Source organism: Echiichthys vipera (assembly GCF_963691815.1).
Source record: "Echiichthys vipera genome assembly, chromosome: 7".
In the NCBI taxonomy this organism is placed as follows: domain Eukaryota; kingdom Metazoa; phylum Chordata; class Actinopteri; order Perciformes; family Trachinidae; genus Echiichthys; species Echiichthys vipera.
This window is the reverse complement of record NC_139832.1, coordinates 21,995,033-22,115,901: the sequence shown is the minus strand read 5'-3', so window position 1 is coordinate 22,115,901 and position 120,869 is coordinate 21,995,033. Positions and strand designations below refer to the sequence as shown.

The 120,869-nt window shown below is 39.8% G+C and overlaps 3 protein-coding genes across 6 annotated transcripts; 1 reads left to right on the top strand and 2 right to left on the bottom strand.

Annotated features, from left to right (window-relative positions):
- The first annotated feature begins 3,603 nt into the window (after positions 1–3,603).
- Positions 3,604–4,602, top strand: phlda2 (pleckstrin homology-like domain, family A, member 2). The gene is made up of 2 exons (XM_083916996.1): positions 3,604–4,120; positions 4,242–4,602. The coding sequence occupies exon 1, from the start codon at positions 3,664–3,666 to the stop codon at positions 4,078–4,080; it is 417 nt and encodes a 138-aa protein (XP_083773122.1). The 5' UTR covers positions 3,604–3,663; the 3' UTR covers positions 4,081–4,120; positions 4,242–4,602.
- Positions 4,603–22,563: 17,961 nt separating this feature from the next.
- Positions 22,564–76,809, bottom strand: osbpl5 (oxysterol binding protein-like 5). Of its 4 annotated transcripts, none has more exons than XM_083917544.1 (22): positions 76,673–76,809; positions 63,633–63,694; positions 45,654–45,809; positions 45,331–45,404; positions 42,672–42,752; positions 41,686–41,787; positions 41,189–41,392; positions 40,482–40,566; positions 40,192–40,354; positions 30,201–30,414; positions 29,389–29,573; positions 29,145–29,226; positions 28,394–28,492; positions 28,175–28,271; positions 27,899–27,997; positions 26,706–26,803; positions 26,481–26,570; positions 26,073–26,209; positions 25,581–25,760; positions 25,266–25,395; positions 24,710–25,002; positions 22,564–24,324 (listed from the first exon to the last, which is right to left on the bottom strand). In XM_083917544.1, the coding sequence occupies exons 3-22, from the start codon at positions 45,787–45,789 to the stop codon at positions 24,189–24,191; spliced, it is 2,685 nt and encodes an 894-aa protein (XP_083773670.1). In that variant the 5' UTR covers positions 45,790–45,809; positions 63,633–63,694; positions 76,673–76,809; the 3' UTR covers positions 22,564–24,188. The 4 variants fall into 4 exon arrangements, with proteins under 4 accessions (XP_083773670.1, XP_083773673.1, XP_083773671.1 ...); XM_083917547.1 differs by lacking the exon at positions 45,331–45,404 and having other exon boundaries at positions 24,710–24,812; positions 24,888–25,002; XM_083917545.1 differs by lacking the exon at positions 76,673–76,809 and having other exon boundaries at positions 24,710–24,812; positions 24,888–25,002; positions 63,633–63,769.
- A 2,369-nt stretch (positions 76,810–79,178) lies between these two features.
- Positions 79,179–114,074, bottom strand: LOC310949455 (receptor-type tyrosine-protein phosphatase eta-like). The gene is made up of 35 exons (XM_083916929.1): positions 113,945–114,074; positions 99,629–99,650; positions 99,191–99,397; positions 98,700–98,960; positions 97,767–98,024; positions 97,336–97,599; positions 96,364–96,621; positions 95,834–96,106; positions 94,776–95,033; positions 93,364–93,636; positions 92,542–92,799; positions 92,094–92,366; positions 91,590–91,856; positions 91,171–91,434; positions 90,522–90,782; positions 89,989–90,243; positions 89,249–89,509; positions 88,790–89,050; positions 88,585–88,695; positions 87,676–87,813; positions 87,325–87,588; positions 86,703–86,966; positions 86,424–86,573; positions 86,018–86,216; positions 85,714–85,832; positions 85,530–85,617; positions 85,398–85,442; positions 85,076–85,163; positions 83,442–83,532; positions 83,163–83,239; positions 82,810–82,944; positions 82,046–82,162; positions 81,011–81,171; positions 80,749–80,884; positions 79,179–80,632 (listed from the first exon to the last, which is right to left on the bottom strand). The coding sequence occupies exons 1-35, from the start codon at positions 114,008–114,010 to the stop codon at positions 80,474–80,476; spliced, it is 6,582 nt and encodes a 2,193-aa protein (XP_083773055.1). The 5' UTR covers positions 114,011–114,074; the 3' UTR covers positions 79,179–80,473.
- Between the last annotated feature and the right edge of the window lie 6,795 nt (positions 114,075–120,869).

Sequence of the window (120,869 nt, the reverse complement as noted above, 5' to 3'; positions counted from 1 at the left end):
TGATACAGTCAATTACAGGGCGTTCTTAGCTAACTGCTGGTGTGCCAGGTAATAGTCCACACCTTTATTGACAGTTTATTGCTGCTGTCCTGGCCAGGCCGCTCTTTCATCAGATATTATAAATCGGCATTTTGCCAATTTAAAGTTGAAAGTGGCTGTAATCAATAGGTTTAGATTAACAATGGATCACATGATTACTTGGATGGATGTCGGATGAATCCACAGATAATTACCAACCCATCCTGCAGCTCCTCTGAGCTCTTTCTTTACATTCATTATTTTGGTTTTGGTGTTATTGCACATTTAAAATTACTATATATATATATATATATATATATATATATATATATATATATATATATATATATATATATATATATATATTTATAGTGAATTGTTGTCAATGGCTGTAACAGAGTAGTCTCTATTCTGCAGTCCTGTTGTGTGTATCCTGAATTAATAAAAATAGACCCATCTCTTACACATACTGACTTATTTTCAGCCTAAACAAGTTGACTCCAGCAGGGTTCAAGGAGTTGACTTCTTTTGTGTTTTAGGTGTCTTGTGTGCTGTGACTCACAGTAAACACTCAGCAGCTTCATGCCCCGACACGACTTCCAAATTCTGGGCCTTTCTGGTCCTTCCACCTGCTGTCTTGTCACACCCATGTACCCTGCAATGTACCCATCTCACTGAAGTAAACAAGATATAAAAAAAACAGACACGTAGCCGTTTATTTGGTTTTTCACCCTTCTGCTTAGTAACTTCCATTTTATCTGTCCATTTTCTAATCAGAACACACCTCGATTGTTACAAAAGACAGTATCTTACTTCCTCTTTCTCTGTCTGTGTTTCTGGGGGTTTTGTTTTGTCTGTGCGGAAACAGTGAGAACCAGAGGGTGCTGATATGAACCCGAGGTTGTTATAACACACGTCCTGAGAGCCATCGCACACTCTGACTCTCTCCAGAAAGAGTTGTACTTTCTCACAACCTGGAAAACAAGTAAGAACAGTGACACACTGGAGTTTTACTTCTGTTGGAGTTGTGTGAAGAACTTTTTAGAGGAATGTGATGTGGGCCAAAACCCTTTGTTTAAAGAACGACCCTAACTGACTGAATATGGATCGTATTTCTTTCAAATGTATAACTGGTAAGGACTTCATGTATGTTACAGCTTCTTCAGATTTAGTTTAGTTGTCCATTTTCCATATTTCTTTTTTTTTCTCTATCTTTTCAGAAACAGGCAACAAACATTAACACCGCTGCTGCATATCATTAATTATGCTCCAATCCTCTTCTCAGGGAAAATAAATTTGGATCTGATGATATAGACACAACATAGTCATCCACATGTGCACACACTCTGTCTCACACACACACCTGGCTCTCTCTTTGGCAAGCAATCTCCTCAAAAGTAAGGCGCCCCACCACACACTGAGTCAGCGCCTGTGTCTGTGAGTCTCCACCGCAAACAAAAACCTGTATTTGCACACATGTAGGCTACACGTCTCTCTCTCTCTCACACACACACACACCGCCAGGCAACAAAGAGAAAAGCCGCTAAAACAGAGGCGGCGGTGCACCTCTTCACTCAACAGAAGCCGGCATGCTGTTTGAGTCACTCCACACATATGGTTTCCTCCTTCTTTGATTTAAGTGGCTGCCACATCCTGCTCTAGTGTCAGCACTATTGCACAAGCTGTTTAACCATGCTAAGGGTCCGCCAGATATTTGCATAATTACTGGAGAATTATGGACAATTGGTGTATGTGTGTGTGTGTGTGTGTGTGTGTGTGTGTGTGTGTGTGTGTGTGTGTGTGTGTGTGTGTGTGTGTGTGTGTGTGTGTGTGTGTGTGTGTGTGTGTGTGTCCACAATGGCATTTAACTTCCGGAGGGAAACTGAAGGGGAGATGTTTCCAAAACGTCTGAGAGAGGAGAGTGATAGCAAGGCAGCAAGAGAGCCTGAAGTAGGTGCTTGATGCACGTTCACCCTCGGCACACACGAGCGATGCGCCCTGGCTAGTGTATCTAAACTGGACACTGGGGTCAGGGTTGTGTTTGTGTGAGTGACGATGAGTCGATGACATGTGCCTTCTTACCACCTCCTCCTGCTGATTCACACAGGGTAGGGGTGGGTAATACTACAAAAAGTGTTTATGTTGGTATCGATCCTATTGACAGTGGCATCAGTATTCTAAACAAAGCTCTGCGTCGGTAGTTTGATACTCTGCTGAGATCAATCCCTCCAACACAGATATACAAACCTGCTGTTGTCAGTCTGACATGAACACGAGCCAATCGGGTAAGGGCATATGACATCGCCTCAGGTTGCATCAAAATCACATTACTTTAAAATCAGGAAATGGTGACTCTTTTCTTTCCTTAGTTCGTTATTTAAACACTGTAAAACATACAGGAATTAGTGGGATCAACAATCAACAACCTACCCAGCTTTGAATCCAATTCAAGTCACTGTTACTTCCCCAGCATGCTGCAAATGGCTCGGGCCCTTCCTACATCTAGGACATGGTCATACCTCACACCCCAGCCCATCCACTACACTCTGTTACTGCTAACATCTTGTTACTCCAACACTATAAAGGAGGCCCAGCTACCACTGTTGGAAATGGAAAATGTCTCTATCTATTGTTTCTCAAATGAAGCACTTATAGCAGTTTTGTTTCACATGCTTTAATGTATTCACATGATTCTTGCAATTTTTTTGGGAGCTAGATTGTTTGAGAGTTCAAACTAGGAGCAGTCTATAGAATGTACTCTCATTACCAACTCTACACATTTAGTTCTAGAAAGAAAAGCCACAGTTTAAAGCTCTTTGTGTCTAAATAATACGTCTCACTTAACTAATTTAACTCACATTTTTGCAGCCCACTTTCTGCTTGCTTTCAGTTTTGCTCTCTGTAACTGCTGAGGAACTGCATACCTACCTGTAAACCTTGTTCTGCCTGATAAATCCACTTCTCACTGAATGGAAAACTGCGCTCGTGGGCTGTCTGGGTGTATTTCATCAGCTTGACATCCACAGCCAGGAATAGCTAGAGTTTATGTAAAATACCACTGAGGGGGAAACAAGTTGAGTCTGAAGTAAAGAACCACTAGAAAGCAGGGTGGCTCAGTACCTACTTGGCACAGCGAAGGCGTATAAGAGGAATGAATTACCACACTGTCATGGAAAAAGTCGGTAACATATTCTTTAAGAGGGAATTCAAAAATCCCTCAGAAATGAATGTTGTCTAAAGCTTTACTGGTTTTACGCAGCTAGGCTCAGTCAGTGGCCATGTGGTAATTGACTGTATTAGACTGAATCACTCACTGCAGAGTGAGCAAATATTTGAACTTAATTCCGCGATAGGATGTGGATTAGTAATTAACACGTTGGCGGTGTAATTAGGTCCACGTTAGGACTTCCTCCGCCCTTTCCCCCCCTCCTGCGCCACAGCTTCCGCCCACACACAGCCTTGAATTACTCTGGCAACTGTTGATGCATTCCCAAGTCATCTGACGTCAAGTGGGAAGGGCTCGGACCAGAGTACACTATAAAAGTCTGGGCTTCCACCTTGATCCATTCACAACGCCACTCTGGATTACAAAGCCTTTGAAGAGAAGCTCCTTCCTCGGGCTCCTCCTCGGACAACACACTAACAATGAAAATGTCAGCGGCGGAGATCAGCCAGATCCTCAAGGAGGGAGAGCTGGAGAAGAGGAGCGACAGCCTGCTCCAGTTCTGGAAGAGGAAGACGTGCGTTCTGACCACGGACAGCCTCAACATTTACGCCGACACGCAGAAGCGCTCCAAGGGCAAGGAGCTCAAGCTACAGTCCATCAAGAAGGTGGACTGCGTGGAGCGCACCGGCAAGTTCGTCTATTTCACCATCGTGACCACAGACAATAAGGAGATCGATTTCCGGTGTCCCGGGGAGGAGAACTGCTGGAACGCGGTGATCACTATGGCCCTGATCGATTACCAGAACAGAAAGGCCATCCAGGACTTTAAAACGCGGCAGGACAATGAGAGCGCGTCGCCCGGGCAGCAGGAGAGGCGCATGGCGAGGGCGCCCTGAGCCGCTGTAGGGACTCTGGCGGTTAACAACTCCTAATATGGTGAGGGACACACCGTGATATACAGCTGACATGATGAATGTATGAATAAGAATAAACATGTAGCTGAACGCAGAGGAAGGATTTTGAAACTAATGACACGTTTTTTTGAATCTCCTTCTAGTGTCAAAGTGGACCATACAGAAATAATACGCGGACCAAAAGAAAGACGAGGTCACCCGGTCCAGAGATGAAGGATTGTTCGGGGCTGAGCTCTCGGGAGAGAGGAGATCTTAAAAAAAACGGCTGACGGAGAGATTTTTGTTTTTTAAAAATGAGCTCCACACACAGGACTGATCCCTTGAATTGTCAAAATGATTTCAAGTTTGCTCTCCTGGGAGGAATGACTCCCAAAACCATGATGTTAATTTATTTTGTTTCCAGGATATGGTGTTACTGGAAAACAGCTTGTTTTGTTTAAATTATTTACTATTTCAATGTGTGTTGAGTGTGTATTTATTTGAATAAATATTCATGCATTTTTGACATAACTTTGCGCTCTTCTACTTCTTGTTTTTTATGTCTCAACTAGAAACATTTGTACTTCTCATCTCATTACAGCATTATAAAGACAGCAACAGCATATGTGATACTTTTCACCGGAAGTCTTCCTTAGCAGATGCCAGACATGCAACAGCCAAAGGAGGGGAGGGCAGGAAAGTCCCTTTCCTCTCTGCTGTCAGGTGGAATGTGATTCTTGATTGTCACTGGGAGGGTTTCAGGCTTGAGTCATAACTGATAAGCAGATTTAGTCAGCAGCACGGGACACTTAAACGCCTTTGAACACACCTTAACTGCTTCAGAGGTGTGGTGGGGTTATAGGTCCTCACTGTGGGGATGGAAATGCTTTAAAAGTGACAGTCATAAATTGATAATTTAATGCATTGTATCTGTGGTCTTTCGGACTATGAGCTTCACAGAAGCTGATATTAGTTTAAGTTGAGATTCAGATGAAACTCCTTTGTAAACTCCTTATAGGCACCTCTGTTCTTTACAAGGCTGAGAAAAAACACATTAAGTCCACTTCGCTGCCCTGTTATTATGACATAAAGGCTTTTTCAGTGGGTATAATGTGACACCAGGTACACACCTCTTTAATTACTGTTATAAACCCAGTGAGCACAGCTTTAGTCATATTGAGAAAACCTTGCTAGGCCAACAAAAGAGAAACACTAAAATGCAGGTTATAAAGTTGATGTGAATCAACTATAATACGTGAGCTGTAAAGCTATATTATTGGCCAGGTGTTTGTAAGGCACACTTAATTTAAAAGTTTAAAAGTATGTGTTGGAAATTCTGACTTACTTTATGTAGCTGTCATATAGTATTTGCAGCAATAAACTTCCAACCCTGGGGTTGGTTGTGTTTATTACTATGCAGGAAACCCATGAAGAAGACAGAACACTGAACATTTCATTCAGCCATGGTTGATACAAGCTCCCTGAAAAATACTCAGTTCAGGTAAGTAAGACAAATGAAATAAGAGTTTAATGGGAATGGGACTAAAATAGTCAGCTGATCTGATACAGAATGGAAGTTTAATCCACAGTGTTGGAGCTAAAGCTGTGGAAAATAAAGTAATGTGTTTCTTGAGCACTGTGTGGACATTAAAAAAAGACATGTCCTCTCTGCTCTGAGCCCTCCTGCAAATAAATACCTCCGCTCATGGATCTTGTGGAGTGGGAAGTGTGTTATGAGCACAAATACCCAAAGGTCAGAGGTGACAGAAAGCCGAATCTCTGGCCCGCAGTAATGAAGTGTGTAGTGGAGTCGCCCTCCTCCCCGTTCCGTCCCGTCCCCGTGAGCAGCTTTGAAGTAGGATCACACTACAATGAACGCATCAAAGGGTTTGGCTGATCTGAGGAGTATTACCGGAGCGGATGGGCCTCCTTTCTAAAAATACTGCTTCACAAATTGGCACCGCTTTAATCTCACACACAAATACACGGGAGGTGGGCTGGGGGGTGGGGGGTGAGGGGTGGGAATTCACCAGTTTTTTATTTCTCCAAATGATTTGATGCAGAAAAGTGCTTCTTGTTTTAAAATTACCATATTACGCTCATTTTCAGATGTTTTCTACTAGAACATGTTTACATGCTTTAATATAAAACACATTATTTTTCTCATACGGTCTTATGTAATGTCTTTATACTGTCTGCCTGAATATACCTGTATTCACTCTGTCTGAAAAGCTCTGTTTTAGCACTTGTCTCTTTAAGGCCACGTCCTGAAAAAGCAGAGTCTGCACTAAACGGGCAGGGCTTCTGGGTCTTCCACATCTGTGCTTTTGCCTTCTCTGCACCATTCATCATTGCTGCCGGAGAATGACTGTAACGGCACTGTAGCAGCACTTTCTACCTATATATAATATAGTTATGACATCCCAAAAAAAAAAGTCCTGACAACTTGTTAAATTGCCCAGTTTCTGAATTCCGCCTGTGTGCATTTCTCTTTGGATTGAGCATGTTGATACTTTCACACTATGTATATAGCACCTAGATCTGCTTGAAAATAAAAAAGACATAGAAATCTCACTTTTTATAATATGGGTCCTTTAAGTATTTGATGTGACTAACTAAGTTTTCAGAGCTTGATTAATGATGTCATAATCCACAGTAAATCTGGTTGGGTTCTTTTCTTCCTCATGCACACACACATCGCTAACCAGAAGGACTCACACGCTGTGTCTTCCTCTCTGATCTCAGACTGTATAAACATCCTCTGACGCAGCACTGGGACACACTCAATCCATACTTGGCGTCATCGCTCCATAGGCCGTTATTATGTGGACAGGGCATGGCTGTGCAACAGTCAATCCATTGTTACCTTCTTGAGTAAAAGTTATATGCAATACGTAGAGAGGATGTGATTCAAGTGTGTGCAGGGCCATGACATGTATACACATCTTCAATTAATTCTTGGGTTTTTAAACCGAGCAGGACAAAATGTCTGATTCAGAGGCGTTTGTTGTAAACACAAGATGTGGTGCTGACAAACTGAGGCGGTGCGTATGGAGTAACAGCTGAGCAGTGTGTTGTGAGGTGAAAGTCGGTGGCCAGAACAAACTTGTCTCACTCCCACACAAACAGCAATAACTCTACAGTATGTCAAGATCAATGCGTATGCAGATGTCTTTTATTTTGTCCTCTTCATGGAGTAGTTTTGCCTCAACATGAAAAAATGACTCAGTCCATCAGAGCACGTACAGGCACCCGGGCCAGTACGTGCTCTAATGTGAAAATTTAATTTTTCTTAAATTTAGGAAATTTAAGAAACTGTGTTGGAGATGTATGTTTGTAAATTTTACATTTTACAAAAAATTGGAAAGATTTGACAGGTTGATATATTTAGGACTAAATATCATTGAATTTGATTGTTTGACATAAAAATGTTAAATTAAAATGTAATACATGTAATTAAATGAAGGGATTTTGTATTTCCGCTGCCACGTTTATTCTCTGATAATGCAGAGGAGGCTTTAAAACAGCATTTACTTTAGGAACTATCTATATAACAAAAAATACTGTAAGCACAAAGCTCCACTTACTAGCTTTTGAGAGCTTTTGGTCACATCTCATAGGCTTACTTCACTCTTGTGTGACTAAAAGTTATACCCTCAGACTACATTATGACACCTGCCAACTCAACACTTGGAAAGGCTTAAAAGTGGACACTAAATTTTATTAAATGTGATCAATTCACTTTATAGCAAAAGGATGAAAGAGATCTTTCTCCGGAATGAAAAACGAAAGGGTTATAATTTGTAGCTGGGGGGTCATGACTCTAAATATAGAGTTGTGATTCAGACTGTATTCATGAGTCTACGTTCACACAAAATCTTGTCTGGTGTGGCCTTACAGCTCATACAGAGCATGTCTGGGCATTTCAAACAGCAATAGCACTTGAAGTTTGGTTGCACAGCTTATGACATGTTAGAACCACTTTACAGCGTAATTTACGGGTTCTCAGGTATGCGTCAGGGCTCAATACACCTCATCCCTCCACTTCCTGTAAAACTCTTTCAAGTAGGAACGTCTATCACTTTCATTTCATCCTGTTGTGTCATTTCCTCGCCCGCTCTTCCCGTCAGAGTCCAACCTGACGCCAGCAGGACACAACACTAGTGCTTCATGTAAATAAAAACCTCCTAAAACCCAAACAGCAGAGACTACCAGGATATTAGACAGGAACTTAACAGTTTGATTACTAACAACCTCCAGGATCTGTGTCATTCATGATCTATAAAGTGTGTAATTTACTGTTATTTTGCTCTGATGAGCTTGAAATATTGCAGCCATCTAAAAAAAAAAGCTGGCAGCGCTGTACCTGCTCTTTAGTTTTTTTTAAGCTATTGGTATGGGATTATCTCAGAGAGTAGTATTCACTGGCTCGTTTTATCGGAAACAACATCTCTAGGTATTTCACCTTGTGACGCATGGCTCAGGTGAGTGCATACCTGCGCACATACCTCAGCAAATATAGAAACAGACACACACCCGCAGGTAGTGGCTGACATTCAAAAGTCATCTGATTATTGGAAAATGAAAATGAACTTTTTGAGAGTCAAAATTGGGTCACAAAAAATGAATGCTTGACCAAAATCTAGCTCTCCATGGTTCTCTGCTGTTTCCCATTTATCATTCCAGCATCCAAATAAAGGTCATCTGATTCCCAGATCTGGTCTTGTGGATAAATTGGACAAGTTTCTCCCTCATCGTATCCACAAAGGCGTCATTCTCCTAATCGTCTGTAGCCACGACAACTGTGTTTGTTTTTAATGGGACATCCATTTCTGTGTGCTGACTCACAGGGAAAGAACTCCCCAGATCCACATCTTTAGCTCTAGTATCTGCCCACCCCTGCACAAACCTGGAACTCAAATAACCTCAGAAGCTCGGGGCACAACACTGAATGCAGATATAGTGTCAGATACACTGGGACTCTGTGTTCCACACCTAAACATCAGCAGTGACTCGCCATTTTCCCTTTGTGGGACATTTCTTTGATGCTTTCTACAGCCAGACCAGATCTGCTACTCCCTGAATATAGAAAAATCTACAACAACATGCAAATTCAACTATGTCAGAGTATGGGATTTTCCCAAACATCGATGAGTTTCTCTAACTCTCTTGGAGGGCTTGTTTTTCAATCAGAATCTTACAAATGTGGCACCTCTAATATCTAAGACATGCATGTTTATTGGATATGCACAACCACACACACACATGCTGTATATATACACACAAAGTGTTGGCAGGGGCTGCACCGCTGAGCAAGGATCATGTTGCTTAAGACCCAGCTGTCCGGAGAGAAGCCTCAGACAGAGAGAGGAGACGCTGTCAGGAATGTCTACAAGGCAGCATGGGGGCGGACGGCCGAGGACGAGAGAGCTCCACGTGCACTCTGTGGCCTGAGGAAGAGGGCAAAGATAAGCAGACAGAGTATAGTTCAAACTTTGGACTCTGACTGGGACTTAAGTAAGGAGAGGCCTGCAGCTTTGACTGGGACTTGAAAGTGAAAACATTCAAGTATTGACCTAAAAATTCTGAATTCACATGTAGAACTTGTAGGCAACAGGACAAGATTTGAGTAGTGGAAGAGGTCTAGTGTCCGTTTCCAGCAGGCTTTGGTTGCATGCAGGTTAACAGTTTGTGTGAAGAGCAATCACAGAACCTGTCAGCTATCATCTGACGAGGCTCTGGCTCTTCATTGGCTTTTTGTCATTATTTATCGGCTTTTCATATGACATCGGTTTATAGAGACGTGGTCGCTCAACTCAGAATCCATTCTCACATCTCTAGTTGTTAATCAAACTGTGAACAATGACCAGCACTTGGAAGAGGAAGTCTTGGCCCGGATATCTGCTGACTACACCGGAACGCCAGAAATATTAGCTGTTGCCCCCAGAGGCTAAATTGTCGTCAGACAGATATCTGATGGGTACCGAGGGTTCTCGTAAATTGATGAATTGAAAATGTTCCGATGCAGTGCAGCATTCAGAGACCTAAAAGACGTGTAGCTTAACTTGAAGTTTCCTACTCATGACTTGACTTGGACCTGCCCAAAAGACTGAGCTCTGAGTGATAAAGTAAGAAAAGTAGTTTTAATGTAAATATCATCATATCTCTCACCAACTGTATCCCCCTCTCGTCACAAAGATATAATCATTTGCGGTTTATTTACTCAAGTTTTGAGATAGCCATTAAAAAAGGATTGTGAGAGTTGCCAGCGCCAAATTTTATATTTTCCAAAGACTGTATTTACTAAAAGCTTCAAAACTTAAAATATGTCTGAAAATATACATCAACATGAATCCAACATTCTATTAGCAAAGATAAATCTTCCTGTGGAAAAAAAACATTTAATTTATTAACATTGATTAAAGGCTTACGGGCCCATAGGTAAGCTAACCACAGATGGACCACTATCCATCCACTAGCCATCCACAGATACGGTTAAGCTTAAGGATTCACTGTGGGTTCCATATGTTTGGCATTAAAACATGACATATAAATATCTCACCAATCCTTATTTTAATAGCTTCGTATTGTATGCAAGGTATGTGTATAAGCTTTAGGGCCTACACGATATTGTAGTCTCAGTTTAATATGCTAATCAATTTTATACAATATATGTAGTAGAGGGTTCCTGCTTCCCTTTTTAAGCCAAGGAAGGACCCCTTGGGCCCTGGTCTACAGCCATGCTAGCAGCTCTGTAAGGCTGTGTTACTTGAAATGTCCCTTCTGAAATTGAAATGTAAAATTTCAATGCTGTGGGTAAAACGTGAAATTCCATTCAATTCACATCCATTATGTTGGGATGGATGGACTACGGATGGAGGAAGACGGCTCGGAGACAATCTTTTCAAAACCTGTATGAATAAGACCTAAACTATCTGTGTGGCTCGAATCCACTGGACACAAACCCTTAAACCTGTCAGAGAGATGTGGATCGCATTGGAGTAGAGCAGCTAGAGTACATAAGTCTGATCCCAGTCTACTGTAACTGGGTCCCTGAGGGGTGGGGAGAGAGTTTCATAACCAGCACCTGCAAGAGTGGGTGTGTGAAGAGATGACCGAGAACAGAACCGATTACAAAAACATCACATTTCCCAGCCTGGAAGTGTAATAAAAGACAAAAAAAGACATTATTCAGAACTTGAATAATCCTCGTCATTTTTGGTCGTCTCTGCCGCCAGTGTGTGTGTGTGTGTGTGTGTGTGTGTGTGTGTGTGTGTGTGTGTGTGTGTGTGTGTGTGTGTGTGTGTGTGTGTGTGTGTGTGTGTGTGAAAAACTGAACTCATATCACTGGATGAGATTTGTGATTTATGACATTATTTCCAAATTTTCTTCCGATTGTATGTTTATCATATATACAGTAGCCAATAACTGTGATGTAATCAGTTGTAGCTACTATTTCCTGGGAGCAGAGGAAGTAGCAGCATTGTGTTGGGAATAAAGATACTGTGAAAAACAAATGCTGAAAAGAGAGAAAAGACAGTGAAATGGTAATGTTTCACTGTGTGACACATGATTTCCTCAAGGTGCCACTGAATAGCTCCAAAGTAGCTGATCGTCACTCACAATAAGTTATAATAATTTACATCAGATCGTTGGTGCAACAAAGGCAATAACACTATCAACTTCGCCTGACATGAAACCGAAGCTGGAATGAATGGCTGTAATAACCTGTAATGATGACCCCGGGTCCAGAGCCATTATCAGGGAGAGGAAATTAGTTCACTGTAGATATTACACAAGAGAACAGCGAGTCAACGAGAAAGAAAGATAAATTAGTGCATAAAGAGAAGGAGGGGAAAATTCCAGCACAGAGAATATTACAAATAACAGAAGAGAAGAGTTTGCTAAGAGGAAAAAAATGGATGCAGGAATTCCCCCGCGACACACCAAAGCCAACAGCATACAATATGATTGAATCAGATGCTACTGCACAATGGGATACTGCACCCTGCACAAACAGTCTAATGCTTTTCAATCCATCTTTTATTCTGTCTTTACTTTTAGGAAATACTTTACATTAGAAAACATATGAGACATCATGAAGAAAGATAAACGGCACTGACATCTTGTCTGTAATTTACCGAACACATATTTATAATTTGAGTCATACAGTTAAGTTAGAGTATATGTGGCATGGTGTGCCAGTTTGGACATTTTGTGAACAAACAACAAGAGTTAGAAGTGACCTTTGTTTTTAGTTTCTCTCTAGTTAGAATATATTGTCACAATTACATAAATTATTTTTTAGTTTTATATTTTGTGTGAAAAAAAGAGGGACAGAGAACTGACTATCGTGTGCCTTTGTTTAGAGAGTTTTCTGGGAAACATTTGGACTTGATATTAAATGTACAACAGGGACGTTAAGGCTGTCTGTCTGAGAATGTATTTTACAATGTGATAGTCTGACAAGGAGCAGGCTGAGGAAGCTGGAAAGTCCCTTTATTAGAGTACAGATTCTCAGACTATGAATTCCTGCAGATCCTGGGTATCGATGCGCCGCTTGGCTCTAGCTCCTTGATCACTTAAGCAGTGTGGGTATTGACCCCCGCAACAAATGTGTCCATCAATCATAGCAGGACACAAGAGAGTATTGTTCAAAGACCCGGAAAAGGGTGCTTAATCACCGCTGATCGGGGTGTGGGCTTGTGTTTCCGAGAGTGCATACCTTTCGCTGAGGTGATGTGAACTTGCTGCAGCCGCCCAGGAGCTGGACGCCTGTGTGGGTTAATCTATGAATGGACAGATGGAGGGATGGATGGATGGATGGATGGATGGATGAAGGGCAGGGAGCTTGAAACAAAGGAAACAGAGAAATAGGCCTACACAATGCATAATTGTGTTTCTCTCATTCACTTTCTTCTCATGAAAGGGAAACTTTAATTTATTATGACTCAGGTTTTATTTTCACAGCTCTGCCATAAGGTTCAACAGTTATGATGATATTTCATCTACCAAAGTAAATGCTTCGATCTCAAAATGCAGCAGAATGGTTAAAAATAAGTTGAACGGGGCAACAAATACAAATGGTCAAACAATTATGCAGGTAAGTACATTTTGAGTACAATGGTAAAACAATAGAACTGATGGACAGCATTAAATAAACCATAGTTTTATGTAATCTAAGTAAAAAATAGTATGTTGTATATAGTTGTAGTATGAAAACTACTACAGTAGCAGTGCCATCCTTAGCATCTGGTAAAAATAGTAGCAACAGCAACTGCAGCACAAAAAGCTAAATACGCAAAATAGCTTAACTAGTGGCAGACTGTTTAGTGCTGGGCAGGTAGCATACAGTAGATTTCTGAGTCAGATTTGCTGAAAACAGCTGCACTCGAAAAACGACACCGGTCCTATCCGTAAGTGAACCAGAACAAACAATGAGCTTAAAGAACGTAAAGCTGAGTCAGGTCATAATGCTCTCAATGTGATGAAAACACTTACTTCATTATTAACTTGTTCAGTGTTTGTAACATCAGTTCATTTCTGCATGTAGGCCTAATACAGCTCAGTAAATGTTGATTATCAGTTCATGTTGAAAATGAACATTAAGTAGGATTGCCTGTGAATGTTCTCATTCGTCCAGGTCATCGTTATCCTCAAAGCAATTTCAGTCAAAAACAACTGGACTGGTTGTTTGTCTAGGAAAGTAGGATTACACAATTATAAAGTTTAATGTTAACTAAATTATAAAATCCAGTTGGCAATCTGTACTAACTTTGCACTGTCCAAATAAGGAGACATTTTGAATTTGTTTAGTGGTTAAAACATTAAAAATGCCCAATGTTAACTGTTAAAATGTTTATTTCTAACGCATTTAACCCTTGTATGGTATTCAGGTCAAATTAACCCATTTCAAGTTTTTGAAAGAAGACAAATGGTACAAGTACATATTTACTTTCTACCTGAAACTCAATGGCCTTAGCTTATTTTATGTGATAAACATGTACAAACAAGAATTAATAATAGAGCACACATGCTACTATTCCCGACACAATTACATCCTTCATATGGTCTTTAGGCCAGTTTGACCTGCATACACAGAGACACACAGAAAAATGCCCACACACATATACAAACTCACACACACCCAAAGATAATGTTACATTATTATAATATAGGCACAGAGAGGCTCTCACTGTCCCTCATTCTTTGCCCTCTGACATGTGTCCACCTCCACCTCCACCACCACAAAATAAAGAATACCACTTCCATAGTGGTGTTCAAGTAGATACTGATTGCAATTATTAAACATATATGTAATCTCTATTATTAAGACAATATATGTTAATGTTTTAATTTCAGATCTCAAATACTGTATGTCCTGGGTCAATTTGACGCTAGGGACCATACAAAGGTTAAGATAATTTTTTTTACTTGTTCAGATGTCTGTTTTTAATGTGTTAAGGCCAAAGGCGGTATAAAATGTGGACATTTTCTCTGTTACAGTCTATGTAACAACACTCATAGGTTTCTGCTACAATGAAGCTCAAAGTGGCTGGCTCCGGCCGTCGCCATCTTGAATGCATTGCTTTTGGAGCCAGCCTCAAGTGGCCATTCAAGGAACTGCAGTTTTGGGCACTTCTGCACTGAGGTTACCACATGGGTTAAGGTGGCACTTTTTAGCATGTTAAGACCTCTGTTTTTTGTTGTGGTTTGCCATATCAGGAAAGGCACAGATTACCTTAATTATGGCATCCATCATGTTCAATACCAGGGCATTTTAACTGTAATTCGAAGCAGAGCCACTATTTATGACATTCATTACACAAGTCAAAATGAAAAAAGTCTGTTACATATTTTAAAAATATGACATATCGATGGAACGTTCAATAAAAACTCACAAGATGCAGCATTATTTATTTTACTAATTTCATGTGACACTACAGAGCTATGTAACCCCTCTATAAACCCCCTATGGAAGAAGGAAGTTGGAAGACTAAACTAAGAGGAAATCCTGTTTGTCATGGCTCAAGGGTCTTTCCCAAGGAGAAGGGGGACTCACAATGGTCCTCTCTGTCCACAAGCTGCCCCCTAGACTGAGCTAAGTGGCAACCTTTTGCCAAGTAGGCTACGGTTGTATTGGAGGTCAGCATTAATCAAATTAGACAGCACACTTAAAATGCAGCACAAGCACACTTGAGCAGTGTAAACAGGCATTTTATACAGACAATATCTGTGGTTATATCTATAGAAATCCAGGACCTCATCCAAAAAAAGGTTCCTTTACATTCTTGTCATACTTGCAGTTGGGTCATTTATATGCAAAAACAAACCAGATGTACATCTGGAGTAGTGATATTTATTGAAGCTTTTCATTTCTAAACTTTATGAAAACTCACAACATTAAAAGTGGTTTATGTTTTCACTCAGGAGCAAAAATGTGTACATGCAATACAGGTTTGACAGTGACTTCTTCTCTCTGTGTCCTCACTGACCCCTTTTGTTCTCCGCCCTGTTTCACTTTGAGTAAGACTGAAAACTGGGCACAGACTGGGAGCCAGGACTGTCACGTAACATTTCATACTCATTTCCAAATGTCATGCATTTAAGTTTATTGGAAACATTTTCCCATGAATGCAGAGGGAAATATTCTAATGTTTTGTGAATCAGTGTGTATTTGAAAATGTATTTCTGCTCTTTGTGCTCCAGACAGGAAGTCCAAATGATGTAATCTCCTTCGGATGTCATCTTTAATGAGTGCGCTGCACAAAGACACCCAGCAGTATGTTAAAAACATACACATCTCCTACACCAATTGCTAAAACATGGGCGCAGATGTTGGGTTTTGTCCCCACGAGGATACAGCAGATGTGTGTTCACACCACTTGAAGGTGGGGGTATGACCAGTGTGAGCTGTGGGAACAGGAGTTTGCGGTGTAGGTTTACACATCCCCCAAAGAAACATGGAGAAATGACTCCAGCAGGAGAGATGGAGGCAGAGATTAGGATGTCAGGTTGGGACGTTAAATATGAAAACTTGCTATGGGATCTTGTCTGATTAAACTTCTTCCACATACTGTTGTAACTGGGAAAATATTATATGAAGTGCCTCTGCATGTATGCATGTATACTGATAAAAGTACAACACACACACACACACACACACACACACACACAGAAACAAACACAGTAATCTTTTACGGCGGTTCGGTCCACACAATCCCTTTTCTTCAGTCAACGGTCCTCCAGTATGTGTGCACGGAGCTGTGTGTCGGCTATCTGAACCAGAGGACAAGGGGCATGGACTGAGGCGAGGATGGAGATGTTGGGGGGAAGACATGAAGGGTGGGTGGATTGTTGGGTAATGAGTCACTGGAGCCTCCTTCAAAGCCTGCTCTCCAACCCCAACGCCCCCTCCAGCACCCGAGCAGGGAGGTCCGCAGGAATCTGGGCCTATGGATGGAAGAGATGAGTGGGCCGGCCGCATTCAGTGTGCATACACATGGATGACAGTATATACACACACACACACACACACACACACACACACACACACACACACACACACACACACACACACACACACACACACACACACACACACACACACACACACACACACACACACACACACACACACACACACACACACACACTTCTTGTCTCTAACTAGGGTCAGGATCCCGCCGCAGAGGATGTGGCCCCTGCAACAAAGGCTTCTACGGTAGAAAATCTGAATGTACAGTGTGTGCTTGTGTCTGCAATTGATTATCTTTCCATAGTGAGACCGCTGCCTGTATGTCTGTGCGTGGGTAGCTGAACACAGATGAATTTTTTTGTAAACTGCTTAATAGAATCTGGTTTGTCAAGTAAGATATTTGTTTGTCTGTAACGTCTTTATTTCTAATATCACTTACTCTGGAAAATGTTTGTTTGAAAGCACAACAACCGACTGGCAACAAACTCCCTTGGGTCACATCTCTGTGTTAATGCCGACAATGATCCCGGTAGCAAGTACGACGTCTGTATAGGATTACTTACACACACACACACACACACACACACACACACACACACACACACACACACACACACACACACACACACACACACACACACACACACACACACACACACACACACACACACACACACACACACACACACACACACACACACACACACACACACACACACACACACACACACACACACACACACACACACACACACACACACACACACACACACACACACACACACACACACACACACACACACACACACACACACACACACACACACACACACACACACACACACACACACACACACACACACACACACACACACACACACACACACACACACACACACACACACACACACACACACACACACACACACACACACACACACACACACACACACACACACACACACACACACACCAGCTGTGACCTCTTGTCACAGCTCTCACTCTCCTGTTTATTAGATCATGAACAACTGTTTGACTGGCAGATGGAGAAGAGTAAAAAGAAAGAATAACTTGAGTTGCAAATCGCAGGGTTAAGGGTCAGCAGAACAATCCCACTCCTCCGGTCTAACTGATGCTGAAAGGACAGAACAATGAGAGACAGACAGGAAGCAGAGATCAGTCAACGGTAGATTTTAACGTATGTAAACAAAACATACAGAGGGGCAGGATCGAACGGCATACGCAACTATATTTAGAGACATACATCCTCATGCGGCTGCATAATTGCACGCATGCTGTTTCGTTTAAAGGTCACTCCTCCTGTGACACCGCGGTTCATAAATGTTTAAGGGATGCAATAAAAATGATTGATTCTGTTCCACTTTTTTGTGTTTGACCAGACAGGACATGAGAGCCTATTTTTTTCCAGACAGAATAGAAGTTATAGCAAGGTGGTGATGGGTAAATCCCCTCTGAGTGAGTGTGTGTTTGTCTCATTAAACCACAGGACGGGCAGACTGCTCCGGGACAAGACTAGACAAGAGTAGCAGCTCTACATGGAAACCCCACAGGCGGGGAGTGCCACCGCTATAGCAACATATCAAAGTGTGACACTGCTTAACCGGTAATCACAGTAGTTGAAGGTTATGTAATTACTGGTTGGTGGTGATTTTCTAACATTAGAACTTAGCAAGGGACTGTTTATTATCACACCTTGCTCCTTGAGAGTTTTCCCCTCAGCTGTGGATGTAAAATGTTGCATACTGGGAGGTAAAAGAAGAAGATCCTCTCCGAATCCTCCTCTGTCTATGTTTTAAAAGGTCATGTCTACCTGTCTGCACAAGAATACCACCCTGTATTTTTTCCCGTGCTTTTACATGGGCAGTCGGCAAGGCAACAGTCAGGGAGTTGCTGCAGCCTCCTTAACAAATCGGTACTCGCCTTTAAGAGTTTTCCTTTTACTGTGAAGCTTAAATGATTCAGCCGTTGAATCATCAAAGGTCAAGTTAAATGAGTCGGTTTAGATGGAACCAGAAAGGTTCAATTTGGTTTGTTTTCTCTTCAGCGAAACAGAGTTGGCTTAGAAAATACTCAAGAAATGTACAAAGTTAGACAGATTATCACAGACTCAAGGTTCACAGTATTCAGCATACTGGAGTCCCAAGGCCCAAATTCCTATATTATTGTAATTAATTACATAAAATTGAATAGAGTTATATCATAAACATAACGGTTTGTCCTGGTTCTCATGTGTTAACCCTAACAGTTTAGACAAGAGAAGATTAAAATCAAAAACAACTGTAAGGACTTTTAAAAAAAAAGTTTATCAGGTAACCTACTCAGGATCTTGGGTAAAAGTAGCAATAACACACTATAAAAATATAAATATAAATATAAAGTATAAAGTAGCATAAAAGAGGATGACTCAAGTAAAGCACAGGTAGCCTACTTTAAAACGCAAATGAAGTAGACCTACTAACTGCACGTTAGCCACTGAAGGCCTACACAGATGTCGAAGTCAGAGGAAAAGTTGCCCGGAGGGGAGGAAGTAGTTCACACAGGACTGTTAAAATCGAGATGTCAGCAGTGATTTAGTGGTTCATAAGTGGAGTTAACCTGACAACATCTGATCTTGTGCAGTACAGATAGAGAAATAAACACATGATACACATGCCTGAGGGTGCACCAGATTGCTAGACTCCCTCCCTGTTCTTCCTCCTCTAATCTTCTTTGTGAAAGGCAAGTCCAGACTAGTCCTCTGTCTCTCACTCTTGCTTATTCAGGACAGGCCTGAGCTGCAACAGAACAGCAACACACAGAGCAAACATCCGACCGGACTCCCGCTGCCCTTCAGCCAAAACAAGCAGGACACACCTCGATGCAGCTGGCCTCCCCCGCACTTACCTGGGGAGAAAAAACAGGGGAGGAGAGGGTGGGGAAGCCAGCGATCATAGAGGGAGAATAAAATGATTATTATTGTCAAAGGATGGCTCAGTGCTTAAGCTAAAAAAAAAAAAATGTCAGCTACTCTAATTGATTTCTGAAAAGAAAATTCCTACTGTAGAAAAAAACTACTACTAAAGTTATTATTAGACATCCTAATTACTTATATTACATTATATAAAATTTAAAATTTAAAGGAGTAGTTCAATATTTTGGGTATTGAATGCATTACCAACCTCGTAGAGAGAGAAAAATATTGATACTCATATCTGCACCCTAAATTTGAAGCCACATATGGTTAACTTAGCATAGTATAAAGAGAAGAGAGGGAATAGCTAACTTGGCTCTAAATGTAACCAAATCTATCTACCAGCACCTCCAAAGCTCACAAATGAACAAGGTAATTATGGTGTTTGTTCTTCTGGTCTAAAACTAGTGTGTACAAATTGTATTTGTGGTTTTATGAGGGGTGTGTGGTCTTAATGTCTAAACCTACACTACCAACAAACACAGTGAGTCCTAGTCAATTCAGAGAGATTTGAGTCATGCCTGAGTAGGATTTTGTAATTTAGCGGTGCAGACTATTTCTTGGCTAGCCAGAGTAACTTCCTGAAGTCTTCACTGGTCCCGGCCAAGAAATACTCAAAATGTGTCGGTTTTAAACTTTGGTTAAACAAAGAAGAAATATCATGTTAATTAATGAGCTTTAGAGGTGCTGGTAGGTTGATTTTGTTACAGAGCCACGCTAGCTGTTTCCCATCTTTGTGCTTAGCTAGGCTAACCGCGCGGAAAAGAAAACTAACAAACGTATTTCTCAAAGTGGTCAAACTGTTTTCACTTTCAAATTTTCGGCAGTGAGAAATGATTTTGCCCAGGGCACAGGAGAAACATTTTCACTGACATTACAGGAAAAAAAACGTTTGAAAAATGAATTTTGTCTGGCTGATGTCATATTCAGTGTAGTTTTCCCCTCAGTTCATTGAAGCTGGCAGTGTGTGGGATACGGTGTTTAAGCAGTTTACGCCCCTCAGTCGACCAGTGCCAGCCAGGAGAAGTAAACATACACTGACACACATGGAGACAGCCAGGCGACGAGGGATCCGGGCAGGGAAACTGTTCCAAACACACTGAAACAGACCTCCTTTGATAGAGTGTACTGCTTTTAAAATAAACACACACACTGGACACAAATTTCAACAATCACTCCTTCCGTCAGCCCCACACATACAGTCGGGCGACACAAAGGTCCAGTGTGCACCCACTCAAACATCAAGTTAACCCTGGGGTATTCTCCAGCAAACCATGGGGAGGAGATTAGCCCTTGACCTTTCCCTGCTACCAATCTGCCCACTATGTTGCTTCAAAAGAAAACAAAACATGTGACTATCTTGTTAAGATTTGGTTAAGAGATGGTAGAAATGAGGATTTTAGATCCAGAGTTAGATCTGAGAGCTGCTGTGGTTCAGTCAAAGCAGTATATCCAGCAGTGAAATATATTAAAGCCATTTATCACCTCATTCATTTGCTTTCATGGTGACTTTAAGACACTTTATAGTGCAATGTGGCATTACTATAAAGGTTGTATTAATATCTAGTCTAGAGGTCCATGAACAGGGTTGGCAGTTTCTAATAATTGAATGTTTCTAGTGATGCAAGAGTTCAGTTCATGTTGAATGACGGATAAAGGTTTCAGGTAGCTACAATGAGCACTAAACCACAAACATACCTACATGCGCAGACGATTCTCTGTTTGGACAGACTTGACACTTTGAGATGCGTGGTATTCATCTCATCGCACTTCAAAGGCTTTCTCTGTAAAGTGGATGGGAACGAGACTCCCACCTTCACTTCATCTCACATACAATAAAAAGGGAAGTGACAGGTTGTCGACTGTGACAGAAGACATTTTCTCACCGATTACAATAAATACACAATCAAACATTTACTCATCCCATGTGTCATTGCTTCTGTTTTTTTTTCTCCTAAAAATGAAAAATGTACGGTGAATAATTATCAAAGAAATAGCTAGCTCATCTTAGCATTTACTATTGCAGTACTTTTATTCTATTTAAAACACGAGTACCAGGACTTAGGTGTTGTATGGTGATAGTGCATCGGGCACTCTACAGGCCTCCTGCATTACAGGAAGGCCCCTAAACACAACCCTGTCACCATCACCGGGGCTTAAATCTGTGTGTGTGGCAGAGATGTTGATCCATGTGGCGTCTACCAAGAGATTTTCACCTGCTCAGGTTCAACCCACAGGGCTCTGTGAAAAATTTGCCCACCAACGTTCATCTGTACCCAGTGATGGAAGAAGTATTCAAATAGTTTACTTAACATTAGCAATACCATAGTATAAAAATATAACATTTCACTCAAGCAAATGCCAAGACGTATGCACAACAAAATCCAAGTAAAAGTACTCATAATGCAGAGTGACTACTGTAAGGGTTATATTATTATTATATTTCTGGATCATAATTGTTGATGTAATATGCAAGCAGTCAGTAAAGGTGGAGTTTATTTTAATCACTGGATGAATACTTCTGGTTTAATCTGCAACGATGGATTATATTTTATAAACTGATAGGTTTCATATGTAACTCCTAACTTGAAGGGTAACTATAGCTACTATAGAGTAGTGAAATGTATGAATTGCAGTGGATTAGAAGTATGAAGAAACATACAGTGGAAATAGTGTACTTGTGTACAGTATTTGAGTAAGTGTACTACCCCTGTTTGTACCCAAAGTCCGTAAGATGTTTCAGCTTGACTGCTGCATCCTAGTTTTGTAAAAGGTAAACCACTTCCCAAATGTGACCAATACTTTGGTTAACAGTCCCAGTTTAGAGAGCTCAGCTTACATACATTAACATCTCCCTCTAGTGGAGAATATTTGCCTAAAAGAAGTTAGTTCTAGTTTTAAGTGTATTAAGTATGAAGTATTTCTCATTACCTTGAACACCAGTGGATACATTATTTTTTATCTATAATATGAGATTAATAAGAACCAAGGGCAGTGACAGGATTAAAATGTTTTACTGTAGTGCTACAGTATGCAACAGGTATGGATGAAAAAATTGGGCAACATCGTGAACTGTGTAGTTTTGTTCCATATGACAAGAATATCTGGCATGTAGAATCCCCACAACATGGCAGTAGAGTAGAAAACAGGAAAAGAACGAAAAGAACAAACAAAAATTAAAAGGTGTAAATAAAAGCATTCAAAGAGTCGACTTTCTTCTTGTGCTCTCCGATTCCCTCCCATTGGGCAGATCAGTACTGGCCATGGAGACAGAAATTCAAGGGTTATAAACCAGTAAAAACCAAGATCACAGATCTGGCTTTGTATAGCACAACTGTAATGGCTTACTCGCACACATGTGCTCCCACACACACACACACACACACACACACGCACACGCACGTATATGAAGAACCCACACAACCCTGGGAGAGCGATTGTCGCCCTTGGTCTCCGTCCTCCAAGCTGAATTAGATTAGGAAAATCAAGGTTAATCACCCAATAAATACATTCTGAAATCTCTTTTTGAAACATAGACCTTCAGACAAATACACACAAAGTGATTAAAAGCATTAAAAACAAACAACTCATTTGCTAAGTGTTTAAATCTTAAAACAGTCACTGAAATGTGGTGTGAACCAAGATGCACACACAAACTGCGTCTATTAGGCCAATTTCTCTTCTTGCATTTTCACTCGTTCCCTCTATCCCTTCCTCCACACGCTGCTGCTCCTTTTATGTACAGTAACTGGTGGTACACACTAGTGTCGTGGTCTAGACCATAAGCAGTGCTATGCTATTATCCCTTCTGTTACAGCACTACAGGCACACAAATACAAAGACACTGTTTGGCTCTCTGCCCTGCCTCATTCCCATTATCCACCCTATGTGTCACTACAAACACACACAGTGCTCCCTGTAAACAAGTACTCTTTGTCCTTTCGGATTATAAATACTGTTTTGGTAAAATCATCCTCATTAAAAGGCGAGACGGAGAGTATTTGAGTGCACATCGATACAAAACACAGAGAATTGCACTGTTGGAAGATATTCCTTCTTCGTTTGTCGTGTTTTTTTTTCTTCTTCTTCTTCTTTTTGGCTTCAGCGTTAAGGCCCAAATCTGGAGTGGAAGGGGAGTAAGAGAAGTCCAAGCAGTGATTTGCCTGCAACCATAGGGCCTATTGTACTGTGGGTAAGGACGACACACATACAGGCACACTAACAGATAAACAGTATTGCAGGGCAATATAAAAAGATACCAAGGAATGGTGAAACATCCTCTGTGTCATTTCTTTTTGTAAAATCATTCGTCATCTTCATCATACATTTCATCTTTTTATTCAAAAATCTTTTTAGCCATGCTTGTCTCTCATCCCTCCTTTCCTGTCCAAAGTGCGTGGGTGCCGGTGCTCTTTCAGTCTGGCTACACTAGGGGGTGCTCTTCCTCTCTGCAGATGACTGACAGGCGGTGGCTGTGGCTGTGTTTATTGCTTTAGTGTCCGTGCTCCTCCCATCTCATAGGAAACAAAAAAGGGACAAAGTTGCCCTCCTAACATTGATCTGAAGTTTCTGCCCTCATCTGCTGATTGGAGTCTGTGCTTTTTTTGGAGGGATGTGATGCCAGATCAGTGCCGGAGGGAAACTCCTCCCTTAGGAGCGGGCTCAGGTGAAGAAGTAGTTGAGGAGGAGCTGGGAGAGGAGCAGGACACAGAGGATGAGACAGTGACGGCCCGTTAGCGACACGCCGTCGTCTGTCGCCCTCTGACGATTCAGCTGACGACTCAGAGCCGCCAGGTTCCTAAGGGGAGAGAGAAGGGTCAGGCTGAAGTGTTTAACAATACTAATTAGGTCTAAACTATGTCTAACTATCACAAAAATAACCCTCTTACAACAATATGACTGAATTTAGTCATATTATATAATTACACAGTTACAGAAAGCATTTTCTATTCATCCAATAGTGGATATCAATGTGGGAGTTTCTAATTCTTCTTATGAATATGATTCAATGTAAAGTCTTACACTATCCTTACCCCTAAACTTATAAATGACTTGCAACGGTTTCAATTTGGGAAACGTGTTTCCTTTCCCCAATAACAAGGAACATTGAAGGTGTGACCTCTTAAGACATTATGCAGTTCCCTCCACAAACCTGTGTGCATGCAAATGTGTGTTATTTTCACCTCTGGATGTCCTGCTGTGTCTTCTGTATGGATGTGATGGAGGCCTCAATCAGGGCAATGTCCTTCACCTCTTTATTGCACCGTTCACACTGGTTTGAGAATCCTGGACACATGACAGACGAGAACGTAAGACTTGTGTACTGCGATTCAAGATTTGTACGAATGTGTGTGTGTGTACCTTCATTGTCCGAGGACTCGTGTGTCGGCTCTGGTGTGGTGCTGCTGCTCTCAGTGTTCTGGCTGCAGCTGGAGGGCTGACTGCTGGCCTTCCTTCGTTTTCCATTCATCTCGGCCTGAGAAGAGGCGAAAGAGTCTTAAGTGTAAGTTATTCAAATCATCCCTGCAGACAAATTGAAAGAAATGCTAGCTGATGCAAAACACCAACAAAAAGGGACTGGTGATGCTTGTCAGTGATCTGGGAGCACCTAAATATCAGGTGCAGTCTGGCTTGACAGGAAGGAGTGTAGCTTTCCTTTTGATGAAATGTCAGTGACACGCCCATAAATAATAGATCAACATAGCTACAGTTTGAAGGTGTGTGATTGGACTGGCTAACCTTCTGTTGGCTGGCCCAGCTGTGGCTGTAGGAGAGTCCGTTGTGTTGCCTCTGGCTTTTCTCGTGCGTCTGAACTACTCCATCCTTCTCGAACTGAACCAGACAGCATTCAGGGTCCCACGGCCGTGTGCTGCGGGACAATATAATAATCAGTGGGTGCAGTGTTATCTAAATCTGTGTCATTATTTCAAAGTTTTTCCTCTCCTTACTCTACAGCTCAATCCATGTTATACCGACATAAAAACTAAACTACGAAGATGGAACACGGTGTGCAATCTCCTGGGTTTTATTTGCTTGCCGTTAGTGTGTTCATACTCTGTGTGCTTATAGGTCCACTCTGAGGTGACTGGGTCCTGATGGAAAAGGCTTGAGGTCCAGGGTTTATCTCCTCTCTCCTTGGCCTCTGCCCGCTGAGCTTCCTCCAACACAAACTTCTCCTGGGTGGCCCGCACCTGGTCCCGATCCATGATGGCACTGGTCACATGCTTCCACAGTCTGTCAGGAGCATATTAGCATGACATGAACATAAACATGACATGGGAACGAGTGACAGGGAGGGACCCTGAACATGTATATTGTACATGTGTCACCTAGCTAGCAGAGGCTTTTATGCATTATTTGGGTGTGCCAGTTCCAAAGCCCTGGTACGACAGTGACTATAATAATAGTCAATTACCTCTCTTACCTCCGAAATGTATGCTGTGACAATTGAGATGTTTGTTTCCTCAAATAAACAACCTTCAAATTAAGATTAATGATTGATTGACTTACATAGAACATGAACTTATAAGCATGTGTGTGTTTTACCTCTCAGACTCAAACTCTCCCTGCTGATCTACTTGGACCACTTGTCTTTTGAGGCGGCTGCTGCGAATTTCTGAGCTTGGGTTCCACAGCGTGTCCTGCTGGCCCGAGCGCTTCTCATGAATGAACACCTCACCGTCCTGAAAACAGCAAAAGGCGGCTAAAAGTTAAGTTCCATTCCATCCCACTGATAAAACTGGAAAATATTTATAGTTTTTTGTTGTTAACAATTCCCCGAAAGTCCAATGCTTAAGTTCATTTTCAGACCTTTTCAATACTTTTATTTACTACAGAGAATCACTGTATATTGAGTGGCAGTGAGTAAGTGGCAGGGAGGGACTCTGAAAGAGGAACTTAAGAGGGAGATTGAGGTGACGAGCAGAGGAATAAACACTGGATAAAAGCTCTCACCCAGTGTCCATCAACGGTTGCCAGTAGCTCCTCTCCCACACAGATCTTCCCGCTGATCTGATTCACAGAGCAGGAGCCTCCAAGGAAAGGCTGCAGTCAAAGCGTAAACACCATTATCAAAACTGCAGTATTGATTGCTGACCAGTCAACCAACTATTATAATGTAAAAACAAATAAAGTAGCTAACTAGCCAAAGCGCATTTACAAATATGTTATAAAATATACCTTGAGTTTGAACTCCAGCTCTGTGAAACATTTGGTTTTCTCACACTCAATGGTAACCTTCCCACCCAGCTCGAGTGTCATTGTGCCGTACAGGATACCTACAGGAGGCAGCAGGTACAGTAACAGCATCAGAACGACAGCACATCAATGAACAGATGTACACGAGGAGAACAACTGAATCCTGTCCTCAGATAAATCACACCATCCCCTGTGTTAGGAATGTAATTCATGATCTCTAGGCACTCGCAGTGAGCACAGTCCTTGACTGGACTGTGAGACAAGATAAAGACAGTAATTAGCAACATACCCTTGAACACTCGAAGAATAAACAGAAATCTGACTTAGATTCCCCCCATCATCCGTCTCTAATTTCTGCCATGTGAGAGTTCATGTGCATGTTCTAGTAGCTCAGCCTCAGACAACTTGGCTACGACAGATTGCTGCAAAAGTTATGGACAGCCCATGATTTATCACAGAAAACCGATTTCATTGTATCCGTGGAAAATGAGTTTGTGTGTTAACCTCATGTACCGTAGCGGTGTTTGGTTATTCAAGTGTGAGGGTTTAAGCAACAAACAGCCAAAACAAACAGACATAAAACGGAAGAAAAAATAATTAAAGCGTAAAAATATGTACAGGGAGTTGTTAAGCACAAGCCGTTGCAGTGTGAGCTCTGTGCGAACGGAATACATTTCTTAAATTCAATTAATGTTTGACTGTTGTGTGAAATCCTTGATTGCTCTATGAGATTGTAAGAATGATGGGATTTAAGCTTCTTGTCTGTGACAGAGTGTCATTTATTGTTTCTTCTTTTCATTTACTTACAATTGTTTTTGAACAATCTATGGCACAGCACTTATCATATTCCAGCCATGTAATTAGCTGGCAAATTGAATAGTATTCAAGGGGACAGTGAAGATGACTGTTACGTTTTAAATTAACAAAATTGGATTGTTATCAATATGACAGGATTAAGAGGGACATCAGCAACAAAATGGACCTTTTGGCCCCCTAAGAGTGTTCTATGGGATTTTTGGCAATAAAACCTCTTCACAACTGTTCCCCTGCCCCAAAGAGACTAGCAGTATTAAGGAGATTAGGGAAAACCTACTGCCAATGTTAACATAGCAACAAGGACGTGATCAGACACATTGGTGGTGGTGGTCATCAATATTTACTTTAGGGTCTATTACCTTTGCAGTGAGCATACGGCATGGTGATGACATACTCCTCATCCCTGCTCAGGAACAGAAGCCTGGCTTTGCCATCCAGAATAGCTGACAGAGAGTTACCTGCAACAAAAAACACAAGAATACAATTTCATTGCAGAACCCCTTAAAAAAGCTTGGCGTGACAGTCATTTGTGCCTCGAGGCACTTGGGACCACACTTTGTTGTGTCATTGCATGACTTTAAATGTGTATTGGTCACATTGAACTAACAGATTGCATATTGTAGTATGCTGTGTACCGTAGAACTTGGACTTTGCCAGGATGCTCCCACTGATAGAAAACCCATCCTTCCTATTGCAGACATAAAAAGCAGAGATGGGCGGATGGTGGGACACCTGGCAGAGGAAAGAGAGAGAGACATTTGAGCAGCAGTGTGACAAAAAGAGTTGATCAACACACAAGGGGTGAATAATGTCCTGTGCATTTGCATGTCCTATAGCTACAAATCTGGTTTTACCTGTTCAGCTATGTAGAAAGTGCAGCTGTCAGTTTCAGGATGAAGCCAGCAACAGCGAAACATTTCCCCCAGGATTGGGTTGTAAGGCTTCTTCAGACCCTGGGGAACACAGAAAACACATACACATTAGCTTCTATCAATATAAGCATGTTGTTGTTGTTGTTGTTGGGTATAGTTAAATAATTTGCTTTAATATTTCTGTTTAATTTTCTACATGTTCAAGATAAAGAAAAAATAACTAGAAGACTTTAAATAGACCCCATGGTCGGTATCGGACATGCTATCGGATACTGCTATCAGCGATCAGCCCCAAAATCCTCATCAGAGCACCCTTAATCACTTAGCAACACATTACCACCTGTCTGGACAGTAATTCAACAGGAAATAATGTACTGTGTTGCAGACAGAAAGTCCTGTAAATGCCCTAATGATGATCACAGGTAACAGAGGTTCTCTCTAAGGAAGCCCGCTAGAAGTAAACAGCCCAAAAAGTGTTGAACAAGCCCGGGTCAATCTACAGGCCTTGGCCGCTTGATGTTTGCTACTGAATTCTATGATGATGATTCTATTTTATCATTATTATAGCGATTTACTGTGATTTTTAATGTAACAATTATTTAAAGAGAGGTTAATATGGTTAAGCTGCCTACCTATCATCTTTAAAAATTTGCATCTTATAATCAGTGTTGTTCTATATTTGGGCCACTATGATGACAATGAGCCATCTGGTACAAAAGTAAAAAAATCTTACCTTGGGCTTCTTGTAGAAGCCAGACAAGTACCATCTCAACACCTGCTTGATCCGACCATATGCACTCTCCTCCAGTACTGCCCTGCAGTGGGAAAGATGGTGAAGGAGATGGACACAATTATGACAAGAAAAGCACATGATAATATGTCCCGTGTCCATCTGACTTTGAAGAAAAAATATCAAATTTTTGCACTCTTAGGGACTCGTACACAGATACACAGTATGGTGACTTTTAGTTACTGACTGGGAGAGCAGATCAGCGTGGTAGTAGTAGTCAGACAGCTTATCCAGGAAAGAGCGGGGCTCCAGGATGAAGGTGGGTAGCACCACCTTGGACAGGTCCATGCCCGGCCGCAGCTGCTTCAACAGGGTCCAGATCAGACCCTTGTTCTCCTCTGATACAGTCTCCACCTGGGACGCTTCCCCAGCCTGAAGTAACACAGTCATGAGAGCCCACATGAGTGAGGGTAGCTTTTTTTTTTTTTTTTTTTTAAAGAATATTCTTTTGCCTTTTTTGTGCCTTTATTTGTACAGTATAGTTTGATAGGAAATAAGGAGAAGAGACACATTGGTGGTGGTGGTAATCCATTGGTGGAGACGGCATGCAGCAAAGGGCCACAGGCCGGAACCAAACCCAGGCCGCTGCAATGCGGACCTTCAGCCTATGTACAAGGTGCACCCACTCCAACCACTGAGCAACCGGGCACTCCGAGTGAGGGTACTTTATAGTCACATTAGTGGCTCTCTGGTCAGGTACCTGGGCTGAAAAAACTGGGACATGCAAAGAGAGAATTTCCCAAGGCAAGCGGTTATGTTTTAATTACTGGGCCAGAGCAAGTGAGAGAAGGTACAGAATAACTACAGTGCATATGTCTGTGTAAGAAACAGTGCTTTCAGAAAACGCAGAAATCTTCAAAACACTAAAGATGCATTTATTTTTAAAAAAAATGTCTGCCTTTTTGAACATAAACAAAGGTAAACACGGCTGTGACTCGAACAAAAGAAGGCAACAACACTCCCTAAGTAAATGTTATAACTGTGAACTCAGCCCCTCACCTCAGCCATCTCCTCTGTGCTCTGCTCTACATAGGCTGTGGCCTGTGGCCCGGGAGAAAGCTCGTCTGATTGGTCCATGTCGCTCTCCTCCGTCAGCCTTCCACCGTTCTCATTGGCTGTAGTGTCCCAGTCATCATGAGCCTCGCGCTCTGATTTGTCTGAAAAGCCGTCATGCTCCATGTGGTGATTGCCCAGCAGCACAGTGTCATTTAACCTAATGGTGACAAAGGAGAAGTGAACATCAAGGTTAGAATGATATTAAGCAACAGCCCAGACAAACCTCTTCTGAAAATAATGTACTAAATTACAGATGAAGAATATTCACAGGCTTTATTGAGGTAGTTCTTCAGTAAATACATGTGTGCTAACGATTGACAGGTCTTATCTTATTGAATTCTAATTGGTATCATAAAAATCATCATTAAAATGCAGCAAGTCATTGCCAGGAATGACTCAATTGAGGAGGTAAGGAGGAAGAATCAACCCCTTAATGGTTGGACGGCCTGCCGTAGGGCCCTTAAAACTTTCTTTTTAACCAGAAGCTACAGTGGACTTAATTTCAAAGATTTTGGGAAGTGGGTTAAATAACGCTCCAAAGTGAGGCAAAATTTTGGCAAAGGAAAAACTGGCATGTCCATATTCAAAGGGGTCCCTTGACCTCTGACTTCAAGATATCTAAATAAAAATGGGCTCTATGGGTACCCACAAGTCTCCCCCTTACAGATAGACCCTCTCCATGATAATCCCAGACATTTTTGGGCAAAACTATGAAGTTTTTCCTCATGCACATTACATGTTTTATTTTTGCCTATTCCACAATTGAGTATTTTAACATTTCTGATTACTGGGGTCCCTAAACAGTCTTGAAATAGAATTAACTGTCTGACGGGCAGGCTTAGACTCTTGTGGATTCAATGAGCCAAATGTATTCATGTGTGATGATGCGAGTCCCCATAGTAGCCGTTTTATTGTAGTGAGAACATTTTTTGAAACTTAAATTCACTGTATAAAATGAGCTGCTGTGACCTTGAGGATAATTGTCAGTTTCCAGAACAGAAGCACTCACCATCCAGTTGCAAATCTTGCAGAAATCTCCAAATGTCAAACCTTTTGTTATCAAATCGCAGCATGGATGTTTGTACGTTTTCCACAAAATATGGATGTCTTCATATGGTATTTTTGAAGGCTTCATTTTTATCAATTCTCACATGTTGAATAAATGGTTAAATGTAACACCAAATCTCTGTAACAAATGGCATCACTTCAAAAAATGTTTCAACAACTTATGAGACATTATGGTGCATGAGACTTGGAATCATAACCTCACCACATTATGTTCTAGGCCCTTATCATTATGTATTTATTTTAATTAATTAATTAATTATTCATTATTATTCCTTATGTATTACTAGTACGCACTTGACACACTGTGCTGAGTGTAGTACATCTCAAATTAATCTCCAGGTTACCAGCTTTCAGATGATGTTCACCACTTCTATGTGGCATCTACAGTTAACCTTTTACAGTTGTCCCCCACCCCCACGACTCTTAAAAAGGGAGTGACTGCTAAGGGGTTAATGATCGTGATTACACATTAAAGATGAATAACTTCACAATACTTAATTACTTTATTTTACTTCAGTACTGTTAAAGCTTTGATGATGGCCTCTCCAGTAAGACAATCTATAAACAGTTCAAACATGGCGCAGACTTCTGAGAAAACATCTTCAAGGCTCCAAACGGCCTTTAAATGTGTATTAAATCTGTGAAATATATCCTTTTTCCTCAAGGTTATGATGAGTAGGCCCATTGTGTTAGAAACTATCCTCTATAAAAACCTGGCTGTCCTAAAGGGCCTGGATATATTTGGTAAATCTGACCCGTCTGGTTGCCAGGACAACCAGACCACATCACCACATCCTTATCTAGATCCCATTCACCTGGTCTGAACGTGAGACAAAAACATCGTAATGTATGCATACGCATGTACTTTACATAGACATACATGCTGTCCATGTACTGTATGCACAAACAGAAGTCTTAACAACCGGAACAAAGTTGAAACAAAGAAGAAACAAAAATAGGGGAACAGTGAAAAAAGTCACGCATCAGCTTGCAAATAGCCAAAGAAATGAGAAGCGAGAATGAATGGGAAAGAGGGAGGGATGGGGTGAAATCGATAGCTAATAGGGAACATCATGGTTCCAATCCTACAGCCATTTTACATGTTAGACAGTGAACGTCTGTGTACTCATCCAGAAACACATTTAAACACACACCAACATAAAAAAGCAGGTCTTAATCATATGCATAATTAAAGGTTTGAAATCAGATTTCACAAATCCTCAACACTTGGGATCCTGACAACTACAGTCTAACATTTGGACGGAGGAAGATTATTGTAGTGTGTCATGAGCTTTTAAAACAACATTCAGTGGTGGTCACAGAAAACAAGAAAACAGCTTATCTGCTCAAACAACAATCGAAGGGAGTTGGATTTTCAAAAAGGCCTGAGGGCTTGACAGACAAGAAAAGACACATTCCTGCGCACTCTGTGAATCACTAACCAACCAGTGAGGTTATTTATTAACACAAACACGCCCTGGAACAGAAGCGGCTCTCCTTACCTTGACGACATACAGCATACAGACAAACTCTTCCTCTGGAATCAAAACACCACCGATGATGTTAGCAGAAAATCCAAACACAAGCGCAGCCCGTCCTTATCTTCTCTCCTCTCCTGTGTGCATGTGTAAGTGTTTTTAATCTAGTGACTAAAAGGTGTGGTTTTGTTTCCTCGACTCCACACACCTGCTTCCTGAATGTGTGTGTGTGTGTGTGTGTTTGTGTTTGTGCGTGCGCGCCAGTGCGTGTGTTTGTGTGTGGGCTTGCGACGGCTGTGTTGCTGCCGTCTCTTTCTGTGTGGTGTATGGTTCTCATTCTATTTCATCTTCCTGCTCCTCTGTCAGTCATGTGATTGTACGGGCTGCTGTGATTGGCTGGGGAATGAGCAGGAAAGGAGGGAGTGCTGGGATGGATGGCCAGAGGGAGGGTACAGCTATGGAGGAGGGGTGGGGAGGAAAGGGATGTCTAATGTAGAATGAAAACAGCAAAAACAGCGACACACACTTTCAAGAGGACATGGGAAAATAACTATGATAGATAAGTATCATTATGTATAAAGAATGTAACAAAGACAAAGATTTGTAGTATCAATTATTTAAGTAATCCAGTATTCCGATTATTCCATCAATTAATCTGACAGAAAATAAAATAAAGCAAAAGAGAAAATATGACAGGTCTCTTATTGACAGGTCAACTAATTGTTTTCCTTTGAGAAGAATCCAATTCTTCATTGCTTAAATTGTACACAATAATATTATATGCACTAAATTCATTTAGTTTTGACAGATAAGTGTCATATTACACTCTGCTCAGAAGTGAATGAGGTGGAGGGTCAGTAGGGTGCTCTAGTTAGCGGATTCTTGTCTCATTTGTGGTCTGATGAAAAGTAAATCAATCAAAATTCAGGGCCCCATATTGCTATTTTCCAAGCTACTGTAGCAGAGGCGGACCTTTACTTAGCAGCTGTAGCAACTTGAATTCAGCCAGTGCAAGACCCAGTGTCAGGGGTCACATCCGGCTATTCGCCAGCGTGAGTGTTTGGATGGTGTAACCCGAACCGGCGGGGAGAGTGTTGTGTAACACTAATCATTTGGGCACAGTGAGCTGTATATAGTTATATGGATTAAACAGAGCTCAGTAATCAAGTTTCTCAACGAAATGTTTCAGCCCTTTTTTGGTGTAGCTCATAGTTGCATAGTTTTTTGTTACCCAACAGTTGTCAGCAGTTGATGTATTGCCAAAGTGGAGCGTGCGCACACGCACACACACACGCACACGCACACATGCACACGCACACGCACCTGCATTATTTACTACCCTTGTTAATATCCTCATAACACTAACTGAGACATTCAGAGTTCAGAACATCCAGTCTTCTACTACCCACCACCTAATGGCTATCTTGCTTAAGGGCTAATTAAAGTCTTAGGAACAACTACTTACATTCCCATTTTCTGTCAGCGTTGACACTATTTTGGCAAGAATTTCAGAATCTATATTCATTTCAAAGACTCTGCTTTTAAATCTGTATTTTGAATATATATAGACAATATATATATGTCAGCACAATTTAATATAGACAAGTTTTATGAGGTTTCTTTGATAACATAAATTGTTGTTTTTCCACATTCTCAGCCTTCTTCAAAGCTCCTCTATCCAAGGTGCTTCTTTACAGACATACTCAAAAAAAACAAAGTGATTACAAGCAGTTTACTGGCTCTAATGTTCAAATGTAAAGAAGATAATTACATGAGAAGGACGGACCACGGCAACATTATCACTATGCTCACACTGTTCCAGCACAGGAGAAAAGAGTCACCATGCTCCTGTGCCACATTTCAGGCATGAAAACCATGACAGAGCACAAAAAACAGCTAATTTCTCTTTAGGTCTTCCCTCTCCATATGCTTCACACACAGACAAACACATGCACACGTACAGTATATACACACACACACACACACGCACACATGCACACGCACACGCACCTGCATTATTTACTACCCTTGTTAATATCCTCATAACACTAACTGAGACATTCAGAGTTCAGAACATCCAGTCTTCTACTACCCACCACCTAATGGCTATCTTGCTTAAGGGCTAATTAAAGTCTTAGGAACAACTACTTACATTCCCATTTTCTGTCAGCGTTGACACTATTTTGGCAAGAATTTCAGAATCTATATTCATTTCAAAGACTCTGCTTTTAAATCTGTATTTTGAATATATATAGACAATATATATATGTCAGCACAATTTAATATAGACAAGTTTTATGAGGTTTCTTTGATAACATAAATTGTTGTTTTTCCACATTCTCAGCCTTCTTCAAAGCTCCTCTATCCAAGGTGCTTCTTTACAGACATACTCAAAAAAAACAAAGTGATTACAAGCAGTTTACTGGCTCTAATGTTCAAATGTAAAGAAGATAATTACATGAGAAGGACGGACCACGGCAACATTATCACTATGCTCACACTGTTCCAGCACAGGAGAAAAGAGTCACCATGCTCCTGTGCCACATTTCAGGCATGAAAACCATGACAGAGCACAAAAAACAGCTAATTTCTCTTTAGGTCTTCCCTCTCCATATGCTTCACACACAGACAAACACATGCACACGTACAGTATATACACACACACACATTAAGGCCTACACAGAGCATGAATGACTCGTTGCTTAACTTAACCAATAATGCAAAATAAAACAGTGGCAGGCTAATTTAAGCATACGCATTCTAAGTTTGAATCAGTGAGGATTCCATTTGCAGGGTAATTGATTTTCTAGGGTAAACGGGCTAAAGTAGCTACCTCCTACAACACCAGATGGTTTTCAACAGAAGCCACAAGACTAAATATAAATGTCCAAAGAAGGTTGCTTAGGGTAAGTGGGCAAACATTACAGCCAAGCCATGAATATGATTAATAATTGCAGAATCACCCTTTTTTGTCAAAAATCGAATGTGTTGTTTAATGTTGGTCGATGCATATCCTGATGAACTATAACGCCAAGTTATATATAATAGCACAGGTCAACTGGGCGAAGTGTGAATGCACCCTAAGGGACCTCGTACACTGAGCAACCTTAGGTGCTACAGTTTCAAAAGCAGTGATAAGAACCTCCATCAGTGTTTAAGTGTAGAAGGTTGTCTGACATACAGTCTTTAATGCCGTTCAGACAGTTGTGCAGAAAAGATAGTTTCTAGTCAGTAATTGTGATAGTATATGTCTCTGAATTCGCTAATAATATGGAAAAAGGAAGTATACACAAGACAAATAATGTTGGACCCAATACGGAGCCCTGAGGCACACCAGTGGACGGAGCAGCAGTTTTAGAGGTGTATGGTACAACTGATACAGAAAAGGTCCTATCTGAAAGAGAAGAAGAAAATCAGGCCTGTCCCAGAAATGTCCACCCACTGCATAAGTCTGTCAATTAAGATTCTGTGATCCACAGTGTCAAAAGCTGTGTTAAGATCCAACAGCAACAAAACTGAGCAGTGACCCACATCAGAGGACATCATTATATCACTGGAGACTCTGAAAAGAGCAGTTTCAGTGGATTGCTTCTGACAGAAACATGATTGGAACTGCCAAGTCAGCACTGAGCTGCATGGCAACAACTTCTCTAAGATTTCTGAAATAAAAGGCAGCTTGGATATACAGTCGGCCTGTAATTATTGGGAACAAATGGATCAAGTTCCATTTTATTTACATATCTTTGGAGAGGCAGCACAACTGCATTTTTAAAATAAGATGGGACACAGCCAGATGGCAGGGAGCTGTTTAAAATAGATATCAGTAGGAAGCCCTCGGATCCTTAATGAAGTTATTAAATAAAGTCAAGAGGTCTTCATAGTAAAGATAATGAACTTTGAGCTGGGTGGATTTCCAGTGACGCACTTCTCCGACATTTCCGCCTGAAACACCGGATAGTCTCATTGAACCCGGGATTGGGTAAACAGAGGGGACGGGAGGCATTCTACTAGGAGCCACTCAATCCAAAATGGAGGAGAAATGTGTGGTAAAGGATTGAACTAGACAATCTACGTCTGCATGTGAAGACAACTGTTTGTGGATCAAAAGCTGCAGAAAACTTTTTAGCTGTGGTGAACACTTAGAACTTTGACAGTGCAGCTAATCTAAGTTAAAGGGCAGGTTGATTAAAACACAATTATGGTCAGTGATAGGCAGCTCCTCAGAGCTTAAGGAGTCAATATTTAAAACATGAGTAAAAACAAGGTCCAGAGTAATACCCCTTAACATGTGTGGGACCAGACATGTTGAATAAAGATAAAAGACTCTGTGACATTAAGAAAAATGTGTAGCAAAGCTCCAAGAGGCATCATCACTGTGAATATTAAAATCACCAACCATGATAACTCTGTTCAACCGTATGATGGAGAATAAAAAAATGACTGAATTCAAATATAAAAGAACTGTTAAAACAGGGGGTTGATTAAAATACAACAAAACGGACAAGAACGGCCGACGTTAGTAATGTAGTTCAATCGATATGAAGACTCCAGTGCTCACTGTTCGACTCTGAAAACACTTCCTGATGACCATGGCAAGACCTCCTCCCTGGCCCAAGTTCCTCAGAGTGCAGATAAAAGCGTAGTCAGGCGGGCATTGTTCGATTAAAGGGCCATAATCCATACTCCTACTCCAGATCTCCATCAGAAACAGAAAGTCCAAACTTTTTTGATATTAACAAATTAAGTATGAGAGATTTATTTACAATGATCATAGGTGTTACTTATTTTCACAGCTAAAGGGCTCAACAGAGTCATTGAGCTAACAGGACGCTGCATCCTCAGGGGGTGGATAGAACAGCTGACCGGGGATGGGGGATGGGGGTTATTTTCGTAGTGAAAAAGGCTTGACGCATGGTCACAAGTAGCCGCTTATAAACTTGCTGTGGCACTAATTTTGCGCTATAGTCTTTTCCTGTGTCCTGCTGCCCTCCAGATACTACCACAGGCCTCATTCAGACACACTCGCACAGGAGAACAGTCTGGATGGGTGGGGCAGTGCGTATGCTAGTTGGCACAACACCGATGGCTTAAAATGGCTTAATTCTAATAACTTTAATTTTATAGCACCTTTCAAAAACAAAGTTGCAAAGTGCAGGGTTTTTTCTGCATTATAAATTTGGAGGTGGTCGCCTCGCTGAAATTGTCTGCCATCGTGCTGGAATCTTAATTGAAAATCAATATAGTTCTCCCTCTCGCCACCAAGAGGGGGATTTTTCAAAAATGTATTACATTTTTTTTCACAATTTATGAATTCCGTATGAATATCTAGGGATATGATTTTTTTACACACGTAGGCTATTACGTGTATTTTGGATTTCAATTAAATTATTTTGAGGTCTAATCAACACAGGTTCACGGAATTTCCGTTGTCAATGTCAGGCATGCTAGTGGTCACAGAGTAAAGAGGTTTCCCGCTTTTTCCATCAGCATACATCCATGGCAGCAGCAGACTAGTAATTTACATGGTCTTATGACAGAAGAGGAGGAAATATGGCATGGAATCACATTTCGGATTTTTTTGGAAAACCACCACCAGTGAAGAAGAACACTAGTACCGCAACCACGACAACAGTAAGAAGCCCGGCAGGCCCAGCCCGGCCTAGCATGATTGGATTAGACAAGCCTTTTTCAGCCAACATCCAGTTTCAGATTTGCTGCATGGCCTTGTGGTAATGAAACGTTCTCATGTTCTGTGGCACCAGCTTGGTACTTGGAACTACAGCTGCTGATCTTACAAAAGACAGGGGGCCTAAGTGTGTCACACTCCAAGATGTAGCATCATGTTTGACAAAGCTCCAGCCACAAACAAGAGCCATGTTTTCAGAGACAGAAGAACTGATGATTTAGTTCATCTTTCCCTCATGAGAGACTTTATCTCCACGACTCCAGATCAACCTCAACATTTCTTCCCCTGTAACCTCAAGGTAAGTGCCTGGTGCCACCGCGCACTTTCGTATTGTATCTATTCATGCAGTTTAACGTAACACTATAGTATTTTTGCAAGATAGTGGCGATGTAGACAGACAGTGTTATTTTGATCGTGTTTTCTTTGCATAATGGATGTGGAGAACTGTTGAAAAACGTCAGATATTATTTCTTTGTGATGTGTGTAAAAATATTTTGGAGCTAATAGAGTCCCGTGTGACATAAACATAGATTGTGCAGTGACTCAGGTTTACGCCAGCTGACCAAATCTATTGCATTGTTATAGCGTTATTGTGAAGTTTAATTAATAGCGCATATTCATCTGAGAACTGATGAGTTCCGTGTGTTACAGACCCTGGCAGTGTGCACTGAAGTGTATATGACAATAAAGTAGTGAATCTCAATCTATTTACTTTTAAATGTATTTTAAATAGGCCTATAGGCTCATAGATTTTTTATCCAAAATAAAAACAAACCAACAATTTTTTCACAGCACTCCCTCTTCAAAATTACTCCTAGCGGCCCTGCCGGTGTGTAGAGACTGACTGAACAAAACATGCAAGTTTCATAAACGGAAGTCACAGATCTTATTTTTACTGACATAATCCGTTTTGGATTATGCGAACCAGCGCAATACTAAACTTCTGGACGTGGTTTTGTGCACATAACGTTAGTTCAGTATCAGTGGCTGCACGTGATTCTTGACGAAAGTGCACGTTTCAGCTCTCATGTACGTGCAAATTTTTTGCTCCCCTGCCTGCCTCAGCCCAAATTCTGGCCAGAGAAAACCCTGAAGTGCTTTACAATAAAACACAATAAAAGTATTTAAGATCTGGAGCTTAAAATACAAAAAATACAACACAATGTTATAAATAGTAAGTAAAAAATACCATTAGTTAAGAAAAAGCCTTAATATAGAAGTCAGTCTTTAGGAGCTTTAAAAAGAAGATAGTTACAGTTTTAATAGTTACAGATTAAACACAGACACAGTTGTGTGTCTTACATTTGATAGGCTCCCTTCCAAATACACAAAAGTTACATTTTCTGACACTGCATGGTCTTAAATCACAGTCACATGAAAAATGAACAGAGAATATATAATATCTAAATTTTACTTGGGCGGTGCACCCCGTGCTTCAGCTGTTCTGAGTTGATGACCAGGAAGTGCAAAAACTAAATTCTAGAGCTGCCATCTGTGAATTTTTGATTGCAGAACTAAGACAGCATAAATGCGTTTGGGAGAAATTCCAACAGTCTTGTGCGTGAATTGGCAAGCGCAACATCTTGGAGTATGATTACAGGAAACATAAATCGTCCAATAACAACAACTAATAAATGTAAGATGGAGATAAATTATATGTGAGATGCTTTCAGTGTATGCAGCTGTATGACTGAGTACTTACTGCAGCAATTCTGCATCAGTAAGTGCGGTAGACTGCAGCAGGTGGAGTATATGGGAGGACTCTGAAGACATGCTGATATCTCCTTCTTTCACACCTTTGGCTGTCAGCTTGTAGAGACTGGAGCAGCTGAGAGCCAGCTCCAAGGCATCCATCCAGCATCGCCCTGGAGAGTCAGACACATTTGGGAGACCGGAAGGAGTGCCTTCAATAAATTCTACTTGTAAAAATAATTCATTAAAGACGCTAGAATATACACTTCCAACCAAAAGAACCACACACACAAGCCTCACCATCAGACCCGGATGCTGCTCTGAAGATCAAGTAGTTGCTGGGTAGAGGCTGTGTGATGGAGCCAACGTTCTCTCCCTTGGGACCCTGAGCATATGGATGAAACGAGCCACACTTCATGCTGTTTTAGTCATGTTGTACCAACTGAAGCAAAGAGCTCTCTCCAGAGCTATAAGCATAATGGAGCACTGAACAGGATAATTAGCACTTAAAAACCTGAAACCTATTGGGTGAATACAAACGAAAGGTAGAAATAAAACCACTGACAAAACTGAGCATCAATATGCACTACAACATTAACAGAAATGAAATATAATTACAGATAAAATTGCTTTTGCTTTAACCTGCAAACCCCTGTGTTTTCATTCTAAATTTAACTCCTGTCATGGCAACAAAAATGCTGCTTTGAAAATATTTTTTTTGTTGTTGTTTTTTTTGTTTACATGCTTTAATACTGGTTATGGCTAGCAATTTCTAATTAGAAACGGTACATTCATTTTAATGTGTATTACTATCACCCACAGTTTCTTTTTTATACTACCACTAGAAGAAACTAACGTCATTGTTTGTAAAAAACTCTTCTTGTATGTAAAAATAGTTAGAATAAATAGTTTTATTTAGACCTTAGTCTTTCTCACTCTGATTACTGAGAACATCTTGGTCATCTATTATTTGTACAAATGCCAGTGAAGCTATAAACATGTCTGACCTTGACAGCCCAGATGGATTTTTCCAGTGGGTGGAAGAGTTTGAAGCAGAAGCCGTCCTTCTTGGAGGGTCTCTCGATCAGCTTGCATGCACTGAGCAGGATGGTGCCCACCCAGTGGTCCACTTTGGGGGTCTTATAGATCAAAAGAACTCCGGGCTTCAGGGCGCACCACAGTTTGGTCCAACTCTTCCAAGAGCCACGGATCTAAAGACAGTTAAGACAGGAGGGCGTTTTAGTCTCAAAACCTAATGGGAACACAATAAGTAAGACAGTTTGTATGTTTATTAGATATTACACATAACAAGAAACTACAGGATTGACATGCAAGGTGCAAAAAGGCTGACTGTTTGTTTTGTAAACTGAACATAAACATGAAAAAATTCTGAGCTGTAGCATAGTGCCAATGTTGCACCGCTAATGACAGATGATACAAAGTCTGTTATCATTATTCTGGGTGTCAGTGTAGCAGCACTGTCTAATAGGCCACTTCTACACACCTTTAGCCAGTTGGCCATGATGACCACACTGGGGTCCTTTAGTGCAGTAGACAGTTCTTTAGCTGCCCGTTTCTTCTCTTGCCTGTAATTTTTCTTTTTGACCTGTAAAACAGAAATAAACATAACACATGGATGAGTCATCAATCTTACTGGACACCTGAGCACCAACACTAGGTGGAAGCAGAGTCAACCAAATAGACTAGCAATCATGCTGTTGCCTTTGGAACAGACAAACGGCTACACTTTTAAAACACAAAAAAGCTTCCCAAATGGCTTGTGTGTGTGTGTATATATATATATATATATATATATATATACGGTACAGACCAAAAGTTTGGACAAACCCTCTCATTTAAAGAGTTTCCTTTATTTTCATGAAAATTGTAAATTCACACTGAAGGCATCAAAACTAGGAATTAACACATGTGGAAATATATAGTTAAAAAAGTGTGAAACAGCTGAAAATATGTCTTATATTCTAGGTTCTTCAAAGTAGCCACATTTTGCTCTGATTACTGCTTTGCACACTCTTGGCATTCTCTTGATGAGCTTCAAGGCAAGGCAAGAAATCCCACTTATTGAAAACTATTTCAGGTGACGACCTCTTGAAGCTCATCCAAAGAAAGCAGAGTGTGTGCAAAGCAGTAATCCGAGCTAAAGGTTCTCTACTTTAGAGAACCTAGAATAGGCATATTTTCAGTTGTTTTACACTTATTTGTTAAGTACATATTTCCACATGTGTTAATTCATAATTTTGATGCCTTCAGTGTGAATCTACAACATCAATAGTCATTTCTTTCAGGAAGGAAAGGAAACTCATTGAATGAGAAGGTGTGTCCAAACTTTTGGTCTGTACTGTATATCTGAACTGAACTGAACTTAGACTGAGAGAAATACTGACGATCACATGCATTTTACATTTCCAAATCGCATAATAATGTTCAACAATTTTTCACAACTGTCTCATGCAAGGAAGTGATGTGTACCTTGAGAGACTCCTTCCGGCCCAGCTTCTCTGTGGGGGAGGGGCAGTCATTCTCAACACCATTAAACATCCTGGCCTCAGACTGGAGAGGGAGGAGAGAAGAGAGAAGACAGTCAGTAAGGATGAAGAAGAGGGAGAAGACATATTTAAACTAAATACAAACAATTAATTATCGGAACTAGCTTCATAATCTATGATTGAGCATATTAAACCTTTGGGATCATATTGTAGAATATAACAGCGCAGCCCTATTAGACACATTACGTAGTTGGCTCTTGTGATTCCTGCCACAAGAGTTTAAGCTGGGGAAGGCAAAATGTAACCTGACACGTGGTTTGTTTCACAGAACCATCTGAGAAGGCCTTGTTGCAAACTGATTGGGAAAGGGCAGGTGTTTTTTCAAAATATACCTGGCAGGGGATTGGATGAACTAGCCGTCTATCAAACTCTCACTGAAGTCAGTTTGGAGAAGAGCAATAACGTATTTTCCATCGAGAAAAAGCCTTCCGTGTTGTTCTCTTCACTCAATGAAGAAAAACTCTCCAGTTCTTATCAAACTGATGCTATTTTTTTGCATCTAGACATTGTTTTTTTTGAACAAGTGGTCCCTTTCCTTATCGTTGCCACCCCCAGCTCCCCGCTCAACTGCCAGTAGCTCCTCAGGTGGCACTGTTTGGCTGGCTTCTAGCCGAAACACAAACGCATTACTTTGAGCCTCGCAAGATGGATTTTCAAGATTTGGATGTTCACATGTGAACGTGTTTATCGCGTGATCTTGTGTTATCACGAATATTCGGGCTGTGCAAGGTAAGGCAGAAGGCAAAACAACACCAGTTTTAAGTGGAGACAGTTTTCCTGCAGCTCTCCCTCTCCCCTCTCTGTCCTGAGCCCTTTCCATGAACAGTTGGCAGAAGATTAAACTAAAATTAGCAACATTTATCCATCTTTGAAACACTTTTATATTGACCCGTTTTATTCTACTTTCTGAGTCTGTGATTATATTGTGTTTGTCAGACTCTGAAAATAAACTCTGGCAAAGCATTTCAAAGATGGAGAGCCTCCTCGTCTCCTTGTTTGGATAGAATCAGAAGACGACGATGTCTCCCTCTGGTACTAGTAACAGGGTAATGCTGCCATTTGAACAGAAACACCGGCGGCAGTGTGAGAGGAAACGTAAACACAGCAAACAAGCTGGGCTGCTGGGCTAAAGGCTAACTAGCAGGGGAGCTCTCCCCACAGCAAATGTCTTCTTCTTGGACATTAAACTGGACTATGTTTTTACACAGTTTCATCCCTCTATGTACCGCAACGTAGATGGATATTAATTAGATCCTTTATCTCATAGTTTAGCCTTTAACAAGCTGTAGCCACTCAGCAGAACTTTCACCACCACCAAATAAGCAGGGATTGGCCAAAGTCAACAGTCACAGGCTAGATTTTCTAAATCCTGAAAACAGGACCAAGAAGAGGTGCAAGTCCATTTTTCTCTCAGTGAACTTGAATTATCATATGATGACTTGACGATTATTATGGAATATTTGGACCAAAATGCCAAATATAAACAGACTATTCAAGCTTTAACTAACTAGACTTGCTCGCATTATGTACAGCACATCGTTCAAATTGTTCCCTTAGGCACATAGCTCATCTGATCTGATCACGTTTGTCTGAAGCAGTCGGGGGGCCCTTTCAGTCTAAAAGGAAACCTAGCAGGCAGTTCTTGTGTTGTGACCAAAAACTCACAGACTTCCTTGGTTAGACATCTAAGGGCACTGACTGTTTGATGGTCTCCACTGATCAGTAAGAAATACAGATTAGAATCTCAGTGGTAAATTATGCTGTAATTACATAACCACTTTTTCTGTATGCACTAAACCAAAATGACTCACAATAATATTTGGTCAGCCCACACATGTTGATTAGTCTTGTCTATTTGTGTTAAAAGAAGCCATTCTTAAAAGTGTAGTACACTATCACAACCCTGTATAAATGACAACATGCAAGGGTAAGGCTGTGTTCAGCCTCCCATTTTCCCATAAGGGCTTTCAGAATGGAAGAAAGGGCAATTAAGCCATAGATGCAGCTGTGCCTGTGAATTATTCCACATTCAAAGAGGTGATATTGCAAGATGAGGCAAAGCGACAAGAGGAGAGGGGACAGGACAAGATGAGATTACCCGGTTGCCATTGGAAACATTTATTATCCAGTCCTAATCAGTATTATTAAAGAATGGAAACAGAATGTTAGGACTAATACAACATAGGCAGCACCAGGACAATATAGGTCTGGGTCTGGGTCAAATACATGGCTTATGGTGCTAAAGACATAGTTCCCACCATGGCCCTGACTTATATAACCCCATAGCCTTTATAGGACTTACATTGGTGCTGTGTCATGACTTATAATGTCATTGATTCCTGGTTAGTTTGTGCTGGTTTACCAATACCGAGTTTCCATTTTTTTTAAAAAGGCAAAGGAAATCACAATCTTGTATAATTTAGGACAACAATTGTAGGTTTTTCAACTTAAAATTCTTGAGGTTACCGGTTACTTACTGCAAGTAATCAGAGAAAAATAAATGGTCAAAGAATACAAAAGGAAGAGGGCTCACCTAATGAGTTTGTTAGAGTAAGCTGCCCAATCAGGAACTGTGTTCTTACCTTGCTTCCTGGTGATTGGGCAGGACTAAGTTCATTACTCAGCATGGAGAGACCGTTCCTGTCTGTGTCACTGCCTGGTGGGAACCCACAACACAGTCACATACAAATGAACTCTGTGAATAAACCTGCTGACAGACAAAGCACGGCAGCCCCAAAAGCAGTTAATAAGCAGCAGCTGAGGTTTGTGGATTTGTATGAAATAAGTACAGAAACAGCACTCGATCATTTCACAGACCATGAAATCCACTGGCACATGTCACTGAAATATCTTATTTTGTTAAATTTATATTTCAATTGTCAGCTTTGACCTGTTGGCCTTTTACCTGGGCTGAGGTTGTAGAGGTCGTTGTCTCCTCCATAAGACAGGTTACGGGTGAGGCTCCGAGGGTCAATTTTGGGTGGAGAGGTGGCGTTGGGGCACAGAGAAAACCTCCGATGGAACAAATTCTCCTCCTTCATCCTGACAACCTGTTTGTCCTCTGCAGGGGGAGACACATAGAGAGAAGAAAGAGGGGACGATTTGGAAAGGAAGGGAGGAAAAAGAGGAATGGATGAAGGCATTTCTGATTAGAAAAAAATGCTATAATAATTTTGCATGCATGCATTTATCATGTAATTTTAGGATTGCAGTAATAAGTGATTCATCCCATCTTTATAGCTCTTCTTCTTTTGAATATGATAATACTTCTCTGCGTTCCGTCTGGACCCCCGCCCTTTTTCCCTCTCTAACACTAACAAAGACCTACTGTACCAGGACATGTCAGCCCGTCCACATAATAGCACTGTGCGTGGCAGTGACAAGCAGTTCAGACTGCACATTGTCAGTGTACTGTATATGACAGAGAGCATCTTCAAACAAGTACAGTCATTTTTGTCCACAGAGACTGACTGTCCAAGATGACCCTCACTACCTTTGCCACTACCCCACAATCCTCCCTGTCGGACTACATCAACAGGCTTTAGTACAGAAAATTGCTTTCCCCCCCCCCCCCAAAATGCTGCTTCTTCAGTCATTCCCTTGTTATCCACAAGAATCCCATCTACTAATGAGATTAGTAGATGGCACAGCACACAAAAAGGCACACATGGAGCTACTGCAGATGTGGGCAGGACCAAGCTGTGGCTCTGCAGCTTAATGTTGTTAATTTACAGCAGTGACAGGATTAGTCATATTTGAGGCCACCATGTCCATATAAGGCAGACAAAAACAATACAAAAAAACATACAGGCATATGCTCGCTGTACACAAGCTTGCACGTACAGAGACGTAGAGATAGAACTGTGTCGAGACTAATCTGTGAATGTGTGCTTATTACTTCTTTGATACCAAGAGAGACAATGTGTGTCTCTCTCTCTCCCTCTCTCCCTCTCCCTCTCTCTCTGTAACTTTAGACAGGTGGAAAACTATGCATAGCATGTAAGTAACAACTGCTGAGGGTCAAGGCTGTTTCCATACAGATTCCTCCTTGTTCAAACGGGAGGTGAGTTGATCATAGCAAACCAGAGCTGACGGCAAAATACTGTTATGAAGTTAATGGAGCATAGCTGTTACCACATGAGGTTGTCTGGACAACCACACTGTTCTCTGCTCGGATCAGTATATCCCAATTCATTTTCTTTCAGTGCACAAACGCATACAGTAAACAAGACCCCCTGACTCCCAGCCTACAGAACAGTCTCGCCTACAAGCTCTCAATTACAATATCCAAGTGTGTTACATAAAATTCATTCATAGAGCATTTTCACAGACTGATTCATCTTTTAACTCCCCCGCATCATTCAGCTGTGATTACACACGAGGAAAGTGCTGCTTGTCAAAGTATATATACTGGTAAGAGATGGAAGTAAAAACCTGACAATGGAAACTTTAAACCTCATGTTGTGCAAGAAGAGTTGTGATAGTAACAAACAGCACCCTCCCTCTACAAGTACATACGCTGGAGTTCAAAATTAGAGAACAAATTCTGAATACTTGATTTATTGTGAAATATATATTTTTTTTATTATTACTTTGTCGCTAAGGACTGAAGCTGAGACTACTGAAACAATGAAATGGCCAGCCCACAGTCCAGATCTAAACCTAAAGAATCTCTGGAAAACCCTTGGCAACAAAGTAATGTCTAAAAATCCCACTACAGTTACTGAACTGTGGAAGAAACTGCAAGAAGAATGGACCAAGATCAAACCAGAGCAGCGTGAGAAACTAGTGATGTCCTGTTCTGAAGTCGTTCAAAGCAATGGCCTCTATGCTTCCTATTCATTTTTTTAATCCTTTAGTCCTAAGAAAACATTGTTTAAATCTTCTCTTCTGAAACAATGGTTACTGTTCACTAATTTTTTTTTTTTTACAAAATAAAAGATTTTGTTAAAGTGCTTGGGTTATTTAAAAAAACATGCTAGTACAGCAGTGGTATAGCCTCAGTGGATATTAAACTCACAGTATTTGAGAATAAATCAAGTATTAATAATTTGTTCTCTAATTTTGATCTGCAGTGTATATGCACATATTAAAAATACACAAGCATGCTCACATCTGTGAATTCGTCCCACCACTCCCTTCTTCCCTCCATTTCTACCCTCCCTCTGTGACTCACTCTCTCAGCCTCCTGACTCCCTTCTCATTTCTGATCTTGCAATCGCTTCCATGCATTTCTTCCTCCTGCCTTCTGCTCCTTTGTCCTTTCAAAGAGGCAGCTACAAAAAACCAAGACATGAGGAGAAAAAAAGTATATTTATTCTTCCCAAAAAGGAGCCTTTTTTGTCCTTGTTGAGTAGGTCTATAAATAGCATTCCACTGCTGCAGTGCATCCGTTCATGTTTAGTACAGTGCTGAACCCTGAGAGCAGTATATACTGCATAGAAAAGGGCATGAAGCTTTAGCATTCACAACAGTAAACACAATGGGCTGCCAAAACTCTATCAGACAGCCAACTCTAACAAACGCACATGGAGAATTAATACCACTTACAGTGCAGGCCCAGAGCTGGTCAAGATGTGGGCAGACCTGCTGTACGACAGGACAAACCAATCACAGCTGGTTCTAACAGCTGCAGGGCGGAGATTTCCTGGGAGAAAGACTGTGTGTGTGTGTGTGTGTGTGTGTGTGTGTGTGTGTGTATGTGTGTGTGTGTGTGTGTGTGTGTGTGTGTGTGTGTGTGTGTGTGTGTGTGTGTGTGTGTGTGTGTGTGTGTGTGTGTGTGTGTGTGTGTGTGTCTGAGCATATTACGCAGTCTAGACTGAGCATGGGTGTGGAATCCGCGCATGCTTAATGTGTTTGTACTGTGTGTGGGCCTGTCAGTTGAGCATATAGAGGCCAGAGAGAGGGTGTGACGTAATTGTGGAATATAAGTGTGTGGATGTGTATACGTGGCCGGGAGTGTGTGCGTGCCTTGTTGCTGCAGACTAAAGGGAGGATTACACATGCACACAGTGTAGCGCCAAAAAAGGGAGAAAAGGCTTCGCTCCAACTCAGCAGCAGTGGAGGAGCGGACCACATTGATCAATTTTCCCATAGAGCCAAGTCGATATATTGGTCGGGCCAGTCACAGACATCGGTATTGGCGTACGTACAGCATATCTTGTCCGATATGAAAACTTTTATCTACAGAACATATAATGCAGAAAACGACCCGTCGGGTGATTTAGAAATGATGTCATTATGCGGTTCTTGATTTAAATGGTCAACAATTGACTAATACTAAACATACAGTTCTATTTGGCTATTTAAATTTTATATCTTCTTTATTTTCTCAGTTTTAATTTCTAACATTGGTTGACAATGTAATTTATTGTAAGTATAATAGTATTAAATATTCTTTTAGGCGTTAATTGTTTATGAAAGCAGCCTTCCGAGTACCTTGAAAATTCATATTAATGCAAAATCGGTGCACAATCCACATTAAAAAGGTCTACTTTCCTCCCAGCTCAAAAATTCACTTTATGAACACGTAAAGTTTCTGTTTTGCTCTCAGCGAGTGAAAACACATGTATATGGTTTCTCAGGTCACATTAGATGTATATAGATTAACAAAAGAAAAACATAAGAAGCACTTGTGCAATGAGAATCCAAGAAGAAATTCAAGCACCATTTTGTTTGCTCTAAGCAGTCATTCTACCCTTTGACTGACCTTATATTAATACTGAAACATATGATGCAATCGTGCTGAACCTTAACTCTAAGCTCACTGTATCCAGCACCTAAAGTTTGCCAAGCTAGGCTAACATTAAGAAAGTAACATCTACCACTCATGCTACACAGGTGCTGGGCTAATATTTACCCAGTGATAGGAGCAACCTGAAGATAAGATAGATAACAGTGAGGTCGTAGAACCAGGCTAGTCAATAACACACATTCCCGTGTCACACATTAACCTTGAACTATGCGAAGAAGGACAGAAAAAAACATAAACAAAAACTGCCTGACCCACAGTTACCTTGTCGTAGTGAAAACACTTGTCTTGCTGTCACTTGGGGCATGCACATTTTTAGTAATCATTGCACCAACTGGGATGAGGAGGAGGAAGGGAAAACAGAGGGATGTGTCTGGGAACATGTTGACATGTTCAAACCTGTACGTTGTTAGCATGCATGACTGATTTAGAATCCGTTTCTAGCAAAATGTTTCACCTTGTCCCAATCTACAACCAAATGTAACCAAAAACAATGTATGAGAATCTGGCTGAGAGACAGTTTACTCAATTGATTGAGTACACATACACAGCACACTGGAGCAGCGGGGAACATGATAGAACATTGTAAAGATGATTTCATGAACACAGTCCCACAGCTTTGTTGTTTATCAGGTGAAAGAAGTTGATCTTGTGACACTCTTTTTCCAGTTGAGTTGACACGGAGAGAAATGCTACTTTTTATGGTTAAACTATCCAGTAATCCAAAATGATATACTGGCAATCAATCTATTAACACTACCGCTCAGGCGGAGCCCATGGAATTAAATGGTATATACACTGACAGTGTAGTGAACATCATGTGGATGGATGATAAGTTATATGTGCAAAATGTATTTACATTTCCTTTAGCTAATATTAGACATTTATATTGCTAACAGCAATATTTAGCATTAGAAAAATAAGTTGTCTGAGGCCTTTGCGAATGTTAGTTGATGTTAGCTTGGCCAGATCTTGCGACTGTAAAGAAGCAGGACAGTGACGAATCCCACATGACACAGAAAATGGTCTGTGACAAAAAGAAAAGGTTGGGAAGGGTTGGTTACACATCTTTAGCTAACACTGTGCCATGTGCGACTACACTGTCAGGAGCTATATGGGATGACATTCTGCATGTTAATAATTCAAAAAGTTCTTGCCGGACTGATGCACTTTGAAACATTTTAATTTGCCATTATACTGTTTGCTGGGTGCTGTCAGCATTTTCACATCATGACTTTGGGCTAAGAAAAAAAGGTTTTGTGAAAATGTTAAGGCATCTGATTAAACTAAAAGTGACAGCCACAAGATCACACACGACACACATTTAGTTTCTGATATACTGCATATTTCTGGAATAGATATATGATATAAAAAATTGAAAGACATACATCCTTAACACCTACCCAAAGACTTCAACCTAGCTTATGAAAATTGGACATAAGCTCTAAATGAAATTAAAAGAAAAGAAGAAAATAGGTATAGAAGTATAATCTTGATTCAAAAAACTAACTATGTGTGTGTGTGTGTGTAGTATGTGCTAAGCTTGTGTGTGAGAGTGAGAGCCTTGCAATACTAACAGATAGCATCAAGCCAGCTGTTGATGATATGATGGCACAGATTAAGTCCAGACACTCCCTCCATCCTTCCATCCTTCCATCTGTCCTCCGTTCAGAACCCCCAACCCTGTTAACCCCCTTTCTCTAGTGACGCCAGGACAAATGGATGGACATATGACCTAGATATACACCAATAGGCTGTCGCCAAGTACAGTATGTGCATCAACAACGAACACTGCAACATACTCTATGTGCGGTGCATTTCAACCACTGCCTCTGCTGCAGGAGTGCTCATCTAACAACATCCACTCTTCAGTTGCTTTCCCGCAAAAAGAAACGTCATGGAACTTTTCATCTGCTGACACATACTGTAAAACATTCTATTACTGCCTAGAAACACAAATCGAAAAACGAAGAAGCAGGAGATTATATTCATGTTCTTTCAAACAGTCATTATCAACAAAAATTAGAAAGCCAATCACAAAATTGAGTGCAAAAACAACATCCTTTAATGTACTAAAACATAAAATAAATACTATGTGGACTACAAAAGTAACTGAAACAACTACATCACTGCGAAGTAGACCCTACATTTCCAGTGTATGGCATTTTAGCATAATGCACGACATGGCTAAATTAATTCAGAATTCAGGTCAAAACATTGACAAAGCCACCCAATTAAAATCAATGCTCATTCCCCTGAATCTAGTGAATAAAAAAAGTAAGACACTTGCCCTGGGCCAGTCCCAGTAAATGCTTTGAGCAAGTACATTATATTATATTAAATTATATTATATAGTATATAATAGAAATATTTTAAGCAATGATCACAGCTCCACAAAGTTGTTAGTTCTGACTTAGAAATGGGAGAAGAAAGAAAAACAAAAGAAAAAAGTAAGTACTGTGTCTAAGAGAACATGAGGGATGCAGAACTAGGTCAAACTGTTACAGTTTAAGCTAATTTTGGACGCTCTGTGGGAGGATGTGTGGTTGAGTTGTTCTATTCCAAGTCTTGCACGGGGTGAAGGTATATTTTAAGGAGCTTGCTTGGAGAAAATGCCTTCCAGCCAGACTACCCATTTGATCGATCTTACTTAAAATAAGAAACTCCCTTTGTTGTCTGGGGACTGCGATGGTCCGTAACCATGGTAAACCTACACCATGCAACCACAATCTCCACCCTGTTCGAGCAAACATTCCCCCTTCCTGATGCTGCAGTAATGTCAAAAGTTGTGCATCATGTAGCTATTGTATGACGATCTATTAATTTTCTTTAAGGTCTTTCTCATCTGATGGAGCCTTTCAGCTTGTGTATAGTCCAGGAAAGTTGTCAGAGGATATCTGAGTCCTTGCCCAGCTGTCAGTGTTGGGGGGTGAGTGGAGAGGGACTTAGGTTTTGTAAATTAGGAAGAGTGCCTCCACGGTTCTCTGTGTTTCAGGTTAGACTGGCAGGAGACACAACCTCCCTTCGTACACATAGCTGGTCTCTGGGAACAGAGGCTTCTGTCATGGAGAAGGGAAAGAGCAAGGTAAACATAGCCTGAAAGTGAGACCTAGGATTCCCTACAAAGGAGTGGGAAATCAGCTCAGATTCTGGATCAGTCTGAGGGTGAGTACAGGGGTAAAGATCAACGAACAAGCATCTGAAAACAGAGCCAGAGATATGGCACAACACATGCACCGATCCAAAATAAGTACTGTGTATCAAAAAAGACTTCTCTAAGTATCTCTCTCTGTGCTCTTCTGACTTGAGTGTATAGTGTGTACTTTCCCCAATCACATACTTACTTTGAAACCTCCAACTTCCTGATCTAAATGACCACACTACACCAGAGGTACCTCCAACCTCACTACTCGTTTACGTGAGTGGTTTTACTTACATTGTTGTCTGTATCATTTTTGTATTGTACCATGGAATTCAAAACATATCTATTTTACTTTATTGAAACACCCCTAGTGAGAAGTCAAGCTCAATAAGCCCACTAACGTCCACTTTCAAACTTAGATTATATTCTTACCGTTTTAATTAATCAGCCATGTTCCCCTTGAAACCTCTATGATTCACCTATCTATGGTTCCACACAATGGAACCATATTTGACCTCGCAGACTGACCAAGCCAGCTGGCTGTCTGTACGGTTGGATCCAGGCCAGCGGTGGCTGTTTGTGAGAACCAGCCTTAGGCAGGCAGAGCCAGGCTGAGCTGATGGATGCAGTGGGGCCAAGCATGACCAATTTGTTTACATACAAATGCATCAAAAGGCAGACATGAACACATATGCACAGACACAACCTGAATATTATATGCATCAGAGGACCTCAATGACGCACTTTGAGAGGTTGCAGCCATGACTTTGACATGCAATACTTCCAGTAATGGTAGGGCTGCAGCAATTAATAAATCAATGTATTGTTTAATCATTCTGATGATTAATTAAGTAATCATTTGAGAATACTTTAAAAAACAAAAAGTAAAAATAATTATGAGAGAAATGAAGTAGGCCTGGTCTTTCTAAAGATGAAATTAGGGGCGTTCGGTAGCACAGTGGTTAGAGCAGTCGCCACCATGTAAAGAGGCTGAAGATCCTCAAGGCAGCGGCTGCGGGTTCGCCTATGACCTGCAGCCCTTTGCTGCATGTCTCCCCCTCTTTCTCTCACCCCATTTCCTGTCTGTCCTATCTAATAAAAGGCTTGAAAAACTGCCAAAAAATCATCTTAAAAAAAAAATTGCACAAAGCATATCCTCCAATAATATTTATTGTTGTAATTTATTTAGAATTGCGGTAAATAGTCAAGTCAAAGTATTAAAAACACCACTATAAAAGCATCCTACAACCTAAAACGTTAAGCCTCCTTAAAAGATTAGTGTCCTTACAATCTTTGGTTCCTTAAATAATTTGTTTCTGCCTTTTGGAAATTTGTGCAAGTCTGCATATATTTATTCATAAATATTTTTGTGTTCTTTCTTTGGCATATTCTAGTCAATATTTTTATATGCCATATCAATCACACTGCCAAAAATAGAAGGTTCACCGATATCCCTGCATTTATTTCATAATTATTATATGGGAATAGGAAGTATTTTATAATTAAATTAACTTGTTTGCGTTTCATTTTTCATTGGGTTAGGGGCATTTTGCATTACATCTCCCAACAGCTCCACTGCACTGCACTGTAACCTAACCCTGTAAAAATGCGTTGTGAAATGAGATCAAACAGAAGGTCTAAGTCGAAGATGGGTGTGGTACTGACTGAGCAAGGGGACCGGAAGTAGGGGGTCGGGAGGGGGCCATGGCTTTACACCTCTGGCCTGATAACCATACAAGATAAAGTCACAGATTTTACAGGTGTGTACAGTTAAGATGAAAATAATGGCATCTTGAAACAAGCCCGTAGATTTTTTCAAGAGAAGAGACCATTAACTACAGATACAGAAAAGATCCATTGTGTCACTGACTGGAAACGCTAAATATGCTTTGAAAGCCAGCTACCTCGTAGCTAGGGGTGGTGCAGAGTAAAAAAGCGTTGGCACAGTGTTGCTGACATGGCCTCAGATATACAGCATCAGCTGGTGGAGAGAATAAAAAATAGCCATTTTTTCTGCTTGCAGCTAGACGAGACCACTGATGTCACAAATGCTGCACTGCTGCTAGTTTTTGTGCGCTATCGCTGGGACAGCAGCTTGCAGACCTACGAACTCGAGCTACAGCAGAAGAATATTTTCGCTGGATGGATAACTACTTCACTGAGAATGGCCTGGACTGGCAGAACTGTGTTGGGGTGTGCAGAGACAGTGCAGTGTCAATGACTGGCAGGCATCGCGGCGTCATCAGGCAGATACTCGATCATGCACCAGAAGCTGAAAGGACCCACTGTTTTCTTCACCGTGAAAAAAATGTCACCAGAGTTCCACGAGGTGATGGATGTAAGTGTGAAAACCATCAACTTAATTAAAAATAAGGCTGTGAACTCCAGATGTTTTGCTAAGCTTTGTAAGGGCCTGGAAGAAGAACATGTCCAGCTGCTCTATCACAGTGAGGTGAGATGGCTCTCAAGAGGACTGGTCCTCCAGCGTTTGAGCTGAGGAATGAGGTTTTCTATTTTCTCACTGAGAAAAAAATCTCCTCTTGCACATTACAATACCAAAACCAAGTTCAAAGCTAAACTTGCCTACCTCTGTGACATTTTTTCACTGTTGAACCAGCTGAACACCAAGGGAGAAACAGCAACATGTTTTTTTGTTAGAGACAAAGTTCAAGTTTTCAGAAAGAAACTTGTTTGTGGACTAAGAGGGTCCAGGAAGAGAGAATGGACATGTTTCCACATTTGTCTGACATTTTACAAAACTCCCCTCAGGTGAAGATCGGTCATTCAGTCTCTCAGCATCTCTCATAACTGGCAGAGAAGTTTGATGAATACTCCCCTGAGGATTCCAGAGAAGGGCACATGGGGGTTGTGGACCCATTTCCAGTGGATCCCACTGAAAATGAAGTTGCTTTGCCCTCACATCTGGGATCACAGCTCCTGGAAGTTTCCACTGACAGCATTTTGAGGGCACAGTGGGGCAAACTGGATCGAGGCTACTTCTGGATTGTTGTTTCAAAGGAATACCCACATCTACCCCCACTGAGAGCTGTGAAACTCCTCCTTCCGTTCACATCGACAGCTCGAAACAAACTCAAACAGACCCCATTCCACCCAGACTGGAACTCATTATGTCTGAGAGGCAGGCCCAAGTGTCTCATTAAGAAGTGAACATAAAATGGCAGTTGTAGCATGTCTTTTTTACAAAAAGAGTAAAAAATGTAAAAATGAAGACTGCTAAACTGTCAAATTCATCAGCAGTTTATAATGCAATCTTTTCATTTGCACTTTATTTGAATTGTATTTACTGTTTATTTGAAAAGCAATATTTTAATAGCCTATCTTAAATATTTTGGGATTTTGTGTTAATACGCTTGACTTGTTATTTGGGCTGAAGGGCTGATTTCAAGCCCTATTTGCTATAATTGCTAGCCTGTTCATAGTTGTATGTGCAGGTTTACATCATACACATTATAAATAAATGTCTTTGAGATGATCACAGTGTATCATATCGTTTCATTTATAAGGATTTAGCTTGTTTAACTGCAAGTGGACTTGATTGAGTTATTGAATTCAAATCAAACCAAGACTTGGATCAATTAAAACGAAAGGGTTATTATTTGAATGGGCCCTGGGCCACTTTGTAGGGGGGAAATTGGGCCCAGAGGTCAAAAGGGTTAAGAACCCCTGCTCTAGAATATATATGTCTGGTTCACACAATTGTGCTCGGATGCCAAAAGAGCAGTTCATTTATGAAAATAAATAAAACTGCTAAATAAGAATTGTATCTTAAAATAAATTGCTAAATAAGAGTTTGATAGCATCAACTAAGTACATATCTAGTAGTTACCTTCCAGCTCTAAATGCCACGGAAAGGAAATGTATCAGCCTATTTTACTTTACATGTTACACTTTTTCTATTAATTTTATATAAGGTCTATGCAAATTAGATTCTTTCTCATGCTCTACTTCAAGTTGCTGCAGTGATTTAAAGGACCTGTTACACCATGGAAAGACCTTTTTATAGAGCTGAAAATCTCTGGCGAAAATGGAAATAATAAGATGTAGAAAAATATGAATGTGAATGTGAAGAAATAGCAATGGATACAGAAAAAATATGTTGAAAATTAGCATGTGTCTAATTAAGCCAGTGCAGGCTAGGAACTGGGCAAAGTGTGGTGGTCAGGGGAGCGTGGTGAGGGCAGGGGCTCTTCTACCTCTCTGCCGGGGGGACCGGAGATGTGAGGGGTTGACAGCAGAGACCATAAGGCTGCCTGTCCTGATTGGACAGAAGGAGGGTCATTAAACAAGAGATACCAGATGACAAGGTGTCAGATAAATTGCTTTAATGAATGAGGCTAAAAAAAAGCAGCCCAGTGGTCAGCAGAGGGTAGGAGCACATTAGAGATTTCTCAGATTAATAATATGCCATTTAATTGACCACCTGCCCAATACAATATGCAATATATATTTCCTGATATAGGCATTTTAAGACAAACCTGCTGCTTCTACCTTGCCATCAACCCATGAGCTGGTTGTTGGCCAAAATACTAACTGCATATTTTTTTTTAAATGAATAAAAATACCCTGGCTAAAAATATAAAACTGCCTTGCCAGCTATAATGTGGTGCAAAACCTATGACCAGGATTAAACTTGAGAAAAAAACTTCAGCTATAGAACTTTATGAATGAACATAAAGTAGAGGAAGTAGGGAAAATAAGAAAAAAACTGCTATTCTTGGAAAGCTCTTAATGAGTCAGAGTCTGAGCTCTCACATACCTACACAGGTACATTTAGCACACACAAGGTTGGTGAATGTTGCTTGCTAAAAGCAGCTAATGTCTGGCTTTCAACACATTGTCAGTTTATAGAAAATAAACTTGGAAAGCAAAAACAGTCAAATTAGTGCAATGAATCAAATTGCAAAGTACAACTTGAACTAAAAAGGAGGAACCTTGTTCAGTCTGAACCCAACTTTAAACCTACTGTCTAGTCTTAACGCAATTCCCTGCAAACGCTTCACCTCAAACATTCTGAAGAGCCAAAATGAAGCTCAAAGTGAGGTGCTTCCATTGGCTTCGGCCGTCACCATCTTGGCAGTGCCTGATTCCGTCTGCAAAGAGGTGGAGCGCAGTGGAGCAGAGGCGGGCCGAGGCGGACCCGGGTCGGATATCGGCTCCGATATTGACCAATTAGCTGGATCGGATATCGGATGAATGAGGCCGATCCAGTATTCCGATCCAGTCATTTCTTTTTTTATTAATATGATACACAGCAATACAGTTAAGCGATTGGTTGGGGTTTTATAATGCACTTTTCATTGAAGTGTTATTTATTTATTTTTGCTGCTTGAACACTTTGTTATTTGTTAATAAATAATACTAAGTGCCTTTATATCTGTGTTAATGTGTTACCTTTTTTAACAAGGCTAAATGTTGATGCCTGATGCCTTTACTCACAAGGCAATATACGGTATTTGGTTCATTAATTCAACAGTAGTATTGGATCTATATCGGTATCAGCCGATATGCTCATCCCAGGTATCAGTAATCTGACTGGATCGGAAAAAACTGGATTAGTGCATCTCTGCATCCAACTGAAAGTCTCCCCTGGTCAGTGGAACTCTGCACTTAAAACATGTCGAACAATTTGAAGCAAATCAATTCACATGAATATAGATTACACCAATGCATGTTCAGAAAAAATACTTTAAATACAACTCCCTCTGTCTTATACATTAAAGCTACCCCCTATGCTTAGTATTTCCCAGTTTAGGATCAATTTCTATTCTATTCTATTATTCTACAGCAAAATTATGACAAAATAAAACTCTTTGTTAATGGCACTATTTTGTAGAAAATATGTTTGCCCCCATCATACTATTAAACATTATCCTTTTCATAATGTCCATGTTTGTTTATAATATACCAACAACAGAGCATAATGCTTTTCACAATACAACTTTCAGTCATCAAAGTCTCCAACAGTATGTCAAACACTGCAGCAAGTGAGCAGATATTTTAAACCAAATTACACCTATAACTGCATTAGCTGCAACCATCTTCAGAAAACTGAGATACAAGGTAAGATCCATGGGCTGCTACTTCCCTTCCTCCTCTGACCTCAGCATGGGGCTTCTCCAACCCCAAAGAGAACAGTTAGAGAGAGAACAAGCCAACTTCACACCACTTCTCACCAAACTCTAAAACTCTCTTATCTGGGAAAATATATACTCTTACCAAAGAAAAAAGAAGTTGGCTGACTGTCTGTATTGGACTGCTGGCATGCTGGGTGCTCTCACACCTGAGATGAATGAATACTGCCATGGCAAGACTTACTCATGATTTGTACAACATTGAATAGGAAGTAATTGGGTCAATCTCCTTAGAGTGCAAGTTCTGCCCTTTGTCCAAGCAGTCGCTTGATAGTCATGTCACACAAGCCAGCCCAGGAGCTAAATTAACTTAATGAGGCTTTTTCTATACGTCTAATGACTTTTTCTATACCTCTAATGACTTTCTCTATACCTCTATTAACTGAACAGTCACATGCTCCATGGTCTCTTCTGTCTAGGGGGCAATCACCCCCTGTCTGTCCAGCATTGAATCTTTATCAACCAGCACTGTTCTCATTATTAATGCAATCATCATCATCATCATCATCATCACCAAACTCTTTGTATCTGATTTTCAGGGACCCGTGCAAGAGATACTAAAACCTCTCCGCATTTGAATGGGTCTCTAAGAGAATTGAAGGCGGGGCTAGATTCAAATGTAAATGACACTGGTACAGTATGGAGCAGGTGGTTGGATAAACAGCAGTAAGTCATATCAAGGGTCTGATGGATCAAGTGAACCTCAACCATCACTCTGCTGCCAGATGTGCAGGAGAGGTAGATGGGTCACTTTAAGGGCTGAGTCTCTGTACTGATTTCCTCTTGAACTCTATGTAAGAATTAGTCAGAAGAAGAAACCTGTAAAGTGATCCATCTACAGTATAATCTGTCACATCTATAATGCAACAAAGTTTGGAAAAAGTGACAGGGTTCATACTTTTCACAGCACTGTACACTGTAAGGTCTTAGGTCCTACAGAATAAAACTGGCTATAGATGCTGTGATTACCTTAGACCACGGCGAGTTGTTGCTGGAAAGAGTTTTTAAGATTCATGTCTTTGTCTTGAGTGTTCTTGCTTGTGCTAATTGTAACATTACTAGCATCCACATAATCCTCGTCACCCGCATAGCTTTCTCCATGTTGTCTCACCTTGTGAGTTTTAAGATTTGTCAGGCTGCCGCTGGCCTTTAGGACTACAGACCTTACAAATGGCCATTTGTCAAGTTTTACTTCCTTCTTATGGAATCCAAATTTCTTCATGAGTTCATGAGAATGGAGCAGATGATGATGAGGTCACAATGAATTGACCTTTGACCTCCAAAACGCAATCAGTTCATCCTTGAGTCTAAGTGGATGTTTGTGCCACATTTGAAATGATTCCTGGCCAAGGCTGTCACCGATGCGGAGCATAAAAATGCACAAACCCTTTTAAGAAGCTATAGTTAAAGTTATAATGCACTTCAGTCCCTTAATACAAGTAATACCAGGATTATGTCAATCGTCAATGAAGTGCCATTTTGACACCGCTGTGCACACAGCCTTATTTATTTCTCCTGAGGGTGAAAAACATTACTAGTAAACAGGTTTTGCACAATAGCAGAGTGAAAAAGTAAAACGTCATATATGATATATACACAGATATATAAAAATAAATGATCAACAACAGACAGATGATTCATCCAATCAGTTACCACATATTTTCCCCCTTTTTCAAACAGTTTCCAATGACAGCGTCTCAGATGGTTCCTGTGTCAGGTTAGTACCACATGCCAAAACAATCATGCTGTTCTTGAAAAACCCAACATATCCTGAAATTATCAATATAGAACATGTTTAGCTAAGACATGTGACTCTGCCATAAGACTGTTACTAAAGGGAGTGAACACAGAGCAACAACGAATGGATAGAAAAGCAGGTTTATTAAGTTATCTGCCTAGTTTTGACTAATAAAATCTAAAACTGGTCTTTTTACATCAGTCCATGTACTAGACTTGAGGGGGTTCCATGTTTTACACCCCCCCCTATATATATTTATATTATTATCATAGGATGGATTAGCATATGGTTTATTTTTAGGATCACTACATACATTACATCATTGTATACATTTTTTTTTTCATAGTAAAAAATGTGTACTAGTGCCATGGCAGCTCTAGTGTATGAGTAGCAATCTGCCTGTGTCTGTCTAATGCTGTGACCTCTGAACTGCACCAGTGTTCCACACTTTCACTTCTTTCCTTTCCAGTGCACCTGCACCTGGTAACAAAACGATAATTAGGTTTAGGTCAACAGATCAAAACTTCCAACAGCCTGTACATCCTTGCATTATCCTGTTTAATACCTGCCCTCTTTCTGTCCCCGCATCAATCCCACACTGACAGAAGGACACTTCTAAAGAAGCTTACAGAAGTTCTGAGGCTTTTCTCAGACAAATACATGGGCTTATCCTTACCAGGAGTGCAAATTATATACACAAGTCATTGGAGCAGATAGAAATAATGGTTCTTTACAAATGGTAATAATTCTACACTTTTGTATATATGTACAGATCATCCATCCATTTGCTCCCTAACAAAGGAATACTCGCATATTCAGGTCCAACTGAACAAATTACATCAAAAATGTTTTCCAACTTTCCCCCGGTGGCATTTATCTATGCATGCATACATTTAAATTTTATTGGCCAAGGTTTGAGATTTCCCTTACAAAGACTTATATTGCTGCCCTAATAAGATGGAGATCTATGTTCCCTTAATGGTGTGTTACTTTTGCCGCTATTATGCTGTTTCAGACACAATGAGGTCCCGATTAGTTTCCATGTGTCACTAATACACAGTCTTATATCCAAAACAAATATATATAAAGTCACCCCCCAACCACCAGGAACACAACAAATAGGCTCTGGCTGGCTCCCTGAGTGTTAATCTCAATAAAATACACTTTGCTTTGCTGATCGAAAGAGACTTCTGGGTTCTCCATTTATCTGTGAATGGAGTTCTACAATACCCAATGCAGATGCTATTTAGCATTACTAGCAAAAAAGCGTTCCGTTTCATCTATTCTGACTGAAAACCATTTCGGACCGACTTGTCTACTATAACATTTGTTGATCAGCTTAACATTAAAGCCTTGGAAAAATAAATATGGAAAGGAGAGTACTCCAGCTATTAACAACAACTTAGATATTTCTGTTTACTCTCTACAGCAAGTCAAAGACTGGGATATCTTAGTAAGGGCTATGAAGTCTCATTCATCATTGTAATAAGAGCTTACTATACAAGAAAAAGAGTCCACCATATGTTTGAAATAAAGAGGCCAACACAAAAAGGTGACATTATGACCTTTCAGTGTGCAACAAGCAGCCTCTTGCATTCAATTAAACACAGAGGTAAAAACTAAGTTTAATGTTGAGTAGCTGGAGAAACTAAATATGAAAATGTTCTGTTTTCTCCCCTCTACAGTCATGTAAACCAATGATGAGCACATCACTAACTTCAAACTGTAGGTATGAGGTAGATTAGGTGAACAGAGTGATCCCCTTGGGAGTGGACGTGATAGAGTGGAAATGCAGAGAAAAATAAAAAAAATCTTCCACCTTTTGAACAACAATGCATTTTAAATAGTATGTCCATTAATGGACAATGCATTATGAACAAAACACTAAGCCTTACTAATGGAATGGAGAACAGATAAAGGAAATATGTAACCAGTCATTAACATAAACCATGAAGTATTTATAACCATTATCTTAACATTGTAGTAAATCAGATCAGTCTGAATGTGTGTGGCTTCTAAGGCAGACAAAAAAGTGAGACGAGAGTAGCCTGGGAAGTGTGTTGCTGGGTACAGGTTGAGACATTTTGCCTGGTTAATGTGTAATTTGCAGTTAAATCTCATACGGCTCTGTGCTGCGAACACATGCCAAGATAAACAGCTTGGGCAAGGCTGAATCTAAACGCTTCCTGACTGATATGAGCGGACAACTGGTGTTTTTTTCACGGCTACCACAGTTCAGTCTGCTCAGGGCTGTAAAGAATAGCAAGGCAAACACAGTTTCATGATACTAAAAGCAGAGACCGTAAGTTCAACCGAAACAAACTTTTCTTACAGTAAGGGGGCTTAATTAGTTTGAGTAAGTCCAATAAGAACACCTGGTTTCCATATTTATGCGCAATGAACAGATGTGCTGAACAGCGGACTGTCTCCAGTCCTGCCTTTACAACTAACCAACGCTCATTAAGACACTCGTACATTTTTCCTGCCAGGAGAGACCAAAATACAGTGTGCTTAGGATTGGAGACTGAAAGAAATAGCAACTAGTCATTACACTTCCTCTGCCACTGTATAAAAGATCAACATGTACTCCAGGCAAAGTGCCGGTTTTAGGGCTTTGCATATCTCCCTGAAGTATCATTTTGTAGCCAACTGTCCTTGTGCAACCCCAAACATTTACTCCCTTCTAACCCAAATGAATGTGACACACCCTGTTAGCTGCTGATCTCAGTTCTGTCGATTTCTCTTCTTTTAATGCTGCACACACAATTACTCACATGGAAATGCAGAAGTCACCAAAACAGCACAATTGTAAGCTTGAGAGCAATAACTGACATTGTTAGCTGCAGATAGAAACTTCAATCTACTTCACACCTTAAGAGACATGCTCTAATTTTCTCTTCTGCTCAAAAAGTGAGTTATGCCTCTTGGCAGCTGTGGGTAAAAATGTTCTTGCATTTGTGTCAGATTTTAAAAGTAGACTGACGCCTGAGAGAAAACAGGTTAAGAAATTTAAACCTTAACCTTGGACTGTAACATGTGACTGGAGCATATGCATTATTAAGACAATAAAGTGTGGGCCTGCAGGTGAGAGCTCAGCTTACCTTTCACCTGAGCCACAAGAGACACCACATCCAGAAGCCTTTGTTGGAGCAGCCAGTCTCACCTGCAGAGATACAAAAGTAAGAGTAAGGTTTCACTTTAACTCACTGTTTAAACAGACAAACTGCCTCACTCCCGGTGTCTCTCCTTTCCATGCTCCTCCCGCTCGCACCACTGTGTTAAGGAGGGTGGAGCCCCACCTCACCCGGTCGCACTCCTAAGGGAGCCGCTAACGTCCCTCCGGGTCAAATGCACAGTTTGTTTGCCACCTGCACACACCACTCTCAGTCAACTACAATTAGTCTCCACCTAAGATTTGGAGCTACACAACTATTTAAGCAATATATCCATCATCTAATCCAATAAAATAAGGTCATTAAAAGAAACAGTATAACGGATCGCACTCTCTATGCAGCAAAAAAAACAAGATTCTATTCAGTGTGTGTGTTTACTGTGTCAACGGAAAGCCTGCAGCAGTCACAGCTACCCATACTCAAACTCACACAAACACGCACATGCACACACACACTATCACATTCATGAAGGACTACTACTCTGCTCTAAACAAATACACACCCTAGTAGGATGTGAATCCAGGAACACTGAAGGAATCTCACAGTTTAATGTACATTTGAATCAACTTCTCTCATTCTAATTGGTTGCACTTGACATTGTTTATTGTTTACAGCTAAGAATGCTGTTTTCAACACCCCATTCTGGTCTTACTATCGTTTTCCCTTGAAATGCCTCTTAATCCTGCTCATGCAAAGAACAATGCATTCTCAAACAGCTGGGATGTGCGATAAGCCACAAATCCAAAAACCAAAGCAACACAGCACACACATTGATTCACACAGCAGCAAGTATGCACACACACACACACACACGATATATACAACAAATAGCCTATATTAATATGATTCTTAATAGATGTAGAGCCACATTCACAAAAGCAATATTGTTATAACTCAACCCTCAGTATTGCACGGTCTAAATCTTACGTCTTAAGTCTTACTGCAGGGACCGCACAAGATGTTTTGTTTTCATATTGTGGGACTATTCAATATGTACCTCTATAATACAGGCCGGACTAATTGTTTGTCTTTATAAAATGTCAACTATAATTTCACCACGATTTCACAGGTAGGAGAACTTCACTGACTAAAAAGGGTAAGCATCACTAACTCCCTGACGTTACCAAAGTTTTCAGTAACTGTATAAAACCTGCAAAAACATCAAACAGAATTTCAGCAGTTCAAAAACACCTTGGCATGGATCTCTGCCGATGATACCCCAATTGATGATCTATTGCCAAACCAAAAAGTGTAACACTGGTTGGGCAGAAGAAACAGGATCCTGTACCTTTAAATCCTATCGCTGAGCAAAGGAGGAAGCCATAACACTTGAGCATGTCTAACCTAAATAAGAAGTGAACTGAGAGAGAATCCCTGTGCTGACAGCGCTTGAGGGGCAAAGACAAAGAGGGGAGGCAATGCAGAGAAGATGCAAGCCAAACACAGGCCGCAAGTATGGGAAAACAGAAAGACATGGAGAGGAAGGAAGGAAGGGGTAATCTAAGATAGACAGGGCCATGACATCCTAAAAACAACCAAACAGCGCTCATTTCTATTCAGGCATTATTTTTGTCCCACACAAAAGAAGGCATGCCCGAGATATGGTACAAGAACGATTAAATGTATGTACAGCGTGCATGTACAAAAGTAAGAAGTGATGGAAGACACTGTGACCCATACTGTGGCATGGTTTGGATGGAAGGACTCCAGAACTACATCACTTTCTAATTAACTGTCCTACATTTTCTCATTCAGACCAGACTTGTATGTTCTTGGGGCTAATTCACAAACAAACTCATGCTAGGGGTGGATGGTACACTGCACATGCTATAGAAAGTATACCTGTATGAATTTGCCCTACAGAGCAACAAGAAAGCTGCTGAGTCGTCTTTGCGCTGCTGCGGAGTGCTCACCCCGGGTTTCTGTGAGTGTGTGCCTCACACTGAGCTAAAATGGAAACAGTGTTCTGCAACACATGTCTTTCAGTTTAATTAAAGGTATTCATTATTAAGGATTCTGTTGTTCAGCAGCCTTACCTTATTCTTACCAAATATGTAACATATACTTATGAAATATGTGCTAGTTATTCAGTTAACAGCACAGAAGTCCAACAATATCAATTATCCACAAAAATAACATTTAAAACCAGTTTCTGTTGTAACTTCCTTAATATAACACTCTCAAATGGATCTCCCATGAATTGATTAGAGTATTGGTACAAATAGTAGTATTCATGAAATCGTATCTATACAAGCCATGTGTTTATGGTTTAATTGTTTACTAGAGCACAAAGTTTTTCATTGATGTAGACTCTCTTAATGTTGCTCTCAAAGTGCACCAGATTGATGCATTAAACTTTTAAAATGTACAAAGTTTTCTTACGGTTGAGCATGCCCCCGGAACCCCCTGAGGCTCCCCACAGCCTCACAAAATCCTGTGGGAACCACTGAACACCCAGAGCCAGATATGAAGAAACTACTCATCACTACTGCTGGTAGCTTCATGTAACTGGGCCAACTGAAATACAGCGAGGGAACTATAAGTAACACAAGCTCTGCATGGAAACACTGCCACATGCATACTGTATAACGAGTGCTCTACCTGCCTCTTTGAAAGCATGCAACTAAGTAACATTTACACTGGAACTACACATTGAGAGCTCGCCAACTTTCCCAGCAGAGAGCCAAAACTGACTCATAGGAGGGGCCCAGGCCAGATCCTGCCCACTGATTTATAGTTGTGTCTCTGGCTCGATTAAAGGAAACAGTAGGAAGGGTGGGAATAACTACTTGAGGCAAGAAGTAGGTGCTCCAGCTGGCATTGTGAGAGGAGATTACAGCTGTGGCTCATATATATATATATATATATATATATAAATATATATATATATTTTTTAAATCACAAGACATCACTAGTTTCTCACACTGCTCTGGTTTAATTTTGGTCCATTCTTCTTGCAGTCCCTTCCACAGTTCGGTAACTGTGGACTGAAACAGTGCAGACATCACCTGATTACAGGCAGTTAAATATGACTGAGATTCAATTTTAGTAGTTTAACCTTGAGCCAGTTGAAGGCACGGTATGCATGCACATGTGTGGACATGATTGGGATGGTACCTCTTCCCCTTCATTTTAAACCAGGAAAAAACCCTATTTCATACCACCTGACTGAACAGCGACCACAGGTCACACACCACCGGATCAGAGCCTGCTGTTCCAGCATACAGGACAACACATTGCTGTCGCCAGGGATTCACTGCACCTTCAACCTGCAGTCAAAGCTCTGACAGCAGGCAGAGAGCTGCATGCCGCCTGTCCCCATGGCAGCAGTGTCCATCTGCGGCTGTACAGTAAAGTTCCTATTGTTACACATCTTCCCAAGCACCGATACTTGAGCACCGAGCCAACACAATTTGCCTCAGTCTGGCGCCTTTGTCAGTCTAAGATATGTCGACGAGTGGAAAATCAAGGCTAAAGTCCTGTAGGGGGTTGTAGTCATTAGGTATACAGGGATTGTTTGTATGGTGAAGTCAGAGCATAGAAAAACAGACCATAAACATCATCATCATTCCTCTTGCATGAACACAGAAAAACCACAAGGCACAGAGACACAAAGTGAGCACTCACTGCTCATAATGAAGGCATATCAGAGTTTACATGAATGGAAATAGGTCTAAAGGCACTTAGAATTAAGTGCACTTTCCTTACAGACCAATGACTGCTCATTACAGAGCATCCTATCCTGGGGCCAGTCTGTGCCATTAGCTTAAACACCGGGTTGGTACAATAAAACTGGTAAGCAACTCATCTTTAGAATCCAGGAACAGCAACAGTCTAAAATGGGCCCTCTGTCCTTTAATTGGGAACCAATTAACATGCTGACAATGCAGATGATGATGGTGATGATGATGCCACAGAATAGACTAAATGAAGGTGTATGTTTATTAGAGATAATGCACTGCTTTATAATAATATATTCATAACAGCTTTTTAAAGAAGTTTGAGGAATTTTGCTCTAACAAAGCCTAAACATTAAAATCTATTTTGCAGTAGACATAAGCACTAAAGGACATTAGTGTTCTACTCGATGTAGAGCCCAATATTTTGCATCATTATTACCAAAATATTAACTGTGAATGGCAATTAATCTTCATTAGTGAATTGGGGCTGTGGGTGCTGGCAAAGTTCTTAAATTAGCCCATTTAGACCTGATGCGATGTGCATGTGATTCTACCATCTGGGTGTTTTGGATGATCTTGTGCAACGCAATTTGTTAAAATACTATGCAAGAAGGCGGAAGGGGAGAAAAACAAACAACATTGCCGCGCCCATATCTGGGATACTTTCACTTCACTTTTGTACAGAGGGAGTCCATCTTTATATACAGTTTTGCCTCACAGACGCCTTTCCACCAAAGCTTTTAACCCAGGGTGGGAGAAAAGCTGTGGACCCAATCAGACCAACCACCAATCCGCTTCACTGTGTTTATCTGGACAGCATAGATAAGGTTGTTTTTTGTTTTTTTCCTGATGCTTGACTATTTATACTACACTAAATAAACAGTATATACATTATGGTGGCCATAGCAGTGAGGTTGATAGGTTTTCAGTGTAATGAGTCGCTGGGATCCACAGGTTTTCATTTGAGTGGCTCCCAGTTAGTGCTGGGTGATATGGCCTTCTATCCCATATAGGTCGTTCATATCGCGATAACAATATAGCATGTTATATGGAAATTCAATAGATAGTCTATTTGAGATAACCGCATGGTAAAGCATATTTTTTGTTAACTCCTGCATGAATCAAAAACTTGACGAATGAAAAGTATCGAGTATTTTCTCATTTTATTAGGAACTTTAGTGCAAAATGAACAGTTTCAAGGGAAATTAGAATATATCTGTTTGTCTATCAACTTCAGAGACCCTTTACACTGTTTACATACATGCACACAAATGTTGTAATAAAAAACAAAACAGCACTCTTCAAATAATACAAATTGTTCAGCTCAGATTCTCTGAGAATTTCTGAGTTAGCATGTACTTGTTGACCTTTAACATTAATAAAACATTATAAAGAGTAGTTGTAGTAGTAGTAGGAGTAGTTGATCAAGTGTCATTGTGGATATCCGAAATGTTCTTTTTGACTGGGAAAAATTAAATTACGGATATATGCAGTACATTTCCAGTCTAGATATTAAATCCTAAAACGGCTTGCCATAGGAAGTGGAAGTGGGAGACAAGCATCTCAGGTCTACTGTCTGTGTGCGCGCAGGTGTGTTTTGTTACATTTTGGGGACCTTTCCCCATGTCTATGATTTCAAGGAGGTTTAATAAGAACTGTGTGTGCTAAAAGTTTATTTTGAGATCTTTTGTTTATTTCTATGGTTTCAAGATGGATTTGCTGTTCACTAAGTAGTATTACCAGGGAGAAAATAGGGTGCGTCCCTGGACGCGCGGATTGTGAGTTTACTGAATCCTTTGGGATCTTGATGAGCCAGAGATGCAGAACGCCTACCTAGCAACATCACTGCCATAGACAAACAAATGCATAGCATATGGGTAATCCTCTGCACATTTGTGGTTATTCTTTACATGTAAATGACTGCTTCAAAGTAGGATATACATGTTAGTGAAAAATATGAGACACTGTTAATTAAAATGCTTCTAGTTTACACAAAGGTTAGAGGAGTTGCCATTGAAGTTCAATGGCGTTGGCTATGGTTGCAGTGTTACTGTATGTGTGTGTGGACACTGATCAATCACTAGAAAAAGCTTAAATGTCAACACCAGCATAAAACTGTGAGCAGTGCAGCATTAACGAAAAAACATCATAATTTGGCATTAAAGGAATTCTCTGACATTTTAGAAATTGTTTGCTCCCATACCCCTACTGCTGTTACAAAATTAATTCCCAGTCTGGGATCATTAAAGTGATTCTATTCCATTCTATTCTAATTCTATACCCAGAGCTAGATGAGAGGATCAATATCAATTTCATCTCTGTGCATTCAGTACAGAGATCAAACCAAGACATGTTTATCTGAGCACAAAAGAGCGGAAGCAGGGAGGGAAATGCTAGAATCACACACACTGGAGGGAGGCAGCACAAAATGAATGCTGCAGCAATGGTTTAGGAAGTTTCTATGACCATTTTTATTTGTTTCCTGTGTGACAAATGTTCACTGTTTGAAACCATTGTAACCAACATAATTCAAACTGTCCATTGCCAGCATTATCTGTAAACACCTTCATATACAGGGACTGAGTGTTGGGTGGAGTATCCCTTTAAGACTAAAGTCAGATGAGGGTCCATGTCATGAAAACTATACACCATGCTCTGAAACCTGAGGTCTTTCCTAAAGTTCAAGGCGATGCTTGCCTGTTTTGGCAAAGACAGCTACGAGTGTCACAAGTATCCTTTTAGTGTAATCTAACACAGTGTCACTTTCCCCTCTCACCTGAATACTCCAACAGGGAAACAGAGACTACACACTACACAGCATCATAAATATGATGCTGACACTTTGGTATTCATTAAGCAAAAAAGTTTCGGATTTGACTGTAGCCAATGAAATGCTATGGCATAAAAACATCAGCATGCAGATGCCAAAAATTAGAACCAATCTGACAAACTCTGCACAGAGCACCATGATGACCATCCAAAGAAGGCTTTAACAGGCTCACATTAAACCCATGACGTAATCAAGCCTCTCAGCATCACCTCTTTCGTAATAAAACAAATAAAAGTATGAGAAACCTAAAAAAAACCTGCTGTAATTCAACAGACCTTGTAGATTATCCCTTGAAACTACAGATTATCAGCATTTGACATGGGTGTCCGCCCACAGTACCAATCATTTTCAAGAACTGCCACTCGGAATAAAACAGATCATGACAAAGACATATGGTCCTTTGACGACTTATACTGTAGACCATCTACAAAATTGGACATTAAAACATAATATATACATTATAATGAGCATAGCACAGACAGGAAGCAATAGTCTGAATAATGCATCTATTCCATGTACAGAAAACATGCATGCACACACAAGCCTTTGCATTTGTGTGAATTTCCGTTTTGCGACTGTACCTACAATTTTCACAAACTAAAAACAGTGGGTCCAGAGAAAAGATGACAGCATTTACTCAAGCAGCAGCTCCATACATTAAGCTAGAGATGAGTGAGAGGTGGATATCGATTGCAGAGGCGCTAGCTACCATGAGAGCGCTCAGGCTGCCACCGCCTCTGTAAAAAGAAGAGCAGTGGATCTATGGTGTTGACCTGCTCTATAAATACACACCTGCTACCCAGCAGCCTAGGAAAAAACGTCAAGGGTTCATGAGGTTAGTCGCAAACTCTAAATTTGTGTGTGATGGACATGGCAAGCAAGAGACAAGGAAAGAATGAGGTACCGTGAGGTCAAGATTTTTTCGGCTTAAAGAATAGAGACAGGAAAATGAAATATATGCTTGCATCAAGGAGGTTGAAAATAAAAAATGCCAGCATTTTCAGCTGCAGTGAATACGTAGCAAATTAACTGCTAAAAAATAAACTAGAATAAGTCGTCACAAGTGACCCTACTTGAGACAATCTGGGCCCACACCACAAAAAAAACAGGGATTTGATGTTTAAAAGCCTACAAGTATGCCGGTTTTTAGTAATAGAAAATAGCAATAAGAAAACTATGGAGACACAAAAAATGAGTTATCAAGTATTCTAATTCGGCCTATGCAACTGTTCAATAAAATTCTGGAAAATCCAGTTTTCTGTTACATAATAATATGGTGTATCTGATGGAGTCATGAATATGGTTTCAGGTCTTTAAACTGTTACTGTTTGTTTTGTCTCACTTTTGTAATGACAAAGTGAAAAGCTGCTTCTGCAGATTAATGTGGCACTAACCCAAACACTGTCTAGGGACATTACAGGGCGTTATAGTGCTGGTATATTTATGAAACAGGACTAATCCAACTTTTTCAGTCCTGTAGTAGAGTAGTAGCGTATATAAATATAAAATTGAATTGAATACATCGATCACACTGTAACCGATACCTGATCCACTCAGATATTCAATGCCACCATCGGATTGATGCATCCCTATTATAAACAGCAGTTAATATAGCATTTCAAATTGGGGACTTGCATATCACAGACAGGTATAACTAAATTGACAATAATGTGATATTGATCATTTATAGAGGGATACCTACAAATAATGCCTCCATTTGGGTATACATTATGCAGTCACCTTGTGTGCTCTTTTGTTAAATGTATTGGTTAGGAATGAGCTTTATCATAACCTTGAAAATGTCAGCACTGTCATAGTGTTCACACTGATGAGGTTTCTCTAAAAATATGACATTCCGTGAGAAAGGGACCCATTTTTAGACATGAGGCCAACTAACAGCTGTAAAGAAACTTAGGACAAAAAACTCATGGGACCATGGGAGAAGAAGGGAATCTTGGCACAATAGAGGCTGCTAAAAGTAAGTCTATGACTTAACAATTATATCCATCGATTATTGTAACGATTAGTTTCTTGATTCATCGTTTGGTCTATAAAAGGTCAGAAAATAGTGAAAAATGTCTATCCCAGCTGCAGATATTCTGCTCAATGTGATATGCAAACAGAGAAAGACAGCTTTAGCTAAGAGTTTGACGTCTGAGAGCAGAGTGCAAGATTTCATATGGAGCTGTATTAGCCTAGATTCCCCCACTAGGTGTCGGGGAAAGCATTTATATCTCAAGGGAACTGAACTGAGCTGAGCAATTTATCAAACCCTAGAGTAGGACACTCCCATTGTTAAAAGCAGTCAGATTCAAACTAATAGTTTATAGGGCTCAGTATCTTTTGAAAAATGACTAGAAATAAGGTTTACTGACAATTAGGGATGTCACAATATGAGATTTTAATTTCACAATTATTGTCAGAGGAAACATCCTGGTTTCCACTATTATCAATCACAACATGTAGTATTCAATTATATGGAGGAGATGACACAAAAGTATTTTTAATTAACAAACCAGTACTCGTTTTTTTGTATTTTCTCACACATTCTTTTGGTCCTAACCTGACAGGTTGGATGGTTCGTCACACGGACTCTCACAAGAATTTATCTGCCTCAGTAAAAAATTCTCAGCAGGATTCTGAAAGTAAACATTAACACGAGGTAAACTGTTTTGGTTCTGCTTTAAGCATTAGCTAATTATATATTTTTACCTTGACTTACGCAGAAAGGGGTGGATGATTATTTGGAAGGTGTTGCCACTTGTAACATACCCAAAATGCTGGACCTCTCTATAAAACTTCTCGATGGCATGCTTTACAAATTGGCGGATATTATGCAGTGATGTCAGTTACATCTGACATTTTCACAGCTCTTACACCCACACACACAAACACACGCACACACGCACGCACACACACACACAATTTAAATTTCACAGGGCAACAATGCAGGAATCTGGACAGCATTGTAGCTTCGACAATTCTTACGTTCATGAAGCCGTGATTATGGCAAAATCTATTAATCCCAACATCCTTAATTGGAAGCATAGTATAAGAGTGACAAAGTAAAGCAACTGCTTTGTGTACAGTAGTGGGGTGAAGTTATATTCGTTAGAATCTCTTGACTGGCATTTGTGCACTGCAAATTATCATTTTAATTCCACTTATACTCTTAAAAAACAAACCCAATGTGGCTGGATGTAGTCGAGGAGATAGTCAACATGGAAAGACTCGTGTAAATTGAGACTCTGGCAAGCAAAATTTAATAAGAAATGCGAAAAATGGACAGAATACCTGCTCACAATGCAGTCACCACCGAAAACTTTGATGTCAGAGACATTTGAGTGTTATTACTAAGAACACGTGCCTCACTGACGCTGTTCTGTGTTCTTAATTGTTTATTTAAAACATCAATAAAATCTGAGTCAAAACAACAAAACAACAAAAAAAAAACAATGCATTCCAATCTAACCTGATGTACACCAGGTACCTGTGTGCTTTTTAGGGACAAAACACCTGCCTGCAGATACTCTTCAAAATCCAATGGGTTGGATGTTTTCTGCTTCACTGAATTTAAGGAGTATGCTATAAATCATATTTATCATGATGTTACAGATTGACTCCTGCATTCTTATTTAGGATATTCAAGATTAGAGTGGAAATGTGGGGGAGAGAGGAGAGATGACTCAGACCAGAGCCAGCATCTCAAACCCCTACAGTAGGCCACCAGGACACACTTGGGTGACTTCTCCTATGGAGTCAGATCGACAGTATGTAACTGTACATGGTATTTTCTGAGTATTCCTCGCAGCAAAGCATGGAAGTAGGGGCAGTTGTTGCTGTCTTCATAGAAAAAGCAGTGCTACAAAAAAAACTGCAAACATCACCCACAAAAACAGCTCTTCGCATTCTCACCACCCTTTTCTCTTTGCTTCATTCACTGCTATTTGTCATTCACGGCAGAGCAAAGCCACAGTTCTAGTTGATAGGCTTAGGGACCAACACCATTAAATATCCCCACCTGATTAGTGCCAGGTACGCTGTCACATGGCATGACCAGACTTTGGGTGTTTAGAGATCAGCACAGAAAACCTCCCATCATTATAAAAGCTAAGTGGGAAAAAAACTCAAGAAACAATTGAATAAATGTTGATTTGTTTGAGTTTGGAAGATTAAGACTCCATCTAACGAAAGGCATCGAACAAGGAGTATTTAGAGCATCGCAGACTTGATCTAACCCAAATGTGCAAATAGGTGTAGTGTGTTGCTATTTATACCATGACCTGTTTCCAATTGGCATGCATTATTAGTGACCTTCATATGCCTGATATTTTTCCATCCCCTCACCACACCACTTGCAGTCTGACATTTTGCGGTCATTCAATAGATCAGATCAATTTGAGTCCAGTGCCAGTCTGAAAGAGAATCCTAATACTGGATATCAGGCCTTCATTGTTCTGTATAATGCACTCCGGTAGATGGAGTCAACTGTACATACAGATCATAGAAACGCTGGACAACAAAGACTGCAGAGCTTTGACAAAAAAGTAAAAGAGGGGAACAAGAGGCAGGTCTTTAAACTCACTCAGCTGCCATTTCTCAAATATCACCCGACATTTCACTTCTAGCACCCTGGTAATCATTTCCTCTTGTGCTTGGATTGTCTTTCTTGAGCTTATTTTTTTTTTTTGCACTCTGAGTGACACATTCCAGTAACCCTTTTAACAATTAACTAAAGTGCACTTATGTGCTATTCTCAACTCTAGCAAAGCTCAACTCCACATAATACCCCATGATTAAAGATTATGAGCTCTTGTATCTTTGTCTGCACTGGGAATAGACGGAGAAAGATGAGATGAAGTGGCACTGTAAAATCTCCATGTTTATTCATTATCTCATCAAGATCAAATATCACAAATATAGCCCAATCTTTACTGGATGACCTCTGTATTTGAAGTTTAGAAAATGTGGTGAGATAATGTTTGTTTTTTTTCTTCTTCTAATAAACATAAAATAAACAAACATTTTTTAGGTGTTTTTAGGAGTAGGAGTAAGACATTGTGCCGTTGAAAACTAATCTTCTCAGAGCTATTCAATAGACCTATGTAATGGACACACTTTAAATCACCTTAAACATATTTTGGCAAATGGGGGCGGCACGGTGTTGTAGTGGTTAGCACTGTCGCCTCACAGCGCCAGAGGTTTCCTGGTTCGAATCCCGACTGGGGCCCTTCTGTGTGGAGTTTGCATGTTCTCTCTGTGTTCTCCGGCTTCCTCCCACAGTCCAAAGACATGCATGTGTTAGGTTAAGTGATGACTCTAAATTGCCCATAGGTGTGAATGGTTGTCTGTCTCTGTCTCTATGTGTGATCACGTCCAATGTGGGCTGGTATTTGCTCCAGCCCCCCTCCACCCCGATAGGGGCAAGCGGTTGAAGATAGATGGATGGATATTTTGGTAAATCTGTACTGAAAAATTAGTCCTTACATGTCATAAAGTAAGGTACCAATATGTTTGCAATAAGCCGAGATTAGTCAATTTATCGGTCTAATACTAATCACAAGAAAATGTCGTTTTTTAGTACAGAAAGTCCTATTCAATTAATTCTTCATTGCCATGTCAACACTGTTGACAAAAAAAGGACCCTCTTGACCAAGTCATCTCAATGTTAATAAAGAAAGATCTCTGCAGAGAAGATTGTTGACAGTCATAATGGGCTGTTAGGGAGCAAATATAAAAAAGGTTTAGATCTACAGCTTTAAACCAGCAACACTGTAGTTGGTGAACCATGCTTAGGATTCCTTGGCCTGCACTGCATATACCGGCATTTGACATTTAAATGTCTACTAGCCTCACAATGCTCCCACCTGAATCATCTCACGTTACACACTGCATTATGGTTTACATACTGCACGCTACACGTCGCTATTATTCCTTCGGTGACTGCCACCGGTATAAACATTTTTGGTTAGACCAATTCAATATATATATAATATGAAGTACGAGTCATACACAGGTACTTGCCCTTGCTTATCACAGCCACAAGACATCGGCTAGGTTCACGGTTGCCATGCAAACAAGTGACAGCCGAGCCGCAGCCGCATGGGGCACGGTCTGCTAACGTGGTGATGGGAGGTTTACTTTATGTAGCTATAGCTTGTAACATTAGCCGCTCTCCGGCCGGATGACACACCACACAGACACAGATAACGTTACTACCACCCACTGACCAAATTCCTCCAAATATTGCGTCGTTATGAGCCTCAAAACTACCGTCCGGGGGAAAAAAGCAAATCCTCCTCATTCTACCAGTTAATGCTATCTGAGCTAGCTAGCGTAAGTTAGCACATAAAACACACGTTAGTTGAACAAATACAAGTAATGTGTGCTAAAAATAGCAAGTTATCTTTCTCGGTGTGTGTATCCGTTAGTAACAAAGCAGTTAAATGCAAACTTACTCTGTGTCGACCAGCGTGGCGCTCATACAGTTGTGTCCGAGCTTCCTCTCCAGTCCAGCGTCATAGCACGGGACCGTGTGAGGGGAACAGCGGGCTGGCTGTGGCGGACGGTAGGAGGCGGCTGGAGGAGAAGTTGCTCTGTTTCAACATGGAGAGTGTGGAGCGGACTGGATCCTCCTGCTGCGGTTCATCTTGCTGCTGCTGCTGCTGCCGCTGCCGCCGCTGCACAGGGAGCCGTGGCGACACCTGTGGCCGCAGCAGTGTATAACAGCGGCTGCACGGTAGGCTACTGTACTGTAGTGATGTGATCTACAAGAGCAAACATTATCTTACATTTGCATTATCACATATGAAGTACTTAAGTCCAGTTAATGATTATGTAGAGCATATACAACTTGTTAAGGTTATATTATGTAAGATTTATTAAAGAAATAGGTATTAAAAAAAAGAGTACGTGTGTATGTGTATATGTGTAAGTATATATATATTTCAATATGTTTGTATATATGTATATATATATATATGTATTAGATTTATTATTATTATTTTCATGCATGATTTGCTTAAGGGTAGGCATTATAACCAAGAGCTTCTGCCTACACCTGTTTCAGGTTGTTGATGTGATGTGACTTATTAATGTTTTTGTTGTTGAAAGTCAGCCTGAAATAAAATTCAGACCTCAATGTTAGCTCTCAAACTTCAATAAAGTAATGGAAGGTAGGCTACATTCCACAGTGGTTCATAAAATATTATGATTTTTTATCTTAATTTAATTTCAATGGCTTGTCTACGAGGCTTTTTACTATCAATAAAAAGTACAGAAGTATTGTCAGCAAAGCATAGGCCTATCCATTAGGCAGCACAATGGCCCTGTATGTTATAAAGTATTTTATTGGATTATTAATGATGCATTAACATTATCATTTTACTTTCGATGTAATTTTTAGTATTTTATATGCTGTTGATTAGTTAAAATCTAATACAATGCATCATATTTCACAAGATGGTCATATATTTTATATGATACATCTTATTTTGCAAATGTATAGCCTACTTTACCTGCCAGATACATGTGGTGAAATAAAAGGCACTTGTTTTTTTCCTGAAAAGAAGTAGAAGTAAAAGGCGAGAGAAAATGGATTTATTTAAATAAGTATAAGTACCTCAAAATTATATTTAAATACAGAACTTTGAGTAGTTGCACTTGGTTACTTCCGACCACTTCCTAAAAGAGCAAACATTATCATACATCTTTCATTATTATCACAATAAATATGTAAACCCTGTTGTTCACAGAGAATTAGCCAAGCATTCACAGCTTATAGTGTAGAGTCTGAGAGTCTTCACCCTGCTACAGTGTAGACTTTACACGTCTTAACTTAAAGGTCAATGCAAGAACCCTGCATAGCTGTGGGTGTGTGTTATGCTTCCACTTAATTGGGCACACATCCTTATTTGCGTCTGTTTCTTTGTGTTTGCAAAGACAGCTCAAACAAAAACTATATCACTGCAACCAAAAGCTGTAATATCCCGCGGTAATCTATTATTTAGGATTTACTGGTGCATAAGTATTTGAGTTCATCATTATATTTGGATCACCCAGTTATCCTTTCTCCTATTTTAAGTTTGTATTCAGAGTGGATTAATGACATAACCGCTCATCTCCGTATATCTTTTATTGCAATACACAGAAACTCGAGAGGCATTCAAATGCCACATCTATTTTTAGTTACAACCTGTGTATCTGAGACACATAACACAAGGATGATACGTGAGAAATATGTGAGAAATAGCAGGCGTATTGAAGATGACACGCTATTACCACCATGCCATCACTGCCCTCTGTGTGAAAATAATTGCCCTTAAAACACCTCCATATTGCAAAAGAAATCCCCTGAGTGTAGGCCTGCAGTGATCTGTAAAATTCAAACTTTTTGATGTCCCTGTGTAAAAAGCTTTTCCTCATGAACTAAATTATTGATTTATCCTTTGAGGGTGCACTTAGCTACCTGCAACCTCAAAGTTGCTCTGAATAATGCAGAGTTTAGTCCTCCTCTGCAGCATGCAGCATATTCTGTTCTGTTCTTCTTTTGATCATTCTATTTGACTGGCAGACAATTGCACTGAAGACCTCAGCAGTGCAGTGTCAAACAGCTATCACACAGGATATGTAGGCAATGTATGTTTCTAATGATATACGCTTGAAAAATGTTACACAACACAAACAGAAGCATACTGTACATCTGAGTGGCATCCCCTTGGAGATTTGAAATATTAATAAGAAAATCAAGCTGCACTAGCTCACACAATGATTCAAACCACACACATTATTGTGAGGTAAAAATGTAATTACATCTTTAATCACAGTTTGTTTTACAGATCAAAGAGTACACAAATGTTAAATCCTTCCTCCTTTTAAATTTATTTGCGTTGTACCAGCAAGCATCTCATAAAGCATTATTAAAAACATGCTACACTTATTTGAATATTTGCTATCCTTGTTTTTATTAAGTGCTTTCAATCATTATGTACATTATTATAAAATAAAAATAAAAGATGGACTATAAATATCTACAGGTTAACCACACACATTATGTGAAAAAAAGGAAAAAGTACCTGCCTCATGGATAATTCTGTGATTAGAAGTTTGAAATATAGCTCCTCTGGTGATTTTAACATCACAGGAAATGTGATGTGAAATAGATAGACCAGATATACAGAAAAGAGTGACATATCACGCTTGTTTCTTTGAGGAATGTACAATGTAGAGAAGGACACTGACAACATGTATAGATTTTTCCAACACCATACCTCCCCAGCAAAATGTTCTCATTGCATGAGTTCCTGAGCTAGCGACCCATCTCTTTAATTCAAAGGAAAAGAAATGTTCCAAACAGTTTCACAAAACACTGGCCAAAATGCAATCAATGATACTGATTAAAGAAAAACTAACAAACAAAAAAATCAACGTCTCTATAGTTTCCAAAAGTGGACAGTGTATAGAAAGACAAATGCATCCAGTGCATTCTTCACTACAGTGCATACACATACAAAAGTCTCTACAACAAACAACAAAAGTCCTTCATCAAAAGGCATTGCACAGTTCAAATTGGCTTAATAGGTGCAAAAAGAGTTGGCTGGATGATCTGACAAACATCAATAAAATAGGATATATTAAGAAATGTAATCTTAAGGTTCCTGTAAGAAGGTAACATCATAACAGTCCCTGTTGGTCTTTTACTGTTTAAGACAAACATAATAGAGTGCCACCTTCTGGCGCTAAAGTATACAGGTTTTTAAAAGGCACATAGTATTCATACCAGCAATTCTTTGTATAAGGCAATTCCAAAGGTTAAATTAATTACACGTTTTTCATTGTCAAAAGTGTCTGTAATAATAACTGTACAGCATCCAACATATTACCTGAGCAAAAAAATGTAATCGCATGTAAGTAGTAAACAAGCAGAAAGAGACTGAGCAATATAAACATCTGCAGTTATAAGAGAGAATCAAATTTTATGTTTGACCAAAGTTTACATATAATCCAAATATTTTTGGTCAGTGATTGTGCCCCATAAACAGCTCCCTCCATCATCAAACATTCAACATTTTCAACAAATAAATACCAAAAAAGTGAGGCTGTAATCCAGTAAGCTACACGTTTCTTAACAAAAGTGTGTCAGGAATAAAAAATAAATAAATACAGCACAATCTGTTAAAAAAATTCCCTTTGCAAATGTCCGCTCAGCATCTTGCTAAGAGTAAAGAAGAGAAGAAGAAGACCTGAATGGTTTCTCAGGCCTATGCATTTTGGTACCCGTTTTTGCGGAAACCTTTTTTTGGTTCTATGTTCTCGTAAATACAGAGTGCATCAGTGTTTTGATAGATAAGATCCACGTTTGTTCCCGTTCTCGATCTGATGATGTCCATGGCACACTGGTTTAAGAACACATACTGGTCCTGCAGGGACATCAAATATCCAAGTTCACTGAGCTGCAGCACACTTTATATACTCTTCACATATTGAAAACAACACATACAGGGAGACAACTGTAACAAATGTGACTGTGTCCTACCTCTGTCTGCACCATGAGGGGCCGGTGCATGCGCAGATCGTTGACAATGCCATACACGTCCACAATATTTTCCCTTTCAATCTGGAAGATCAAATGGTCAATGGCTATGAAGGTACCTGTGCGTCCCACACCAGCACTAAGTGTAGACAATGTAGAAAACACAGACAAGGGAGGGATGAGAGAAAGACAGAAAATCAGGTTAATCTTTTTCTCATTTCTATTATAAAGAATTGAAGGCAAACGTTTGTGTGTTCTGTCAGACCTGCAGTGGATCACAGTAGGAGAGTGCCTGGAGTACTGGTCCATGTGCTCTCTGACCAAGTGTCTGAAACTGATGAGGAGCTCGGTGGTTTGTGGTACCCCGTGATCTGGCCAGGCTGTGAAGTGGAAGTGACGCACTGAACGGGTCTCCGCTGTTTTCACCTGAAGAAATAATATACACACAAACTCAAATAGTTGCGACTGAGAAATCAATGTGTACAGATGAATGTATGGAGTGTGATGCAAAGAAATACATCTATTGACAAGTTAGATCCGTGGACTGCATAAAAAATAGTTTTGGTCTTCATGACGCTGGATTTTTGTGAAGTCATTGTGAAGCTCAATGTAGGTAGGGGCTCCAGTAGTCGGCATCTTGGCAATGCCTGACGCCATCTTACTCCTGGCTAATCCAAAAATGGGCTAAGAGGTGGAGCGTGAATGGAGCTGAGGTGGGCCAAATGAAGCCTACAGTCTCCTGTGACGGCATCTATCTGTCACTGCAAAGCGGCCAAGCCCTTAATTTTACATAACTTTAAGCCTTAATATAATTCTTATAAAAAGTCAACCTGTAGAGTTGACATGAAGGGGGGAAGTAGCTCTAGAGACCAAAACCGTTATTGTACAAGGAGTAAACATGTTTAACTCTGCGGTAAAGTTGGGCATTTTAACAAGGTGATCTATGGGGTTTGACACGTTTTTGGAGCCAGCCTCAAGTGGCCACAAGAGGAACTGCAGTTGGCTTCATTTTTTCAGCTCCGGAGGTTGCTGCTTGGTTAGATCACAGTGCCTTGGCTCAGAATGGAAACCGGAGCACACGGCTTTTTTTTAAATTGTAGCTTATTGGTTGCAAGGATTCAAGTTTTAATACAATGTGCCTTTTCATCAGCAGGGGGTTGTTGTTTCACTCAGAGTTGATATGGCAACGGACAAGTATTCCAAGCGATGGTGTTAAATAAACATTGATGAGTGATGTCGTCTTCTTCAACACAGTGCTGATTTTTACCCTTCTAAAAAGATTTTTTCTTCGGCCACTTACATTTTTAATATCAAAATCCCTGATGGTCCAGTCGTCAAGTGGTATTTCAGAGGTTGTTGTTACGGTGATGTTTTCAAAGTGCTTTGTGCCATGATCCCAGTATTGCTCGCATTTTACCTGGAAAATAAAGGATTCAGTTGACTGCAAGTATCCAGAATTCATTTTCATAATATAGAGAGACACCAGTATATACAGTACAGATAACATTTTAAGGAGAAAACATATTCCTTTTTTTTCTCATTTTATGAGATTTTCAAATCAGCATGGCAACACTTCCATATTTGTGTCAAACAGCTGTAGGCTACTGCTTTTTAAAAATATTTTATTAAAAATGCACAAAATACTTACTTCTGTACAGATCAGTAGATAAATTATGGTTGCGCAATGCTCTGGTTATGCATTGACTGGACTATGTTTTGCTTTAAGCCACGTAAGATATTTAAGTGTGAGATGTGAAAATGTATCATACTTTCTTGTTAACCTAGTTTAACTTTTTAGAGGTCAGGTCATACGTTTTTCATACAACATTGAGGGTACATTAATGGAATAAGTTACTATTTATATTCAGGATGTGATATTCAGTGTTCAGGCAAGTTAGTATGTTGGCTAACATTAGGAAAAACATAAGGTGTGTGTGTGTGTGTGCGCGTATGTGTGTGTGTGTGTCTGTGTGTGTGTGTGTTTGTGTGTGTGTGTGTGTGTGTATGTGTATGTGTGTAAACTTATGTGTTAATGCGAGACATGTAATTTGTGTTCATACGCACTCGTCCCTGTTCATTACAGCGTGTCAGCATGACCAGAGTCTGTACATTCTTCTCCCAGATCATCCTCCAGAACTCGCTGACTGTGCTGGGCAAAGGACCCTGTGCTGCGATGTACTCCTTCCTGGAGTTGTAACCCTGTCAAATAAAACATCAGCCCAGACACAGAACACACAACGTCCATCCTGTTCAGTTTTATAGCAGGTCTCAAGTGTTTCAAACATCACTGTGGATGAAGGTGTAATAGCTTGAACAGCATGGCAAAAGAATGAGCAGTTATGTTGTTTAGCAGGATGTACTGATACAAAAGCAAATGACTGAGGCAGAGAGCTGTTTTAAGGAGTGTCAGTACGCACCGGCATGTAGTTAGCATTGATGTAGTCATCATATGGACTCCCATGGGTAATAGAAAGTTTCACCCTAGAGGAGTCATCTAGGAGGCGAGAAAAGAGGGTAAATGAAATGGAAAATCTGCTAAATGTCGAAAATTATTGCAGTACTGATGTGTACCTGGGATTGTTTTGATTTAATGGGATAGTGATAGTAGATACAGTATTATAGGTGATCATGTAGCTTAATGAGTGAGAAGAGTTATTGTTGAAAGCAGCAGAGGGGGATTGGTTAAGGCGACTCACAGGGAAGCACGTTGTTGTAGCGGTTCTTGGGCTTGTTCTCCAACGTTGAAGCATTTGTTCTCGACTGAGCTGTACCAACAACCTTCAGGTCCTTTTAAAAGAAAATAAATAAAGTGTTGTTGATGATAAGTTTGCCTCGCTTAATGCCAAAATACAAAAAAAAAAAAAAGAGTCACGATGGGATCACACCAGCTGTGATGCCAAATCAAACCAGGGGTATAAAGTGGCCCTTTCCTACTTTGGACCCCTGCATTTTGCATGGTTGTGACACTATCAGATTGATTTTTAAAGCTACTGCCATAGTTTTGAGTCAGAGGATTATTTATAGAGGTTTTAGTTTTAATGACTGTTTATATCTAATGTTTTGCAAATAGAATACATATTTAGATTGCATATCCACTATTTTGAATAGATCTGAACCATCCATCTTCAACCATCTTCAACCGCTTGTCCCTATCAGGGTCGTGGGGGGGCTGGAGCCAATCCCAGCTGACATCGGGTGTGAGACGGGTTACACCCTGGACAGGACGCCAGGACACACACAGAGACAAACAGAGACAGACAACCATTCACACTCACACTCACACCTACGGGCAATTTAGAGTCATCAATTAACCTAACACCTGCCATGTCTTTGGACTGTGGGAGGAAGCCGGAGAATGCAGAGAGAACCCACACAGACATGGGGAGAACATGCAAACTCCACACAGAAGGGCCCCAGCCGGGATTCGGACCAGGAACCCTCTTGCTGTGAGGCATATTTATTAATTACTTGATGTATTGTACTGGTGGTATTTTGTATTTACTGTTCTTTGTCTGCCTGTCCAATGTTTCTTTTACACATTGCTATGTTTTAATGCTGTATTTATTGTTGTTTGTCTGTCTGCAGATGCAAATTAGCTGTTAGCTAAATGGTAAATGGACTTATTTAGCGCCTTTCTAGTCTTCTGACTACTCAAGGCGCTTTTTAACACTTGCCACATTCACCCATTCACACAGACATTCACACTGATGGCAGTGGACATCTACATACCATCTAATGTAATCTAGCCATTTACACCACATTCACACACCCATGCCCTCGGAACAATTCTGGGTGCCTTGCCCAAGGACACCTCGGCATGCGGACCGGGGGAGCCGGGGATCGGGTGACCAACTCTTCCTCGGAGCACAGCCGCCTCAGCCGCCGCAGCTAGCTCTGGTACTATGGTAACATTGTGCATTGTCCCTGTCAAATAAACAATAAACTAAACTAAACTATCATGGTGACAAAATCTGACCATAGCCAGCCATATAAACATATGGCATGATAGTTACCGCTACATTAAGTGTCTCTAGGACCGTATTTTGCCATGATGACACACAAACATACAGACCCACAAGGTGAAAACAAAACCATGTTGCTGTCACGGCTAGTAAATATTAGTAAGGATGCCCAATCAGTTAAATATGTGCAATCGTTATTACTTTTACACATAGATTCACATTATCCAAATGATTCAATTAGATAATTAAATATATCTAGTGTAATATATTGGACAAAGTTCTGATATTGGTCCGAATGCTGATTCAGTCTTTGTTAGCAATAACTGCCTACTATGACTAATCTCATGAAGATTAAGCCCAAGTTTCACCTCAAACTCTTCAGCAAAGCCACAGTTGGAGTCGGCTTTCTGCTTCTTGTAGTAAACCTCGTAGTCCTCCACCCTCACAGCCGCACTTCTGCTCAAATGGACACCAGAGGTCAGACAAGAGGTATGAGCAAAACTACTGTTTCTTTCTTTCATAAACAATAACACTTGATAAATCTGATCATATTTATCGTTCAAAGGATTTATACTTACACTTTGGCTCTGGAAAAAGAAAGGAAAGAGCAATGGTGAGCAACAGTTACATAAACGATTGTTGTCCATTTACTCCAAATGTATAATAATGTGTTAAAAATGAAAACCTTACCTCATGGAATTAATCTGGATATCTGGTGATTCTTTGTTGGATAACCTAAAGTATGTGAATAGCAAGTAAAGAATTTAGAGCGAAACATACAGACTCAGTGGTAATTTTTTACCAGTGATTACGAGGACAAACCTTTTCCAGTAGATAATAAAGCCGATGAGGACGATGAAGAGAACGCAAAAAATTCCCAATGTTGCTCCAATAGCAATGCCAATGATAGCTAAAATGTTGACAGAAAGATAAATAAGGATGCAAGTGAACATTTCATAACATTATGGCAGCATTATGATAAAGACATTGTTTCTGAATGTGGTACCTGGGTTCTGTGGGAGTGCAACAGTAGGAAAGTAGTCTGTCATTGACAGAAATGACAGGTGACTATCCACAAGGTTGTGTTTAGTCAGAGTCAGCCCGGTGAACAACACAATAGCATATCTGCAGGATGGAACAAATCAGTTAAGATAAACAAAAGTATATAAACATCTTACACATTAATCTATTAATCCATAATTACTGTCACTGAACATCTTAAAATATGTCTTAAATTTCTATCATCAAGGAGTTACTTTATATTATGTGCTTCTGCACACATATTCATACAGTATTATTTGTGCTCTTACTGGTATTTTCCAGTTGCATCCAGAGGACCATTAGTGTAGCCTTTCCATTTGGAGTCATCTCCTACTTGTATGCTCAGATGGCTCTCTCCACTGCGCGAATGTAAGAGATTATTTGTGACTGTTGCCAGATATACTTTAGTTGTCCCTGCTTTCCACTGAGTGTAAGTGCTCGCCAGGTACTTTCTTGAATCAGTGTCATCTGGAAGGACAGCAATTACAGAAAATGGTTCTTGTTATGAGTCTAATGAACTATCATATGAAACAAATAAAGAAAACAGTAACAAAGACTTAGAGTAGGCATACATAAAGGGCTGTACAGCAAATAGTAATTTCAGCACTAATGGATTACAACCGTGCAACATACATACAACATTCCCTGACAAAAAGAAGAGAAAAAGAAACCAACCGGGGAAGTTATTTGTCACCAGCACCCCAACATGGGTGATTGGCCCATTGGTGCTGTTCAGTAGACTGGAGGCAATCTGAAGGGTGAACTTGTTGTACTCCGTGGTAATCACCGACACCAGTGACTTAAAGTCTTCTGGAATGGGTGGGCCTTTGGGGAAAAAGGTGGAGCAAACAAGATTAGATTATGAGAAGTTATTACTTAAATACATATTGAACATGCTAGGATTTACATGCAACAGTTATGAAATTATTATGTTCAGAAAGCATAATGTCCTACTCGTGATGCCTGTCCTGCAGCGAATGAACACATCGATGCTGGGTCGTCCGCAGCTCTGAGTCCCCACAGTCAGGTTGTAGTCAGTATGGTGATGAAGGTTGGATACAGTATGGTTACAACAGGTGCTTTCCGAGTTGATCAGGCCATCGTTTACAGTGACATTAAAGCCAGAGTGTTGGCCATTGGGTTTGTTCCAGGACAGGATGACTTGTGCGTTTGCTGTGTTTGGACCTTTACATTCAAGGTCCGTCACTGGGCTTGCATCTGCAGCATAAAACAGAAATGATTTTCAGGACAAACATGACATTGATAATCAATTAATTAAAACAGCCTATTATTAGTTATTAAACATGTTATATGTTCAGCGTCTTCGGGTGATTGAAAAGTTGGGAATACTTAAACAATTGTGATCAGCCTTCTTCAAAGAAGGTTTATTATAGTAGTAGTAGAATAGTTACAAAATTCTTACTAGATAAAATCTGAAAACATTCCTCTAATATGAAATTACTCCTAAAAGGAACTTTTCACAATATTCATATATGCACATTTGAAAGTCTAAATATTTAGAAAATATCTGACTGCAATAAATACATTGAAAGTAATCAAGCAGTTTTGACCGTACTTGTGCAGCTGGAAATGTTTTCTGGGGCACCTTTGGTTCCATCAGACGTCTCTGTGGTGACACTAAAGTCATAGGGGCTGCCAGGAACCAGGTGATCGATAGTAGACTTATTTTCTTTAACTGTTCTATTACTAACAGACCCATCTGAACTTTGCCAGGTCAGATAGTAGCTATAGCTTTCCTTGTACTCGTCAGGTACGGCCCACATGACCTCGATGTTCTCCTCTTCTGTAGATGTTGTAAGAAGCTTCACACTAAATGGTCCTGATTGTTTGAAAGAGATTTGAGAGATGTAGGTGTTATAGACAGTAAAGGTTTCACATAAAAGTGCTTGCATAATAAAACCCTTACTTGTAGTGACCATGTTGACTTGAACCTTTTCACTTTCAAAACCCATCACACCCACTGTTACTACAGAGATGCTGTAGGAAGTCCCAGAAAGCAGGTTGGCAAAAGTATGACTGGTGTTGGTGGTAGTGATGGGTTTTTCTGTGTGGAATGAAGGGTCAGTCAACTGGTAGTGGAATGATGCACCAGACATCAGAGGTGATTCCTGCCACCTGATGTTAATAGAGCTGGTTGTCTTCGACAAGATGTCGATTGGCCCGGGAGGGTTCGGGACTGGGAGGGGGGAATTGCACAATGTGAACTTCAGTATCCAATATACGGATGTTTAAAATGCCATACTGACAGTTCATAAAACTTATAAAACACAAATATTTTCCCAACATTTGTTTCTTGTATTACTGTCCTCCCCATGTGATTCCAGAGGAGTGGCTGTTATGTCATTGTGCTTGATACTTGAAAGCATCATCAAGGTTAGAGCATCATCTGGGCTGCTCAGGACTACAGTGCCAGATAATGACTCATGCAAACATGATTATAATAAAAATGTAGGCAAACAATATGTTCCGTTGTGGATTCCAAACATCACCCAAGCTTCAAAGACAAAAAAACATTGGACGCCTCGAAGACTGGCTATCAAATAAAAAAAGATAAAAGGAAACTTAACAGCATGCTTTGGAAACTTGCTTTGTTGTTTGATATATTTGATGTGAATTAGTGAATATGAAACCCCTGAAAATCGAAAAAATGTATCATACTTACAAGTTGCATTAGTAATGAATCCAGATGATGCACTGAAGGGTCCACTGCATGTGGTTACCATGGCAGTGTAAAGCCTTCCAGCGGGCAAGTTGTCAAACAGAAAAGAGGTATCGGTGGAGTTCAGCACTTCCAGCTTTAAAGCTGTAGCATTACTGTTAAGAGAAACCTTATAATGCTCCGCTTTCCCAAAAGGTTTGGTCCATGACACCAGGATTGAACTGTTGGAGCCCTGGCTGGAGATACTGGGTTGCACTGCCTCCGGCTCTGTTAATGTAAAGGAAGCAAGGAAGGATAAAAGTTGATCAACCACCTTGACAATTTGAAATAAATGAACAGAAATGACAGGTAAGAGCCATACTGGTGTACTGAGAGGCGCAGTTTGGGTCTCCTTCGATGCCATTCGCTGCTCTCACAAAGACACAGAAGGTGCACTCGGTCCCAGGGTTGAGCTCTGAGATCTCTGTGACTACCACTGCAAGGGTTTTGTTTCGGAAGCCACAGCCTGTAGTCTTAACCCGATATGTGTATTCAGGCTTGTACTCCAGGGGTTCCGTCCATGATAGACGTACAGAAGTTGTGTTCAAGGTTTCAGCCTCCAACGATCTAACACTATATGGACCTACAAAGAGAGCAGAGAGTGTTTCTTATGAAACAACATACAGCACGTCTTTATGCAGCGTCCCCCTCAGTACAAAAGCTAAAGAGACTTAAAGGAAAATTTAAAGGAAAAAATATATACTTATTACTTGTATTATTGTTTCTTTTGCTCGCACAGTCTACTGTTAATTTCAGTATCTTGGATAGGATGTATACATACGTGTAAAATAGGACACTGTAACAGGAGCTGCCTGAGTGCCATCTGCTGTCTGTGTGGTGACAGTGAAGCTGTAGTTGCTCCCAGAGACAAGCCCAGTGATTCTTTCTTGTTTGTTTATGACTACTTTAGGTTGATAAAAGGAGCCGTTGGTGGTCTGCACCACATATGTGTAGTTGGATTTGCTGTCCGGCTGTTCCCACACCAAGGTCACTGCATTTGTGGTGATTTCTGTCTCTCTCAGCATGGTTACAGGATATGGTCCTGAGGACAAGACACAGTGGATATGCAGAACAGGTATCTGTCAAATTTGGGCAAAATAGTGATAAAGAGCATCTAGGGTTTGCCACACATGCACAAGGGGTTAACCGTTTTTATAAAGAAGCATTTGGAAGTCCATATGGTAGAGTCATTATGTGCGTTATAATAAAAATCCATCTGGCTCATAAAGCAGAATCTTAACATCACAATAAATTTCATCTGTCAGATTGTTTGCTTACAATAATCATAAAGTCATAAATAAAACTAAGATTGAAGTAACCAAAATTAAAATTGAATTCAAATATTGTTTTAACCTGTAGCATCTTTATAATAATAATAATAATAATAATAATGATAACCAAAACCAGAAAAAAAATTAAGTATACCAGAGTAAAAATAACAGTAAAATGTAAACATAATTTTAATAAATGAACTAGAGACCCATACACTGGTGTGATCGAGTGTGTGTTTATGACACTTACTGGTATAATTTTCTGTTTTCACTGCAGTGCTCTCATAGTTCCACACGCCAACAGTAACAACAGAGATATCGTAGGGGCTTCCAGACTGCAGGTAGTCCAGCAGGTACCAACTGTTTTCAGTCAGAAAGGAGCCGTTAAAAGTGGACACGTTGAAGGTGTACTGATTATGGTCCATGTCCTCTGGAAAGGGCCAAGTGAAGTTAATGGAATCCACAGTCTGAGACTCCACCATGACTGGGCCAGGAGGGTTGGGAACTGGACAGGAGAGAGAATACTGTTTCATTAGTGTTCCATACCAGGCATTTATCGCATACGGTATATATACACTGGAGATTAAAAAAAGAAAACAAAGTATAAACACTTGATTTATTATGAAATACGGTTTTTTTTACTGTGCATGTTTGATAGAATATCAACTATGGCTATATGACTTCTGTACTTGCATGTTTTTTTAATAATCAAGGAACAAAAACTCTTATTTTGTGAAAAAACATTGAGCAAAATGTATAAGTCACAATGTCAATGTCACTCACAAGTTGCGTTGGCAACAGTTGAGTTGCTCTCAAAAGGTCCACTTTTGGTGACTACTATCGCATAGTAAAGCACTCCTGGTGTCAGGCCCTGAAACTCTTTGTCCAAAGTAGTGTTGTCCAGCTTTATGCTGCTGTTCACAAACTGTGTATCTCTGTACAGCAGGACCTTATAAAAGTCCACCTGCCCAACTGCTGGTGTCCAGCTCACTAACATGGTAGTTGTGCTTCCGATGGCTCTGATGCCAGAAACTGCTTCAGGTTCTATAAAAAAAAAATTTGAAATATTATTTAATATCCAATTATAAAATCCTAAGTTTTAGCTCTGCCTGAACACAATACATTCATTTGAAGAACGATACAGGATTAACACAATAATTATAACACAAAATGTAAGTGTATTCTGACCATTTCAGAAATTTACTTTTGGGAGAGAAGGTACAGAATAATACTTAAACACATTTTCTAAACATGCAAATTCTCCACTTTTATTATCTGTGCGGTGTCTGAAAAGTTGTTATTTTATCACACAGTATTATTTTACACATGAAGCTCAGTTTAAAGGAGACGGCTGTACCATATAGGCATCATTTTAGCCAGCAACAATATTTTATACATTAAAGAACACATTTCAGAAGCTTTGAAGACATACTTGTGTAAACCGATGTGCTTTCCACTGTGGATCTAACCCCTCCCACAACTGCAAACACATCAATAGTGTACAATATTCCAGGAGTCAGATGGATGAAGGTGTAAGTCTTAGTGTCAGTTGAATCATTCTGAACCACCATGCCATCCTGAAGCGCTATCACCAGGTAGGAGTAGGAAGGATTGTGATCACTTTGTCCACTCCACGTCAGCCGGATGGACGTCATGTTCACATCCTCCCCTCTTAGGTTGGTCACCGCTGTGGGCACTGCAGCAAATACAGCAGAGGGTAATGTAAGACCAAGGAACAGAATAGAAAAAGGGGTATTTTACATTTCTGTGGTATCCTTAACTGTTTTAAGTATAAAGAATACTTCTGATAGTACATGATCCATGAATGCATGTGTAAATATTAGAACTTACTTGTGTAGGTGAATGTCTGTTCCACTGTGGATTCACTTCCTGTTGCAGCTATCGTTGTGACATTGATATTGTATTTAGTTCCAGGCTCCAGGTTTGGTACTTCAGTACTGTTAGTGGTTACTGTTGTGTTAAACGGTGCTCCTGCAGTACTGTAGGTTTGAACCAAGTATTTGTAATACACCTGAGCTCCCAGTGGGTCTGACCATTTCACTGTCACTGAGGTGGTGGATTTAGGGCTGGCTATAAGGTTCAACACAGGGTTGGGGTCTAGAAAAATGACGAACACAGGAATTTGTTAATTACAAAGTAATTAAATAATAGATTTAAATCAATTACGCTATATTTGTAATAATAATAATAATAATAATAAAATACAGTAATACTGGTCAGATAAAACCATGTATTTAATATAAATATTGCAAAAACTAAAACATAAGTTTCATCAGCACAAGCAATAGACATGCTTTTACTGTACGTCCTTTGGTTTTTCCCTGTTGTACTTACCTGTGAACGCAGAATCATGTACGACTGTGCTCCTTAAATCCTGGGGTCCAACTGTTTGTACAGTTATATTGTAAGAAGTTCCTGACAAAAGCGAGGACAGCTCTGCCTCACTGACTAAGGAACTTTTATTCTGTACTTTGCCACCCTCAGGCTGGTAGGTGACATAGTAGCTGATGTTTGGAGCACCCTCCATCAAAGCAGGAGTCGCCCACTTCAGATGGAGCGAAGAGCTTGTTTGACTGATGATGATGATGGAACCAGGAGGTTTGGGCTCTAAATAACACACACACACACACACACACACACACACACACACATTACTTGTGTTTCTTTCTATAATAATGTATGATTGGTTTTAATGGTTTAAATTAAACAATGATAATAATAATATAAACCACATTTACTTGCAAACCATTATCAGAAGTATATATACAGGTGTTAAACTTACCAGTGGCAAATGAAGACTGATCAGACATCACAGTGAACTTTCCAGCTACAGCAGTCACAGTGATAACGAAGATTCTCCCAGGATCTAAATTAGTAAAGAGGGCTGTGGTGACTGTTGTTCTGTTGCTATGTAATATCTGTCCCTTATTTGAGATGTTCACCACGTAGTGATCAACCCTCCCTTTAGGTAAAGCCCAGCTGATCTCCAGGTAATTGGTTCCTCGTGCTGTTATCGTAATGTTCTCAGGCTTTTCAGGCTCTGTATAAAAAAAGAATAAAAGCAGGTTTGGTTCTCTTGTCATTGCTTTGTGGAATAAAAAAACACTATATCCATTTATGATGGGTCATATTTTGAAATGGCACAATACAAATAAAGTACATATATTCACTGTAAATGCTTATTTTATCAATGAAAAACATCAAACATTGTATGTGCATACGTATGTGCATAAATATTTCATGCACCACACTTCCAATCCATATTCCGTATTAACATTTACTATATTTCTAGACAAACTATAGTGTTTAAAATGGTGCCAATATACAGACAGAAAATCATTGATAACATTGGCATCATAATAACTCAAATTACTAAAAGAAATACTTGAAAACGACCTAAACAATTAAATGATTATCAAAATAACTTCCCAATTAAGTGTCTGTTGATCAAATAATTAGTTAATCGACCAGCTAATTGTTGCAGATCAACATGCATCATAATAGACTTTAAACCTGGGCTAGGCAGTTAGGGTAAGGGTTAGGGTTCCTAACCAATGGACACGCTTTTGCTGTACGTCCTTTGGTTTTTCCCTGTCGTACTTACCTGTGAACGCAGAATCATGGACGACTGTGCTCCTTAAATCCTGGGGTCCAACTGTTTGTACAGTTATATTGTAAGAAGTTCCTGACAAAAGCGAGGACAGCTCTGCCTCACTGACTAAGGAACTTTTATTCTGTACTTTGCCACCCTCAGGCTGGTAGGTGACATAGTAGCTGATGTTTGGAGCACCCTCCATCAAAGCAGGAGTCGCCCACTTCAGATGGAGCGAAGAGCTTGTTTGACTGACGATGATGATGGAACCAGGAGGTTTGGGCTCTAAATAACACACACACACACACACACACACACACACACACACACACACACAAACACATATTTTAACTTATAACGTGTGTTTCTGTCTATATTAATGTCTAAATGGTTTTAATGGTTTAAATTAAATAATGATAATAATAAACTACAGTGGAGATCAAAATTAGAGAAAAAATTATATATACTTGATTTATTCTGAAATACTGTTATTTTCTAACCACCATCATTTGACAGAATATCAACTGTGGCTATACGTCTGCTTTCCTAGCATGTTTTTTTAAATAACCAAGGCACTTCAACAAAAAACTTTACTTTGTGAAAAAAGCATTGAGCAAAATTAGAGAACACTCTCAGATGCCTCCCAGTTATTGGTGATATTCTGGCATCTGGTGACAATTTACTTATTGTTGGACACCCTATTTATCTGCAGCTCTCCTGGTTATTTGCAGGATGGCGAGCTGCTCTAAAGTGACTGAAACCCTGAGACAGCAGGTTGTCCAGATGAAGGCCAAAGGGATGAATCTCTCAGCCATCAGAGAGCGGTTGGGCGTTCACAGTCTGTGATTTCAAGAATATTTAAAACTTTACAAGGACACAGATTAATTTAAGCCCCTCAAAAAGGTCGGTCGTCCACGTAAAAAAAGTGCAAGAGGACAGGATTATGCAAAGACTCGCAATGGGGAATCGGTTCAACACTGCAGCTGGAGTTGGTCTCAGTGCAGAACCAGGCAATGATCTGTCTCGAGACACAGTGTCTCGTCATTTAAGACTTTTTAAAAGATTTTTTGGTAGTTTTTTAAGTCTATATTACATAGGACAGACAGGAAATGGGTTGAGAGGGGGGGGCATGCAGTAAAGGGCCGCAGGTCGGAGTCGAAACCGCGGTTTCTGCCTTGAGGCTCTTCAGCCTCTTTACATTGGGTGACTGCTCTAAGCACTCAGCCACCTTCCACACTGTCTTATAAGACTTTTTGGACTGAAAGCCCACTCTGCAGTGACCAAACCTCTCATCAGCAGGAAGAATAAAAAGGCTAGACTTGTCTTTGCTGAGGCGCATGTTGTGTGGACATTTTGATCTGCACTGTACATTTACTTGCAAACCATTATTAGAAGTATACTGTATATACAGGTGTTAAACTTACCAGTGGCAAATGAAGACTGATCAGACATCACAGTGAACTTTCCAGCTACAGCAGTCACTGTGATAACGAAGATTCTCCCAGGATCTAATTCAGTAAAGAGGGCTGTGGTGACTGTTGTTCTGTTGCTATGTAATATCTGTCCCTCATTTGAGATGTTCACCACGTAGTGATCAACCCTCCCTTTAGGTAAAGCCCAGCTGATCTCCAGGTAATTGGTTCCTCGTGCTGTTATCGCAATGTTCTCAGGCTTTTCAGGCTCTGTATAAAAAAGAATAAAAAGAGGTTTGGTTCTCTTGTCATTGCTTCGTGGAGAAAACAAACACTATATCCATTTATGATGGGTCATATTTTGAAATGGCACAATACAAATAAAGTACATATATTCACGGTAGATGCTTATTTAATCAAATATTGCAATGTGATCGAAAATACGTATGTAAGTACATAATTAATGCACCACACTTCCTATCCATATTCCATATTAACATAATAATATATTTCCCAAAAAACTATAGTTTTTAAAATGGTGCCAACATACAGACAGAGAAACATAAATAACATTGATACATGTTATAAGTCAAATTACTAAGCAAAAAACGTACTTTGAAAATGACCGAAACAATCAAATAATTATCAAAATAACTGCTAAAGTGTCTGTTGATCAAATAATTAGTTAATCGACCAGCTAATTGTTGCAGCTCCACATGCATCATAATAGACTTTAAACCTGGGCTAGGCTATTTATTTTTGTACAACATTATAATCACATCACATTTCATCATGTGTTTATTCAAGTGTTCTGAGAGAAAAGTAGACTTCTGCACCTCCTCTTTGCTCTGTTTCCAGGCTTTAGAAATCCTATATTGTGACTTGAGGCTTTGGCCAATCACAGGTAATTTCAGAGAGAGAGAGCGAGAGAGAGAGAGAGAGAGAGAGAGAGAGAGAGAGAGAGAGAGAGAGAGAGAGAGAGAGAGAGAGAGAGAGAGAGAGAGAGAGAGTTCCTAAACAATAGACACGCTTTTACTGTACGTCCTTTGGTTTTTCCCTGTTGTACTTACCTGTGAACGCAGAATCATGTACGACTGTGCTCCTTAAATCCTGGGGTCCAACTGTTTGTACAGTTATATTGTAAGAAGTTCCTGACAAAAGCGAGGACAGCTCTGCCTCACTGACTAAGGAACTTTTATTCTGTACTTTGCCACCCTCAGGCTGGTAGGTGACATAGTAGCTGATGTTTGGAGCACCCTCCATCAAAGCAGGAGTCGCCCACTTCAGATGGAGCGAAGAGCTTGTTTGACTGACGATGATGATGGAACCAGGAGGTTTGGGCTCTAAATAACACACACACACACACACAAACACACACACACACACACACACACACACACACACACACACACACACACACACACACACACACACACACACACACACACACACACACACACACACACACATTACTTGTGTTTCTTTCTATAATAATGTATGATTGGTTTTAATGGTTTAAATGAAACAATGATAATAATAATATAAACCACATTTACTTGTTAAACATTATTAGAAGTATATATACAGGTGTTAAACTTACCAGTGGCAAATGAAGACTGATCAGACACCACAGTGAACTTTCCAGCTACAGCAGTCACAGTGATAACGAAGATCCTCCCAGGATCTAAATTAGTAAAGAGGGCTGTGGTGACTGTTGTTCTGTTGCTATGTAATATCTGTCCCTCATTTGAGATGTTCACCACGTAGTGATCAACCCTCCCTTTAGGTAAAGCCCAGCTGATCTCCAGGTAATTGGTTCCTCGTGCTGTTATCGTAATGTTCTCAGGCTTTTCAGGCTCTGTATAAAAAAGAAGAAAAGCAGGTTTGGTTCTCTTGTCATTGCTTTGTGGAATATAAAAACACTATATCCATTTATGATGGGTCATATTTTGAAATGGCATAATACAAATAAAGTACATATATTCACTGTAAATGCTTATTTTATCAATGAAAAACATCAAACATTGCAATGTGATCATAATCATGTATGTATGTACATAATTCATGTTTAAAATGATGCCGACATACAGACATTATAAAAACTCAAATTACTAAAAAAAACTTGCAAAGTGACCTAAACAATGAATAGATTATCAAAATAAGGTCCAGATTAAGTTTCTGTTGATCAGATAATTAGTTAATTGACCAACTAATTGTTGCAGCTCCACATGCATCATAATACACCTTAAACCTGAAAAGCAATCTTCATTTCATTTTTTTCTGATTTAGTAAAGCTCATTACCTGCTGTGCAGATGAAAGCTAACCTATTAGAAGGTTAATTTATGTCAACAACTAAAACTACTTCTGTGGGTAACCAAGTGAAGGCTGTTGTATAAACTGATAACGACGATATATTAAAGCACATTTGTAATGCAAATACATTTTGTCCTCAAAGGAGCTATAATTGTTTACCTTGTCCATATTTATGCTTATAGCTACATTATGGTGTGTTATAAACAAAATGGTTGCTGACTCTCATGAAAAAAGGATTTTCTCAAAGTATGAACCTACCTGTGAAAGTAGTTATTAAGGTTCCTTTTCCTTTGTTTGAAGGATTTAGAGCAACAGCAGTCACTGTAATGTTGTACTGGGATCCAGGGTTTAAACTGTTGATGTTATAGGAGGTTTCAGTAGTAGTGGTGTTCATAAGGGAATCTCCACTTTCAGTCCACTGAACTATGTAGAGGGTAGCATTGCCATCTGGTTCAGTCCAGCTCAGAGCCACAGACGATGTTGTGACTTCAGTGATGTGGAGATTATTGACAACAGCAGGCTCTGCGAATGCAAGATAAAAAAACAAGATGAACAAATACAATTGTTTACTGCTTTCCAGCATTTTCTAGCACCAATGGGAAAGTATAAATGGGAAAACTCTTCAGTGACTTCCACCACTACAGTGCATTTTTCATTTGGAAACGTCAAATACATAAAATGTGGCTTACTTGTGACTGAGGTGAGTGTGTAACTGGCTCCTTCTGTCTCATTGTCTCTGGCTATGGCAATGACTGAGATTGCGTAGCTAGTACCAGGGATCAGGTCTGATAGTGCAGTAAAGGTATTGTATGTGTATCTGATCATCAGGTTTCCACCGTTATGCCACTCCACCCTGTACTTTAACACATCACCAGGAGGTAAGGTCCAGTTCAGATAGATGGAAGTGGTTGTTGTGGACAAAGTAGGTTCCCCAATTTCACCAGGTCCTAAAGCAAAGAAAAGAGGAGAGGAGAGGAGAGGAGAGGAGAGGAATGTATTCCATATCACTTGGTGTAACTATTATGTGCCTGTTGGTGACATTGTCACTCCAGTTATTTGTTCCATCAGTCCACTGAACTCTATAGAAGGAGCTGTTTCCATCTGGTTTAGTTCACATCAGAGATAAAGACGATGTTGTGATTTCACCGACAGTTACGTCCCTGACTACTTCAGGCTCTGTGAGGAAAAGGTGTTATATTGGGAAATACATCCTATTTAAAACAGCTTTATTTTAATTCTTCTTTGAGTCAACAATAGCTGAGCCTGCCTCGATGCAGCTGGAAGTTCATCCAGCATCTTTGACACCCAGTATCCTCTTTAACAAGTGACACTGGGTGAAACCTCATTTCAACTGCTGTATCCATGACATCAGTCTTGTCTAAACAGAGGTTTTGGCCAAAGCAGATTATCAAAAAAGAGAACTTGACCAACATTAATCCAGACATTTGCTTCACAGGTGAGCTCTCTTGTCATCACCATGGTCCAGAACAACAACAGCTTCACTGTAGCTGATGCCCAAACCAGCAGTCAACAACTTCTCCTTTGAGAGGACTTGTTATTCTACATCTGGACTTCTCTTAAAGTAACTTCAGAGTTCGAACCAGATTTAAATGCTCACTTACTTGTGTACTGAGAAACAGCTGCACTCTGTCCTTTAGTACTGCCATCAGCTGCCACTGCAGTAACAGTTATTCGATACTGGACACCAGCAGTCAGGTGAGAAATGTTTATATGTGTTTCAGTCACACTGTCACTGTCATGTACATTTCCATCAGACCACTGGACTGCATATGAGGAGCTGTTTCCCTCTGGTTTAGTCCACATCAGATATATAGAGGAGGTTTTGATTTCATTGACAGTGAGGTCTCTGACTACTTTAGGTTCTGTAAATGAGGGGAAGTCATGGGCGCAAATTTATACATTCATATTTCATGTTCCCATCACTCATCATAGTGTAACACAGTATTGTCGTCTTTCTATCAAATTTGTGTTGTTCATTTATATTCAGAGAGTTTTTTTTTTTTGACAGACATGTTTGATCTGTAGCAATGCTGTAGGTACCATCATGTGTAATTATCTGGAATATAATTGATCAAACAAAGTAGACACTTACTCGTGGTTGCCTCTGTGCAGCAGTTAAAACATTTAAGGAAGACTTGATAGACTGTTCCGGGAATCAAACCAGTTATCGAACCATTTTCAGAGTTACTGTTTCCAATGGAGAAGTTGCAGTTTGGTCCAAACATGATTGTTGTTGTTGTTGTTGTTGTTGTTGTTGTTGTTATTAATGGTTCAGTTTCATTACTGTAACATTTTCTACCTAAGAGACATAAGACAAGGAAGAAGAGAAACAAGACCAACAATAAGAAATTAGCATATTTACATTTTAAAAAGCTGGTTCTGCAGATATATTGGCAGCAGTGATGTAATTAACAAGCCTATATTTAATACAAAATAGAATATTGTGTGTTTACATAGAGACATATAGGCCTATGAAGAGAAATAAACAAAATGTAGGGTTACAAAATGAAGAAACAGCACATGCACTTACTGGCACATTCTGCTCGGGAGACCTGTGGTGATGAGGACAGAGAAAAGCAAAGTGAATGATCTTGAACCAGCAGAGGTCAGCATTGCATTTAAAACAGCTCCAAAGCATGATAAACCCAACCACCTGTTTAATGTCACAGGGCATCAGTAAATGTAGTGACAACTGATACTCATATGATACTGTTAAATGGGTAAAGTTTCTTTCCGCCTTTTGTAACCCAGTCATTCCAGTGAAACAACATGTGATGCATATTTCCCAAAATGAAGATCTTAATGCTGTTTCAAGGCCCTTTCCACACTTCCAGGAATCAAATTCTTGTGGATAAATGAATTATAATATAGTAATTACAATATAGTATAGGGCCGCATCAATACGTTCTGAGCACACTTAGTGTCGATCAGATATTTCCTGATTTAAATCATAAGTGAAGGTTCGAACAGTCTTATATTTGTGTATGTGTAATGTATATGACGGACACAGATATTTGTATTATGTTGGTCCAAACAGTGAAAGTCTGTCAAGTTGAAACATACAGAAACCAGCCTGTTAAATAACCACCATGTATAAGTATTAAATTTGAGAATAAAAACTTCTAATAAATAATGATAAACCTGTAATTCATATAGCTATAAAGAGAAAAAAAAAATTCTGGATGAAGCAAAGAAACACACCGAGCTCAGAGTAATGTGAAAAAGTTCCACTGTAACTGATGAACAGATCATGTTTGTGTGTCAGAAATGTGTTAATACCTGACCATCTGTAATTATTCTGTGGCCTCAGATAATGATACATGTGGGGAAACTGTTGTTGAAAACACAGTTCCTTCTTCTTCCTCTGTAAATCTCCTCTGTTATACCCCAAAACAACTATGAACAAGCGCTAACAGCAAACAATAATATCATGCACAACACATGTGGACATACTTCATGCCCTCCAAACTCCAACTCTATATTTCTACTGTGGTCATCTGCGTATCAGGACTAAACATGTACCTCAGATTCCATATAACTTATTAGCCAAAACTTAGTCAGCCCAGAATCACTCACTGACATGTTGCCTTTCAGTCTGTTTATCACACAGCTAAACATTAAACACATGGCATCATTGCTCAAACCTGCACCATTCTCTCCACATCAAAGATAACCAACCGGGTCAATCATTAACTCCTGATAACGATAGAATAGACTCTACAGCAGTCCCCCATTACACAAGATATAATCAGGTTGTACTTTAAAATTAAATATGTAGTATAAATATTCACTTTAGCTCTAATTATTATAAAGGTAGGATTTATTACAAGGTCATTGTGTTGGACTGTATTACAACATGTTAAGCAATATTTTACTGCATAATAGTTATTCTATTAAAAGTTAATTTGAATTAGAAATGTTGTATAGAATAGAACAGAATATAATAAAATAAGTCTCAACACATCTCTAAAATCATCAGACAGGGAAACTCAGAAAGAAAAGGTTCATACTGCATCAAATGTTGACTCTTTCACCCACCCGTCCCTGGAGACTGGTGTCCTCTCCTTATCTTTCCTTTTTCTATTCACAACAGTGACCCTTTCCTTCCTTCCAGTCCTCTGGGACTCTATTCTTCTTTCTGAAGTACAACGGTGACACATTGCGGTGCACGGGGAGTTCAAGGGTTTAATACGCTTTGAGGATCTGGTGAAGGCTGTTTAGTGGGCAAAGTATGAGAACATTAGTATAATAGAACATACTGAGTTGAGACACATCATCTTCAGAGGAAGTATGACATATTCCAATAAAATATAATTTTGTATGTTTCAGAATTTAAGTCTTTAAAGATCTCTTGAAAGCTCAAACATTAACAAACCAACCAACCCTTACTTTGAATGATCAGGTAATAAGATCCTGTTGCTTTGGGTGGATTTTGTATATAAATGAGAGGAACAGCCTGTATGAGGAAGTATGTTCAGCATGACTATACTTCTGCTGTTTGTGCAGGGTGTTAGCGTGGTTTAGCTTCACACTCACGCCCTTTCAGAGTAAGTGTAAATGGGTGTTTGAGAATTTCTCACTTTTGATAATCTATCGACTTTCTCACCGCAGAGGATTCTTTTTAACATATAAAAGAGCATTCCCCATAGTGATATTGATCTCGATTTTCTAGGGTTGTGATCATTTATTTTGTCTTACTAACAATTATTTCTTAAAAATGCATTATTTGTTATTTAAAATCACTTCAGTGTTAAAATGTAGGCCTACTTACAGTATGACGCTAGGGAGAACAGTAGGCCTATAGTCATTAAAATCCATATTTACATTAAGAATAAGACTAACTACTGTATGTATGCACGGTTAAAAACTGATCTTACCAACAACAAAAACATATTAAAGTTCATAATGTTAAGTTCTTTTAGTAACTTTAACTGAGGCTACAACAGACTAACAAGGAGGTTGCTAGCTACTAAACATATCACTTTCAAAAGATAAAGTTATGATTTTAAGTGGTTTAGATGAGCGTCTATAATGATATAGGTCACATGCCTTAATAAACAACAGATAAATATCCCCAAGTTCTGCAGCTCTAGCGTTAGCTGTTAGCCTATTTGAGCTTTATATAAAACCCTGTCATTAGTTTACTTAGACAAGCTACGTTAGCTAGCAGGATGTAACAATCTAGAAAGTCAAACATGTAGCAGTTAAATACCATCTGACTATATCTCAACTGGATGTGTAAAATAGTTTAATAGGAAACTGTTAGCTAATATGTTAGCAGTACCAACCTAAAGTGATAAAAGACTTCTTTGAAGGCAGATATTTGTATCATTTTTAACATGGCCTGTATAGCCTAATTAAAGTCTGTCCTACCAATTGTCGATTGTTTTCTGCTTTTTCCAAGGTCAAGAAAGAATACTAAACCTCAATAACAGATTCATTAAGTATTTGGTCATGTATATATTTAGTAAGCTTTATTTAAAAGCTAGTTTGTCCGGTGAAAGGCATTTTTACTTAGTGGTACATAATCTTAGAAAACTCAAACAACTAGACCAAGCTTGAACTTAATAGCAGCTGTTGCTATCTCGAGCTACAAAACTTCTCGCTGTCTTACAAATTGGACCTCCCCAAGTTCCACAAGAATATGATAAACATCACATACCAGTATGTGAAAGCCAAGTATGACAACCTCATGTTTTAATAGAAGTATTCATGTTAACCTGGCCACTGGCGACAACATATTATATGATTCCCAAATGTTTTATTTCCCTTGGCACCCTCCCTAAGTATCACTTATTTTCTTCCGGACAAAATAAACAAAACAACGTCTCAAGCCATTTTGCTTTGGCACTGACTCAGAGAACAGAAATAACCCAGGCTCAAAGTCCCGTTACTGCCTTAGTAATACTGAAGGTCAAATAATGTCATTTTTTTAATGCATCTACAGGGACTCCGCTCCACCAAACTGTACATCCTCCCTCCCTGCTTTAACCCTCAGCTCTATTCTGTCTGTTATCCCAAGACCTTATGGAACCACTTGGATTATTGGGCAATTCATTGTGGTGTTAGCTTTGTGTATATTGTGTAAAATCACGAGTGGTATCAACTTATTGTTATATGGAAGTCACTAAAAGAAAAGGACAAAAAAGATGTTGCTGCTTGTTAGGAGCTCAAAGTCTGAAGATTCTTGAAGATCTCCAGCATTACTTCTTGAAACTAGACTCTTACTTGAGAAGCAAAAATTAATGTTTATTGTGAAACGCACTTGGCCAGGACTCAGCCAATAACCTCTTCGCCCTGTGTACTGTATCTGTGCCCTTTGACTGGGTCCGTCTGCATGGGAGGAGGAGGAAATGGCTGTACTGACCACTATATAAACATTACATCAACCCTAAAGGCAGCCTGCCTGCCACTCTCTGGTTCTCTTTCATTCCTAAAAGTCTGTCTTGGCTGCTGATAATGCCCCAGTTCCTTCCTCCATAATAACACTCACCCAATAACAATCGAGAAATCACCTTAAAAGCTGTTTGTACAGTGATCAGCCTATTTAACCTTAGCTCCTCATAATCTGATAACTTGGAACAAAAATGTAAGGGGGGAAAATGAACAATATGCTTTGTTTCTGCTCCTTGAATTATGCAAAGTTGCATAAGGTGAAGGAATTGCCGGTAGTTTTTTTTTCAGCTGTCAGTCCCAGTGACTCTTCTCGTATTTACTGTCAATTAATATTATACAACCCTTGTGAATATTTTAAAGTAATTTATAATACGTATCGCAAAATGTTTTTTATCATAGGGCTTCATTGTCTCTGTTTGTGTGACACACTGCCTTGTGCCTTGTGCTTCAGTATCTGACGCTGAAGGGGAGGGGTGTCACAAAGTTACGGTTGGGAATCAGAGGGCTGCTCACCCTCCATGCTGTTATTGGCTGGAGGTTTAACTCCCACACGTGCAGACATACAGTACACCACTACACTTCTAGTAGGTCATATGTGATGATTACAAGGGGTTATTTTTGTATTAGTTTATACATTGTTGTTTAGTATAAAACTACATCTTACATCTGACACCTTACATGCTTGGCCGATCATGCTTGGGTCAGTTGCAACATATTAGGACACCCACACAGGCGTTTTCACCTAAAGGGATAGTTCAGCTATTTGGAAGTGTGGTTGTATGAGGTACTTACCCATAGTCAGTCTATTTACTGCACTAGATGTTAGCATTGAAGAAGCAGACACTGAAGTTAAACAAAGTCCTGCTGTAGATGGTGACAGCACTCCTAACGTATTTTAGGCACCACTAAAAGCTTACATTTTGAATATTTTCACCACTTTACCTTGCTGTCAGACAGTGCTTTCCTCCAGTTTCCACAGAAGTTTTCTCTTAGTCTCTCTCTGCAAAAGTTCTATGTATACTCATAAAGGGATCCTCTTCATCTCCATAGTAAAAGGTATTTTGTTATAAGCACTCATTTTTCTTTGTATTGTATTTTTTTATTGTATAAACAGTTTCAATTATGCGTTACAGTACATTAAGCAAATGTAGTGCTAAAGGAAAGAGCTGTCTAATGGCAAAGTAAAGCGGTAAAAATATTCTAAAGATAATGTACACTTCAATTGATATTTTTTAGTTGGACCTTTTTTTAAAGAGACTTAAGTACGTTCTGCTACAGGGCCACTAAACATTTTGACCTACTGGATATGCTATACTATACTATATTAACATTCTCCTTTTTTTCTAGTCAGCCACAATATGTCAAAGGTAAACTTACTTTGTCTGCGTATGCAAACATCAAGTACAGGTGGTGAGATCTTGTGAAAGTTGCCGTTCTCATTTTTTTCTGTCAGTCACTAATAAATTGCCAGCTCTATTTAAAGGGCATTGCCTCAGTAGCTTGTGAGCGACCCCTCATTGTTTCTGTTTTAACATGACTTCCTGTCACTTCCTGAGCCCACCCAGATACCCCCAATAACAGATATGAACAACATAAAGGACTTTTAAGTTAAGCATTATGCAGTACTTCATACCTCCAGCTCATTAAGGTCAAATAAAGGAAGACAGAAGCCACACAACATTGGCTAATAAATCAACACTTAGAGCCATCTTAGAGCATCGCTGTTGCCAAAACAAGAGACTGTAATGTTCCTTCCTCTAGTGTGCGTGCCGTGCCATATGTAATTCTCTCATGCCAATCTGCACTTTAGGGTTTGTTTTCTATTATCAAGATAAATGTTTTTGCTTATACTTACAATTTCCCTGAATAATGTGCTATACGGTAGGCTTGAGTTTTTGTATTGTAATTTAAGCTCACTCAGGGGTTCAATGCAATACTCTTGATATTAACTACAAAGTAAATACCCCCACAATTAGTCATGTATTAAAGTTTGTGTCACCACACATGACCGATTCTGCCATGCAACACTGAGATCTCTGTTTATGCTTTATTCACTATATCAGGGGAACTCATGACCTTCGGCCTCAGTTACAAGGCTATGAGCACTACAAGAGAACCTGTGCTGCAGTTCTTTAAGGGTCAGATGACCCAGATTACAAAAACATTTCCATTTACCTCTCCTGATCAGTACTTCTCTTTCCGTAGGTCATATACATGCATAAAGGTCCATTTATGAAACAGCGCGTGGCATCCATACTAAAAGCATAGGTGCGCACAAAAGCCAAAAAGGGTGTGCTGCATTGTTCCCAATGCAAAGTACAACATGAATATTAATACATGGAAATTAGCGTGCTGATCGATGGTTCCTTTCGGAGAACCATGGCAATAACAAGAAGACCAAGAACTTGACAGAACTCGAGGTGCTTGAGGGTGAGGTGGAGGTTAGAAAGCACATATAGTTTGGTGGCCACAATTGTGAGGTCGCAAACAAAGCAAGTTCAGTGTTGTCATTGCGGTTAATGTAGTGAGTTAATCAAACAGGACAGTACCTGAAATTTTATGAAGTTGTCAGATCTAAAAGTGGAGTCTATAAGTAATTTATCTATAAGAGTTCCCCCGTCTCCAGCAATGTCCGTACGCATAGGTCATAGTTTACCTACAGTACATGTGCACACATTCTCCAGTCAAGTCAGTTTATATAGATCACAACTTTTGAGTAGGAAGTTGTGTAGGCCTCTTTCAGGCCCTGTTTTGTATGTATGCAATGGTTATAAATGATCCCTACTAATATTTAATACCACATTACATGGCACTGTAGATTTCTCAACATTTAAGAAACACAGTGAACCTACTCTGGAGTTTTGTGGTCTTAATTTGCTTTTACGTTGGAAGGGCAGCTGTGGTGCAGGATGTAAAGCAGGTTGTCTACTGATTCGATACCCGGCTCCTCCTGTCTACAAGTCCAAGTGTGCTTGGGCAAGACACTGAGCCCCAAATTGTTCCCGATGGAGCGTATGGAGCCTGATTTCATATATTTTCATAAAAATATGTCAATTTTCTTTGGTGTGTTCAGTTAACTGCCAGGAGTGATAGTGAGAAAACAAATAAACTATTTTTATTAGTTCCTGTATGGCCACATCTACTGTTGATGTATTATTTTTCTACATGCCGATGATCCCTTTAAGTGTTTCATATATTTTTATTCCGTATACACTAGTATGCTATAGAAACATGAATCATAAAAATGTGAAAGCCATGTCTAAAAATATCCACTACCTCCAAAAAACCTGCAGCGCATGACTGCTTTGTCCATGAGTGTGTTTGTCTCCATGTACAGTATCAGCCGCCCACACCGCAGTGTGGCTGCTGCTATCATGGGCCACATCAGAGGCTATGGAAATGAGTGACGTAGTATTTACTGTTCCCAGTACTGTGAAGAGTGCGGAGCAGCTGGCTGCAGATACCCATCTGAGGACAATGCACTTGCCATCAGAACTTCCTCCTAATGCTATTGGTCATGCGACAGGAGGAAGATGTGCATGAATGCATTTGTAACCATACAGATTCTGGATACAGAGGGCTGGGCCATTACACTGATCATAGAAGTGTGATCAGTGTGATGTTTGAAAAGTGTTGTGTGTGGTGTGATGTGGGCTCGTCTGCAGGGAAGGAAAAGCTGAGAAAGCATATTGTAGGTTTCGTCTTATTAGTGACTGGCTTCTTTGTGCTGCATTCAAGGGTGTAATTACTGCCTTTAAATGATCAAATAATCTATGGCTATACATGTCCTTTCCCTTTTTAAGTGTAGACTCTGAAGAACCATGTATGCTGGGATAGGCTCCTGCCCAATGTAATCCTAGGAAGCATGATTGGTTTCATCCTGAGACGAACATGAAAATCTCACGGCAACCCATCCAATAGCTGTTGAGAAATTTCACAAAAAAAAAAAACGATGTCAACCTGCTGGTGGCACAAAAAAAAGCCCGCATAACTCCAAAGTCATAAGGATACATCCTCTGGGGGCAATAAATGTCCCTACAAAATGTATTGGCAATACATCCAACAGTTGTTGAGATATTTCAGTGTGGACACAAGTGCGGAATTACTTTGCTTATTCAACTCAAGGGCATTTCAGTACATTCAACAGTAAGTGAACACATCACCGTTCATACCGGAGTTTCAGTTTTAGTCAGTTTAATTTGAAAGTTTGTTGATAGAGATTCATTCATAAGGACTGAACACACCTGTGCTTCTAGCATAGCAAAGAACAGAGCACATTTAGACCCTGTTTACCCTGTTGGTTTTCAAAATGCTGATCCAGACACAAGTGGACAGCCGCAAGACACATTACCGTTCACACCTGTCTATCAGCTGACCACTTCTATTCAGATTTTGTTATGCCTACGTTACTTCAGCTAGGACCCTGTACACAGCAGTGGTGTAGTGGAGGGTGTATGTAACTCTTTTCACAGCCTATCAGCCAAAAAGCCATTGGAATATATAAGAGATTATGTCCACTTTCTCCCCAGTAACCTACCAATCTACCTACTATTACACCCACCTCATCAACAACCACTACACCACTGGTGCACAGTTATTACATCCACACTCTCGCCGGTCACATTAGCGCTTTTGCTGTCAACAGAATCCAACACGTCTCCTTCCATAGGACAAAACGTTTGAACGCCATGCGACACTATGTCCAACTCTTCGTGAAATGAATCACTAAAATAACCACTGTGTCCCACGTTGATGAAATATTTTCCTGTTACGTCCATGTTGGGATGCAGTAGCATTAACACTCAAAAGAAATTTGTTTAAATGCATCCCAGTGATTTGAGTAATTTGATCGCAACGCGTCTTGGTGGTCTTATTTGCACTGTCCACTTGTGATCTGACCGCCGAAACCCAGTAAACAGGATTTATATCAAATTAGTTTTTTCAAACCAGACATTTCAACAACTGCCTCTATTGTGATCATAGGACAGAACTCTAGCCCCCCATCTGGAAAGTGGAAGAAAGACAACTGAAACAAAAGAAAAAAAAAATATATATATATAATATTGTTTTCATCCCCATTACAGCCTCGTCTGGCCATGGCTCGCACAGAGGCCACTGGTAGAGTGATAGCTATCTACTGACAATAAGGCCTTTGAGGCCGATAGAGGAGCCTGTGTCTCATTTACATGGACTAGGGAACTATGACTCTTTGTAATTCTTCTTGTACACACTGAGCTTCCAGTCACAACCCTGGTTGACCGCAGCATGTTTGGGGATGTTAATTTGAAACTGGACTGTCTTGATACAGTTGGAGGGGGGTTGGGAGTAGGCGGAGGGAGCAGCATACCACAAAGGAGGGCTTGACTTGATGTGACTTTTGCACTTTAGATCAATAATGGGATGCAAGCCTTCTAATCTGGATAGTGTGAAGAACACATTTTGGAGAGGGATACTTGTATTCAGATCAGATATCATGAAGTCTTCATACGTCATCTACATTTTATAGCAGTGCAAAGCATTAGAATTGCAGCTAGAAAGACAGTGTTCATCAGTCCAGTTCTAAGTGCGAGAAAATGTCACGTTTCCTTGTACCAAGATGTCTCCTGCTGATAACAGCGTCACTATTCTCTCATTTCTGCACGCTGTCAGGAGGCCATAGACAGAGTAAGAGAGAGAAACACATACAGTGGAAAGGAACAGAGAAAGCCTCCATAACCATGCAAAGTGTTGTACTTTTCCTGGGTCACTTATATGTCAAGTTGTGACTTTGCACGCGCTTTCTGTAGACCGCACCTAACTAACCATGCTTTATTATTTGGCCTATTTCCAGTGTATGATGGCCAGACACATCATGAAAAGCCCCTAAATACAAGACTTTATTAATGGACGTGTTATTTCAAGCAAAAGAGCTGTGTCTTATAGACTGAAAGTGCATGCGAGAAAAGACAGAATCATTAAAGGAGTCAGAAGAATTGAAAACTGAATTATGCATTAAGATGTTAATGTACCCGTTTTGTTTAATTTAGTGTTATATATTAATTGAATAAGAAACACTTACATATCAAACTTTAATGATCCCCATAGGGACAATAGTTTCAGGAGGGGGATAGACGAATAGACTATGGAATAATATTTAATATATGACTAAACAAATTAATTAAACCAGTAAATCAATTAGATGTAATAATTCTGCCATTCCCGCAAAGTTATTATCCAGAATTCTTTTTTTAGTGTCAATCTTAGGAACATGTTGGACAAAACTTATGTACATATGCACAGGTGTTTTCAATTACTTTGCCTAATTGTTACCTCTTCCTATTAGTTAATAGAGTTTGCCGACCTCATGTTATTATAGCTCCTTCAAATTTCAACCTGAGCATGAGTCTAATCATCCCAAATAACTGTAAGTGAACACAAGATGTGAGGGGCTGTGCAGAAGAAAGAATGAGTAAAGCCTCGTAAAGGTACAGTAGTGTTAGTGCTGTATTTGATGGATCAGCTGGAGGGGTAAAAAGATGCATGGATTATATTCAGTCCTGGGTGGGACTGATCTGGGATCCACAGGGCATGGAATATAAATAACAAGGTACAACAAACAATGACATTTTTTACAACAAATTCACGTACAGAAAGGGAACATAATAATGTTGTTATAACAGTAAAGTATCCCGACATACTTAGACCCAAGGAAACATTATTATTCTTTTCACCAGATATATATATTAGACTAAAGTTAGACTTTAAATGCAAGTCATTTTTCTTGCCGGGGATGTTGAAAAGAGTCTGCTTATGTGATATAGAAAAGGCATCATGGTGTAGACCAGCTTATCAAACGTACATAAATATAAGGTCAAGATTTTTTAAAGGAGAACTGAATTTAATCCAAGATACAAACTAGATCAAATATATATAATCAGAAATATTCACTTTACACAGGTAGTAAACATACAGACTGTGACATTATTACTGCGATTGATGTGTTCAGAATGGAAACATGCAAAAACAAAATTTATTTTAAGGATGCAAAGTATTTCCCCTTTTATGACTCTAACTTCCTTTGTGCTCTTAGCTACAAAAAAAAACAACTAAATACAACAAAGGACGCATTCTAAAGACTACTGGGAATAATCCATATGATGGCCCAAATGGACATTCTGTTTCTCAGAGCCAAGACATACTGTTGTTGCCCCTAAACTAATCTGGTTTTAAGTATATTTATTATGAAGTTAAGAAGTGAAACTCAAGAAGGGCATAAAGGTGTAACACCCCAGTCACTTTTGTGCAGTACAGTATGTTAAAATGAGAGCAGCTGGGACACGAGATGACACAAATGCTGCGGGAGGAGATAAGATTAAACAGTGAGAGAACTGTGATGAAGAAGGAGGAAAGATTCAAAAAAGGAAAGGGGAGAATCAATTAAGGAAAAGAGAAGAATAAGAAAAACAATCACAATATGTTTTGCCACTTTGAACCTTGTCACGTCAACATCTGACCACTTAAAGCCCTGGAGGACTCATTTAAAATGTACATTAGCTGCTAAGGAGATGATTAGGCCTCTTTTCTCTGATTTTATCTAAAGGCAAGATGCTGAAAGAGCAGTAAGTTTAGTCTCTTAACGAGAAAGTCCTGACTGACGTGTCTCTTAACTAAATTACCTTTGACCACAACTTTAGGCTCAATAATCTCTATACAACAGCTCGCTATTAAAGCCATGGTATGAACCATCATCAGAGCCTGTAGAAATGCCTTTTCTCTTTACAGTATGAACCAACCTGTGGTTGTGGCAGGTTCATATTTCCATGTGTTCATTGTGGCCTGTGTTCATGTGTGTGTACCATCCCACCTTTACTTCCTCATTGAAAAGGGTACAGTCATCATGTGCCGAGATAATATATTACTACTTTTCAGAACCGATAAAACAAAGATATTTGACTCAGGAGCTTTCAACCTCCAATCTGCGTCATGATTAGTTTGTCAAACTAATATTTCTGAGGTCAACTTTCGTGCTAAATGATCAGAACAATGTCAATGCTTCAAATCAAATCATATCATCATCATCATATTCTACAGAATTTTGTGGTTTCATTTTATCCTGACAGAACAAACCAATACAGGATTATACTAAACGATAAAACAACACATTCGCACACACACAAACACACACACACACACACACACACACACACACACACACACACACACACACACACACACACACACACACACACACACACACACACACACAACATCTTGAATTTTCAGCTATTTTTACATTTTAGCAATATTTTTAAGAATAAAGTTGAAATGTAAACGGCAAATCTACCGACAGCAAGTTTGACTTTAATAAAAAAATATTTTTGTGGAAACAAGTGTTGTATTATTTATACTAACGTCATATAGGGATCTAATTGATGAAATGCCTGAAAGGATGGCACCAGGTTATAAAAGGTATCATGTATGTATTTTGATTTTCCATTTTCTGATTCAAATGAGGTCCACGTTACAGTCTTTATACAAAGGTTTAAGCTTATTTGCATGATGTGAAGACATTCGAACATTTACCTAGGACATTAACAACATGTTATCATACCTAAAAGGGAAATAGGTTGTATGTCAGTGCCTTTGTTTTCTATTCCGATACCTTTGTGGTGAAGTCTTGGTTAAGGTTTGGCAAATATTGTTGTTATTGTTAAAGGCTAATGTTACAGCGTCATACATTTTACATATTGTACGCATAAATATGCACCCAACTCACTTACTCCGCACCACTTACTTACTTGTAGTTCTACTTCTGCTTTAGAGAGAGGACAGTCATGACTGCAAGAGGCCGCTTGTATTTGTCCCACAAAACGTGGTCTCTATTCTAGTGAGGACAGTCTCAACATTGTTAATGCAACTAGAAAATCTATACTATTTACAAAAGAACTTGCAGGCTGCTCTGTGACTGATACACTTTAAAAACAGCTTATTTTTCAATATAGAACTTAAATATCTGAAAGTGATTACTGTACAGGTATAGCACTGAGAGAGAGACAGTTGGATGTCAGCATACCAATGACCTCCTGATGTAATGCACTTATTGAAATGTGTAATGTGTTTCATTGTGGTGTGATTATCAAAAATAATGTCTATTTGAACTTGCCATTATAGTTATTAATACAGACCAATTGAAAATGACCAGAGGTCCCGACCCATCTCTATGTCTGTTGTATTGGATTCCATCAGGCTGCAAGTACCTATAAACTGGTACGTTAGTGTGAGTTGTGGCTGCAGGAGTGACAGGGACACTGAGCTGAACCTCATTCCATTCCTGACCCCTTTGTGTTGGCCACACACATCCTCACATGCCATTCTCAACCTCTCTCACCCTTTCTCTCCCTCTCTCTCTCTCTCTCTCTCTCTCTCTCTCTCTCTCTCTCTCTCTCTCTCTCTCTCTCTCTCTCTCTCTCTCTCTCTCTCTCCAGAAAGACCAGTAGGACAAGGACAGGTGAGTCTGTGCCTCAGTCTGACTGTTGTGCAAGCTTTATTCAGGGGGATGCATTTTTAACGCATTTTACACTAAGGTTGTAAAAAGAATCAATACTTTACTACTTTTGAATACCGCATTTCCAAACGATATGGTATCCATAAAGTATAAAAGGTATAAAAAAGTAGATCTACAATCAGATGTTTAACCCAAGGCTGTACGGATGAAACAATGGGGAAGAATATTAACTGTGTTGGTATGTGCATTGACTTTCCCTGAACCAGCACTGTGTGCACGTTGTTAATTTAAAAAGTGGGGCCGAAAAAAAATCCTGTTTTGTGTGCCAAGGATTTTTTTTTCTGGATGGATTTTTTAGTATAATATAGTATCAAGGTCTAAAATTCTCACAGTACAGGTCAAGTCACTATACTGATTTCAATCCTGAATAAATAACTGACCAATACAAAGATTCCAAATATGGAGGATTAATAATTACAGAAGATTACATTTTTATTTTCATAAATAAATTCAACATCATTAGGCTTAAGATATGCTCTCCACATCTTCCAATAAATAGAACACCACTGTAAAAAAAAACAACTCTCCAGCTGAAGGTCAGCGTATTTATTACATACTGACATACATTTGAATCCAATTAAAACACTCAAAGGACCATTATTCTTCTTATAGTAAACCAGGACATTCTCATCTGCCATCAAACCTTTTTTTGGACTGAATTGTTTTGTTTATATTGTTCATTAACTTTTCTCTTTAACACAGAGCTGCACCAACTCGTGGCTGCAGACAAGTCAACCCCCTCACAGCACAGCAGCTACCTGCGGGACAGGTGCAGTCGCACTGGCGTCATAAAAAACTGACCTTCATCATCCAAACAAAGCGCCCCGTTGTCATGAACAAAACCACACCACCTGGTTCAGTTCTGCTCAAAAAAGAAAAAAAGTAAATGAATGAAAGCCTTCTTACTTTGAGGAGAGCGCAGAGGACCAGAAGAGTGCGCAGGGACACGCCGGGGCGCAGCAGCGGCTTCATGATGCCCGCACGCTTTGGGGAAGAGATTCAAGTGACTTTTCTACCAGTTTAGCGGCTTCATGTCCAAACTTTCTTTCTGGCATGAAAAGACTGTCCGTCAAACTGTCGCTGCATCGGGAGAATTAAAAATTCAGAACTTTCTCTTCTCTTCTGGTGACGGGGAGGAGCGGAGCAGGCGCGTCACTCCGGGAAGTTTTAGTGAAGTGTGCCACTCCTCTCATCATCATCATCATCATCATCATCATCATCATCATGTTCAGTTCACCCCCCTCTGCTTCAGTATCACCACTGTGTCAGTCACAGCTTCAGCAGCCCGAGCTAAAGGGCTGCCCGGTCATGCAGAAATGAAAAAGAGGAACCTCGCATTCTTGCCATAACTTGGTCACGGAGGGTGGGGGAATGCATCTGAGGGGTCTTTTTGTTGTTTGGTTTTTGGTTCTTACTACAAAAGCCGAGCTGCCAAGGCTAATGTTTTTTGGAAATCTCCCTGAAGTTACCGGTCCAGTTGTGATGCTCCTGACTTCCCCTTTATAGCAGGGGCGTAGCTAAGGGGTCATATGCTCTTAAGCACGAGAGGGGACTTCAGGCAGAATCATTACAAGCAAAACATCCGTAAAGTTATTAGGAGAAATGTCCTGAGCACCACAAATCAGTTATTTGAATGTTTGAAAATATTCTCAAAAACCATTTTATTTAGAATTACTCCTGCGACTAGAGAGTATTGTCATATAGCTTCATTACATCTTCAGATTGCTTGATGTTGAGCAACAGTCCAAACCCCTAATATATTAAGTTTCAAATACAGAAAAGCAGATCATGATTGAGTTGATGAGTTCACGTTTTCGCTTGATAAATGGTTCTATTAAGAAAATGTCTGCCTCATTTCTTTTTTGTCAATCAACTAAAGGATAAATCGACTGCTCATTTTAATGTTAAGGACAAAGATGCTTTCAAACAGCTGATGGTATACATTATATGACAAAGGTCTACAGTATGCCAGCTGTAATAAAAAGCTGTCAAGTGTATAACTTCAAATGATGTCAAAGTATAACTACACTCTGTCTGGTCATTGATTCCAAATAGGGCAGCAGTGGCTGTTATTGGCTCTGGTAAAGTCTGCTACAGGACTAAAAGGACACCTCAGTTTACTAGAAGGGCGATTTTGAACTTGCACTGTCATGTTAAGTTTATTTATAGAGCCTTTTTATCAGCTTTGTCACAGAGTACTGTACAGGAAACAGCAAATAACAGGCAGCTCTTGTGCATAGAGGGCTGTAAAAACCGCAGGCAACCGACCTTGTAACACAATATCAAAGAAAAACTAGATTTTTAGGAAACTGTGTTGATAGTTTAATGTTAAAAATGAATATCTGAAAGTTAAACTCATGTGTTCATGTGTACACCTGGAAGCTGCCCACCAAACCACAGTCTGATCTGGCCAATCACTGTGGAAAGGTGGTGGGTTATTAGAGAGAAGGGGGTTATAATCTGAGGGGGGAACTGAATCTAAAACATCTGTATGCACGCTCAACTTTAGAAACTTTTTGCATTTCAATATGTGGAGTGAAACTGTGGAACAGACTAGCGAAGGAGCTCAGACAATGTCCAACCATGAGCAAATTCAAACAACAGTACAAACGGATGGTGTTTACAAGGTACAGGGAAGAAGAGGGGTGTGACGAACACTAGGGTTCTCACTTTTTGCCATACTTGTCATTTATTTATTTATACACAAGCGGTTATTGTTTTTTTGTTGGAATTGTTTGTTTTGTTGAGCGTATTAAAATAAATAAATAAAATTTTAAAAAAAATGTAAAAAAAATAAATAAAAGAAACAGGATACACAGGAAGTAAGAAAACCTATAGTATAGATACTAAGTGGAGAAGGGGTAGGAATTAATAAGCTTATGCTTCTTCCTGCTCCTTTTCAAACATACAAAGTGTTTTTAATGACTCGTGTTTCAAGTGTAATTTATTTATTTTTTTCATATGTTTGAAATAAAGCATTCATTCATTCATTCATTCATTCATTCATTCATTAGCAAGTGGCAAGCACCTTGTCTGTCCCTGGTTTCTCCTGCTGAATGGAGCTGGTCCACTCCCTTGTTGCTTCCCTGGTCACCTGTAGCAAAGAGGTTGCCTGTAGGCTGAAAGGTGGTAAGACGGTTTGATCCTCGTCTCCTGCCGTCCACATGTCTAAGTGTCCTTGGGCAAGATCCCACACTGGTGCTATACCCAGTGCATATTAACGACACTGATCTTGCTGAATAATTAAAAAATGAACAGTACACCAAGCCATATTTTATCAAAAGTTTTTGAACATATGAAGAATACACAAGTACAACATATACTTGGATTAGCTGCAGTATTATTATGAAACCATTTTTTCACAATAAAACTGTCCCACCACTGGAATCCATTTCAACAGACTGAAATCAAGCTTTCTCTCCTATATGCATGCAATACACAATCACCGTTCTAGTGAGAGCCGAGTGCTTGAGACTCAAAATATAGATTTGGGGCAGAATATGACTTTAATTTTCAAAAAAATTAAATCAATTTTTTTTTTAAATTACCAATACTTAAACAGGGTGATTTTTTTCTGTGTGCCAATCTGACGGCCACACTAAAGTTCAAGATGCGCAGGTTGAAAGCACTGATGGCATTACACCTCACTGGAATTGTACCTTGTATGATGTCATGTGTACAGTAAAATGTATTAAAATAAAGTAAACTGACTGACTTCGAAGTAGCAGGACAGCTTTGTGGATTGCTCTGATGTGTTCATGCAATATTCACACTCTTATTGCTTGTGCTGAGTTGTGCTATGTTGAGCCTGTGATTTCCTGACCTTTAAATAGTACACTGAATGCCGAAGCTGCCAACACTTTGTGATAGACAGTTTCATAATGGCTGTTGTAAGGGGCCTGCTGATGATGACTAATGGAGATGGAGATGATATGAACTGGTCACTGTCACCCACCATTTCCAAGGAAATGTTATGTAATCATCTGGAGATTGTTGCAGTGTGTTTGCCTGGGTTTTTCTGCAGGCTTGTGGTTTTCTTGCCATATACAGTATGTTTTTTTTATTATTCGTCCAATGTTTGTGTCCTGCCGCCTCCCCCCTATCCTCTGTCAAGAGATCAAGAGTCAAGCAGTGTCATGTGTGAGATGATGCTGATAGTGTGCAGACAGAAAGATTAGGAAGGAATGTTGTGTTATCTGCATAAATTCATCAACATGCACACATCATTTAAACCTTAGACCTCAACATCGCAGCCCGAATGCACTGTAGTTATACATGCAGTGCTCCTCATACAGCAGCAGCAGCCTTTTTAGTTTTTTTTACATTGCTGTATGCAGCAGGTGTTGTCTGCTTTTATTCTGCCTTGATTACTTCAAAGACCCTAAAGTGCAGTGTACCAGTTTCTGACATAACAAGATGACAGGGTCCAAATCAACACATTATGTCCCCGATGCTTTACAAGGCTACACTGTTAAACATTGGCATATTGAGGAAGTATTTATTTTAGGACGCAGGTTTTCTTTCACGAGTCTGTCCTTTTTTATTTTCTCTCCACATTTAGCCACATATGGAATATACACTGTTGCCCATACATTTGGAATAAAATACTTTTTCTAACCTCTTCTCATGAAATTATTGTAACAATATGTTTTATTCTTGATACTGTAGATTAAGTGTATATTTTATTAAAACTTTATTGATAAATCTCTTCCAAACATAGAACAGTAAAAATGAAACTGCGTATAAATACAATTTAAAGAGGAATGTGTCTGAACACAAAATGATTCCCATTTTATCAGAAACAGTGTATCGAAACATCCATCCTCCATTATTCAAATTTGCAGAGATAAACCTTGGAGGTCTTCTCTCCATATTATGTCCATGCTCCCACAGTACTCTCCAAATGGCAGTGGTGTAATCCAAATACTGGAGAGTATCATTTGTAACTCATTTTATCCTCACTTATATTCATCCCTTCTGTCACTTCCTTTAGTACTTTTTTATCCTCATTGTTATTTGTTCAAGAATTGATTAATGAACTGTTGCATACAGGTATGCATGATATTGGCTTAATTAATGTACATTCCCCAAAATTAATGAAGCATTACAGTCATGAAGTAATACTTCTTTGTGCATGGATTTGTGATTGAAAAGTCTTTTTGAACTGAAATATAATTTTTACAAGATGATTTGTTGAATCTTATGATGGTGTATCAGGGCAAAGTATGAAAAAACAGCCCTGGGGGAGGGTGGTAATATTTAGAGAAAAAAAAGTCACAGATTTATGAGATTCCATGTCTGAAAAATGGTGTTTTAATTTACACCTCCAGTGTTTTTTTTCACACTCCCTGTTGAACTACATCTCTTCAGGATCAACACAGACGCTGCTGCATGCCGTGCATGCCGTGCAGGCTACTATGTCTGCAGCAAATTCGGAAAAATACTGTGTTTTGAAGTTTGGAGAGAATGAAGGACACTACAATGTCGGATTCTATGTAGGTCTAGAGGTCAAAAACACTTTGGAGGCTATCGTGTTGTTGCCACAGTGAAACTGGTGTGGTGTGGTAACATCATGTCCTGCTTTTACTTGAACATGCTCACTTTTGTTTTGTGGAAAGCCGATAATCGGTGCTTAGAGATTCTGTGATGTAAGGTGCCACAAGATGAAGTAGGCTAAATGAAGCAGAATACAATCAATTAACACTTTGACTACAGTATGTAATCAACAAAAGTCTACAACCATGCCACTTGTGTAGTGAGCGGGGGTTTAAGCTAAATGCTAACATGCTCACGATGACAAAGCATGTTAACATTTGCTAATTGGCATTAAACAAGTTTAACCTGACCTGACGGTATGTGAAATGTCAGGGGATGACCAAATCCAGTAGGATTCATCCTTTGGGGTCCATGAATGAATAACATTTTATAACAACACATCTATTAGTTGTAGAGATATTTTAGTCAGACCAAAGTGATGGACATGTTATACCTACAGTAGAACCACACAGCTAGCATGACTAAAAATAGTATATAAATAATAATAATTAAATTAGACCACTGTTGATGTTTAGTTGACCACTAAATATGGAGCTACATGTGCTAAGCTAAGCTTGTTAGCTTAGCTTAGCATAAAGACTAGAAACATGGGGTTACAGCTAGCCTGACTCCTCTCATCTAACAAGTAACAATGCATACTGTGTGTTGAAATGTTGAACTTTCCCTTTAGCATTCAGTATAACAGCTTTCAAGATAAAAAGTTTGCATGGCTGCTTTGTTTGGAATGTACGTCACACATTCAGCATATTTGTATTTCCCTCGCCCACAATGAAGTGCAAAGAAAGATACAAAATAAATTGTGTAATTTACTCACATAATGCAAATATCCTTTTGTATAGTTGTGTATGCTCCCATCTATGACAAGGACATACTCTTAATAAGACATTGAAACGAGACACATTTCCATAAACAGACATGGTCCTGTTTTTTATGTAAATTTTGTTTCAGACGATTTTTAAACATTACAGCCTGGAGCCATGCAGTGACATTGTATGGTAAGGTGCTGTTAATTGTAAGGGTTACACAATGGCGATTTAGCCATTCGATTATTGTAATAATAACAGAACAAAGAGAAAATAAGGACCCAGTGAAAGAGCAAGAACATGATGGCGGACATTTGTCACATTTTATCAAAGTAAACTGCAAAGAGCTTCAAAGAGCACCACAAACAGACACAAGGTGACCTGGTTCAAGTTCAAACACCAGCCTGAAAAGGTGATCCTTTGAATTTTTAAGTTACAAGCAGGAAAGAAAGCAAAGCATTTCTAGCTCCAGACCAAATAATGGAGACAATGGAGGAATTTCCTAATTAAACCAAAATGGTTATATATATTGGCTACCAGCCACAAACTCAAACTGAAGGTGTTTATCAGAGATAAAGAACTGTTCCAGCTGGAGAATGTGTATGACAAGTATATGTGATTGGTTGGGTTATAAAAGGACATATACATATTAAAATCAATATGAAGCCATGTCGTTCTTTCAGATGAGAGTAGACATTGTATTTACGTATAAAGCTAATGAAGGCACTTCAACATGTCATTAAGTCGCCTACATGTGAAAATTAACTTTTCCTGTTCAAGTTATCTCAGGTCTAAAGGGGCTGAAACAATCTACTGACATCAGATACACAATAAACATTTTCTTGACTTTTATTCTCAGTGTGAGATAACTGGGAGGATGTTTTTAAATGGTTACAATCCAAGTGAACCCAACCTTTTCCTCAGCTTTCCGTGTGATGAAATGATCGTTCTCTGATATGGAAAATAGCCTCTAACTTGCTGGAATAACAAAGAAAAACATTCAGTGTTTGAAGTTTGCTCACACAATCTGCTGCCAATTTTTTTTCTTTGCCTCCAAGGGAAACACCCAAGGAAATACTGAAATAATTATATTTCTCCTTATATACTACATGCTAGACTTTTGTTATCCAATTATTATTTTCTTTGTATTGAAACCTTTCAACATGTATTGAGTAATGTTACAATATAACTCATAATTGTGGCAGATACAAGAGAGGTGAGGTGGGTCACAGCTATGTGCCTATTTCCCAATGCAAACTGTTGTCCACCAGTCCTCTCCCATTTTCTTCACCTAGTAAACTGATCCACTTTTGAAGCTTCTTGTACAACATATAAGACAAAACATTTCTTCCTTGTTTGGATACATTTAACGCACTTTGTCTTGTGGCTGCAAGATGTTTAAATCTATAGTCTGTTGGCTAGTTGTTATGTTTTTTTTTCTACTTTCAGTTATTGGTAACCATGGCACAATT

What these genes read in the sequence shown, in the direction of transcription:
- LOC310949455 (XM_083916929.1), bottom strand. Translation starts at nt 114,010, where the DNA reads ATGAAGCCGCTGCTGCGCCCCGGCGTGTCCCTGCGCACTCTTCTGGTC. An exon ending in TCAGTCTTCATTTGCCACTG is followed by an intron (nt 96,107 to 96,363) that starts GTAAGTTTAACA and finishes TGTGTTATTTAG; the next exon opens with AGCCCAAACCTCCTGGTTCC. An exon ending in GGTGACAAATAACTTCCCCG is followed by an intron (nt 86,217 to 86,423) that starts GTTGGTTTCTTT and finishes CTGTCCTTCCAG; the next exon opens with ATGACACTGATTCAAGAAAG.
- phlda2 (XM_083916996.1), top strand. Translation starts at nt 3,664, where the DNA reads ATGAAAATGTCAGCGGCGGAGATCAGCCAGATCCTCAAGGAGGGAGAG.
- osbpl5 (XM_083917544.1), bottom strand. Translation starts at nt 45,789, where the DNA reads ATGAAGGAGGAGAATTTGTTCCATCGGAGGTTTTCTCTGTGCCCCAAC. An exon ending in AGCTGGAGTTCAAACTCAAG is followed by an intron (nt 26,571 to 26,705) that starts GTATATTTTATA and finishes CTTTGACTGCAG; the next exon opens with CCTTTCCTTGGAGGCTCCTG. An exon ending in TGGACCTATAAGCACACAGA is followed by an intron (nt 25,396 to 25,580) that starts GTATGAACACAC and finishes ATTGTCCCGCAG; the next exon opens with CACACGGCCGTGGGACCCTG.